The sequence below is a fragment of the Crinia signifera genome, chromosome 7, assembly GCF_055691185.1.
Source record: "Crinia signifera chromosome 7, ASM5569118v1, whole genome shotgun sequence".
In the NCBI taxonomy this organism is placed as follows: Eukaryota; Metazoa; Chordata; class Amphibia; order Anura; family Myobatrachidae; genus Crinia; species Crinia signifera.
This window is the reverse complement of record NC_139223.1, coordinates 169073750-169217928: the sequence shown is the minus strand read 5'-3', so window position 1 is coordinate 169217928 and position 144179 is coordinate 169073750. Positions and strand designations below refer to the sequence as shown.

The window sequence follows — 144179 nt, the reverse complement described above, 5'->3', positions numbered from 1 at the left end:
AGACCAGGAAATCTCCACCCTACAGTGCAGATCCCAGGCCTCTTCCCTCGCCCTAAATGAGCATTGGGGAACCTCCTGCCCACGGGCCGTTTACGGCTCCCGCACCCAGCCTGTCCGGCCCGCCCACCACCTAGGCGGCTGCGGAGGGAGTCAAGTACAGGGGAAATCTCGTGAGAACTACCGACCTTTCGCGAGATTTCCCTTATACTTGACTCCCTGCACAGCCGTCGGACCACACAGACCGGCAACTCTTAAACAGAGGCAGCCGCCGGAGGGTGGGATGGCTGCCGGCAGGTAAACTTGTAAGTGTTTTTTATTTATTTATGGCCCACGAGGCATTTTTCGGTACTTATATGTTAGTTGGGCGCCCACTAAGCTATTTGCTTCGTTTTCCACGTCCCCTCGCGAAAAGGCCCTTGTCCCCAAAAAGGTTCCCCACCCCTGCCCTAAATGGTGATGCGTCTCTGTTTACACAAACCGGTGCCGTCACTGCTTACATCATACCTTACAACATGACCCATTCCAGGAGGAACAAGATGCTCTGTTCCTGGACTTCAATGCCAGTGTCAGTTGCAGATACAGGGAGATAGCGGAGTACCACCAACTGCTACCCCAACCACCACAGTCCAGAACTTACCGGCAGGTGTAGCTCCCCTATTGGAATTTTGGACAGTTTTGCAGTTCCACCTCTGTAACTGCCACTGGCAAGGAAGTCCAGGAGCAGAGACTTTTGTCAATATGATATAGGACACATTGCTGGCCCTTCCCGGGTGCTGAGTGGGTAACAGATACCCGTTTTATTGACATTTTATGTGGCTTTCACAGTTGTGTCACTAAAGTGTTTCAGTACTCAGCTACTGTACTCAACCTCTCACATTGGAACCCTGGTGTTACGACCACTGGTGGCATCTGGAGATGCACCAGGTGGTATTACAGTGTATACAGTCGAATCTCAGTCCTTGCCATACATGCCAACTATTCAAGACTCCCCTCCAGGAGATGCCCGGGGAGGAGATATTGTAGGCAAAAATGCTAAAATTATGCCATATATGTCACATACTCCACCCCCTGAAAAATAGAGCGGCAATTCCTGTTGTTATCCCCACATTCTGTCCACAACACTATGGAAGTGGGTGGGATTTGGGAGATGTGGCCACTCTTCAGTGGTATGGGGAACTACCCCAAAATATCTGATGTCTGGGAGAGTAGGCAAGTAGAGTCCTTGCACAACCAGGAACACGGAAATCCCGCTCCACTGGGGCAGCAGCTCATATTTTAACCACAGTCCTCAATCAGTGCACTGGACCAGAGAGCAGCTGGCAGGAAGAAGAGACTGGCGCCTTACCATGAGGTGGGAGAATGTGTGCTTAGAATGTGCAGTCCTGTGCTGGGGAGGATTTGAACAGGTAGTAGCCACCTAGAGGAGGGGCAAACCACCATTATCTAGTGGATACAAAATTAAATGATGGCACCCATTGGTATTACTTGATGCAGGAGTTTGTTCGAGAATGCTTGTTACACGGCAAGGCAATTACCCCTCCGTGTCATATATATATATATATATATATATATATATATATATTCTGTGCTGGCTCCAGCACTCTGCTGTCCCCCTGGACTCACTTGCTCTGGTGCCTTCAGGTGTGGCCGCTTGGGTCCACTAGCATACAACAAAGATATTGCGAGCGGCACTCAGAGACTGGATACACGAAGTAACACTGCAAATATACTGACACTGGGCAGCACCTGAACCCACTCATAGATGTCACCGTCACATTGCGCAGTGCGGCTCTTGTTGTGTGTGTGTATATATACCTTTCATTAGACTAATCCATCGTATCTGACTGGGTGTCCCCCAGGTGCTGGCAAACAAGAGGCCCGTAATAGGATTCGACAGCACCAACAAAGCTGCTTCAATCAATAGGTAAAGTGAGTATTTACAAATAATCTGGCATTGCAGCCAATCACACGGAGCCATTCTGAGCTCACAGAGGAGATGTTATTACCATATGAAGTCAGTCCTGAAAGCTGGGAATCCTGAGCGCTGGAATACCCAGCAATAAGTGTTCTCTTGTCACTGAAATGTACTAATTCTAATCACTGGGACAAGCGCTTATGCCAAGTTCATCATTCTCATTTTCAATTTCAACGTTATAGGTCAATGGAACAGGGTGAGATTTTTTTAGACACCTTAAAAAAATCAGACCAAATTGCAAATGAGAAATGTGTGATTATTTTCCCAAGTTTGATTTTACACTACAAACCAGTAATTGGTTGCAATGTCCGGCGATGTTTTAGTATATGTGATTTTTTTTTTAGGCAAAGGGAGATTTTTTAATAACGGGAACGTGCGTTTTTTGCAAAATGTCAAATAGAAAATAGCGTGCCCCCCCCTCCAAGTATAACCAGCACAGGGCTCTTTGAGCCAGTCCTGGATCGAGAAGTACAGGGGAAAAAATTACTGAGGTTCCGTATTTAAAAAACCAGCACCAGGCTCTTGGACCGGTCCTAGGGCCAGATGCACTAAGCTTCAAAAATGATTAAATGGGGAGTGTTAAACAGCCAGCCAATCGGCTCCTGCCTGACATTTTTCAAACACAGTCTGTGACATGGCAGGTAGGAGCCGATTGGCTGGCTGTTTATCACTCTCCATTTTATCACTTTTGAAGCTTAGTGCATCTGGCCCCTAGTTCCGAAAATATGGGGAACAAAAGAAGTAGAGGTCCCCTGTATTTTTAAACCCGGCGCTGGGCTGCAACAGCCATCAGGGTAATGCCACAGCCAGGTGACAAATATTACGTAAGATCGCGCGGTCATTGCATTAAAGCTGTGACTGGCCCAATAAAGTGGTCCCACCCTCCATGGGCTAGGGCTAACACTTTCTACTGGAGAAGAGGATAGATCTATGGGGGAACATATGTATGTATGTATGTATGTATGTATGTATCTATCAGGGTTGTCTACTTTTAAAGTCTCCTCTCTGGGATAAGTGCAGAGAGGAGACTGTCAGCAGCACTTCAGTGGGCGGGGCCTGATGAATCAAGCCCCACCCCTCACATTAAAAAAACAGACCAAACTAACATCAACCCATCACCTCCAACCCATGGCGTTTATATTTCCTAAAGGCCTTACATCCATCTAACGGTCTCCTCTGTATGTGGAAGTTCCCCCTGGAAGAGGCGCACCAGCATTCATGGGTTTTGCAGATGGTCCATTCTATGAATGTAGGAAGAATGAGATCCAGGAGAGATAGTACCGTTCCACCGTCTGGGGCTGTGTCAGGGGCAGGTGGCGGATCTCCTGCAATGGAATTAAATCTTGTGTTTGTTTTGAGAAGTTGCAGCTGAAATCTGAATTCAATTATTCATTAGTGTCTGGCTGAATGTTTGTATGAAGCAGTGATCTGTATAAATGATGGAACACTTTCACCTCACTTCCCGATAAGTGCTGTTTGGTTGGCCTTTTAATTGCCATGTTCTGTATACCAATGAGACGGTGTTCCCGGCGGGCTGGTGGAAAGGTTATATCTCCGACTACACAAAATACAAATGAGCTGTATACTGGGGACAAGGCGCAAATGTAATAGTACAGCTCAGAGTTGTCCTTTCCTATAAGTTGTGCGTCGTTGTCTTACCCATTGTATGGACCTAAGCGTAGATAACCGTCTCCATAGGCTCAGAGACTAATAACATCTGTCCTGTATACATATATATATCCACCTTGGAGGGCGGCACTCACTTGTCACAAGAAGACTCAAACAGCTGGAGTTATATCAACGTTTCGGAGCTTTTATTTGTACTCCGTCATCAGGATGTACTCCAGAGATCCCTAGCCGAATCCCCACAATCTGACCCAATCACTATAAGGCATTGGAAAACCCTAGCCCTCTGCTCTGGACAAACATATAACAGGAAGTAACAGGTATTGTTAATTAGCAGACAGTGATTCACAATAAATCTTAGGAAAACTCGGACTGGATCTAATTAGTCCTGTTGCTACTGTTGCTGATTAGGGGGTCAGGGGCCCTCTGTGGTTGGCATGTATTTAAAAAAATAACTATTCTTTTTTTTTTTGCTAAAGGTTTTGTGCATGGGAGAGGGGTAGTGCTGCAGCTTCACCTATCTGCCAATGTGACAATGATTAATGGTGCTGAGCATCGGGAGCCAAGGCACACTGACTGCACAAGTGTGCAGTGCATTACTGGGAGTTGACTAAGTCCCATGAGACTTTGCAGTAGAGGTCAGCGGCTGAGAGGTATGCTGAGCTCTGATTGGTGGAGCTCATTACATGCTTCTCAGGTCCATGGAGGACAGCAGCAGCAGTGACCTCGTCATGGGAGGGTTTTTAATCAGAGGCAGCACTGAGCATGTGAGGTCTCCTACAGAGTAAGGTACAGAGGGACAAACGCAGGCTTTTAATGCGGTATTTTATATATATATATTTATGTTTATATTAATCACCCCCCCCCCCCTTGCAGCTACCCATTGACCAAGTTTATACTGCCTTTACTCTGTATTTTGACAGTGTAATATTCTCCCGTGCAATTTGCGGTCAGTAATGAGAAATGGGAGGTAGCCCCCACTTTCTAAAGTGACCCGGGTCCCCCAAAGGCTTAATCTGTCTCTGGGTTTATGGCCAATGTCAAATAGTTTTGCCATCGATGGGGGAGAACCAGATGGTTTCCCACCATCGATGTCAAGCTTAAAAGGATAGTTTTGTTTTTGGTTTCCCCCCCCAACTGGCCGGGACACTGCGCATAGCTCTGGCCCCGACAACCGTGAAGCCCTGCCCCCATATTTTGATTGGCCAATCAATCAAAGAAAATATATGTAAAAACATTGATGGTAACAGCTCCCTCTCTCCATACCTAGGAAGTTTGAAACAGATCAGTGTCTGTGCAAAAATTGCTTTCACTTTCTGTTGTGACATCTTTTAGCATACAAAGGAGTAATTTGGTCCGTTGAGTGGCCTCTAGTGGTCAGTGGCAGTACTTTGCCTCATAGAGGTGAGGAGTAGTTAGACTTTTATATATAGATGATTCAGTGGTTATAGATCATAAGCTGATATGATACATATATAATGAGACCGTCACTGGGTGAACTCTGATCTCAGTCTCTGCTCCATACTAAGTCGGCTAGAAGGTGATATCTTCATTAAATAAACCAATCTGAAGCCGCATCTGAATAATGAATGTCATGTAATTATTTATTGTGCGATGTCTTAGTTTACACAGATCAGGCTGTCAGTGTGATGCGTCCTCCGTCTGACTGCGTAATGACACTGCTGGCTGTGCGCGCTCTGGTCATCGCCCCCCAGTGCCACCAGGATGATCCCAATACCCGGGCACAGGCTCGGTAGTAGGGGCAGAGAAGGACAGGCTTTATCTTATTCTCTGCCGCTGCTGCTGCTATAATGTATTACAGTACTGTAATCACTGATTACACTGCTCAGCGTCTGTCAGGCACTTGTGTCATATAAATCTATAATAATAACAACAACGGTATGAGCGCAGCCTCTAGGCGGAATCTCTCAGTGTTAGCGGTGAGCGATCTCCCTCTAGATCACGTTATAAGACCATACATAGATCTCCTGTTGCTGATTCCACCGTCGCAATTCTACCGTATTTTTTTCAGCATGAATTTTTCCAACGATCTCTGACCGCAAGATGCAGAAATCTGTGCGAACTGCGCATTCGCTGCTAAATATTATGTATTTCATCCGTCCACCCTGATCGTTCGCAGTGGTCCACACATCATTTCTATGGGCACGCCCGCTGTTTTTGTGTGCATGCCGGGTGGGTGGACCCGGCAACCGTCCCCTGCCTGTCACTCAATTTGTGCATGCCCTTGCGTGTGAAAAAATTTCCCGAAGGCGTTCGCTCCGGAGGTGTACACATGCGCAGGAATTTGTGGTAGCATGGTTGGTGTAATGGTTAGCATTACTTCCTTACAGCACTGAGGTCATGGGTTCCATTCCCACCATGGCCCCAACTGTATATTCCCCCCGGGTGCTCTGGTTTCCTCCCATATGTAAAAATATACTGGTAGGTTGTATGGTATTTACTGTATATGGCACGCAATAATGTGCCTCTTTATGCATAAGGGGAAGTTGGGAGGTTTGGCTGCTTCTACTACTGCAGACGCATTTCTGACTCTAACTTATGGATATGCGAGAGCCAATAGCCAATAAGATGGCAATTTCAAAATATGTATATATGGGCCAGCATGTCTCTTACCAAAACTCAATTCAGATCTCCCTGATCCGAATTGAGTCCTGATTTTGATCTTCCTAGATTTAAAATCCGGATTTCAGGTTTTGGATTGCAAAAATTACATGATTTCAGCTGCTTTTGTTGATTTATTTTTTTAGTAAGGAGGAGGAGGAGGAGGAGGAGGGGGGGGGGGGGGGAGAGGCGAACCTCTCCTCCTCTCATCTGTTTAGCCACCTCCCAGTCACCGCTCAGGAATGCCCCTCACATTTCTACTACCATGATATCATGTGACAGTTACATGCTATCAGAGTCAAAGGGCCAATCTATTGTTAAGAGTTGCACTGAGGTTGCTATTGCTATTAAGAGTTCCTAACTGATAGGAAATTTGTTATTGTTATTGCGTCTCACTGTCCAAGCTCCTCCCACTTGTGTCACACTTCTGAAAGTCTTTTGTACGCATATAATACATCACTCACTCCAATCTATTATAGACACGATCTTGTATCTTCATGTTTACTGCTGGTACATTCATCTTAATTTGTTTTGGTTTCTTTCTTTTGTATAAAATATCCATATTTAATGAACATGTAATCTCCAAAGGATAATTATATAGTAATTATATTATTCTCAATTACAATATTCCACTTCAGTTATTATTTTTTTTAAAGCCTGTTGACTTTCAAATGTTTTGCAGCGTGTGAGCGCCCCCATGTGGCCACAGACCAAACAGCATCCTGCCGGAATGTACTGTATTAGTGAGAAAAGGGGGTATGTGTGTACCCAGCGCTGAATTATAAATAGCAGCTGGTCTCCTGTAATGGGTTTACGCAAAAAACCCAAATACAATATGCAGAATAGTGAAAAGAACAAGTGACCAGCGCTGTTAACAGATATTCAATCAAGGTTATCTTTCTTGGAGTATATTTCTATTCTCCGCAATGAATTCTTCCTGGTGCTAGTAAGTGTAAAACTCACAATTTAATTCAATCAGGCGTGCCCATAGCGGTATCTTTGCATATCCCTCATACAAGCAGAGAAGTCGACATGCAGAACAAATGACACGGAGTTGACTTACATGAAAAGCAAAGATACCCTGATGTGTACGCGAGATTGAATTTTCATGTAAGTCAACTCCGTGTCATTTGTTCTGCATGTCGACTTCTCTGCTTGTATGAGGGATATGCAAAGATACCGCTATGGGCACGCCTGATTGAATTAAATTGTGAGTTTTACACTTACTAGCACCAGGAAGAATTCATTGCGGAGAATAGAAATATACTCCAAGAAAGATAACCTTGATTGAATATCTGTTAACAGCGCTGGTCACTTGTTCTTTTCCCTATTCTGTACTGTATTAGTGGCCTGCTCATTTCTGCTATTGCACGTGTATTGTTACGCCATATCAAACAGGTTAATCATATGCCCGCCGATACGGTATATGTCAAATTCTCCAGACAAATGTCTGTGTGTTTAGCTGCATAAGGAGGTCATTTATATTATAATATACAATTATTTGAATTCATTATGAACTATTTGTGTATTATAATATCTCATACTTGCCTACTTTTGAAAACTGGTTTCAGGGAGATTATAGTTGGTAGTAGAATTTTGCACAGCACCATATTGAGGGGGCATGTCTAGATTGTGACCTAGAAGTGTGGGTGTGTACTGCTGCATCTGAGAGGAATCTTTTAAAATGACTTTTATCCAAATGTAGATGAGCCCCAAAGCAGTTAGTAAGAGATACTATACTTGGTAAAGTGCTGGGAAATGGTGCTGATGATTCAATGTAAATGTATCTGTCTCTCATTCCTTTATTCCACAAAAATGTAACAGAGTAATGTGGGCTAGGTGACATGATGGAGATTGCTAGACTAATGAGGGAGAGAGGGAGATTGCTGCTATGTCAGGGAGTGTCCTGCAGAATGCAGGAGGCGAGGTAACTATGATGTAACAGTGTAATGTGGGCTAGGTGACATGAGGGAGATTGCTAGACTAATGAGGGAGAGAGGGAGATTGCTGCTATGTCATGGAATCTCCTGCAGAATGCAGGAGGGGAGGTATCTATGATGTAACAGTGTAATGTGGACTATTTGACATGAGGGAGATTGCTAGAATAATGAGGGAGATAGGGAGATTGCTGCTATGTCAGGGAGTCTCCTGCAGAATGCAGGAGGGGAGGTAACTATGGTGTAACAGTGTAATGTGGGCTAGGTGACATGAGGGAGATTGCTAGACTAATGAGGGAGAGAGGGAGATTGCTGCTATATCAGGGAGTCTCTTGCAGAATGCAGGAAGGTAGGCAACTATGTAATATCTATGTATAAAAAAGGCCAACTACTCCTCACCTGCATGAGATGAAGTGCTTCCACTGACCACTAGAGGCCACTCAACGGGCCAAATTACTCCTTTGTGTGCTAAAATATGTTGTAAAAACTTGCTGGATATGGAGAGAGTGAGCTGTGAATACAGAGATGGGAGGTATGAGCAGATAGGGACTGGAGGTGGGGTGTAGAGTTTGTTGGCTAAAAACTGGCACAGTTCAAAGTGAAAGGAAAAACTGTCAAAGTGAAAGTACATTGCCGAAGCCGTCATTACTGGCTTTGAACTAGTATGGGATAAAACACCAGCAAAATATATAACATGTTTTGTATCCTTCCCATATTCTCTGTAGTAGGCCAGACTCCCAGTCAGTGCCCGATTTATCACTAGACTAGTGTTCCCGGCTGTGACCAGTGGTGGAAGCAGAGTAATGGAAGCTTGGGGGTCTGATATACCAAGGGTACATGCAGTAGAATGGAAGACACGGAGGGCACAGCTGGCACAAGAAGTTAGCAAATACCCAGTACAGAGGTGTGGAGTGTAACCCGGCAGGCCGCGGCCATCTGTCTGCGTCTCCAAGTGCCAAGTTCAAGGTCTCTGATGTTACAGGTGTTACTGGAAGCATAGAGATGATGGTGATCACTATCGGCTAGGTACCAGTGTGCAGGATGGGTCGGCCTGAGAACTGATGGTTAATAATATAATGGTCTAAGAACCGATGGTTGGGCGGGGATGGCGAGGTGTGGGAACCGATGGTTGGGCAGGGACTTGATGGCGAGGTGTGGGAACCGATGGTTGGGTGGGGATGGCGAGGTGTGGGAACCGATGTTTGGAGAGTATCTGTGCTATGGAATCCTCAACGTGCGCAGCAGAAACCTTAGCTGGAGATAGCACCGCAGTAGGGAACAGGCAACACCAACAAACAGGTGCAGACATCAGCAGCAGGACTCTAGTGACAGGTTGTCATAGATAGAAGCCTGGGGCCTAGAACTAGCCTTGGAGATGTCTATAAGGAAACCAAAAATTGGGGATTGGAAAGTGGCAGGCAACTGTAGTTGTAGTGCATATTGTAGGTGTAGTGCATATTGTAATTGTACTGCATACTGTAGTTGTAGTGCATACTGTAGGTGTAGTGCATATTGTAGGTGTAGTGCATATTGTAATTGTACTGCATACTGTAGGTGTAGTGCATACTGTAGTTGTAGTGCATATTGTAGTGCACACTGTAGTTGTTGTAGTGCATATTGTGGTTGTAGTGCATATTGTGGTTGTAGTGCATATAATAGTGCATACTATAGTTGTAGTGCATACTGTTGTTGTATTGCATACTGTAGTGCATACTGCTGTTGTTGTTGTTGTTGTTGTTGTATTGCATATTGTGGTTGTAGTGCATGCTGTAGTTGTAGTGCATACTGTAGTTGTAGTGCATATTGAAGAACATACTGTAGTTGTAATGCATAGTGTACTTGTAGTGCACACTGTAGCTGTAGCACCTACTGTAATTGTAGTGCACACAGCTGTAGCACCTACTGTAGTTGTAGTGCACACTGTAGTTGTAGCGCACACTGTAGTTGTAGCGCACACTGTAGTTGTAGCACATGTTGTAGTGTACACTGTAGTGTAGTGCATTCTGTAGTTGTAGTGCACTCTGTAGTTGTAGTGCACACTGTAGTTGTAGCGCATATTGTAGTTGTAGTGCACTCTGTAGTTGTAGCACACACTGTAGTTGTAGCGCACATTGTAGTTGTAGTGCACACTGTAGTGGTAGCGCACACTGTAGTTGTAGTGCATATTGTAGTTGTAGTGCATACTGTAGTTGTAGCGTACACTGTAGTTGTAGCACATATTGTAGTTGTAGCGCACACTGTAGTTGTAGTGCATATTGTAGTTGTAGTGCATACTGTAGTTGTAGTGCACACTGTAGTTGTAGTGCACACTGTAGTTGTAGCGTACACTGTAGTTGTAGCGCACACTGTAGTTGTAGCGCACACTGTAGTTGTAGTGCATATTGTAGTTGTAGTGCATACTGTAGTTGTAGTGCACACTGTAGTTGTAGTGCACACTGTAGTTGTAGCGCACACTGTAGTTGTAGCGTACACTGTAGTTGTAGTGCGTACTGTATAGCCCCTGATTTGTGCTTTTATGCAGACGTGTCAGGCAGATGTGTACGTGCTCATGTAACACGTTCCCTCTTCTGTTCTCACAGTTGTGGATTCTTTCAGTTCAGTTTATTGAGGAATAAGCAGCGCAGGACGGCCCGGTGTAGGGTGTTCTCACATGACCTCTGTACTGAGCGATAGTCTGACTGCTGACATCAGCAACCCTTCCTTCTACCACACGAGGCACTGTACATCCCCTCACTGGCAATCAGATGTATTTATATAGCCACTAAATACAGGGCATCTGCAATATGAGTTATGTTAATTTGTCTCTGGATTTCTGCATTGATACACACTCATTTCTACTTACCTGCACTTATATACTTTTTATATTTACTTATATACACTAATAGAATCATATATGGACTTACAGTATATACACTTATACACTCATATACTGTATTTCCTAATTCTGTAGGGGAAATTTTACTAAGATTGTCGATTATGGCCACTCCGGAATTGGCCCGAAAATATGACCTGAGAATTGGGTAATTTTACTAAATTGTCGATTTTCTCAGGATTCATATTTTCCGATGTTGAAGTCATTCATATTTGGCTGCCGAGTTTCCCGGCAGCCAAATACAGACAAGCCTGCGCAGATCAGTCATAGCCGTGCGATACGTCTCTGAAAAACAGAGAAATAATTAAATAATTGTAAAATATGGCATCCCCCCCCATGTTAAAACTTTAAGGCACATGTTAAATGCATAAGATGCATGTCTAAGCCTGATAGGCTAAGGGTAGGCCGTAGTGCAGAGGAGGAGGTTTGGGTTTTTGCGGTATGTTTTTTTTAAACCTGTGGATGTCTACATGGACCAAAGAGGATGCAATCTACACTGGAGGGATGGTGTAATTTTGTTTTACAGTAATAAAATTCTACTTTATTATGTGTGTGGGTCAGTTCTTTGGGTATTGGTTCTGTAATGGCACTACAAGTCCCAGTGGGTCCATTAATGCCTTGCATGCTGGGACTTGTGGTTCTCCAAGTCCCAGCATGCGGGGGAGGCTTGCTGGGGCTTGAAGTTCTACTACAAAACCCAATACCTTGGGTGGGATTTAATGGAATGCAATTTTTTTGTAAGGTTTCCGAAATCACACCTTATCGCATTTTTCAAAATCGCAATTTTTTGGAAGAATGTGAGTATTTAATGAGAATCGAATTCACGGCAAAAAAAAACGATATGGTGCGATTTTTAGTCATGAAAATGTATGAATTTGAGGACATGTGTGATTTTGGAGACATGGTAATGTGCGTTTTTGTGCTAAAAAAAAATGGGGGAAAAAATGGTGTGGGGTCACCCCTCCTGAGCATAACCAGCCCTGGGCTCAAAGAGCAGGTCCTGGTTTCAAAAAATTAAAAGGCAAACCGACTAGGGGTTCCTTGGATTTTTTTAAACCAGCACCAAGCTCAAGGGCCAGTCCTGGTTCCCAAACAATGGGGTACAAAACAAGTAGTTGTCCCCTGTATTTCAAGAGCCAGCACCGGACCCAACCAGCCAGCAGGGTAATGCCACAGCCGGGGGGAGACTTTTACACAAGCCGCCCGGCCAAAGCATTTATCCCCTGACCGCTCAGCCTGGGCAGGGATCCTGGGGAAGTGAGGACCTCCTCAATGAAGGGGTCCCCACTCCAGAATTTACCTGCCTAGCTTGAAGCCCAGGGCTGTCCCCGATGCCCCTTGGGTGGTGGGCATCTAGCTGATAAATATGTAAAAATAGAAATAACTATTTTGTATTGCTATGGAATTATGAGTCCCAGCAAGCCTGCACCGCATGCAGGGACTTGGAGAACCACAAGTCCCAGCATGCGGGGCATTAAATGGCCCACTGGAACTTCTAGTTCCCCACCAGTACAAATAGTAAAATAAAAACACACACACAATAACAACAACTTTATTACACCCACAGTCCATCCATACAGATACTTACCTACCGTATCATGTAGGTAAGTATCCTCCGTCCGCCAATCCTGAAGAAAATCCATTTGGGGTACCTATGGAAGGAAACCATACTCACGGGGGTCCTCCGGCATAGATCACGTCCTCTTCAATCCAAGTAAGCATCGCAGGGACCTGGCGAAATAAAAAAACAATGCAAGCCGGAGAATGCGTTAACAGCCTGTGGCTCCTCCCCTGAATAGCGCTATTGGCCGCCTAGCGGCCAATCAGTAGTCGCTAGGCCGCAGTACGAATATTAGTAAATGAGCGCACCACCGTAGAAATCATGGCCATATACTGCTGAGTTCTATCGATGTTGTACTCATTCGTATATCAGAATTCAGCTGAAGTTGCTGTTTGTAAAGTAGCCGGGCACCATAATTAAGATCGAATGGGTACAAATAGGTGCATTCGTACCCATTCGATCTCAGTAAATTTCCCCCAGTGTCTTTTGTTGTTGGCTTTGTAACTTTATACAAATGCACCTACAAGTCCTTCCCTTTTGTACAGCAGAGCACATGTGTGTAACTATAGTGAGTGCAGAGGCTGCCATTGCTATGGGGCTAGGAGGCATTAGGGGACTATGAGACAGGTTATACAATTGCATAGCAATCTCCCAAATATGCCTGACACCGTGACACAGAGTAAAGGCAGTATAAACTTGGTCAATGGGTAACTGCAGGGGGGGGGGGGGGGGGGGATTAATATATATATATATATATATATATATATATATATATATATATATATATATATATATATATATATATATATATATATAACACCACATGAAAAGCCTGTGTTTGTCCCTCTGTACCTTACTCTGTAGGAGCCCTGACAGGCTCAGCGCTGCCTCTAATTAAAAACCCTCCCATGACAAGGCCGCTGCTGCTGCTGTCCTCCATGGGCCTGAGAAGCATATGATGAGCTCCACCAAGAAGAGATCAGCACAAGCCTCTCAGCCTCTGACCTCTTGTGCAGTCAGTGTGCCGTGACTTCGATGCTCAGCACCATTAATCAGCAGATAAACGAAGCTGCAGCACTACCCCACTCCCATGCACAAAACCTTTAGCTAAAAAAATATATATATATATATATATATATATATACTTGTCCAAGAATCGGCACTCCCAGAGACAGGTTTGTAACTTGAGCCGGTGCCCTCACAGGTAGAGATATGGGCAGGTGTGGTGCGGCACTCTCGGCATAATAAGACCGAGTCACCTGTCAATAAAAATTGACATGTGACACATGTGCATCTAAATAAATTTTTATTGACAGGTGACACATTCAGTCATCCACGCACTGGTTATCAATTTAAAATCCAGCACCATTTCACTTGTACTTCTACATACGTTGTATATCAAATTATTTGTCCATGTAGTTTACAATACATTGGTAAAACTACACGTATGTTTAAAGAACGCATGGCGATGCATCGATGCTCCATCAGGCAAGCACTTAGTTCAGGCAAAAGTGAACAGGCCGTGGCACGGCACTTCGCCGAACTTAAACATCCATTAGCCAGCCTTAGATATCGTATGATCGATTGCATACCTGCATCCATTAGGGGCGGAGATCGCGCCCTTAAATTGCTTCAGTGTGAAGCCCGATGGATACACCGCCTTGATGTTATTGCTCCATGGGGGTTAAATGAGCAAATTGCTTTTTCTATCTTTCGCTAAGTTGTATACTTGCTCTGACCTTAATTGATTTCGTTTATTGTCCCAGTGGTATCTTCATGCCATAATTAGTAATGTAATATCATTGCACTGTACTTTGTAAACTTTTACTGAATGTTTTTATATTGCACGTATCTGTACTGTGTATTTTTGTTTCCACAGCAACCAGCTCGTCATTGTTTGCCGACGCCCTTGTCTATGACGTCAGCTCTTACCTGTGAGGGCGTGTCTATACACTCCCCTCACCCGACACACCTTGTTTTGTACCTATTTAAACTCACTGTTGTTTGCTCACTGTATCCTGATGACAATTTTGCCTATAAAATTGAAACGTTGACCACAAGCTGACTTCGTGTGTCTTATTATGCCGAGAGTGCCGCACCACACCTGCCTATATATATATATATATATATAAATATATATATATATATATGTCCCCCCCCCCCTTAATATGGCAGGGGGTAATTGACATGGCGGGGGTGTGGGTCAACAGTAATTACGTGGACAGCGTCTATGCCGACCCCAAAAGGTCAACATGCACAAGATTGAAAGGCTGAAACGTGGAAAATGTTGACATAAAAAAGTTCACATGAGTTTTTCACATTTTTTCTGTGTCACAGTGTCGACAACTGAGGACATGGTCCCCCAATTAGTGTTCCATCTTTCTTTACATGTTCACTTTGCTCCTGCCCCATGGCAGATAATAGCCCCCAGGCACTGACAGCCGCGTGGGGTCACCATGCCCGCTGCGTCTTATACCCTTCCCCTTTTTGTGCACGTCGGAAGATTTTCTGCTTCTGATTTTGAAACTGAAAGCGACAAAGTGAAGCGTATGTGTAAGATTTCTGTTATGCAGACCCCCTGGCACCGCGCCTGATGGGATATGGCGTCTCATGTACTCAGCGATATCACAGCACAAGGAAAAGCCGCTGTTTCTGATATTTTATTTCTTTCTGTCTTTACTTCCCATTTATTAGACACATCCATGTGTCAGTTTCTGAGTTTTTGCTTTGTATGAAAATGAAAAAAGGTAGGTAACTATGATGCAACAGTGTAATGTGGGCTAGGGGACATGAGGGAGATTGCTGCTATGTCAGGGAGTCTCCTGCAGAATGCAGAAGGGGAGGTAACTATGGTGTAACAATGTAATGTGTGCTAGGTGACATGAGGGAGATTGCTGGACTAATGAGGGAGAGAGGGAGATTGCTGCTATGTCAGGGAGTCTCCTGCAGAATGCAGGAGGGGAGGTAACTATGATGTAACAGTGTAATGTGGGCCAGGTGACATGAGGGAGATTGCTAGACTAATGATGGAGAGGAGATTGCTGCTATGTCAGGGAGTCTCCTGAAGAATGGAGGAGGGGAGGTAACTATGATGTAACAGTGTAATGTGGGGCTAGGTGAAATGAGGGAGATTGCTAGACTAATGAGGGAGAGAGGGAGATTGCTGTTATGTCAGGGAGTGTCCTGCAAAATGCAAGAGAGGAGGTAACTATGATGCAACAGTGTAATGTGGGCTAGAGGACATGAGGGAGATTGCAAGACTAATGAGGGAGATTGCTGATATTTCAGGGAGTCTCCTGCAGAATTCAGGAGGGTAGGCTACTATGCTACAAAAGGAGTGTGGCTTTGCGGGATGGGGGTGGGGCTTTGCAGAAGGGGGTGTGGCTGAGCATCCCGAACCCATTGCCTTGCAGTGTTTGCTCCTGTTATTGCACCTTGAGTGGTGGGTTTTGCTGGGGCAGGGCAAACCTACTAGGGCAGTAGGAAGCTGCCCCCCCCCTTCACATCCGCTCACCCCCCCTCACCTCTGCTCCCCCCCTCACCTCTGCTCCGGCGTTAGCACGCCAGAGCTCCCCTGCTGCCGCTTCCCCCTGCTGCCTGTCAGTCATCACACAGGCGGCAGGCTCGGGGATGTTTTGCGGCGGCTCGGGAGGACTCCGGTGCCTAAACTCTCCCGAGTCCCCTCGAGCCGCGCCGACCATCCCCGAGCCTGCCGCCTACGTCACTGATGCAAACAGTGAATGGCGGCTGGTGGCATGGGAGCTCCGGCGTAGGATCGCCGGAGCTGGGGGGGGGGGGGGCGCAACAGGAGGGGGGGTGATGGGGGGACCCCTAAAGGTAGTGCGCCAGTGGTGTTCCGCTGGAGGCACCACTGGCACGCACCCAATGCAAAGTGGTATGCCCGGAAATTTTCCACCCATACCATCCAAGGGGTTAATGATGGAAACACCCTGACAATTTTCTGGAGGCCATATCTCCAGAAGGATATAAATACATTAGAGACTGCACAAAGAAGGGCAACTAAAATGGTGCATGAACTACATCACAAAACGTACCAGGAAAGACTAAAAGATCTTAATATGTATACTTTAGAGCAGAGAAGGGAAAGGGGGGACATGATAGAAACTTTCACATATATTAAGGGTTTTACAACATTTGTCGTACCCAGGGGTGGATTTAGGGGTGAGGGCACAACAGTAACAGCTGCCCCATCACTATATAACAAGAGGGATTCGGGTCTGAGTTGCGCCCCTCATGTCTCTCTTCCTACGTACGTTCCCAGCCTAGCGAGAGGGATTCGGGTCTGAGTTGCGCCCCTAATATCTCTCTTCCTACGTACGTTCCCAGCCTAGCGAGAGGGATTCGGGTCTGAGTTGCGCCCCTCATGTCTCCCTTCCTACGTACGTTCCCAGCCTGGCGAGAGGGATTCGGGTCTGAGTTGCGCCCCTCATGTCTCTCTTCCTACGTACGTTCCCAGCCTAGCGAGAGGGATTCGGGTCTGAGTTGCGCCCCTCATGTCTCTCTTCCTACGCACGTTCCCAGCCTAGTGAGAGGGATTCGGGTCTGAGTTGTGCCCCTCATGTCTCTCTTCCTACGCACGTTCCCAGCCTAGCCAGAGGGATTCAGGTCTGAGTTGCGCCCCTAATATCTCTCTTCCTACGTACGTTCCCAGCCTAGGCAGAGGGATTCGGGTCTGAGTTGTGCCCCTCATGTCTCTCTTCCTACCTACGTTCCCAGCCTAGCCAGAGGGATTCGGGTCTGAGTTGCACCCGTAATGTCTCTCTTCCTACGTACGTTCCCAGCGTATATGAGTCCATCTCGGGATGACACCCGCCGCAGTTTGACCATTCAGCAAGTATCCAGTCTGTGTGAGATCAATGAGAGTTTCTGTACAGATGACACTGCAGTTATTGTTCCCCTGTCTGATTAATCTTCTCCTCGGCCAGCTCAGAGCCAGAATCAATTGTAGAAGGGCTCAGGCTGCTGCTTGTTTGCTCTGTATAATTTGCAGACAGCAGGAGAAGGTATTTGTATTACTCCCCGGAGAAAACTCAGTTAAGGTAAAACCTGCCTGTGCCTGTGCCCCGCGTCCACAATATCCGCAACAATTGTCTTTTTCGTTTAACACCTTCTGTGCCGGCGGCCGTGGCGGCTTCTCTGATGCATATATGCTAATTCCCAAGTGTCCGAATCATTCCCAAATACTATATAGATCCATTCTGGCCTACTTATGGCTGGGTCACAGAGGAAAAGACATGGGGGAGGCGGTCTGGGGGTGTGGAGAAGCCATTGTGTCTCTGCCCAAATCGTGTCAAGGCTCAGCCCACTTCTCCTGTGGTGGGTTTTCAGCGCCCATTTGTAATTTTGCTATTAGGGAAAGTCCAGGGTTGCCTACTTGTAGGCTGTGCTCTTTGGGAGAGGACAGCCAGCCAGAGGAAGTAGGGGGTGGGGCCGACAGGTGTACCACTCAAGGGGCGGGAATATAAGTGGAGCTCAACAACTGAGCCTTGTGTGGGGGCGTGGCCATTGTGACTGTGGTCAGCGCCCATTGCTGTGAATGCCGGTATTACAGGATTGCAGAGCGGGGGGGGGGGGGGGGCACGATGCTGTGATTTGCATCATCAGGTACCTGCCGACCCCCACCAAGGAGGGATGGTGGGAGAATGGGGGGATTGCGGGGGACTTGCCCACTTTCCCATGGTGCTGGGAGGTGGAACCAATTTTCGGGATCAATCTGGGGCTCTCCGGCAGTTGTGGAACTACAAGTACCAGCATACCTTGCCACATATTTGCTAATAAGGAATGCTAATAGTGTCGTGTTTTTACATCTGTAGGCCCCCAGGTTGGCCAGGCCTGGAGTAGGAGCACAGTTTCTTTTCTGGATTGGGCAGCAATAAGATTTCTGTTTGCAGAGTAATGCTGGGTACACACTAGGCTAGCAGATCGGACTGGTGACCCATCTTCATATACACTTAGCAATCATTGGCCCGATGTGTTGTGTACATACTTGCCTACTTTTGAAAACTAGTTTCAGGGAGATTATAGTTGGTAGTAGAATTTTGCATGGCGCACCCCCAAATACATCTGGAAAATGTAGTGGGAAATGGTGCAGATGATTCAATGGTAAATGTAACTGTCTCTCATTCCATTTTTTTGGTTTAACAATTTTTTATTGTTTTTGAAAATGGAAAAATGTATAGTACAATACAACAGTCAGTATATAAAATCAACAATAAATGACATTTATGACATTTATGCACTTTCCACTCACGTCATCGAACTGGTGGACAAATCTGCTATCAGTAGTGCTCTGGTTAATCACCGTAAATATCTCAACATGTCACAACAGTTTGTAATTCGCGGTGAGTTGTTTAAGGTATTGACTGAGGCCTGAAGTTAGTGTCAAGCATCATATTAACCTTACAACAAATCAATCAATAAAGCATTTCTATAAAGACAAGACAGAAGGGGGGAAGGGAGGAGAGAAGGTAGGGAGGATGAGGGGGAGTTGTGTACCAGGTTGGGGACTAGTAGAAAGATTTAGTAGTTCTTGGTGTATTCGTCAATCATCTTTTATAAACACGCCAGGACTTGGGTACGTTGGTTTATGTCAAGAGAGTCTATGAAGGCTTTCCGTTTGCTAAGGAACGAGGTTTTGGTCGCATATAGATTTAGCATCAATGAACGTTTATCAAATAATAATATTTGGAGCAATTTGCTTTTAAGTTCGCATAGAGATGGGGTGGAAGTTTTCGTCCAATGTACGAGTATATTCTTTTTAGCTAACGTCAGAATGATGGATATGATGGGGATGAATTGTGCAGAAGATGGTGGGATCGTCCAGTTTTTAAAGTTGAGGCACAGGCAGGCCAATGGGGCAGGTGGGAGGGTGAGGTCTAGGAGTGAGTTGATGAAATGGAGAACCTTTACGCCAGAATTTTAACATTTTTGAGCAGGCCCATACACAATGCAGACATTTTGCATTGCTCATTCTGCATTTGCAGCATTCGCCTGTGGCATCTGGGGACATGTATTTGGTTTGAGCTGGAGGCATATAGAGGCGGTGAATAGTTTTGAAATGTACCTCGTGAGTACACTCACTCAACCATGATTGGCAGAGATTCTGAAGGGGTTTATCTGTCATATATAAAAGAGGTTTTAAATCTAAAATGGTGTAGCTTCGTAAATGTCTGGGTTAGAGGATCTGGATGTGTGGGAGATATTATTAGGGAAAGTATTGAGTTTGTATAGTGGCGGGTCTGGGGGTACATAAAGAATTGAGGTTTATGGCAAGTGATACCTGTTTTGTAATGATTAGAAAGAGAAGAGGGTTCCTCCTGGGTCAAAAAGTAGTAGTAGTAGTTTGTTTATTTATAAGGCGCCACAAAGTGTCCGCAGCGCCGTACATAGCAAACAAAAAACTAATTACAAGGTAGACTGAAGATGAAGTCGAGGAAGGGAAGAACAGGGCAGGAGCGCTGGTGAGGTAACGAGGTAGGGTGAGTACGTGAGGAAGGAGGGCCCTGCTCATAAGAGTTAACAGACTAAAACGGAGGTGGGTGGACAAACAAAAAACAATAGGATAAGTGGGAACGGATGGAGGGGTAGGGTAGAAAGGATAGGAGGAGCGAAAGAGGTTAGGAAGAGAAGGGATAGGCTTGTTGGAAGAAGTGGGTTTTGAGGGAGCGCTTGAAGGAGGTAAGGGAATCAGAAAGCCTGATGGGTGGCGGGAGGTTGTTCCAGTGCAAGGGGGCAGCGCCAGAGAAGTCTTGGACACGGGAGTGAGAGGTCAGGCGGCGGTCAGCGGCGGAGTGAAGAGGACGGGATGAAGTGTGGATAGAGATCAGTGAAGAGAGGTAACGAGCGGTGGAGGAGGAGAGAGCCTTGTAGGTGGTGGTGAGGAGTTTAAAGAGAACCCGGAAAGGAATGGGGAGCCAGTGAAGAGATAGACAGAGGGGGGAGGTGGAGGTAGAGCGGCGGGAGAGGAAGATGAGCCTAGCAGCAGCGTTAAGAATGGATTGGAGAGGGGCGAGGCGGGTGAGAGGTAGCCCAGAGAGAAGGATGTTGCAGTAGTCAAGGCGGGAGATGACAAGAGAGTGAATGAGAATTTTGGTCACGTCAGTGGAGAGGAATGGTCTGATGCGCGAGATGTTGCGGAGGTGAAAGCGGCAAGACTGTGAGAGAGCACGAATGTGGGGGGTGAAAGAGAGGGAGGAGTCAATGATGACACCGAGGCAGCGTGTTTGGTCAGTGGAGGTGATCTCGGTTTCACCAATGCTGATGGAGATAGTGAGAGAAGAGGGGATGTTCGGGGGATGGAAGATTAGAAGTTCAGTTTTAGCCATGTTTAGTTTCAGGAAGCGTTGGGTTATCCAGACTGAGATGGCTGTGAGGCATTTGGAGACCTTGGACAGGAGTGATGGGGATAGGTCGGGGGAGGAGAGATAGATTAGGGTATCATCAGCATAAAGGTGGTAATGGAAGCCGTAGGAGCTGATGACGGTGCCCAGAGAGGTGGTGTAGAGGGAGAAGAGGAGAGGGCCAAGGACTGACCTTTGGGGAACACCGACTGGTTGCGGGGTAGTAGGAGAGGAGGAGCTCAGAGTGGAGACAGAGAAGGAGCGATCGGAGAGGTATGAGGTGAACCAGGAGAAGACCGTGCCAGTGATACTCTGTGTCCCTGTCCTTTGAGGGGAAATTGCTTTATTTGGTTAAGCTATGTCATCGATAGAGGGAAACATCTTGTTCTGCCCCATCAATGGCAAAACTATTCTACATTGGCCATAAACCATCGATAATGATGAATCATCTATGGTTGATGGCCATCTCTAATGTGCATGTGTGGTCAGCTGACCGAGCAAGTGAATGAATCCTGGCAATGAAGTGGAGACATTGCGGCAACAGGCACCATAGCTGTCCCTGCGGTTGCTGCTTTATACATCCGATCAATGTAACCAATTTTCTGCAATGTGAACTCATTACAAGATGGCTGCCACCTGGGGGTCCCATCAGAGCTCCAGTCCTGGGTCAAGGCAGATGTGGGGTTTGGGTGTCAGTGGGGATGAGTGAGCTGCCACCTTTCTGCTGCAGTTTGCCTTACCCACTGGCAGGCAGCCGCATACATTGGGTATTATATCCACAGTTAGTGCTGGGCGTTATGGGAGGTCTCACTCTATGGTATAACTCCACCCCCTTCTCCCAGCAAGCAGTAGGTATGGCCATCACTGCCATTGCCATCAATGGCTGCCATTGATGGCAATAATGCAACTGGCCATTAGTGGCATACTATGTCTGTGAGCTAATCAAAACATGGGAGCGGTGCTTCACAGGTGTTGGGGGTGGAGTTCTGTTCTGCATCCTGGCCCATTGGGGAAAAAATATTTATGCTTGGGGGGGGGGGGGGGGGGTCTCTGATGGCGGCTTCTGGGTCCTTAGCCTCCTCTCATCTCATGTGTTCTGCTGTCACCTGCCTGTGCAGACCTTGCTCACTGTCAGCGACCATGACAGACATGCGGGTATGAGGTATATGAGTGGGGCATAGGCTGGGAGTTGCTGTGTGATATATATTTGTGCCCCCCCCCCCCCCCCACACACACACACACACATACACTCCTATATAACTTTATATAAAATATATATTTCTGTTCAGATAGATAGATAGAGAACACATATATATTTCAGAACTCAGCCACAGAAGCAATATCATTGGCTTTTAATAACTGATTTAAACTTCCAGGGGGAGGAGAGGTGCCCCCTTGGGAGCAGGAGCCCGGTGGCAGAAGACTCCATTGCCTCCCAGAGTTCTGCCTCTGGTGTGGGGTGTTATCGGTGGGGGGCATTAACCTGCTCACTGGGCTCGAAACATACCAGTGAGCAGGTCTGAATCGGGCCCTAGGCCATAGTTGCCTACCCTCCAGCATCCTGCAGGAAGCTCCCGTTTCAATTGTAAATCTCCTGCTGTCCTGCATTGCACTCCTAAAATCCAGGATTCTACAGTTTCTGCAAGGGGTGCCACTAAGGAGTTTCTTTGCAAGGACAGTGATTTGCTGTAGCTGCTCAGGAGTCCCCATTGAAAACTCTTATTATCCCCTTGTGGAATCCCGTGGCAGGAGAGGCAGAAGCACATGATCACACAGAGTCTTTTGTGCTGGTGTGCACTAATCTATAGCCTGCAGCTGCTGCTTCTGATGCTAGTGAGTGACTTGCTAGTAATCTTTCTTTCGTTAAACACATTTTTTTTAATAAGAGTATCTGGGGCGAAATATAATAGGGGGCGATTTTTGGTCAATCGTGGGCTTCACCCATCCAGTGCTGAAGCCCGGGACTGTCACCAACGTCCCTGGCCTTTGGACGCCGGTCTGATAGGGTTAAATCATTTATACATAACATTGCTTTATACAAGTGAACTACAAGTACCAGCAGGCCTCCCCCGCATGCTGGGACTTGGTGAACCACAAGTAATAAGAATGTTAAAATAAAACACACACACAGAAAAGTACAACTTTATTTCACACACACACCTCACTTTTACACCAACATACTTACCGCACCAGGGTCCAGCGCTGCCTCCCTCCTCCACAGCCAGCTCACCTCGCACTGATAGCGGGGTGGGCCGGCTTCCTGCGGCACTGGTAACAGCTTCTATAGCACTGTCCCAGTGCTATAGAGGCTGCAAGTGTCCTTGGCTCGATGCGTCTCCATGGAGATGCTTTCAGCCAATCAGGGCTGAGCTATGCGTCTCCATGGAGACTCTCCCCCACCATTCATCTCTGTGAGTCCCCCATTAATGTCCTTATCCTGCCCGGGGGTGGGATGCGGTAGAGGTGGATGCTCTTCTGTCTCCCGGCTCTTGTGGGAGAGCAGATAATTATGATTTAAAACTTGTTTTAAAAAGCACAAATACGTTCCACAGACAGATCGGTACAGAGTCGTCTACACACTGTTGCTGGATTTGTGTTTTGTTTAATGGATTGTTTTATATTAATACAATTACATGGAATATAACTGACAACCTGTCCGGACATTTCCCTGCTCACACAGAGCAGGCCAATAGGAAGCAGCACGGTCACGGGGCAGACGCGGGCAGACACAGACCCCCCCCCTATGCGCACTCCACCCCAGCGTCCTCGCTGTGGTTGCAGTTATGCGATTCCCAGTCCTTTTTCGGACACTCTAGGATACTTTGTTCATCACCGGTACACTTCACGTCATCCAGAAGAATCTTCCCAGAGCCTGTGAAGAAGAACCACAGTCATATCACGCAGACCAACCCCACAATCTCTAATGTGTTATAAGACAAGTGTGAACGTGTGACCAGGGTCGGTGCCAGCTGTCTTCAAATAGAAGGCCCCCCGTTGCGGGACACGCCTCTCTCCCCCGGCACTTCTCATCAGGTCTGACCAGATAAAGAGGAGGGAGAGGGGTTGCAGATTGCCGCTGACATGCAGGGGGGCAGCAGATGCCACCCGCAGAGTAACACTGACCAGCAAGGGGGGGCATCCGTCACCCGCAGATAGCCCCCCCCCTCCAAAAAAAAAAAACATGACACCACATATATCCCCCATCCTCCCCATGAATGATTATTATTAATAATTAGGGTGGCCGGCTGGCAGAACGCACCTTCTACTTCTTGGTGCGCTGCCAGTTCTGAATAAACACCTCTCCTCCAAGCGTGTGAAGTGCCATGGGGTTTCATTCTTAGTGCCACAGGAAATTACATGCTCGTTGCCAGGGGATAAGTTACATGCTCATTGTTAGGAGTTACATTCTCTTTGCTAGGGGAATATACATGCTCGTTGCTAGGGGGGGAGTAACATGCTCATTGCCGGGTGGGGGGACGGATGAAGATGCTCATTGCCTACACCTACGCATTTTATCCTCATAATACCCTGTCTCCTCTCCATCCATTGATGGGTCTCAGCGGGGGAGGAGGGATTAGCTGGGTGAGTTAGAGGCATGGTCCAGGATGAATGTAGGTGGTGTCAGGCGTGTGCGCACACCTACAGCTGCACTGATCGCTGCTGAGGGTAAGGCAGGTGGCGGAGGGATACTGGTGGGTGGAATGAGCTGCTTGGGCCCTTCTCTCTCTGACAGAGTGACCGGTCCGGGGACAGCTGTGCCCACATTACCCCCCTTATGGCGGCCCTGCTTATACACAATGCTGACTGGCAATGATGCACAGACCAAGGACGGACCCCTATAATCCCTTGCTGGAAGTAGAACCGCTCTTACCGCCTCCTGCAGTGAATGTCGACACAACCCGCGAATAATCCAACATCTGGCAGATGACTTTCCCGTCATTCATATCCCACTCGTCATCACAGATTGTTCCCCACACTCCATTTCGCTTGACTTCCACTCGGCCTCTTGCTCCTCCAACAATCCGTACAATATCGCCAGCTAGGAAAACAGGTCACATTGAGGCAGATGTAGTGACCCCCCCCCCCCCTTAGCGCTTGTGAAATAGCGGCTCCCGCTTCCCCTGCATATTGAGGAGAAGCGGGCACCCGTTACTGCCATATGTATTAATCTACCCCCAGCCGATAAGAAGAGCCGTTTTGCCCAGCATTAACGGCTCTCCTTATCGGTGGCCCCGGCAGCCCTGCGCATGCGCGAACCCTCTCTCCCCCTGGCTGGCTCTAATGGGCATGCGCGATCTCGCTATTACCGCGAGATCTCCAGCGCAGCCTGGAGCCACAGCAGGGCTAGCGTTGTCCCCGCAGTAGGGATAGGACAATGCTAGGCCTGAGCTGGCATTGCCTGGGCGGCTGTTAATACATTGCCTCGGCTGCTAAATACTGGGGGGGATTACAGGGTACAGCCCATACAGTAGGTGCGCTAGTAATACATTAGGAAAAACGTAATCCCCTGCAGTTAACCAGCGTTCAGTGCAGAAATGTATTTAGCCTGGTAAAGTGATCAAGTGGAAGGGATAATGTACCAGCCAATCAGCTGCTCTGTAATTTTGCAAACCCTACTAACGTATTCGCGGCAAGACCTGTTTTCAGTGAAAACACCCCCACTTCCTCTGTGGTCAGCTGCTGAGACTGGAGATGCAGCATTGGATCAACTGCATGACCAATAGTCATCTCCGTAACTCTCAGAGATGAAGGGGAGGCAGGCAGAGTACCGACCAATCAGATCCTAGCTGCCATATTACCGGCTGTGCTTGAATAAAGTATATAATTATGGACAGGGGCGTAACTACACTAAGGCAGCCACCGCTTGGGGGAGCGAGTGGCAGCTCTGTCTGTGGGCGCCGGCATCCAGCACTTTATACTGCCGCTGCCCACCCCGCATCCCCGGCATAGGCGCCGATTCCGGTACAGTCCCACCGACCGTTGAGTCAACTGGTGGCTGGCTCAGCCCACCCATATCAATGCTCGTCTGGCCGGCTCACGATGTGACGTGCTGGCGTCACACCATGCTCTCCCCCGCCCTGCGCTGTACTCCTCCTGAGTCAGTACAGCGCAGGGCGGAGGAGAGCGCGGTGTGATGCCAGCACGTCACATCCCGAGCCAGCAGAGTACAGGAGGAGGCAGGAGAAGATGCAGCCGGGACCCACAGCCACTTGCTGAAGGAGAAGGGGGCACAGGAGCAGGGGCGTAGGGAGGGCGCCGGAAGGTCTGCTCCCTAATGTGATGCCCTGCTTCCCACTGCAGCCTCCACGGGGCAATGGCCGCTGCCTCTACGGTACACTGATTGTCTAAATGATTGCTGTCCTTATCTCTGCTGTCTTTATCTCTCTCTGCTGTCCTTATCTCTCTCTCTCTGCTGTCCTTATCTCTCTCTCTGCTGTCCTTATCTCTCTCTCTGCTGTCCTTATCTCTCTCTCTGCTGTCCTTATCTCTCTCTGCTGTCCTTATCTCTCTCTCTCTGCTGTCCTTATCTCTCTCTCTCTGCTGTCCTTATCTCTCTCTCTGCTGTCCTTATCTCTCTCTCTCTCTCTCTCTCTGCTGTCCTTGTCTCTCTCTCTCTCTCTCTGCTGTTCTTATCTCTCTCTCTCTCTCTCTGCTGTCCTTATCTCTCTCTCTCTCTGCTGTCCTTATCTCTCTCTCTCTCTCTGCTGTCCTTATCTCTCTCTCTCTCTCTCTCTCTCTCTGCTCTTTCTGCTGTCCCGCTCTCCCATGTCTTTTCTCTTTCTGTTGTCCTTTTGTTTCTTTCCACTCTTAGTGAGTACATGCATCCTGGCATCACTGTATAAATATTCTGCTGCTATTATCCTTGTATTTTATAGGTATTTTATATATATCTCTTATCCCCCTTTCTTATATATATGTACATATGTATATTTATAATTGTATATACATAGGGATTCCTTTTTTATTTGGGTCATTATGAATTCATGAAGGGCAGTGCGCTCTTAAAATAATTTATTATTGAAACAATTCATGCTGCATTTATAAAGTCACCTATATGTTTAAATGTCATTTATATGGTTAACATAAGCTATGTATTTTGCACTTACAAGCACAAATACTAACATACTGTATTCATTACTCATATCTTTCCATATGTCCCATGAGAAAATTGAGCACTATCACTCTAAAGTCTGCATATCTGTATCCGAGAAAATGGCCGATTCACCAAGCAAAAGATTGAAAAATCTCTAACAAAATGGCCGCCGAAACGGAGACAGAGATCGAAATGAACTCCGTTTACACAGAGCTGACGTCAGGAATGCAACAGACCAATGAGACGCAATCCTAAGAAAGGAAGTGGGGCGACCTCTAACATCCGCCAGAGAGAGGCGGAAGACGCTCCCACTGATAGCATAGACGGACACAGGAAGCGGGGCGGAAGTGACGTGCGCCCGCCGGAAGTGGGCGCACGCATCCCCGCTATTATACATGTGTTTTTATCCACTTTCCACTGTTAATATCTACTAACCTTTCAAAGCGCAGGCTACATAGAGCCAGTATCTAGACACTAATGTGTCTGCATCTAAATTTTTATAGTTTTTTGTTATCCCTGAAACGATAGCCACATCCTACAGGATGTGACATCATAATTGTTACCCCCAGACCTACATAGTATAAATAGAGCACCAGGCACACATCCCCCTCACCCCTTGATGAAGTCCTAGATGACGAAACGCGTTGGGTACTGCCTGCTGACTCCTCCATAGAAAAGATAAGTTCTGGTACCTCTGTACCGTATCTTATTAATTTTTTATATATCTCCCATTTTTTAAACATTTTTGATAGGCATTTTTCTAAGTTTTTTACTGTATGTACTGTTTTTTCTATGATACTCCGTGTATTGTTTGCTCTTATATAAATTGCTCCTGTGCATTTTTATATATATATATATTTTTTATACGAATAAAACTTTTATATGTTTTAAAAGTTAAACCGTTCTGGTGCAGATATTTGTTAGTCGCTTAGACCTTTTTCCAAACCTTTATATATATATATATATTTTTTTTTGTGTGTGTGGGAGGGGGGGGGGGGGGGGGGGGCGCCACAAATTTTTTAGCAGGGGGGAGCAAAATTTATAGTTACGCCACTGATTATGGATAAAGAGGTGAAGGGGTTAATGCTACCAATGCCTTGGGGGATGAATAGGGGTGGTCCAGGGGCCGAGGAGGTGTATTGTAAAGTGGGGCTACTATGCTGCAACTAATGCTGGGTGAACATTAGACGATATGCGTATCCAGCATTCTAGGGGCGGGATGTACCAAGCAGCGGCGGTAAATCACGCCGCCCATCGTGCCGATGTTCACTGCATATGTACTAACATTTTGCCGATAAGCGCTACCCTTTGCGGTTACCGCGGCTGTCTGGAATTCCGCTTTTCTAACAGGAAAGTCCAACTGTGCATACCCTCCCGGAATGGCCGGGAGTCTCCCAAAAATCACATTCTCCCAGAGCGTCCCAGGTAAAATCCGCCACTGTAGTGAAGCCAGATGCAGTCTGTGAGACTACACTGGCTTCACTGTGACTGGCAGTGACTTCCTATTGGAAGTCCGACCTGCCAGTCACAAAGACAGTCCCATTGGGAGGTGTTACCTCCCTCCGGGACGCATTGTTGCGGGCTGCCAGGCAAAAATGGAAAATGCGCATGCGCAATACCTATATCGGTACTGCACACGCACTGGTCCCGGTGCCTGTAACTTACATTGTACAGGCGCCGGGACCATGATTACTTCTAAAGGCTGCTGCCGAAGCAGAGCCCATAGAAGCAGCCCATATGCGCAGTACATATGTTTCTACTCTGCATGCGCCAGTCCTGGCGCCTTTCATCATAGGACAGGCGCCGGGGACGGGAAGAGGTAACGGCGGGGACGGTGGCGGTGACAGGGGGTGCCTGCGGCCAGAGGCAGCCCCCCTCCCCGAAAGAGGTAGGAGCCGCCACTGCATCCCACCCTAGGAGAGTTGACAAGCATGTTTAAACGTGGACACAATAATAACAGTAAATTTATAATGTGACTTCTCTGGCTCTATCAGACTCTGAGGATGTGAGATCAGGTCACCTCTTACCTCCGCGAGGTCCTACATGAAGCGAAGGTCAGTTGGTTATTGGCCGGCACCAGGAACGCAGGGTATGAAAACAGAAATAAGTATTAACACACCATGGCCCTTATTCAGATCTGATCGCAGTACAAATTTGTTCTCAAAATGGGCAAAACCATGCTTCACTGCAGGTGGGGCAGATGTTACATGTATAGAGAGAGTTAGATTTGGGTGAGTTATTTTGTTTCTGTGCAGGGTAAATACTGACTGCTTTATTTTTACACTGCTATTTAGATTTCAGTGTCAACACACCCCACTTAAATTTAACTATCTCTGCACATGTTACATCTACCCCACCTGCAGTTCAGCATCGTTTTGCCCATTTGGAGAACAGGTCAGGGCACAGTGAACATATTGGAGATGGGGTTAGCAGAGAATGGGAAAGGTGAGGGGGGGGGGGGGTGCTGTCAGTGCTGATATGTGTAAAAATATGTAATGTAAATGGGGATGTACAAAATGGGGTTGGTTTTTTTAATGACTGGGTTTGTAGGCCACTCCCGCTTGCTGACAGACCACGCCCCCACATTTCATGAACGTGCCTACGGCATGCTTGCCAACATTCAGTTTCTCCTCTCAGCATGCTTCTGCTGGGGGCGGGACCAGAGCCTGACATCATCAAGCCCTGCCCCACTCACTAGAACTGCCGCGATTTGCAGGTGTACGTAGAGGGGACGGGGATAAAATGATGGCGATTTGTGTATTTTAGCCCAACCCCCTCCATGTACAACGAATGCCGGTATTTAACCGGCTGGGTAGGAGGAGGCCGGGGGAATGCAGGGGACTCCTGGCCTTTCCGGGAGGGAAGGCAAGTATGGCCTACAGTCTATTTAGGTTTGCTCCTTGTTTCTTTTATTTACAATACTTTTTTTTCTTCAATTTATTTGTGTCATCCCGTTCATTGTAAAAAAGTTGGTCACCTTAACAAAAGGATCCTATGAAATGACACGAAGTATATTACCATCAGGGTTGACTACTTTAACAGTCTATTCTCCGAGAGGAGACTGTCAGCAGAGCTGCGGGGGCGGGGCCTGATATTGGTATCATGAAGCCCCACCCCAAGTCCGGCAAATACCAGGATTTGGGAGTCCCCAGTGAGGGGGCGTGGCTAAAATGATGTCACTTTAGCCCCACCCCTCTCCAAAAGCTGGCAATCGTGGTATTTAAACAGCAGGACGAGGGTGAGTGGGTGGGCACGGGGGAAACCGGGAGGTATGCCCACCTTTCCGGGGGACCCGATTTCCTGGGACCCTCCCAGCTAATCTGAGAGGGTAGGCAACCCTAATTAACATCAATGAATGAAACTTTTAATATTTATGTACGATAATATTACTTGAGAACAAAGTTGCACTGCGATCAGGTCTGAATAAGGCCCTTTGTTTGAACACATATAAGGCAAATTAGTGGAAACGTCAAGTGAGTCCATTGAAAGACCAGGGTGATTTTGCCATGTAAATGATTGCTGCTTTAAAAAATAAAATGAAAACCTCTCTCACTTTCTGATTGTCACACCCTGTAGCATTTGCCCATATATTTAGTTGGGCTGTACCTTGAGGTCCAGGGTTCCCCTTCTCCCCAGGTTGTCCCTTTGGGCCTTGAAGACCAGTGTTTCCTGTTTCTCCTTTAACTCCAGGAGTTCCTGATGAGTAAAAGAAAAAAATAATGTAAAAACTAGAACAGATCTAAAAAGTAACATTGACAAATTTACTCATAGTTGCCAACCCTCCTGCATTCTGCAGGAGACTCCCTGACATAGCAGCAATCTCCCTCTCGCCCTCATTAGTCTAGCAATCTCCCTCATGTCACCTAGCCCACATTACACTGTGACATCATAGTTACCTCCCCTCCTGCATTCTGCAGGAGACTCTCTGACATAGCAGCAATCTCCCTCTCGTCCTCATTAGTCTAGCAATCTCCCTCATGTCACCTAGCCCACATTACACTGTGACATCATAGTTACCTCCCCTCCTGCATTCTACAGGAGACTCCCTGACATAGCAGCAATCTCCCTCTCGCCCTCATTAGTCTAGCAATCTCCCTCATGTCACCTAGCCCACATTACACTGTTACATCATAGTTACCTCCCCTCCTGCATTCTACAGGAGACTCCCTGACATAGCAGCAATCTCCCTCTCGCCCTCATTAGTCTAACAATCTCCCTCATATCACCTAGCCCACATTACACTGTTACATCATATTTACCTCCCCTCCTGCATTCTGCAGGAGACTCCCTGACATAGCAGCAATCTCCCTCTCTCCCTCATTAGTCTAGCAAGCTCCCTCATGTCACTTAGTCCACATTACACTGTTACATCATAGTTACCTCCCCTCCTGCATTCTACAGGAGACTCCCTGACATAGCAGCAATCTCCATCTCGCCCTCATTAGTCTAGCAATCTCCCTCATGTCACCTAGCCCACATTACACTGTTACATCATAGTTACCTCCCCTCCTGCATTCTGCAGGAGACTCCCTGACATAGCAGCAATCTCCCTCTCGCCCTCATTTGTCTAGCAATCTCCCTCATGTCACCTAGTCCACATTACACTGTTACATCATAGTTACTTCCCCTCCTGCATTCTGCAGGAGACTCCCTGACATAGCAGCAATCTCCCTCTCGCCCTCATTAGTCTAGCAATCTCCCTCATGTCACCTAGCCCACATTACACTGTAACATCATAGTTACCTCCCTTCCTGCATTCTGCAGGAGACTCCCTGACATAGCAGCAATCTCCCTCTCTCTTTCACTAGTTAAGCAATCTCCCTCATGTCACCTAGCCCACATTAAACTTTAACATCATAGTTACTTCCCCTCCTGCATTCTGCAAGAGACTCCCTGACATAGCAGCAATCTCCCTCTCTCCCTCATTAGTATAGCAATCTCCCTAATGTCATGTAGCCCACATTACACTGTTACACCATAGTTACCTCCCCTCCTGCATTCTGCAGGAGACTCCCTGACATAGCAGCAACCTCCCTCTCTCCCTCATTAGTCTAGCAATCTCCCTCATGTCACCTAGCCCACATTAAACTTTAACATCATAGTTACTTCCCCTCCTGCATTCTGCAAGAGACTTCCTGACATAGCAGCAATCTCCCTCTCTCCCTCATTAGTCTAGCAATCTCCCTCATTTCACCTATCCCACATTACACTGTTACATCATAGTTACCTCCCCTCCTGCATTATGCAGGAGACTCCCTGACATAGCAGCAATCTCCCTCTCTCCCTCATTAGTCTAGCAATCTCTCTCATTTCATCTAGCCCACATTACACTGTTACATCATAGTTACCTACCTTCCTGCATTCTGCATGAGACTCCCTGACATAGCAGCAATCTCCCTCTCTCCCTCATTAGTCTAGCAATCTCTCTCATTTCATCTAGCCCACATTACACTGTTACATCATAGTTACCTACCTTCCTGCATTCTGCATGAGACTCCCTGACATATCAGCAATCTCCCTCTCTCCCTCATTAGTCTAGCAATCTCTCTCATTTCATCTAGCCCACATTACACTGTTACACCATAGTTACCTCCCCTCCTGCATTCTGCAGGAGACTCCCAGAAATAACGGGTGCCGGACGGGGTCCCGACAATCGGGATCCCGACAGTCATTTACCCGACGTCTGGGTTCCATGACTGTTAAAACACCGACAGAGGGGTTTCCGTCGGCCACCGGCTATTCTCCCTCGTGGGGGTCCATAGAGGGAGAATAGAATAGGTGGCGAGTGTAGTGAGACACTGTGCCCGCAAGGGGCTTTGTTGCGCTCGCCATGCTGTCTGAGTCCGGCCAGTTGGGATCCCGACGTCGGGCTAATGACTGTCGGGATCCTGACTGTCGGAACCCTATACCACACCAGAAATAACAGCAATCTCCCTCTCTCCATCATTATTCTAGCAATCTTGCTCATGTCACCTAGCCCATATTACACTGTTACATCATAGTTGCCTCCCCTCCTGTATTCTGCAGGAGACTCCCTGACATAGCAGCAATCTCCCTCTCTCCCTCATTAGTCTAGCAATCTCCCTCATGTCACCTAGCCCAAGTTACACTGTTACACCATAGTTGCCTCCCCTCCTGTATTCTGTAGGAGACTCCCTGACATAGCTGCAATCTCTCTCTCCCTCATTAGTCTAGCAATCTCCCTCATGTCACCTAGCCCACATTTCATTGTTACACCATAGTTGCCCCCCCACCTGCATTCTGCAGGAGACTCCCTGAAATAACAACAATCTCCCTCTCTCCCTCATTAGTCCACCAATCTCCCTCATGTCACCTACGCCACATTACACTGTTACATCATAGTTACCTCCCCTCCTGCATTCTGCAGGAGACTCCCTGATATAGCAGCAATCTCCCTCTCTCCCTCATTAGTCTATCAATCACCCTCATGTCACCTAGCACACATTACACTGTTACATCATAGTTACCTACCCTCCTGCATTCTACAGGAGACTCCCTGACAAAGCAGCAATCTCCCTCTCTCCATCATTAGTCTAGCAATCTCCCTCATGTCACCTAGCCAACATTATACTGTTACATCATAGTTACCTCCCCTCCTGCATACTGCAGGAGACTTGTTAAAGGTATATGATTCTAGTCATTCTATAATTCTAGTCCAGGAGATCCAGGCGGACCAGATGCTCCTGGTTCTGATAAGTTCTTCCATGTTGTAACAATGATTTGTTTTTTCTCTAGTTAACTAATGAAAACCAGATGTTCTGTTGAAAACAACAGGATATGTTATGTAATGATCCTTCCAGAATAGTCTTTGGAAAGGACCCTTCACACACACACTGAAACAAAGTCATAAGACCAGCCACAATAAGTGCCAATAGAATACGCAGTTAGAATACCATACTTGGACTTAGGAAATGATGGTTATGACGTATTACTAGGAGTGTCAGCCCGAATCATCAAGTTATAAAACTAGCCACAGCTGCACCCAAGTTTGAGCTTGTCGTATGGTGGTCGTGGGTGTCACATAAGGAGAGGAGTTAAGCTGTGATGGGGAAGCCAAGACGTGAAGATGTCTTGTTATGTGGTATTGTATTGAACTACATTCTTGTGTATGATGAAGAATAAATAATTATATCTTTTATAATACTTCTGGTAAATATCCTTCTTCCATGAGCGTAGTAATGGCACTATGTGGGGTAAAACAGCACGCTTCAACAGTGGGGGCTCGTCCGGGATCCTCGGGGTGGGTAATTGATTTGTCCTGTTTTATCTGGCTAAAACAGAAGATATCGGGTAGATATGATAGACTGTAAAATCACACGTGAAATGTTTATATAACCGATATGAATATTCACCGACAGTTTAAGGTGCATTGCCTGAAAGCTCATATTAGTTATAGGTCTTCTGCAAGTCAGAAGGATACGTTCCCTCTAATGCCGCAATGTGTGTCAAAACCTCCAGAGCATTGTTTTATGTAATAGAAAAAAATGTATTATCAAATTCAACTAATGTGACATGGCATAATGGTCTGCAAATACCTTGGCAGGGAGGGTGTATCTGGCCAGTGCACCCCCCCTTCCTCAGCTGATACTAATGCCTGTGGTGTAATTGGTTAAATAGGGGTTAAACCCATCATGCTTGAGTTTGGCAGCAGTGCGGTGGTACGAGGGAACATTAACATAGATCCAATGCAGATTTAATGCAGAGTCATTGCATGTAAAGGAAAAATAATCAACAGATTGAACTCAGAAGCAATTATTACTAAAAGTACATTGCACAGTAAAACACGGAGCAATACCCCGTCCATGATTTTACAGGATTCTAGTTTTGGACGGACCAGCCAGGATGGCCGCTGTGGACTCCCTGGAACCAAGTTGATTTGATAGTTGTACTACGAAACGTGTTAGGGCGGGGCCTGTGAAGTCTGCTCCAACTGCTGCCCGGCTCCCTCCTCCGTAGCTGTTCCCGTGTGGTTCCCGATACACTGACACCTGTTGACGGTGATCCCCAGTGGTGGTTCGTGGTTTCCAGCGGTGCCCCGGCGTTTGGTGGTAGGAGCTTTGCCTGGCATTCAAAATTTGAATATCTTGTGGTACCCAGCCCACAGCGCTGCATGGTTCCGTGACTATAGGGCTGGCTGAAGAGAATGTGGTCACCCATGAGATGATTTGAGAAGGTTATTTTATCATCCCCAGCAGGGTACCAAATTCTTGATTCATCATACTTTAAGCTGCGAATCAAAATACGTGGTTTATCAATTAATTTGCCCCTGTGGCCTATCATACATAGGCAAGACAGAAAGAACCTTTAAGGAGCGTATTACCACACATAGGTCGACCATCAGACAAGCTCTCGCAGGAGGCAAATGTGACCTACCCGTCCCTAAGCACTTCGTCGCATACAAACATTCGCTACCTTCACTCAGGTATCGAATGATAGATCATGTGCCCTTTAATATCAGGGGTGGTAACCGGGGTTTACTATTACTTAAGTGTGAAACTAGGTGGATTCACCGCCTAGATACCTTGGCACCTAAGGGCTTAAACGAGCACTTGGGCATTAGCTGTCTTTCCAGAAAGTATTAACTGAGCATGTCCTCATATATACATTTGTTTTGAGTTATATGTAGCCTTTGTTTTTTATATGTATTTTTCTTATATTTTTTCATTTATTGCTAATCCTTTGTTGATGTTTATACCTTGGCTCTTTTCCCTGTTTATGTAATTATGACTCTTAGTGGCATCTGTTGTCCTAATATACGCAATAATGAACTGTGCATAATTGACACAGCTCCTGCTGACAGTTCAGCAATTATAGCTAGTATTCCTGCACTAGCCTGCATATGATCGTAATGTATTGTCTGTTATCGGTTTTGTTGTTCAGTGTTCCCATGGTGATGGTTGCACGTTACAATTAGCGGGATGACGTCATTCCTAAGCGCCCACTGAGTGGGAGGCGGGGAGTCACGCTGTCCTGTGCACACGGAGGTGAATAAAGGTATGTTACAGTCATTTATCAAGTTAGCCTGATGAAAATGTCGTAATAAAGACATTGAAACGTTGCCTTTCAAAACTGCATCTTGTCCTGTTAATTCGCGGGGAGTGCCGCACCTCCAAACAACTGTCTATTTGATTAATACAGTGGGGGCACCCAGCCAAGCAGAATACAGCGTTTGTGCAAGTGAGTGTGCCGGTCTCCAGCTCCTTCTTCCTATATATATATATGTATATATAGATATATGTATATATATATTAGATAAAAGTTTGCAGGACATCTGTTGATATGTTACAGATATTCATATTAAAAGAAAAAAAAGTTTTTGTTATTTGGAACTGTGCCAGATTATCCTAATGTGATATGTTAATTTGTGTTTTCTAATGTGTTGGTCTAATGACACTATAGAATTTACAGAATAAAATGTATAGTACTGATGACAACATATGTGTAACATATATAGAGATGATTTACTTTAAGCAGATGCACGGAGTTAAACGGGGAAATTTTTTTTTTTTTCCCTTTCTCTCCTTTTCTGGGCGCAACGCCATGATCCGGGCGTGAAGCCAGGGCCGATCCTTGAGATCTCCAAGGGTGGGGGCCCCTGTTGTAATGCTGAGTACAGCGTTACAGTCATACTGTGCATTAGAGGTTGTACTGAAAAATAAGAAAGCAGTACTCAGCATATCATTAACTGCTGCATTATCTTAAACAACTGGAATTTGTATATGAGTTAATGTCTACCTCTCGTAAAGGAACTTTTTCAAAACTTTTCAGTATTTTAGTGATGAGGTGTAATTTGACCCCATCCTAATGTGAATCATTCCAGACACTGCATATTCAAGTGATACACAGTGAGACCTGCAGTGCAGATCCCAGCCTATGTTTTACATTGGGATCTCGATATTAATTTTGTTTAATGTGATTGTAATTTGTGTTTTATTCTTGCAGGTATCCTAATACTATAGGATTGATGTGCTACCAAGTGAGGAATCGGTTGCAGATTCTAACAACATTGTGTTTTCTTTCAGATGCAGAAATATAGACAGGATTAACCCCGTACAGTCATTATTTGGCACCAGGCCAAAATTACTTAAACCCTCAAAGGGGGGTTCTTAAATGGTTAAACATCCCTTGCCTAAGTAACAGCAATAAGTTTAAACAAAGGGTACCAGGATACCCTTACAACAATTTATTCCATAGAATAAATTAAATTGAATCAGGAAAAATGAAACACATACAACTTTGCCATTACCAAATTATAACAAGTTTCAGGCATACTGTGCTGGAACTAATGACACTGTATTAGGGATTGTCAATATAAATTCATGATGGCATTATCATTACAATTGAATATTTTAGTACGTTGCAAGAGATGAAAAGAAAAGTATTATCTGCTATACATGGCTGAGAGCCATTGCCATTGGTTGATATTACCTTAGATTTGTTGTGGAGACAACAAGAATCATATTTTAAAAATTTCTGCATGCAGTCACACAAATGCCAAACAATGCACAGAACATGTAGTATTGAAAGTAGGTGTTGTTTATGATTCCTTTAAACAAACCCATACACACATGCATAGAAGCAAGGTATGGCATTGTGCCAATTTATAAAACACGGGTAGGCCTAATAGAGTTCAGGATGCAACTCTGAGTTATAACAGTATAAGACTGGAAATTGTCCAGCAAAGAACAACTGTAATTAAAAAGGTGGTTTTGAATCCTCAGTCCTTCCTAAGGAAAGGATACATTACAGTGAGGATCATTAAGGTTTAAAAATCTCTCCGCCATAGGTACTACTGGCAGGCATTATCAATGCATTTAAGAATGGTTTTACACAAGTTTTTAGCAGAAAACAACATTTAAGGGTACATCCTATGTTATGAGTAAAGGAAGGTCATTATTTGACCAGTTGCATTGTTTTCTTCTTCCCAAATGGGGGATATATATATAAATATTCATAGAATGGGAAGAAGAGAGATCAATGGGTTCATTCCACATGATGAGGTCATTAACAGCAGTAATAAAAAAAATGTCATATTGCTGAAATAAATTTGCTAAGTCAATATTATAAGAAGTAGTAGTGCAAGAGTTTGGTGTTGATAGGAAGCATCATAATGCACATTCACAAACTGTAATAGCATTGATGAAACAAAGTATGCAATTTCTAGGGGTAACGAATAATTGGTTGATTGAAATTGAGGGAGGTCCCTCCCATGTCATGACACATACAACATTCAACATCAATAGGAGTTGTCTTAACAAATCTGATACTTTATTCAGTGTTATAAGTGCATATATGGGATAAAGACAGAAAATAAAAGAATAATCAGAATAATTACCAAGAGTTATAAAAATGAATAAATGTATATGTATAAAAGGTACAATTTGTTTAAGAAATAATTAAAAGACAATGGTGCTTAATAAGAGAAGTTAAATTATTAAGTTAAAATAGTTGTCCCATTTGTAGAGGTTGCAGATCAAGATTATTGGTTTTATTCAGTACAGAAAAGAAGGTTTTTGTATGTATATGAAAGTGTTTATATGTTAGAGGCGTGACCTAAAGCGTCTGAAACTGAGCAGTTTACTGCCAGAAAAAGAGTTTACAAGAATTGGTATGTAGATATGGTTTATCAAGTGTCATAGAAAATGACAAAGAAACTATAGGAAATGTTTTTCAAAGAATGTGTGAAAGGATGGGAATAGAATCAATATAAAGATATCGTATTATCCAATGGTGGTTAGGAAGGTTTCTTACAATGGAGAAAGGAATGGCATGGCCGGAAGCACTGCAATAGTGCTTCATAGTATTCATACCACACCTGTACCTTCACTTAACCTCTCTCCACATAAAGTCGGATGGCAGACCAGATACGGTACTAATCTAAAGACTGACTTTTAAATTGCAACATGATTTTACTGTTCAATATGTTATCCACCTATCTAAGCAGTTACAAGACCTTAATCAAGTCAACAGGAGATCCATTCTACTTCTTCATTTGGTCCAGAGCACGATACACAGCTTGGAGAACATGTTATACAGTTACAAGACCTTCGTCGAGTCAACAGGAGATCCATTCTACTTCTTCATTTGGTCCAGAGCTTGATACACAGATATGGAGACCATGTTATGGTGAGAATTTTCTTGCATTCAGGTTCTCTTGCAGATTGATGGGACGGTCCTTGACAAGTAATGCTGACAACAGATACGGCTATAAAAGTTATTGAGAAGGACATCAACCTGGAGTCGCAGGTCGCATGGAAAGACGGTGAGAGATTCAAGTTTAAAAAAAACTAAATCACCAGAGACTATGTTGTGTTCAAGTTTACTAAATCACCAGAGATTATGTTGTGTTCAAGTTTACTAAATCACCAGAGACTATGTTGTGTTCAAGTTTACAAAATCACCAGAGACTATGTTGTGTGCTTAAACAGAGACTGATTTGATATTAATAAGAGTTCTTCAATCAAGATGGAAAGCATCACTTTTAACTGACTGTATACTTACGGGACAATGTTAAGGAAAATATTCAAGTCATTTGAGTGGAGTAATCATGGACATCATTGCAGCATTTTTAATTATCTACCTTGGAGAGAGGCCTAGTCGAGGTTATTGGTCTGAGTTCCTGTCCAGTAGCATGGATAGGGGTTATTTCACTAAGTCCAATTCCTTTGTCCCTTCTAAGCAGGTCAACACGAACATTTAATAACGTTTATAAGGAATAGGGTACAATACCCTTTGAAAGATGAATTGGTGATCGTATCATAGGAGGAAAAAAATATACTCTGATGTGTGGATAACGTGGTATTATTCAAGAGAATTTGTAAGTCAACAGTATCATTCACTGATGAGATACTGTAGGTAACGAATGCAACTGATTGTTGCGTATGCATTAACACACCATTGATGAGTGATAACATGCCAATGTCACCATATGTTTATATAATGAAATAACTAAATAGTTACTTTAGAAAATTTGTGAAAAAGGATTGTGATTGATATAAGATATCATTATTTTGTTTCAGCAAAATCATAAGTGACAGGAAACCAGATTTAGGTAAACAGACTGTATACACTTTCACTATCAGGAAGAGCCATACAAGATAAAAGCTGATGCAGGATATTGCGACAAAATTGTCACAATGCATAAGCCATATGTTCCGCGATGCGCTGAACAATGTGCAACTAACTTTCAAGGTTTCAAGTTTATCACATGCACCCTAGATTGAAATGATAAATTATTTGAGTTTACACTACATATGAAGGTTCAACATAAAATGTTCCAGAGTTCAAATTTATAAGTTAGGAATAATAGTTTACACCATAGTTCTTAAGTTTGATGTTTTTTTTTTTTTCCTTATGCTAAAACAATATTTACCATATTGGGGGAAATGTGTTTTGAAATGATTACCAATAAAGTTTGAAGGTTTTACTATTTGGGAATAAAAGAAATATGTACCAAAGTTTTAATACCATAACCTATGATGAGTTGAAAGGAGTATTTTCACAGGTTAATACTACAGTTTAAAAGACTTTATTCCGGCTATAAGGAAATATATTCCATTTATCGATTCTCAAGTAAAAATCATATGGATACCACCACCTTGGCAAATATCTATACGTATGGAAATGGTGGTTATTTGGACAATCAACAAGAGATTATTGACTTTGCACAATTTCTGGACAATGTTACTGAACTTTATAAGGACATTTTTAAATATGATGGACATGATCTAAATGCTAAAAGCAATGGACTATTACAACAAGCGTTTTGGACTATTTAACAATACAATCCGGAGAATATTGTTTAAATGTTTGAAAGTAAATGTTGTTGTAACTGTTTGACTGATAATGTTACAAATTCCTGGTATGAAGGAGAAACATAGAAAATGATATAATGATAGAATACTATAAATGATGCATGATAGTCATGGGTAGATCATAGGCCATGTTTCCCAAGAATAGAATAATGATGTTCAGTGGAAAAGTTTATTCTTGTGATAAAATACCAATTTTGATAGTGATAGGGAACATGTACAGTATAATGTCCCTGATCAAAGGGTGGAATTGATAAAGGTATATGATTCTAGTCATTCTATAATTCTAGTCCAGGAGATCCAGGCGGACCAGATGCTCCTGGTTCTGATAAGTTCTTCCATGTTGTAACAATGATTTGTTTTTTCTCTAGTTAACTAATGAAAACCAGATGTTCTGTTGAAAACAACAGGATATGTTATGTAATGATCCTTCCAGAATAGTCTTTGGAAAGGACCCTTCACACACACACTGAAACAAAGTCATAAGACCAGCCACAATAAGTGCCAATAGAATACGCAGTTAGAATACCATACTTGGACTTAGGAAATGATGGTTATGACGTATTACTAGGAGTGTCAGCCCGAATCATCAAGTTATAAAACTAGCCACAGCTGCACCCAAGTTTGAGCTTGTCGTATGGTGGTCGTGGGTGTCACATAAGGAGAGGAGTTAAGCTGTGATGGGGAAGCCAAGACGTGAAGATGTCTTGTTATGTGGTATTGTATTGAATTACATTCTTGTGTATGATAAAGAATAAATAATTATATCTTTTATAATACTTCTGGTAAATGTCCTTCTTCCATGAGCGTAGTAATGGCACTATGTGGGGTAAAACAGCACGCTTCACCAGACTCCCTGACAATCTCTCTCTCTCCCTCATTAGTCTAGCAATCTCCCTCATGTCACCTAGCCCACATTACTGTATACTGTTACATTTTAGGGGGGGGGGTCGGTGACAGATAGATACATTTACATTGAACCATTTCCCAGCACTTTACCAAGTATAGTATCTCTTACTAAATGCTTTGGGGCTCATCTACATTTGGATATCAGTCATAATGAAAGATTCCTCTCAGATGTAGCAGTACACACCTACGCTTCTAGGTGCCACGTGAAAATCACACATGCAGCAGAGTACGATTTGTGGTAAAACGCTCACGTTTTGCCATGACAAAATCGCACATTCAAAACCGCAATCTCATAGAAAACATAAAAATCGCAAATGTAGTAAACATTAACAAAATAGCAAAAAAGGCTGGTGAATTTGACAGAACCAAGCACAGATCAGTGAGATCTGTCCATGGTCATGTTCAAAAGCACTCACTCACTGTAGGTGTCTCCATGGAGACCACTACAGCAAATCAGGGCTGACCTCCTCTGGAGCAGAGCCCTAATTAGTTTAGGGGAGTCCCAGTGATGGATGTCATTGGGAGTCCCGTGATGCACATCACTGAGATTCCCTTAGGGGTCGGGAGAGGAGCTGGTTATGTGGCTCCTCTAGTCCGGGGGCATGGACATGTGTTTTTTTATTTTGACCCTGGACCCTCTACTGGAGAAGCGGACCGATCCGGCTAAGGGAACCAGGCATAGTGAGAATGTCTGATTGCGTGTGTGATTGCGTGTGTGCATGTATGTGAATAAAGTTGCACTATTTGCGGTGTCAGTGAATTTATTTTCACATTGGTTATGCAGTGGTACCACAAGTCCCAGTGGTCCCATTAATGCCCTGCATGCTTGGACTTGTGGTTTCCCAAGTCTCAGCATGCGGGAGAAGCTTGCTGGAACGTGTAGTTCCACTCCATAACCAAATATAATTTTTAACATCTATTTTTTACACAAAAACCATCAGCCCTCCACCCATCGTCTAGGGTTGGGGAACATCCCTGGGCTTCAGTCCTGGAAGGTTTAAGCCTGATGGTGGGGTCCCTTTATTGGGCTGACGAGCCAGGGAATCTTGTATAATTAGTGCCCCCTGGTGCTGGTTTACTAAATACGGGGGAACCCCATAATGTTTTCCCCAGTATTTGGGAAACTAGGACCAAGTCAATGAGCCCAGGGCTAGATTTGCTGGGGAGCGGGGACCCCATGCAGTTTCCTTTTAATTTTACCCCCCAAAAATGCACACCCTAGAAAATTGACAGATTTCTGACTTTGGCTAATAATTTGTGCGCTATAACGTGTGTGATTTTCATGTGACATGTGCGATACGGTGTGATATTTTTTAGCTGTATGAAAAAAATCGCACCCTACATTTCGCCCTTGGTACCTGATATCAGCTACGATCCTCCATTTCCAACAATGCCAGCAACAGCAGATTGTTATGGTGTATGCAATACTGTCAGATTTACCAGGCTCATCTGAAGATGGCATTAGGTTGTTGAAGACTGAACAATATCTAACCCTGGTGTACCAGGAAGGGCCATACTCGCCTACCCTCCCGGAATGGCTGGGAGGCTAACGAAAATCAGGTCCCCCTCCTGACTCTTCAGTAAGGTCGGCAAGTCTCCCGCATAGCCCCCGCAACCCCCTTCCCTGCTGCACGGGTCCACGAGGAGGGGGCGGGGCTAAAATGGAGCGAATTGTGTCATTTCACGTCATTTTAGCCCCTCCCCCAATATACGGGCTTGCAAATTGTGCTGTGGATTGTCATGGGGATGGGGTTTGGTGACGTCAGCATCGTCCCGCCCCAATGACATGTAGTATCTGGTCTCCGCTACCGCTACGGGCTTCACCCGGAGACTAAGGAGTGTTACACATTGGGCCAGAGACCTGGAGAAAGTGGCTGCTGGATCCAATGCTTGTAGTACTTAGAAATGGCTACATTGCTACAACTGCCACTGTCTACATGAGCTGATGCTGGAATTTGGCGACAGATGGTTCCATCCGAGACGTGTAGGACACATGTTACTATACCAGAAGAGAAGGTCTCACCTGTAAGTCCTCTGTCGCCTTTCAGTCCCACGTCACCTTTCAGTCCTAGAAAAAAAAATGTGTATATGAGTGACATGTGAGTATACTGAGTACTGTGTATATGAGTGACGTGTGAGTATACGGTGTAATGTGTATATGAGTGACGTGTGAGTATACGGAGTAATGTGTATATGAGTAACGTGTGAGTATACGGAGTAATGTGTATATGAGTGACGTGTGAGTATACGGCGTAATGTGTATATGAGTGACGTGTGAGTATACGGAGTAACGTGTATATGAGTGACGTGTGAGTATATGTGAAATGTGTATATGAGTGACGTGTGAGCATATGGAGTAATGTGTATATGAGTGACATGTGAGTATACGGAGTAATGTGTATATGAGTGACGTGTGAGTATACGACGTAATGTGTATATGAGTGACGTGTGAGTATACGGAGTAATGTGTATATGAGTGACGTGTGAGTATACGGAGTAATGTGTATATGAGTGACGTGTGAGTATATGGAGTAATGTGTATATGAGTGACGTGTGAGTATACGGAGTAATGTGTATATGAGTGACGTGTGAGTATACGGAGTAATGTGTATATGAGTGACGTGTGAGTATACGGAGTAATGTGTATATGAGTGACGTGTGAGTATACGGAGTAATGTGTATATGAGTGACGTGTGAGTATACGGAGTAATGTGTATATGAGTGACGTGTGAGTATACGGAGTAATTAATGGATGTAATACCTGGGTCACCTTTCTGTCCCTTCTGACCACCGGTCCCAGGAGCTCCAGCAGGACCTATATACAGTAGGTGAAAGGAGCTGAATGTTATCTCTTGGGAATCATCCATCCTGCTACTGTGCATTGTATTTCTACCTGTAACTTACCATTCATCTCTTCCTGTGACTCATCATTACTTCCTGTGACTCATCATCTCTTCCTGTAACTCCTCATTCCTTCCTTCCTCTGACTTAACACTACTTCCTTTGACTCATCTTCTGTTCCTGTGACTCATCCTTACTTCCTTTCTCTGACATATCATTACTTCCTGTGACTCATCATCTCTTCCTGTGACTCATCATTACTTTCTGGGACTCATCATCTCTTCCTGTAACTCCTCATTCCTTCCTTCCTATGAGTTATCATTACTTCCTGTGACTCACCAGTCATCTCTTCCTGTGACTCCTGATCCCTTCCTTCCTCTGACTTATCATTACTTCCTGTGACTCATCATCCCTTCCTGTGACTCCTCATTACTTCCTTCCACTGACTTATTAATTCCTGTCGCTCCTCATTCCTTCCTGTGATGAATAATTCTTCCCTTTCTGGGACCCATCATTTCTTCTGGGTATGAGTGGGGTCCAAAGGTCATAGGTCGACACACTAAAAGGTTGGTAAGGCTTTGGTTGACAGGGTCAAAATGTTGACACAAGCAATAGGTCAAGAGAAAAAAGGTGGACATGAAAAAGGTCAACATAAGTTTTTCAATTTTTTTTGGTGTCTATGTCGACTTACAACATGGATACCGTATAAGTACCACATCCCCATGCATGGCTCGCTGTGCTCAGCTCACCTTCTATGTTCTGTATTCTCCCTCTATGTCCATGTGGATAGTTACTCACTATCATACGATCATTCCTCTGTTAGCTTCTGAATGTAAGCTTTTTACATTAGCGCCTATGCGCAGTCCCCCAGCATTGGGGACGGGGCCGAATTCAGACCTGTGTGAACAGTTCCGAATCGGACCCTTAGTACTACTTCATTATTTCCTGTGGCTAATTATCCTTCCATTGACTGCTCATTCCTTACCTGACATCCCAGTAGCACCGTTATCACCCTTGTTTCCTTTCTGCCCTGAAACACCTTGTATACCAGGGGGACCCGAAGCTCCTGCAGAACCTGTGTTACATGGATGATTAATACTGTTATTCCAGCTTAGTTATAAGAGTATACACATGGCTGTACACAGTGTATCTCACTGATATCATATGACTGAGTAGAGATCATATGGGAAAAGGCAATCAATATAAAATGCACAGGTCAGAGTAATTACTGGCTGTATTACCTGGGTCACCTTTCTGCCCCTTCTCACCACCAGTCCCAGGAGCTCCAGCAGGACCTATATAGGAGAAAGGAGCTGAATGTTATCTCTGGTGACTAATTCATCCTGCTACTGTGCATTGTATTTCTACCTGTAACTCATCATTACTTCCTGTGACTCATCATTCATCTCTTCCTGTGCAGCATCATTCCTCGCTTTATGAGACTCATCATTCCTGTAACTCATCATTACTTCCTGTGACTCATCATTCATCATTCCTCACTTCATGAGACTCATGATTTCTTCCTGTGACCCATCATTCCTGTGATTCATCATTCCTTCCTCTGACCCATCACTCATCTCTTCCTGTGCATCATTCCTTTCTACCTGTTACTCAACATTCATTACTCCCTGTTACCTACCATTTCTCTCTTGACCCATCATTCCACTTTTCCTTTGACTAATCACTCTTTCCTCCTGTGACTCATCATTTCTTCCTGTGACCCATCATTCCTCTTGCCCAGAGACTTATCATTCCTCTCTTCCTGTGACTCAACATTGATTAATTCCTGTAACTCAACATTCCTTCCTATTACTTACGTTTCCTTTCTTCCTGTAAACCATCATTCCTCTCTTACTGTGACTCATCTTTCCTTACTGTAACCCATAATTCCTTCATGTGACCTATAATTCCTCTCTTTTGATTCATATTCCTTCCTGTAACTCATCATTCCTTCTTATGACCCATCATTTCTCTCTTCCTGTGACTCATCATTCCTTCCTTCCTGTGACTCATCATTCCTTCCAGTTACTCATCTTTCAGTCCTTCTGTGACCCATCATTTCTTCCTGTGATGTATCATTCTACCCTTCCTGTTATCCATTACACCTTCCTGCGACCCATAATTCCTTCTTGTGATACATCATTCTGCCCTTCCTGTGACTCTTCATTATTTCTTGCGACAAATAATTCCTTCCTCTGACCCATCATTCCTTCCTGTGAAGTATCCATTCCTGTGACTTATCATTTCTTCCTCTGGCCCATAATTATTTCCTGTGATGTATCATTCTTCCCATTCTGTGACTCATCATTACTTCCTGTGACCCATAATTCCTTCCTGTGATGTATCATTCTTCCCTTCCTGTAACTCATCATTACTTCCTGTAACCCATCATTCCTTCCTTCATGTGACCCATCAATCCTTTCTGTTACTAACAGGAACTTAGCACTGCTTCCAATGACTGCTCATTATTTCCTGTGGCTAATTATCCTTCCATTGACTGCTCATTCCTTACCTGGCATCCCAGTAGCACCGTTATCACCCTTGTTTCCTTTCTGCCCTGAAACACCTTGTATACCAGGAGCACCCGAAGCTCCTGCAGAACCTGTGTTACATGGATGATTAATACTGTTATTCCAGCTTAGTTATAAGAGTATACACATGGCTGTACACAGTGTATCTCACTGATATCATATGACTGAGTAGAGGTCATATGGAAAATATGTTCAAAGCAGTATATAAAGCAATCAATATAAAATGTCAGAAGTATATATGGTAAAGTGGCAACCTAGCTCATAGTTGTGAGACATTCTCTAGCCAAACACTAATGGCTCGGTGTCTCCATAACTACATCCTGGTCTGTAAGTCAGCGGCCAGAGCCGGATACTCCATGTCTATACCCTGGTCTGTAAGTCAGCGGCAGAGCCGGATACTCCATGACCACACCCTAGTCTGTAAGTCAGCGGCCAGAGCCGGATACTCCATGTCTATACCCTGGTCTGTAAGTCAGCGGCAGAGCCGGATACTCCATGTCTATACCCTGGTATGTAAGTCAGCAGCCATTGCCGGATACTCCATGTCTATACCCTGGTCTGTAAGTCAGCAGCAGAGCCGGATACTCCATGTCTATACCCTGGTCTGTAAGTCAGCAGCCATTGCCGGATACTCCATGTCTATACCCTGGTCTGTAAGTCAGCGGCAGAGCCGGATACTCCATGTCTATACCCTGGATTGTAAGTCAGGGCCAGAGTCGGATACTCCAAGACTACATCCTGGTCTAAGTCAGCGGCCAGAGCCGGATACTCCATGACCACACCCTAGTCTGTAAGTCAGCGGCCAGAGCCGGATACTCCATGTCTATACCCTGGTCTGTAAGTCAGCGGCAGAGCCGGATACTCCATGACCACACCCTAGTCTGTAAGTCAGCGGCAGAGCCGGATACTCCATGTCTATACCCTGGTCTGTAAGTCAGCAGCCATTGCCGGATACTCCATGTCTATACCCTGGTCTGTAAGTCAGCGGCAGAGCCGGATACTCCATGTCTATACCCTGGTCTGTAAGTCAGCAGCCATTGCCGGATACTCCATGTCTATACCCTGGTCTGTAAGTCAGCGGCAGAGCCGGATACTCCATGTCTATACCCTGGTCTGTAAGTCAGCAGCCATTGCCGGATACTCCATGTCTATACCCTGGTCTGTAAGTCAGCGGCAGAGCCGGATACTCCATGACTACATCCTGGTCTAAGTCAGCGGCCAGAGCCGGATACTCCATGACCACACCCTAGACTGTAAGTCAGCGGCCAGAGATGGGTACACCATGTCTACACCCTGGTCTGTAAGTCAGCAGCCAGTGCCGGATACTCCATGCATACACCCTGGTCTGTAAGTCAGCGGCAGAGCCGGATACTACATGACCCACCCTGGTCTGTAAGTCAGTGGCCAGAGCCAGATACTCCAAGACCACACCCTGGTCTGTAAGTCAGAGGCCTGAGCTGGATACTCAAAGACCACACCCTGGTCTGTAAGTCAGAGGCCTGAGCTGGATACTCAAAGACCACACCCTGGTCTGTAAGTCAGCGGCCTGAGCTGGATACTTCATGACTACACCCTGGTCTGTAAGTCAGTGGCCTGAGCCGGATACTCCCTATCTACACCCTGGTCTGTAAGTCAGCAGCCTGAGCCGGATACTCCAAATCTACACCCTGGTCTGTGATCATGCTGGGTCCATATTACCCTCCCATTTGTCCAACACCGGGCCATCTGTCCTTTTACATAGACATGAGATTCAATTATATTACGCCCTAAGTTGCTTCCATAAGTGTCAATGGGTATTATGTGCAATGGGTGCTATGGCACGTGCCCAATAGGAAACCAGGATAGGCTAGCCAAAGAGGAGGAGCTCTGCACCAGGAATATGGTAAGTAATGGAAGGTACTGGGCAGGGAGGGAATGGGAAAGTGGCGGACATGGAGGAGACGAGGGGGACTGTAGTGATCAGAAAAAGTTCAGATTCATAGTATTTAATTAAAGATGATTTTACCTTTTAGTCCATCTAGTCCTGGCCGTCCTGGTTCACCCTTCATTCCTGCAGGATACAGAATACTCAATGTTACACAAATGTTGTGTCACTAATGTCACCACCTTTATCACACTCTATATATTCAGAGGCAAATGCAGAATTTGCAATGGGGGGTTGCTCTCTCTCTCTCTTTCTATATATATATATATATATATATATATGGTGAACAGACCCTTGTGTCGCGCCACAGAATTTATGGTCAAGTTATACGGGGCTGCCCTACTCACTGAATCCCCTGTTGGATGGGGGATAGGGGGGAAAATATGGAGAGCAATAGTGGGTTGGCGCCCCTAATGTTGATCACTCCAATTAGATCAACCAAGCCTTAGTCAATATAAATCTAGCACATAGGAAAAAAGTCCATTCAATCTTTAAATATTTATTAAAAAGTCTTTTCTTTCCACACAGTGGTAATAGTTATTCCAGATCTTTGTACATGTCATTGATACATCTCTGGTACATGGAAACAGCAGAAGAAAGTAACCCAACGCGTTTCGCCCCTTTAGCGGGACTTCATCAGGGGTTAACTGTAAAGTTATACAAAAATAATTTATTCAAATAGTCATTGTTAAAAATTAAAATATGGACAGTTTTCATCATAACAGGCTAGTATACAATGTCTTAGGCAGCATACATCTTAATACTTATAGACATGATATACAGAAAAATCCCTTCTTCGAGGGAGAACAGGTGACAGAACAGACAATTGAGGATGACAATGATTATTACAGTTTGTTGAACTACATGGAGAAGATCTCCGTCAAAGAACTAAAAAACTGGTATGACCTCATTACCTTAGAAAAATATCTAGAAGTTGGAAGAATCCCGAGAGGTCTGAGACTTAACAAAACCCCAACTATGGGCACAGTTACTGAGGAGTTCTTAACAAATTGGAATAAAATACTTGATGAGAGTGCAGCCAAACTTGTAGGCCTGATAATCAATGAGAGAAAGAAAGAATTAGTAAAACTAGATGAGGAAATGACAAAAATCGAATCGACCTTGATGAAATTTGAGAACGACGATGAATTTAGACGGGATGTAGAGGACCTACAACAGAAACTAGATTCCCTGGAGAATGATATTATCACTCGCAAACAAAAAAAGTTTGCTAGAGATAAGTGGGACTACAACAACGGCAAAGTCCATGACAAACCAAATAATGATTATAATAGAGTAGATTATAGAAACAACAATGCTAATCGTAACTGGCGAAGACAGAGAGATGATCATAATGAAGTCTTTGTAAGAAATAGAGAAACTTTCCAAACTGACCACCGACGACAGAATTTTGCCCCTAAATATGGAAGAAGGGGATCTTTTAGAACACCCTCTTACAACGAGAGAAGACCAACATATGGTTACAGACCTAGAACACCTCCAAGAAGAGAACAATTTCCTACACGAAATAGAGGGTATCAACCCAGGTCACCAGCTTCTCCATCAGGACGGTCTTTTTTAGGAGAGAGAAGGGTGGGTTTCCCCCATCTACAGGACGAGGAACAACTTCATACCAGACTCGATTCCCCACAAGGGAGAAAACGTTCTCTAAAAGGAGAGGATGTAGAGGAGGTCGACGATTCCCCCAGACGAAAGAAAAGAACCATAATATTGGAAAAGGAAGCAACATCTTCAACCTATCCAAGAAGGTTCTATCACAACCAGAGACCTCAATATTAGAGAGAGGCCTCAAGTTTGCACCAAATCAGCATGTTGACCAATTCCAGTTGTTCGTGGACCTTAATAGATACATAAGAAGTCTCACATTACAACGTCATTTTATCAAAAACCCCAGTAATAACAGTCAACCCCAACAGGGGACTAAACCATTGGTATCACTACCCTCGAAATATTATCCAGTCGAGTCCAGAGGAAGCCATCTGGATATATTCTATGAAACCGTCAAGGATGACTTTAGACGCATAAAAAACGTCAATGACAAATATAATCGGAATCTCTCACCCCTTGAACAACAAGCCTTGAAAGAACTAAAAAAAGATAATGAAATAATAATCAAAACGGCGGACAAAGGGGGAGCAGTAGTCATCCAAAATAGGACTGATTACATCACAGAGGCGAAAAGACAACTTGAAGATGACTCCACCTACTCCAAAATTGACGCAGATCCCACTCAGCAGTATAAGGATGACCTTCATATAATATTAAAGACAGCCCTTAAAGACGATGTCATCTGTCAGAAGGAATTTGAGTATATGGTAGTAACCAAGCCTAAGATCCCCATCTTTTACCATCTCCCAAAGATACACAAAGATAATAGACGCCCTCCAGGTAGACCCATCGTGGCAGGCATCAATTCCGTCACAGCCAACCTATCTCATTATCTGGATCTCCGTTTACAAAAATACGTTAAAGCCCAGAGATCATATTTAAAGGATTCTACCAGTCTCCTGAGAGAACTGAAATCATTTAAATGGTCACCTGAATATTACTGGCTCACCATCGATGTTCAAGCCCTCTACACGTCAATTCCACACAACAAAGGCATAGAGGCTGTCACCAGGATACTCTTGAATGATACTACAGTATGTCCAGACGATTGCGAATTTCTAACCAATGGCATAGAATTCATCCTACGACACAATTTTTTTGAGTTCGATGGTACCTTCTATGTACAAAATCGGGGAACAGCGATGGGGACGAAGTTCGCCCCATCATACGCTAATATATTTATGAATGACTGGGAAGAAAACCACCTATATGAAGGTCCAGATTACAAGTATACAAACATCTGCTTTTATAAGCGTTACATCGATGACCTCATTGTGATCTGGAACGGAGACGCACCAAGCATAGACAGGTTCATTGCAGAGATTCAAACTAACTCCTACAACCTAAAATTCACCTACAAATGCGATCCAGAGAAGATTGATTATCTCAATGTTCTATTCAACACCGGGAGAGGGAGTGAGATAATCACAGCTACTTACTTCAAGAAGACCGATGTTAATAGTTATATCCCTTCAGAAAGTTGCCATCTACCCCGCTGGAAAGAAAAATGTACCCTACTCGCAATTTCTAAGAATTAGGAAGAATTGTAGCTCTGAGGAGACCTATTGGGCACAATCCAACACCTTGAAAGAACAATTCTTAGAAAAAGGTTATGATGAAAACAAAGTATCACGAGACCAAAGTAGAGCATCCATATTATCAAGAGAGTCCCTCCTGGAAGAAAGAGAACTTGTTCCTTCTACAACAGGACAACAAAGATCATTCATCACAAATTTCAATCAAGAAAACCAAAAAATAAAAAAATGTCTCCAGAGACACTGGCATCTCTTGTTGAAAGACCCCATACTAGGCCCACACCTTCCTCCAAGACCATCCATTGTCTACAAAAAGGCCTCAAACCTAAAGAATATCCTTGCCCCCAGCAGACTAAAGCCTGTGGAGAAAAAAACAAACAATAGTAGTTTCCTACAAAGAAGGAATGGAATCGTTCCGTGCAACAAGTGCATGTGCTGTAAGCACATTGACAAAGATCGGAGTTACACCTCTTTGGCACGAGTGGATGAGGCCATTACCTGTGACTCTAATTATGTAGTGTATTTAATAAGATGTGGCTGCAATATGTTGTACGTCGGGAAAACGAAACGATGTATCAAATTGAGGATACAAGAACATCTTCGTAATATCAAAAACAAGGTCCAGAACCACAGTCTTCCACGCCACTTCCAAACCAACCATGAGTCTAAAACAGGGGAACTAAAGTTCCTAGTACTTGAGCACATCAAACCGGATGATAGGGGGGGCGACAGAGACCTCTTTTTGTCCAAGAGGGAATCTTACTGGATTTTCCACCTTGACACCCTGAGCCCGCGAGGCCTCAACGAGAGCATCGATATGGTCTCGTTCCTCTGAGAGTTCCTTATTTGAATATGACCATCCTCATTAGATCATAGTTCACATCATTGGGATATATAGGAATTAAAAGATTGTACATGAGCATATTGATGTAATAATAATGCAAACATTTTTGGATACATTATACCTTTAAAAGAACCAGTAAATTATGGGAGTTAGGGTAATTTAACAGGATAAGCTAGTAGCATTATAATACTAATGTTTCTACCACTAGAAATTATAACCATAAGAATACTCTAAATTATCAGATATCAACAGATATTGAGAATTATGAGTCCTTTGTAGCATAAGTGGCATTATTAGCTTAAACCACCTCCATTAAGTTAACCCTTATGGGTCAGACCCATAGTGGTCTACGCAAACTAGGGAATTGTTTTGATATTGTAACCAACAACAGGATATTGTATTAAATTATGAAATAAGGGTCTATCACTTAATAGTTTTTCAGATTTATTATTTTTTATAATAATCACTAACCAATAATTGCAATTACTAATATAATTTCACCGATTCACTATTTTTTTTTAGAGTTCACTTTGATATTCTAGTAAAGTACTCCAAAATTGTCGATCACTATTTACATTATTATATTACAATATTTGATATATAATTTATCATATGTATATTGTCTATATGTGTGTATGTATGTGTGTATATATATATATATATATATGTATATGTGTATATATATATATATGTGTATATATATATATGTATTTTTTTTATATATATATATATATATATATATATATGGGTTTTTCATGCGTATATGTTTATATATTATTAGTTGTTATTCACATATTTATATATTTGTAGATTCATAATGCATTATTCTGCTAAGAGTATGCAATTACTGGAACTGGTCCGATAATCGATCCACCAGTAGTAGGAAGCACTAATCTAACAAACTTCACTGTATAGGTCACCTATAATATTGTAATGAACAATCACCTATAGAGTCCCAATAGGAACCATTCCATCAATCTTTAATGGTGGGGAACCATTTAAAACATCCTACTTGTTGCAGTATTTAGGTGGGGACCTCTAAACTTGACCGGACAGTGCCTAATTGCGGCACTTCCGGTGTTTCTTCATTATTATTATTATTATATTAGCTAACTGGTTGAAATAATCAATTAAGCAAAGTTTATATTAGAAAATGGTAAGGAGGTTTGCTAGGATTTTAAAACACCTGTAATACAGGCCATTAGGATAATTGGAGGAAGTGATGTCACACTCTAGTCCTATATAAACCCATACCAGACCATGGGAAAGCCACATTCAGACTGAACCAGTGACCAGAGCACATCTACTAAGGGGTAAGCTACTTATATTGATTAACACTTTCAGTATGCAGAACTTTGCATTGTTAATCTATGCTTGTGAGGAAGGAATTGTACTATGTTTACCATTTACCTAATGAAAGTTGAAAAAAAAAAAAAATTACTTTTATATACTTTGTATATTCTCTGTTTTTGGATTAAGTGGTTATTGTTTGATATAAGAGGTATAACATCTAACATTTGGTCGAATTTATATTAAACAAAAAACTATATTAAGGACCTTAAGAGTCCCCCTTACCCATTATATACTTCTAAGGAATTCTCCCTTTTTTTTTTTTTTTTTTTTTTCATACCACTTGGCAGTTAACAACATAAGCTGAATTTGAAATAGAGGGTCCGTATATGCCTCTCTGCACATATCTTTATATTACTTTTTTGTATCAATCAGTGAGGATTGCCTCCTGGAGCACCCCTGATTCTGTACTGAATTTATCGCTTTTTAAATTGTATTAAGGTATGTACACTCCCTTTGTATTTTTCTTTCTCAACTGGGAGATGGGTGCTATAAATTAGTGAGTGGCACATTATCATAGATGTTTCATTATCTGTTCGAACAGCTGGACCTACCTGATATCTAGCTCTTAAACCAACTGGGCTCCCCCCAGATCCTTTAGGAAGACAGTTATCATCATTTTTATCCACTATAGGTATGTATCCCTAATTATAGGGGAATACCACACTATATGTCCTCAATCATATTAATGATCATGTCATCTGTAGGTATAGCCACCTCTAAAGGCTCCTTTTTGGAAAATTGTTGTTTAAAGGGAGAAAGGAATCTTTTATAGCAACATTGTAAGTAATAAAAATATCAAACTCAGTATAAAAAATGTTCTTGCATATTTGAGGTTATGTACTCAATACTGTTAAATCAACAATTTCATAGGTTTGGAAAAAAATCTTTCCCCACCAACTGGTCCTCCTACATAGACATTGGAAATAGGTAAATTCCTAAAATTTTCCAATTTTTTTTTATATACATTGTTCTCATTGGGTCATTCATTTGTACAAGGACATATTAACAAACCTGTTATGAATTGTCTCTACCTGTGAAAATTATACAAAATCTTGTCGTGAGATCAGTTATGTAATTTATTTTGTTGTAATTGCACGCTACGTGAAATGACTTACTATCAATCTTTTGCCATTTTTCTGCTTCTCTTCACCTGTTCACTCCTTCCGCTTTTTTATATAGATTTTTCTGTATATCATGTCTATAAGTATTAAGATGTATGCTGCCTAAGACATTGTATACTAGCCTGTTATGATGAAAACTGTCCATATTTTAATTTTTAACAATGACTATTTGAATAAATTATTTTTGTATAACTTTACAGTTAACCCCTGATGAAGTCCCGCTAAAGGGGCGAAACGCGTTGGGTTACTTTCTTCTGCTGTTTCCATGTACCAGAGATGTATCAATGACATGTACAAAGATCTGGAATAACTATTACCACTGTGTGGAAAGAAAAGACTTTTTAATAAATATTTAAAGATTGAATGGACTTTTTTCCTATGTGCTAGATTTATATTGACTAAGGCTTGGTTGATCTAATTGGAGTGATCAACATTAGGGGCGCCAACCCACTATTGCTCTCCATATATATATATATATATATATATATATATATATATATATATATATATATATATATATATATATATATATATATATATATATATATATATATGGGCTGGGATGTTATGGAAGCCGAATTTAGCGGTCGAGAAAAATGCAGACATTATAATGTGCAAGTTTTTTCCCCAATGACGTCTCATAGGGTTTTGAGACCAGGAAGGATCCAACCGGAATGCATCATAGTCAGTGGCGTAACAATAAACTCAGCACCCATCTGCTAGAAAAGTTTAGGTGCCCCCCTCCCCTCATTATACCTGCTCATTGTCGCAGGGATTCTGACCTTTGTCAGGAGACCGCCAGTTCTAGAGCTTCTGCTCCCAAAATGGCCGCCTCCTCCTCTAGCATCCTTATAGACTGTCTCTTGTGAGGTCGGTGGCCATTTTGGGAGGGGCATTTTCAATGAAGAGTTGTGCAGTTGGACAAAAAAAAGGAGATCTGCAGAACCAGGCAGCAATGCAGCAGTAGCCCATTTAGACCATCAGCGCCAGCAACAACCCAACACCCCCAAGCCACCACGAGGTGTGTTGCACAGTGTTAAAGTCACCCATTCCGAGATGCGTGTGACTCAAGATGAGTAAATTATTTTATGTGCAATACCTGTGTCACCTCTCTGCCCCTTCTGACCATCAGCCCCAGGAGTTCCAGCAGCACCTGAACAGGAGAAAGCAGCTGAATGTTACAATATCTCTGATAGTCCATTGTGCAGTGTCATCAAATTGAGTTGTATTGTGAGGTATTATCACACTGAGTTGTGTATTGCATGGTGTCGTCAGATTGAGTGACTGATTAGTCCATCCTGTACATTATAATTCATTCCTTTGACTAAGCATTCCTTCATGTGTGTTATAATCCATTCCTGCTATTGATCATTCCACCCTGTGTATTATAACATACATAGAAACATAGTTTCCTGCCTGTAAATTATAATTTAATCAAATGACTAAGTACTACTTCTTATGACTTGGCAGTCAGCATCCCCCCCCCTGTGACTGAGAATTACTTCCCATAACTGATCATACCTTCCTACGAGTGTGGTACAGGGGTCCGACAGTCCGGCACCCCCTTCCTACAACTGGTCATTTCTTCTTGTGTCAGATATTTTCTTCCTGTGACTTCTTGTGAGTGATCATTGTTTCCTGTGACTTATCATTCCTTCCTGTGACTACGCATTCCCTCTTGTGTACGATTTTTCCTTCCTGTAACTTACCATTCTTTCCTGTGACTGATTATTCCTTCATATAACTGATATTTCCTTCTTATAACTAATAAGTCTTTCTTATGAGTAAACATTCCTTCCTGTGACTAATCATTCCTTCCTGTGACTAATCATTTCTTCTCTGACTAATAATTGTTTCTCTGACTAATCATTCCTTCCTGTGATTAAACATTCCTTCCTGTAACTAGTCATTCCTTCCTGTGACTATGCATTCCGTCTTTTGTAAGATTATTCCTTTCTGTAACTTACCATTCTTTCCTGTGACTGGTTATTCCTTCATATTACTGATATTTCCTTCTTATAACTAATAAGTCTTTCTTATGACTAGTCATTCCTTCCTGTGACTAAACATTCCTTCCTGTGACTAAACATTGCTTCCTGTGACTAATCATTCCTTCTTGTGACTGATCATTGCTTCCTGTGATTAATCATTGCTTCTCTGACTAATCATTGTTTATCTGACTAATCATTCCTTCCTTTGACTAAGCATTCCTTCTTGTGAGTGATCATTCTTTCTTTTGACTGATCATTGCTTCCTGTGATTAATCATTCCTTCTTGTGACTAAACATTTCTTAGAAATTACTAAAAATTCCTTCTTGTTACTGATCATTCCTTACTGTGAATAATCATTGCTTCCCGTGACTAACCATTCCTTCTTGTAAGTGATCTTGTGTCAGCTTATTCCTTCCTCCTGTGGCTGATAATTCCTTCCTGTCACTGACTATTTCCTCCTGCGACGTATTATTCCTTCTTGTGATTGAACAGTGGCGTAACTAGTAAATATTCTCCCCCAAGCAAAACATTCTGTGGTGCCCCCCCCCCACACACACACCTCCTGCAGGGTCACGGTGGTACCTGAGCAGCGTAAAGCACCAGGGGGCTGTGGGTACAGGGACTAGGCACTATTGTCTCCCATGCAGAGCCTCTCTCCTCCGTCACCCGCAACTACTCCTGAGTCACTGCGATGCACTATGCCCACCCCTGACTGCCCTGCTGCTCTCACTGCGCCCGCCACCTCAGGATCCCAGACCTCCTTTGGTTTTTTCGATCCCAGTCTTGATCCCCAGCTTCCCGTGTCATCCATTCGCATCCATGGGCCTGGAACACCTGTGACCCGCCCTCCCCTGCAAGCAGGAGTCTCACTCACAAGCCCCAGCTGATTGGAGTCCCTGTCCCCTCCTTCCTTGAATTATCTGGGGCTCCTGCATCTGCGCTCTGGGGGCTTTGTACAGCGTTGGTCGGAGCGGGCAGTCCGCAGTGTCCGGGAAGCGCTGAGTGAGCAGACACTGCGGACAGCGGAGGGAGAATTTGGAAATTCAAAAGGTAGGCTGGCCGCTGATTGGCTAAGAGTGCTTTCTCTCTCAGCCAATCAGTGACCTATCTTTTGAATTTTCAAATTCTCCCGCCACTGTCCGCAGTGTCTGCTCACTCAGCGCTTCCCGGACACTGCGGACTGCCTGCTCTGACCACCGCTGTACACAGCCCCCGGAGCGCAGATGCAGGAGCCCCAGATGATGGGGTCTGGGATCCAGAGACAGCGGGTGCAGTTAGAGCAGCGGGGCAGTCAGGGGCGGCAATAATGCATCGCAGTGACTGGGGAATAGCTGCAGATGACGGAGGAGGCTCTGCATTGGAGACAAGGGTGCCCAGTCCCTGCACCCACAGCCCCTGGGCGCTTCACGGTGCCCCGATGTAGCCTGCTCCCCCCTGCCACCACCTGGGCTGCGGAGCCCTAGTGTGATTGAGCATTCCTTACCTGGCATCCCAGTGACACCGATATCACCCTTCTGCCCTGGTGCACCTTGCATACCATGGAGGCCGGGAACACCTGGAACTCCTATAGAACCTGTGTTACATGGTAGGTAAGTACTGTTATTCCATTTGGAGTATATAGATGGTCGTACATAGTCTTTCACACAGACCTAATGTGACTGAGCAGAAGCCAAAAGACAAAAAGGTATGAAAGCGCTTTACAGCATCATCTCATATTACCTACTCTTCGCTGTCCTCTGGAATGTGATTGAAAGGCGGCGGCCGTTTGTGGGTGGCACACCTGTGTTTTATGGGAGTGTCTGAGAAAACGCAGGCGTCGCCGGCCATTGGGAAGAAGGGCCAATGACAGCCTTTGCAGAGCTGGCTAAGTCTAGACTTAATTGGAACCTGCGAACGGGGAGGGAGGGGGTATTGCATTCAATGATGAGTGATTACGAATGGATTTCTCCTTGTGCGCACAGAGCCGTGTAGAATCAGGCCCAATGCATGAAATGAATTGCACAGCTGAACCTCCATGTTCCCATGTGAAAGGTCTTGTTCTACCTGCAGCCAAAATTCCCTACTTGCATTTGACATTAGATCATTTGTTACAGTCTCCACCCAATGTCGTCTCCATGCACTAGGTCACATGGTATAACCCCCCCCCCCCCCTGTCATATCCATACTAGGGATGGCTATTGACCATCAGTGATTCAAAATCATCGATGGTTCATGGTCGATGTTGAATACTTTTGCCATCGATGGGGGAGAACCAGATGGTTTCCCTCCATCGATGAAACAGCAAAACAATGTTTTACTTTTTTTTTCTTTGCAAAGTGCCGGGACACGGATCATAGCTCTGCCCCCCCCCCCCCCCCCCGACACCCACATAGCATAGTTTGCATAGTTTAGCACTATCGATGGCCAGTTGCAGAATTGCAATCGATGCCAATGGCAATGATGGCATACCATTAATCACATGGTACGAACCCCTCCCCACTGTATCTATACATAATTAGGTCACGTGTTAAGGACAGTTCTCACCATTCAGTCCTGATGGTCCTCGAGGTCCTGGGGGGCCAGGGGCGCCCTCTATACTGAGCCCTTTATCTCCTTTTTGGCCAGGTAGTCCTAAATCCATACAACATAATAGGATCAGAACAATCATCCATCACGTATATACTTATGTGTAGATACTATTTGGGATAATACACTCCATGCTGTACATAATATGGATATTAGAACTCACTCAGAAGCTCTGTAGCCACAGATAAATGCAATGCTATGGCTGAGTGTTCTATACAGGTTAGCAGGGCTGCCATCAGGAATTTTGGGGCCCGGGACGCATTTCCAGTCCGGGCTCCGGGCCCCGCCCCCCCTCCTTACTTGACTTACTGTAACCCGGCTCCTGCTCCCCCATCTCCTCTTCCGCTGAGCACAGGCTTCTTCAATTCAGAATGCCGGTGGCCATATAAAATGCAGCACCGGCTAGTGAGCCAATCAGAGCTCGCATAGTGGCAGTCACTCTGATTGGCAGCCAGTACATTAGCTCTGATTGGCTCAAAAGCCAGTGCAGCATTTTAATTGGCCACCTGGGTTGAATAAGACCTGCTTTGTTCAGCACACTGAGACTCTGAGAGCAGCGCAGCGGAGGCAGTCTGGGGAGGGGGGGTTTGTGGTTGGCACAATTAGCTGAGGCTGGGACCCAGGACATCTGTACCCACAGCACCCCCCTGTTGGCGGCCCTGCAGGTCATGGTGACTTCTAATATCTGTAATAATTTATAACGTGGGGTCCATTAATCCTGATTATACAAAGGTTTTCCTTATGTGGAAATGAACAGTCATCTAGGGGTTTCTATAAACAGTACTATATACAATACATGTAACATGCTGTACCCAATGTCATGTCATAGAACGGTTATAAATACACATATGTTCAATTAGCATGCGGTCATAAATGTTATAATTTGCGATCACGTAGATAAGCTGGCAGATCTTAGCCACGGTGCATTAAGGAACCATGGTCCTGATTCAGACCAGATCGCTCAGCTGCATATATGCAGCACGAGCGTTTATCTGAGCGTGCGCACAATTTGTAGTGCGATGCACGAGCCATCTGTGCAAACAAACCATGCGATGGATAGCCATCGCTGGCTGTTCAGGTGATTGACAACCAGGGATATTCGTAGGTGGCGTGGCACCCTGGCATTTTGTGGGCGTGCCTCCTTTTAGGCGGCCCGGCTGTGGGCACAATGTTGAGCATATGGATTTGCAGGGAACCGCCCATCCAGCTAAGTGATTCGCCGGCTTGCACAGGGCGGGATTTCACTGCAATTTATCATAGCAAAGATCAGTTGTGAATAACCCCCTCTGTCTGCTGATTTCAGTCCTCACCTGGGTGCCCTTTTTCCCCTTTGCTTCCAGGAATTCCTGGGGGACCCGGTTTTCCATTGATTCCAGGCGCACCTAAAATGAGCAAGAAAAAATGAATATGAATAAATATAATACTGTATTATCATGAATGATTTATGACACAGCACACAGTAATACAGTCACACACACACACACACACACACACCGTAATACAGTCACACACACACAGTAATACAGTCACACACAGTAATACAGTCACACACAGTAATACAGTCACACACACACACACACAGCGTGCGCCTGGGTTTGCTAATTTACGCTGATTACTACTCAAACACATACACCTGAATGTAATAAGCAATGCTGCAGTCTATTAAGTCCAAACCATGATTTCACTACATGCAAGCCACACACAGCACTCAAACACCTTGGAAGCTTATCTTTCTATACTTCTCGACATTTAAAGGTTTGTTTAATTTAAGGTAAGAATCTTTGTAAGACCTGCTTATATATGCTAAGGTAGGTATTTGTTAAACAGTTATACACATTCACTACGTGCTTTCATAGACTTTACACAGTAGCACACTCAATCTACACGTCGACATGTGTCAACGTGTTCACTCTAATACAAACATAGGTTTTGTATTTATGATACAATAACATAAACCACATCTAACACCTACAAAGGATGTTTCAGCAATGTTTTAAGCCCATGCCCACTATTTTGCACACAATTAGAATAATTAATTAATTGTCTTAATTATAGTTGAAAGGCAAGATTTGCAGGTCCATATATGTGAAGGGTATGCCAGCGTGCACGGACGTACGCTCACTCTCATGAGCGGTGACATACGCTGAGTTTTCCATTGAAAACAATAGAGACCCATCCGTGCACGGTGGCGTACGCTCAGATAGCCGCAAGAAGTCGGTGGGAAGACGGACGAGAGACGTCCGTAAACGGTGGCGTACGCTCTGTTGTACGCCAGTTGTCGGAGTCCAAGGGCTGATCCGTCCGTGTACGTTGGCGTACGCTCAATTGTACGCCACTCCCCTTCGACGTTGTTTCTGGCCGTACGTATGCGGCTGATTTGTGGGTGGACCTAACCTCAACGGCCGCGTACGGAGAGCGTACGTTAATATGGAACGTACGCACGTTTGGCCGCACCGATCAGAATAACCCCCACAGTCACACACACCGTAACACAGTCACACACACACCGTAACAGTCACACACAGTAATACAGTCACACACACAGTAACACAGTCACACACAGTAATACTGTCACACCCATACCGTAATACAGTCACACACACACCGTAATACAGTCACACACACACTGTAATACAGTCACACACACCGTAATACAGTCACACACACCGGAATACAGTCACACACACCGTAACACAGTCACACACCGTAATACAGTCACACACACCATAATACAGTCACACACAGTAATACAGTCACACACACACCGTAACACAGTCACACACAGTAGTACAGTCACACACAGTAATACAGTCACACACAGTAATACAGTCACACACACACACCGTAACACAGTCACACCGTAATACAGTCACACACCGTAATACAGTCACACACACCGTAACACAGTCACACACACACCGTAACAGTCACACACAGTAATACAGTCACACACAGTAATACAGTCACACACACAGTAACACAGTCACACACACACACCATTATACAGTCACACACACAGTAATACAGTCACACACAGTAATACTGTCACACCCATACCGTAATACAGTCAGACACAGTAATACAGTCACACACAGTAATACAGTCACACACACACCGTAATACAGTCACACACACCGTAATACAGTCACACACCGTAATACAGTCACACACACCGGAATACAGTCACACACACCGTAACACAGTCACACACAGTAATACAGTCACACACACCATAATACAGTCACACACAGTAATACAGTCACACACAGTAATACAGTCACACACACACACCGTAATACAGTCACACACACTGTAATACAGTCACACACACCGTAATATAGTCACACACACACACCGTAACACAGTCACACACAGTAATACAGTCACACACACACACCGTAATACAGTCACACACAGTAATACAGTCACACACACACAGTAATACAGTCACACACACACCGTAATACAGTCACACACAGTAATACAGTCACACACACGCTGTAATACAGTCACACACACCGTAATACAGTCACATACCATAATACAGTCATACACACAGTAATACAGTCACACACACACACACCATAATACAGTCACATGCACACACAGTAATACAGTCACACACACCGTAATACAGTCACACACAGTAATACAGTCGCACACCGTAATACAGTCACACACACACTGTAATAAAGTCACACACAGTAATACAGTCACACACACACCGTAATACAGTCACACACACACCGTAATACAGTCACACACACAGTAATACAGTCACACACCGTAAAACAGTCACACACACACACACCGTAATACAGTCACACACCGTAATACCTTCACACACACACCATAATACATTCACACACAGAATTACTGTCACAGACACACCAAAATACAGTCACACACAGTAATACAGTCACACACAGTAATACAGTCACACACACAGTAATACAGTCACACACACAGTAACACAGTCACACACACACACACACCATTATACAGTCACACACACAGTAATACAGTCACACAATGTAATACAGTCACAAACACACCATAATACAGTCACACAGTAATACAGTCACACACACACGTAATACAGTCACACAAACACACCGTAATACAGCCACACACCGTAATACAGTCACACACACACCATAACAGTCACACACCGTAATACAGTCACACACACACCGTAATACAGTCACACAGTAATACAGTCACACACGTAATACAGACACACACACACACCGTAATACAGTCACACACCGTAATACAGTCACACACACACCATAACAGTCACACACCGTAATACAGTCACACACACACACCGTAATACAGTCACACACCGTAATACAGTCACACACACACTGTAATACAGCCACACACCGTAATACAGTCACACACAGTAATACAGTCACACACACACCGTAACACAGTCACACACAGTAATACAGTCACACACACAGTAATACAGTCACACACACAGTAATACAGTCACACACAGTAACACAGTCACACACACAGTAATAAAGTCACACACACACACAGTAATACAGTCACACACCGTAATACAATCACACACCATAATACAGTCATACACACAGTAATACAGTCACACACACACCGTAATACAGTCACACGCACACACAGTAATACAGTCAGACACCGTAATACAGTCACACGCCGTAATACAGTCACACACAGTAATACAGTCACACACACACTGTAATACAGTCACACACACACACTGTAATACAGTCACACACAGTAACACAGTCACACACACATAGTAATACAGTCACACACACCATAATACAGTCACACACACACAGTAATACAGTCACACACACAGTAATACAGTCACACACACACCGTAATACAGTCACACACCGTAATACATTCACACACACACCATAATACATTCACACACAGTAATACTGTCACACACACCAAAATACAGACACACACACCGTTATACTGTCACACACTGTAATACAGTCACAAACACACCATAATACAGGCACACACAGTAATACAGTCACACACAGTAACACAGTCACACGCACACCATAATACAGTCACACACACAGGTAATACAGTCTCACACACACCGTAATACAGTCACACACCGTAATACAGTCACACACAGTAACACAGTCACACACACACACACACACACCGTAATAAAGCCACACACACCATAATACAGTCACACACACAGTAATACAGTCACACACACACCGTAATACAGTCACACACCGTAATACATTCACACACACACCATAATACATTCACACACAGTAATACTGTCACAGACACCAAAATACAGACACACACACACCATAATACAGTCACACACCGTAATACAGTCACACACACACCATAACAGTCACACACCATAACAGTCACACACCGTAATACAGTCACACACACACTGTTACAGTCGTACACTGTAATACAGTCACATGCACACCGTAATACAGTCACACACAGTAATACAGTCACACACAGTAATACAGTCATACACACACCGTTACAGTCACACACAGTAATAGTCACACGCACACCGTAATCCAGTCACACACAGTAATACAGTCACACACACACCGTAATAGTCACACACACACCGTAATACAGTCACACACAGTAATACAGTCACACACACCGTAATACAGTCACACACAGTAATACAGTCACACACACCGTAATAGTCACACACCGTAATACAGTCACACACACACCATAACACATTCACACACAGTAATACAGTCACACACACCGTAATACAGTCACACACACACACCATAACAGTCACACACCGTAATACAGTCACACACGGTAATACAGTCACACACACAGTAATACAGTCACACGCACACTGTAATACAGTCACACACACCGTAATACAGTCACACACAGTAACACAGTCACACACACAGTAATACAGTCACACACACACACCGTAATCCAGTCACACACAGTAATACAGTCAAACACAACGCTGTAATACAGTCACACACCGTAATACAATCACACACCATAATACAGTCATACACACAGTAATACAGTCACACACACACCGTAATACAGTCACACGCACACACCGTAATACAGTCACACACCGTAATACAGTCACACGCCGTAATACAGTCACACACAGTAATACAGTCACACACCATAATACAGTCACACACACACTGTAATACAGTCACACACAGTAACACAGTCACACACACACACTGTAATACAGTCACACACACCATAATACAGTCACACACACACAGTAATACAGTCACACACACAGTAATACAGTCACACACACACACGTAATACAGTCACACACACACCGTTATACTGTCACACACTGTAATACAGTCACAAACACACCATAATACAGGCACACACAGTAATACAGTCACACACACACACCGTAATACAGTCACACACACAGGTAATACAGTCTCACACACACACACCGTAATACAGTCACACACCATAATACAGTCACACACAGTAACACAGTCACACACACACACACACACACACCGTAATACAGCCACACACACCATAATACAGTCACATACACAGTAATACAGTCACACACACAGTAATACAGTCACACACACACACACCGTAATACAGTCACACACCGTAATACATTCACACACACACCATAATACATTCACACACAGTAATACTGTCACAGACACCAAAATACAGACACACACACACACACACCATAATACAGTCACACACCGTAATACAGTCACACACACACCATAACAGTCACACACCATAACAGTCACACACAGTAATACAGTCACACACACACTGTTACAGTCACACACAGTAATACAGTCACACACACAGTAATATAGTCACACACAGTAATACAGTCATACACACACCGTTACAGTCACACAAGTAATAGTCACACGCACACCGTAATACAGTCACACACAGTAATACAGTCACACACACACCGTTATACAGTCACACACACACCGTAATACAGTCACACACAGTAATACAGTCACACACACACCGTAATACAGTCACACACAGTAATACAGTCACACACACCGTAATAGTCACACACCGTAATACAGTCACACACACACCATAACACATTCACACACAGTAATACAGTCACACACACCGTAATACAGTCACACACACACACACCATAACAGTCACACACTGTAATACAGTCACACACCGTAATACAGTCACACACACAGTAATACAGTCACACGCACACTGTAATACAGTCACACACACCGTAATACAGTCACACACAGTAATACAGTCACACACACAGTAATACAGTCACATACACACACCGCAATACAGTCTCACACACACACGTAATACAGTCACACACAGTAATACAGTCACACACAGTAATACAGTCACACACACACACCGTAATACAGTCTCACACACACACGTAATACAGTCACACACAGTAATACAGTCACACACACAGTAATACAGTCACACACACAGTAATACAGTCACACACACACACACGTAATACAGTCACTCACACACCATAATACAGTCACACACACCGTAATAGAGTCACACCGTGATACAGTCACACACACACCGTAATACAGTCACACTGTAATACAGTCACACACAGTAATACAGTCATACGCACACCATAATACAGTCTCACACACACGTAATACAGTCACACACACACCGTAATGGAGTCACTCCGTGATACAGTCACACACACACACCGTAATACAGTCACACGCCGTAATACAGTCACACACTGTCATATAGTCACACACACCGGAATACAGACACACACACCATAATACATTCACAGACAGTAATACTGTCAAACACACCGAAATATAGTCACACACTGTAATACAGTCACACACCTGGGCATTACCCGCGGTACTCTGCACATGTTACACATCATTAGATTTTATTGGCCAGATTCATTATTTCAATTTTAAATAAGAGCTAATTTGTGTCATTCCATGTGATTGGGCCTTGACGTGTTGAAGAGAGGGGCTGGGATTGGTTAGTTCTGTAGCAGTAATAACAAAAACAATTATTGGGACAGGGACAAGTTCTTTAATGAAGGAAAATTTGGTAGGAAAACATGTCATCGTGTAGCTGAGTTATGAGGCATTGTACGTGATCTTGCTCTGATTGGCAGTCACCACCCATGGGGAAGAGGCAGAGGCACATGCTTGGAGGAAGCAGATGCCCAGATGTGGGAAAGGGCGGATACACGTGTGGAGGGGGGGGGGGGGCAGAGAAACACATGGAGAAGATGGTAGAAATATATATGGGAAAGGGGCAGGGATGGGTCGAATGTGAGTTCTGTGAGAGGTAGACATTCAAGGGGACGGGGTAGAATTACTGCCCCAATGAATCTCGCCCAATCACACAGAATGGCTTTGTTAACAAATCGAGCTTCAGGGTCCCAAAAATGTAGGTCAACCACTGGGCAGAGAAACAGAAGATGAAGGGTCAGAGGCACTGATGAAGTGGGGGGGAGGGGCAGAGGCATACATGGAGAAGATGGCAAAGGCACAGATGGGAAACTGGATAGGGGCACAGATGGGCAAGTGGCCTGAGGAACAGAAGGGGAGAAGCACACATGGAGAGTTTACAGGAACAGCTGAGGAACCTCAAGTGCCTCTATCTAGCCCTAGCAGGGAGAAGCAGGAGGTGGAGCAGGAGAGAGGAGGCGTTAGGAGTTCTGGTAATACCCGGTACCTGGTAATAATGTGATGTTGCTGACTCTCAGTGTGAGCTCCATGTTCTTGACTTGGATTAGACGAATCTTATCCTCCAGGTTCTTCAGATGTTCTGTCCCCTTTCTTTCCGCTGATTGGTTCTGTGTATGCGCCACTCCTGCCACTTCAGAGTCCGGGATCGGTTCCTCCCATCCTCCATTAAGGTTTTCACTACTTTGCGGATTATCCGGACATTTCCGATGGCAGAATCCTGCTGTGAAGGCCGCAAACTCCTTGTGCAGACTGAAATCTGGTAAATAGAACACATTACTGTTACAGATTCATGGGAAAGAACGTCGCCGATGTGAGTGTGATAGAGTGTAAGCCTCTAAGCAGCTTTCTTGGTGGCAGTATCACATTCGATACACCGTATGCAGTCCTTATTGGATATATATTGCAGCCCTTGCAATCTCCGGTCCGATGCGCACTGGACCAGGCATTGGATCGGAATTGGAGGTAAAACATATGCAATTTGACACTTTTCATCTGATTTCTCGACCCAATGTGTCGGAATCGGATGAAAAGGGCCCAAATAGCACTAGTTAATGGTAATGCAGCAGTAGTCTCCCATTACATGAAGACGCCTCCTTCTGCAGGGGCGATCCGACCTGCATTTTAGGACGCAGTATTGGTCTCTCTCCCACCACCGGGCAGCACCCACAGTGCCACCCAAGCCGCCCATTGCAGAGACGGCGAATCCTGACATTTTCCCCCCGTCCTACACACCATCATTTTCACAAACGGAAGGCGTCATAGCACCCTTGCTCCCCACGAACGGCAGAAGGCTGTTAAACAATGACAGGCTGCTGCCACCATGCTGCAACATCGCAGGACCCATGCATGCACACGCAGAACCGGTCCCGCACATGTACTATAACTAGTACTTTGTGCATGATATCGCAGGTGCAACCGCAGCTGAATGACCCCCAGAAAGTCATCTGTCAATATGAATCAAGCACTGTGTAACTTGTGCAGGAGACGGGGTTTGTATAGACAGTTTTACACTCACCTTCCAACATTTGTAATACGTTGTAATTCAGGATCCGCACCCAAACAAGGGTGTGGCCTCATGGGAGGGGGCGTGGCCTCACACATGATATATGTTAGTGTGTAGCATGAGAGAATAGTAGGCCTGATTCAGGACGGCTCGCCGAAACCCCTCAGTACCATGAAAACACATCCCCTCGCATGCAGCTGAAGGGGAGAGAAAACATTCGATGGTTTCGAATGATTTCTCTCCTCTTCGGAGATAAAAGTCAGTTTGATCTGACTTTTATTTCCATCTGTGTCCGCAGAAAAGGGGGAGGGTGTTGATGTCATGTGACGTCAGCTGCCCGCCCCCCCACAGGCATCGGCCCGCCTCCATTCCCACAAAAACGTCTCGCATTTTCATGGGGGTGCCCATAAAACACGGCGCATTCCCCTGCTCCGGCCCGCTGTCGAAAATCACATAAGCGTTCACTTCCGTGGTCTGCACATGCGCAGACACATGCACGCGCAGACCCCGCACCCTCAGTATGGGGCCAAATTTGCCCCATTCCGATCACTGTTGAATGTGTCAACATTTGATACTATGGGGGTTACTCTGGTTGATTCGCCGGGATGAGAATTCGCATCGAATGATGTGGAACGTGCACGCCAGTAGCGTAACTACAAAAAAAAACGCTCCCCCCACCATAAATTTTGGTGGCACCCCCCCCCCCCCCCCCCCCGTTGCCGATGTGGGGCCAGGACCGCAGATCTACTTGTCTGCGGTCACGGCTCTCCTCCTGGCTGGATCCTGCAGTACTAATGAGAAAATAGCTCACACAAAATGTCCGCCCCCATTGTCCTCAAAAAGTGTCTGCTGTTAAGGGGGCGGACATTTTGGGGGAAATTTACTAAAGGAAATTTGTAAAAAATAGGTGTATTTGTATCCAGAAATACACTTATTTTTGACATTTACTATCCTGAAAATACGGCCATTCGTATTCATATTGATAGCACTACGAATTGCCGTATTTTCGGGATAGTAAATGTCAAAAATAAGTGTATTTCTGGATACAAATACACCTATTTTTTACAAATTTCCTTTAGTAAATTTCCCCCTTTGAGTGAGCTGTTTTTTTTTTTTCATTTGCACTGCAGGAGCCAGACAGGAGAGCCGGGACCGCAGACTAGTAGATCTGCGGGTCCTGACTTCCGGCCATACAGCCGGTGGCGGCAACTGTAAGCAGCACCAGCAGGCAGTGCAGCTCATCGATAGCCCTGCAGACCCCCGGCACCCACACCTACTCCGTGACCAGAGGGTCTGCGGGACTATAGTTACACCTCTGGTGCACGCATATGTAAGAGTGCTCTGAGGCACATTCAGAAGGAAGTGGGCGGGCAGCTGACATCCACTGATATCAGCTGACCGCCCCCGGCGCCCACGTCACGGCCTCATTAGCATGGAAACACCCATAAAATGCTTGGAGTTTACATATGCTAATGGGCTTGCCCGTCGCCCCAAGCCCCTCTCCACCCCCCGCCCGCTGTAGTGGGTGCTATTCTGACTATTCGCAATGGGTGCACACACCCTGTGTATGCACATGCGCAGAAATACAACATCGGTCCCCATGCGAAGGAACGGCCTTTGCGAACGGTCCTGAATAAGGTCCTATATCACATGATTAATAATGACCAGTTGTGCTCAGTATCCTGCAAATTGGTGCCAGCTATGAGCTACTTTGGAGGGTAGTTACCTCTGTAGGCCAAGTAGACAAATCCGCCGGTCAATAGTATCAAATACGCAAATACAAAGATTTGATGACCATTAACTTTTGCCTTTTCTGGAGCTTTTATATCTGAAGGAGGAGAAGACAGTTATTAGACATAAATGCGTTTCCTTTACCTCCCAGAGACAGGTTACACCCAGTGAGGACCTGGTGATGGTGGCAGCTTCCCCCATTCTAGGCAGCGCCCTACACATAGGGGACCTCATGCAAAGCAGACTTTTCTACTGGAGTACCCTGGAGACTGGAGTGCCCTGGAGACTGGAGTGACCTTGGGACTGGAGTGCCCTGGAGACCGGAGTGCCCTGGAGACTGGAGTGCCCTGGGGACTGGAGTGCCCTGGGGACTGGAGTGCCCTGGGGACCGGAGTGCCCTGGGGACCGGAGTGCCCTGGGGACCGGAGTGCCCTGGAGACTGGAGTGCCCTGGAGACTGGAGTGCCCTGGAGACTGGAGTGCCCTGGGGACCGGAGTGCCCTGGAGACTGGAGTGCCCTGGAGACTCACAAACCTGTGATAAGTCTCCTGCAGAAGAAGGTCGACCTCTCGCATCCTGCCCACTTCCTTGTGAATTGGGCAGGATGGGAGGAGGTGGGGCCTGTAGGACACAACTCCAATGAGAATAGGACTAATGACAAGAGGATTTCCGCACTCATCACAGTCAGCTGCATCTCCCCTCCAGAAGTATTTAAGTTGGTAATCATGATTATTAGTTGGTCCCATATTGTACGTGTCTCAGATGGGGCTATATTGTATTCACTGGTAGCCAGACTTACAGTAAGTACCTACTGTAAGTGGCCTGGAGCAAATAATGCCAATGCCCAACCAACATTCCTCACCTTACACAGCCAAGAAGAGAGCCAGTCTGGCTCTGTATCATCAAACTTTAAGGACGTTTTATGTATATAATCCCATTGATTCTGGAAGCCACTTTACACATTACACTGACATGGAGACCCTCAGAAATTGCCCAGAGCCAAGATACGTCCTAATCACTAGATGTACCCGGGAGCCCGGATACGTCCCAATCACTAGATGCACCCAGGAGCCAGGATATATCCAAATCACTAGATGTACCCAGGAGCCAGGATATACCCCAATCACTAGATGTACCCAGGAGACAGGATATATCCCAATCACTAGATGTACCCAGGAGCCAGGATATGTTCCAATCACTAGATGTACCCAGGAGCCAGGATATATCCCAATCACTAGATGTACCCAGGAGCCAGGTTACCTCCAAATCACTAGATGTACCCAGGAGCCAGGATATGTCCCAATCACTGGATGTACGCAGGAGCCAGGATATATCCCAATCACTAGATGTACCCAGGAGCCAGGATACGTCCCAATCACTAGATGTACCCAGGAGCCAGGTTACCTCCCAATCACTAGATGTACCCAGGAGCCAGGATACCTCCCAATCACTAGATGTACCCAGGAGTCATATTACCTCCCAATCACTAGATGTACCCAGGAGACAGGATACGTCCCAATCACTAGATGCACCCAGGAGCCATATTACCTCCCAATCACTAGATGTACCCAGGAGACAGGATACGTCCCAAACACTAGATGTACCCAGGATCCAGGATACGTCCCAATCACTAGATGTACCCAGGATCCAGGAAACCTCCCAATCACTAGATGTACCCAGGAGACAGGATATGTCCCAATCACTAGAAGTACCCAGGAGCCAGGATATATACCAATCACTAGATGTACCCAGGAGACAGAATATATCCCATTCACTAGATGTACCCAGGAGCCAAGATATGTCCCAATCACTAGATGTACCCAGGAGCCAGGATACATCCCAATCACTAGATGTACCCAGGAGCCAGGATACATCCCAATCACTAGATGTACCCAGGAGCCAGGATACGTCCCAATCACTAGATGTACCCAGGAGCCAGGTTATCTCCCAATCACTAGATGTACCCAGGAGCCAGGATATGTCCCAATCACTAAATGTACCCAGGAGCGAGGATACATCCCAATCACTAGATGTACCCAGGAGCCAGGATATGTCCCAATCACTACATGTACCTGGGAGCCAGGATACGTCCCAATCACTAGATGTACCCAGGAGCGAGGATACATCCCAATCACTAGATGTACCCAGGAGCCAGGATATATACCAATTACTAGATGTACCCAGGAGCCAGGATACGTCCCAATCACTAGATGTACCCAGGAGCCAGGATATATACCAATTACTAGATGCACCCAGGAGCCAGGATACGTCCCAATCACTAGATGTACCCAGGAGCCAGGTTACCTCCCAATCACTAGATGTACCCAGGAACCAGGTTACCTCCCAATCACTAGATGTACCCAGGAGCCAGGATACGTCCCAATCACTAGATGTACCCAGGAGCCAGGATATGTCCATATCACTAGATGCACCCAGGAGCCAGGATATGTCCCAATCACTAGATGTACCCAGGAGCCAGGATACGTCCCAATCACTAGATGTACCCAGGAGACAGGATATATCCCAATCACTAGATGCACCCAGGAGACAGGATATATCCCAATCACTAGATGTACCCAGGAGACTGGATACATCCCAATCACTAGATGTACCCAGGAGCCAGGATATATCCCAATCACTAGATGTACCCAGGAGCCAGGATATGTCCCAATCACTAGATGCACCCAGGAGACAGGATACGTCCCAATCACTAGATGTACCCAGTAGCCAGGATATGTCCCAAACACTAGATGTACCCAGGAGACAGGATATATCCCAATCACTTGATGTACCCAGGAGACAGGATATATCCCAATCACTAGATGTACCCAGGAGACAGGATATATCCCAATCACTAGATGTACCCAGGAGCAGTGGCGTCACTAGGGTTGGTGTCACCCGGTGTAGGAACTGATGGTGTCACCCCTCCCCCCCACCAACTTTCTGGAAGACGGAGAGTGGATGCTTGTGCGTGCCGAAAAATTGGGGGTGTGGCCTATCAGAAGGGGGCGTGGTCTGTACCATGAATGTATTGTGTACCTACAGATTGCACATTTTAGCGAACTATACCCATTACACATGACATAATGCCATTTACACATAATGCCACACAAGTGATGCCAGTTACACATTACGCCCACACCGCAATGCTAATTACACAGCACTCTGATGCTAATTACACATTATGCCGCAACACCTTGATACCCATTACACCCCACACTGTGATGGCAATTACCCAATGCTCCCCACACCGTAATGCCCATTACGCCCCATAATGTGATGTCCATTAAAAATATGCCCCCACAGTGCCAGATACACATATGCCCCCACAGTGCCAGATACACATATGCCCCCGCAGTGCCAGAGACACATAAGCCCCCACAGTGCCAAATACACATATGCCCCCACAGTTCCAGATATGCCCCCACAGTGCCAGAATCACATGCCCCACAGTGCCACACATGCCCCCAGTGCCAGATATGCACACACAGTGCAATACATATGCCCCCAGTGCCAGCCATATGCCCCCCAGTGCCACACATGCCCCCAGTGCCACACATGCCCCCAGTGCCACACATGCACACACAGTGCAATACATATGCCCCCAGTGCCAGCCACATGCCCCCAGTGCCACACATGCCCCCACAGTGCCACACCTGCCCCCAGTGCCATATATGCACACACAGTGCAATACATATGCCCCCAGTACCAGCCATATGCCCCCCAGTGCCACACATGCCCCCAGTGCCAGATATGCACACACAGTGCAATACATATACCCCCAGTGTCAGCCACATGCCCCCCAGTGCCACACATGCCCCCACAGTGCCACACCTGCCCCCAGTGCCAGATATGCACACACAGTGCAATACATATACCCCCAGTGCCAGCCATATGCCCCCCAGTTCCACACATGCCCCCAGTGCCAGATATGCACACACAGTGCAATACATATGCCCCCAGTGCCAGCCATATGCCCCCCAGTGCCACACATGCCCCCAGTGCCAGATATGCACACACAGTGCAATACATATACCCCCAGTGCCAGCCATATGCCCCCCAGTGCCACACATGCCCCCACAGTGCCAGGTATTCCCCCCCATAGTGCCAGCACTGCACAACTCACCTTGCAGTACTGGCTGGCCTGCTCAAGTAGTCTGAGTCCACTCCTCGCTCCCACCGCGCGCTGCTGCTGCCACCTCCCACTGCTGCTGCTGAGGGAGGGGAGGGAGAGGAAGGAGAGCCACGCAATGCACTCCCCGCCCCTCCCCTCCATAGGGAATCTGCTGTGGCTGGGGGCGGCGGACCTGTATAGGCCGCGCCCCCCGCCGCTTACGTTTCGGGGGACTGTGATATGGCGGTACCGGGTACCGGCACACCCGTACCGCCTAACCTGCAGCATTGGGTGTCACCCCACTAACTGGTGACACCCGGTGCGGGCCGCACCCCCCGCACCTGCCTAGTGACGCCACTGCCCAGGAGCCAGGATATATCCCAATCACTAGATGCACCCAGGAGCCAGGATATACAGTATCCCAATCCCTAGATGTACCCAGGAGACAGGATATATCCCAATCACTAGATGTACCCAGGAGACAGGATATATCCCAATCACTAGATGTACCCAGGAGCCAGGATATATCCCAATCACTAGATGTACCCAGGAGCCAGGATATATCCCAATCACTAGATGTACCCCGGAGCCAGGATACGTCCCAATTACTAGATGCACCCAGGAGCCAGGATATATCCCAATCACTAGATGTACCCCGGAGCCAGGATACGTCCCAATTACTAGATGCACCCAGGAGCCAGGATTTGTCCCAATCACTAGATGTACCAGGAGCCAGGATATATCCCAATCACTAGATGTACCCAGGAGACAGGATATATACCAATCACTAGATGTACCCAGGAGACAGGATATATCCCAATAACTAGATGTACCCAGGAGCCAGGATACCTCCCAATCACTAGATGTACTCAGGAGCCAGGATATACAGTATCCCAATCACTAGATGCACCCAGGAGCCAGGATATGTCCCAATCACTAGATGTACCCAGGAGCCAGGATATGTACCAATCACTGGATGTACGCAGGAGCCAGGATACCATTCCAATCACTAGATGTACCCTGGAGCCAGGATATATTCCAATCACTAGATGTACCCAGGAGCCAGGATATACCCAATCACTAGATGTACCCAGGAGCCAGGATACGGCCCAATCACTAGATGTACACAGGAGCCAGGATATATCCCAATCACTAGATGTACCCAGGAGCCAGGATATGTCCCAATCACTAGATGCACCCAGGAGCCAGGATATGTCCCAATCACTAGATGTACCCAGGAGCCAGGATATGTCCCAATCACTAGATGTACCCAGGAGACAGGATACGTCCCATTCATTAGATGTACCCAGGAGCCAGGATATGTCCCAATCACTAGATGTACCCAGTAGCCAGGATACATCCCAATCACAAGATGTACCCAGGAGCAAAGATATGTCCCAATCACTAGATGCACCCAGGAGCCAGGATATGTCCCAATCACTAGATGCACCCAGGGGCCAGGATATGTCCCAATCACTAGATGCACCCAGGAGCCAGGATATATCCCAATCACTAGATGCACCCAGGAGCCAGGATATATCCCAATCATTAGATGCACCCAGGAGACAGGATATATCCCAATCACTAGATGTACCCAGGAGCCAGGATATACAGTATCCCAATCCCTAGATGCACCCGGGAGCCAGGATATATCCCAATCACTAGATGTACCCAGGAGCCAGGATACCTCCCAATCACTAGATGCACCCAGGAGCCAGGATATACAGTATCCCAATCCCTAGATGTACCCAGGAGACAGGATACGTCCCAATCACTAGATGCACCCTGGAGCCAAGATATGTCCCAATCACTAGATGTACCCAGGAGACAGGATGTATCCCAATCACTAGATGTACCCAGGAGCCAGGATATATCCCAATCACTAGATGTGCCCAGGAGCCAGGATATGTCCCAATCACTAGATGTACCCAGGAGACAGGATATATCCCAATCACTAGATGTACCCAGGAGACAGGATATATCCCAATCACTAGATGTACCCAGGAGCCAGAATACGTCCCAATCACTAGATGTACCCAGGAGACAGGATACATCCCAATCACTAGATGTACCCAGGAGACAGGATACATCCAAATCACTAGATGTACCCAGGAGCCAGGATACATCCCAATCACTAAATGTACCCAGGAGCCAGGATATGTCCCATTCACTAGATGTACCCAGGAGACAGGATATATCCCAATCACTAGATGTACCCAGTAGCCAGGATATATACCAATCACTAGATGTACCCAGGAGCCAGGATACGTCCCAATCACTAGATGTACCCAGGAGCCAGGATATATACCAATCACTAGATGTACCCAGGAGACAGGATATATCACATTCACTAGATGTACCCAGGAGCCAAGATATGTCCCAATCACTAGATGTACCCAGGAGCCAGGATACGTCCCAATCACTAGATGTACCCAGGAGCCAGGATACGTCCCAATCACTAGATGTACCCAGAAGCCAGGATACGTCCCAATCACTAGATGTACCCAGGAGCCAGGATACGTCCCAATCACTAGATGCACCCAGAAGCCAGGAAATGTCCCAATCACTAGATGTACCCAGGAACCAGGTTACCTCCCAATCACTAGATGTACCCAGGAGCCAGGATATGTCCCAATCACTAGAAGTACCCAGGAGCCAGGATATATACCAATCACTAGATGTACCCAGGAGACAGGATATATCCCATTCACTAGATGTACCCAGGAGCCAAGATATGTCCCAATCACTAGATGTACCCAGGAGCCAGGATACGTCCCAATCACTAGATGTACCCAGGAGCCAGGATACGTCCCAATCACTAGATGCACCCAGAAGCCAGGAAATGTCCCAATCACTAGATGTACCCAGGAACCAGGTTACCTCCCAATCACTAGATGTACCCAGGAGCCAGGATATGTCCCAATCACTAGATGTACCCAGGAGCCAGGATATATCCCAATCACTAGATGTACCCAGGAGACAGGATATATCCCAATCACTAGATGTACCCAGGAGACAGGATACGTCCCAATCACTAGATGCACCCAGGAGCCAGGATACGTCCCAATCACTAGATGCACCCAGGAGCCAGGATATATCCCAATCACTAGATGCACCCAGGAGCCAGGATATATCCCAATCACTAGATGTACCCAGGAGACTGGATATATCCCAATCACTAGATGCACCCAGGAGCCAGGATACATCCCAATCACTAGATGCACCCAGGAGCCAGGATATGTCCCAATCACTAGATGCACCCAGGAGCCAGGATATGTCCCAATCACTAGATGTACCCAGGAGCCAGGATATATCCAGATCACTAGATGTACCCAGGAGACAGGATATATCCCTATCACTAGTGTTAATGGCGATTAAATATGACCAGAGAAACAATAAGTGAAAAGCGCAGGTTACGTATTATGTCCGTAACCAGCGTACCCTTTATACCTAGCTACTTGCGAACAAAGCGTTAGTGCAGCGTAGCGTACCTTTGTTGTGTATTGTACACCAAAGAACCAGTTCTATATTAAGAGATCCTTTCGCAGTACTCAGACTCTAATCTGCGGATATACCTTTAAGGACAGAGTCCGTAATATACCTTATCGCTATGCGAATAAACAGACACAACCACGGTATAGAAGTAAGGAGATGAGAACTCCGTAAAAAGTTGTATTTAAGTCCCTAATGGACAAAAGGGGGTTACAGGAATAGAAAATACAGGTATAACAGGTAATGCAATAGACTAACAATGGATACAATAATCAGGCTCTACTTAGGGGAAAGAGAAACAGATACAGGATACAATCAGCCAACAATACAAATAAGGATAAATACCGTGAATGCAACCGTTTACCGTCTCCTCATCAAATATGCGCAGCGCAGTCCGGTCAGAGCTCGCTATCGTTCAGGGTTGAACTATAGCCCGGTCGAAAGTCAGGGAAAGGAAGATGTGCCGAAGTGACCAAGGCCGCCCTGGGTCACCTATCTTATAGGGTCAGAAGGGGGAGGTCAAAGGCCATTCCTATTGGTCGGGGGTCGTATGTCAGGTTCTCTGTGATTGGGGGTAAAATGAGGCACCTGGTTTGAATGGGTGCAGGGGAGTGAACTTTTGGAGTTCTTTGTTTGTTGGTTTCGTCGTCAGGGGTTGTAAATAGCTGTAGAAACCAGTTACATCTGGATTCCTTTGTTATACCTTTTTCAACAGAAACTGTCCTGGGAATATGGAATATGTCCATATCTCTCGGGCCGTGTATATTGTGAAATATTCGCAATGACCGGAATACTGCGCATAAGAAGCGGAACGGAACGGTACTAAACACTAACTAAGCTATGTGTGGCGTTCTAAACCTTTAACTATATTTTATTTAGTGTCAGTATGTTCTTATGAATTTATGTGTAATAGTATGGCTACGCTTCTGGTCCACTTTGTCACACAGACTCGGGTATGGAAACTTTATTAGCGCAACTCTGCGAACCAAAATGGCGGCCATACTATCCTAAAATGGCGTGTATGCAACTCGACTTTCACAGTCCACCCTTTAACAGTAAATATAAAACTGTTACAATACAAAACATTTTAAACAACAATACAGAAATTCATAATCCTAACAGAGAAATTGGGATCCGTGAATTAAACATATAAGGGGAGTAAACCATCTGCTCTTGGCCGATCCGGGATCATGGATAAACGATGGGCCGCATTTATCGAACAATCTACTCAGGGTCACGAAGGATAATATACAATTTTTGGGATAAAAATAAAAACAGGGGTGGTTACAACATATACACGTTCACAAATATGGTTTCTTTAAAGGGAGGTGGTTTCGATTCTAGGGTCATATACCAAACCCTGGTCTTCCTCTGCATCTCTCGTTCTTACACTCATGATTTCTGTACTTTTTGTCTTTCCCCGGGTCACCACCTTTAAACATTTGAACAATAGCACAAAGACCATGATGGCTCCACCGATACAGAGAAGGAGTTTTCCTATGCTAGCTATGATCCCTTGCGCCCATTCTCCTAAACCAGAGAACCAGTGCATGGGATTCAACCAGGAGGTCCATTCACTAACTTTGCTACCTATTTCTGCCAGGCTAATATTGTGTTCCCTTCTAAATTCCCATTTGAGCTGAAGAATCTCATCCATCCGATGATCAATGATTTCTTCTGGGTCTTCAGTATTGTTGGTGATATATGTACAACACTTCACCCCAAACTGTGTAGAGAGGGTGACACAATATCCTCCTGTCATAGCTGTCAGATAGTTCAACACCATCCGATGTTGGACTAGCTCTCTTTTATACGCTTGTAACTCCTTCCCAGTGTATCTAAAAGTGTCATCATAAATCTCAGTGATGTTATCTACCAAGCTGGCTAATGCTTGTATATATTTAAAATTTATGACTCCTCTGGCGGTATGGGTGATATCTAATGCGATGAGGAGTTGGATACCGAACGACTCGTGTATCATTTCAGAAGCTAGGGATTCTTTCTTAATTGTTAAATCCCTTTTGTGGATTTGATCATAATGGGTATGAGTGTAAGGAGGAGGTATACCTCTGTGTATGCTCACCATCTCATCATGTGTGAGGGTCATCACTTCAGGTAATACTCTACCTAGGTAACAAATTCCAACGTAGTTCATGGAGAGCCATTTGTACGCCCTTCTACCACAAATATAATAAACGTCGTCAGGGAGGAAATAAGGGACAGAGTATTTCATGATCTTGTCACACATTATCCATAAGAACATCCCCGTCCCCTGCTCCCTGACTCGTTCCTCACATGTTTCTGGCTGTAGGGTCATATTACAGTAGCCGGCTGATACTCTGCCGGCCATCATTTTACTTTTCTTCACCGTGTAGACATATTTATAGTGTCTCCCACTGGTTCGGATCTTTAACAATAATTCCTTATCTATAAGCTCTCCATCTGGACGCTGGGAGTAAGTTATTGTCTGGTTGTGCCATGTCACTTCCCAAGTACCAATCGCTCTGGAACTAGAGAAGTTCATACATACCAGGGACTTGTCCACTTGGTATGGGTGTAATCTAAGACTAGGGGACCTGGTATACAGGTATCTCTTATCCAGTGGCCTCCCTTTATTTAATACACTTATCTCAGAAATATTAAGCGGGTATGGGACTAGGCCTACACTACTCCTTTTATGTAGCACTTGTGAACACACCCAGCATTCTGTTTGGTTTAAGACCTTACCCACTAGTGAGTGGTAATCACTCAAAGGATGTCGGCCTGTAGTTGCCTTACTTGTCGACTGACATCGCTGGATGCATTCTTCTTCCATTTTAGGTTGACAATATCTACAGACACAGTACTCACCAGACAATAACTCATCACATAGCCCTTGAACTACGTTCTCCTCATACCTTTTACCTTCTCCTGTCATGGGCAAAGTATCAAGCTGGTTTAGGGATTCTACCTCACCCATATCTGGGTCCATTATTACACTGTCAGAACTCCGCTCCGATCGCTCTAGAATGTGGCAGCCACCGAGTATCCTTGAATGAGGAAGAGGAAACAGGAAGAAAACAAAGAAATAGATGTACAACTGTGAACCTGTTGCTTGGAGTCCTTCCATCATCTCTACCAGGATACTTTTATTTGCTCTGTTCTTGGACCTTTTCTCACTCAGGTTGCTCGACCTTGGCTGCTTTTCAGTCTTCCCGGAACAATGCTTCTAGCGACACTTCTTCTCTTTCGCTCTCTGCACACTGGGACTCTGGGTTACTGGCTTTCTTGCAGTGGGACGAATGTATCCAAGTCTCTCTCTCTGCGACTTTAATCGATGTAGTGCTGGTCAACAAAACTTGGTACGGTCCTTCCCAACGGTCTATCAAACAACCTGAGCGTAAAAAATTTCGGATCATAACAAAGTCTCCTGGTTTAAGATTATGACAATTCTCGGTAGGCATATCAGGGTTCAGTAAATTCAGCTTCTTTTGTTGTTTCCTTAGCTGTTTGTTTAGCTTTAGGATATACTGTACAGTTAGCTCATTGTTACATTTGAGATCATCCTGTGGGTCTATCATGATGTGTGGCTGCCGACCAAACAGTATCTCGAAGGGGGACAAGTTGAGCGGAGCCCTGGGAGTGGTCCTAATGCTATACAGCACAATAGGCAATGCCTCTGGCCATAACAACCCTGTTTCAGCCATAACTTTACCCAATTTGTTCTTAATAGTACCATTCATTCTCTCAACTTTGGTGCTCGCCTGGGGACGATATGGAGTATGAAGTTTACTATTAATCCCCAGGAGTTTACACATGATTTGGAAGACCTCTCCTGTGAAATGAGTGCCTCTGTCACTCTCAATGACCTTTGGGATACCATATCTACAGACAAACTCTTGACATATTTTCTTTGCTGTAAAGGTAGCAGTGTTGGAGGCAGCGGGGAAAGCCTCCACCCAGCTGGAAAACATGTCAACACATACTAATACATATTTCAAATTTCTACAGGGTGGTAACTGTATGAAGTCGATTTGTATTACCTGGAAAGGGCCTTCTGTAGGAGGGATGTGGGATGGCTCTGTTGGGATGGCTTTTCCAATGTTCTTCCTCAAACAGGTGAGGCATGACATTGCCACTCTACCTGCTTGAGAAGCGAACCCTGGTGCACACCAGTAGGCCTTTACCAGCTTGCACATACCTTCCTTCCCAAGATGTGTCAGCCCATGGGCCGCCTCGGCTAGACTAGGAAGGTATGCCCTGGGGGCCACTGGTTTCCCGTGTCCATCTCTCCAAAGTCCGGTGGACTCTTGGCCACATCCCTTCGACTTCCATACTGCTCTTTCCTGAGGGGACAACAAATTCTGCATGTCTATCAGTTTGGATGTGGATACCATGTTCAGTGTACAAAGGTTTGTAGGATGGGTGAAAATATTTACAGGGCATGCGGCCCTTTTCGCTGCCTCATCAGCGCGGCTGTTACCAAGTGACACCGGGTCCTTCTCTGATGTATGAGCTTTGCACTTGATAACAGCCACTCTGTCTGGAAGCTGGATAGCTCTCAGAAGTCTCCTAATGTATGTCGCATGCGCCACTGGTGTGCCAGCCGCCGTCATGAAATTTCGGAGGCGCCATAGGGCTCCAAAATCATGCACTACTCCGAAAGCATATCTGGAGTCGGTATATATGTTAACTGATTTTCCTTTGGCCAGTTCACATGCTCTGGTCAGTGCCACCAGTTCTGCTACTTGTGCTGAGTGAGGTGGTCCTAAGGGTTCAGCTTCCACAATACCTTCTCCATCTACTACCGCGTAGCCTGTGCACAGCTCTCCCGTCTCCGTCTGTCTATGACAGCTACCATCAGTGAATAAGGTTATGTCTACCTCACTTAATGGGCTGTCGCTTATGTCAGGACGTGCTGTAAAGGTCTGATTCAGGTAGGTCATACAATCATGTTTGTCCTCACTCTCACTAAACTCTGCTTTACCATTTTCAGCAACATTCCCATCACCCTCCACCCTTTGTGCCTTGGAGGGCACATGAGGGAGGAATGTGGCTGGGTTTAGTGTGTTGCATCTTTTGATGGTAATATATACTGGGGCCATCAGCGCCAGTTCCCACTTGGTGAACCATGCTGAGGACACATGACGTGTTTGGGCAGAATTTAGGAGGGCAGAGACAGCATGGGGAGCATGAACAGTTAAATCGTGTCCCAACACCACATCCTCACTCTTGTTTACTAGTTGTGCTATTGCGGCCACACTTCGTAAGCAAGTTGGGAGTGAGCGTGCTACTGTGTCCAGCTGGCCACTGTAGTACGCTACTGGTCGGTTGGCATCACCATGTTTTTGTACAAGTACTCCTGCCGCACACCCAGCTGATTCAGTTCCGTACAGTTCAAAGGGTTTCCCATAATCTGGCATTCCCAGTGCTGGGGCCTTTGTTAGGCTCACCTTTAGTTCCTCGAAAGCCAGCTCAGATTCCTCAGTATGAGAGACCCGATCTGGCTTAGTTGAGGAAACCATCTCTTGTAGTGGTAATGCCAGAATAGAGAATCCTGGGATCCAATTGCGACAGTATCCACACATGCCTAGGAACGTACGGATCTGGTGCTGGGTCTGTGGCAGTGCCATGTTTCGAATCGCTTGGATTCGGTCGTCGGTGAGATGTCTCAGCCCTTGGGTAAGGCAGTGGCCCAGATACTTAACCCTGGTCTGGCATAATTGTAGTTTATCCTTTGATACCTTGTGTCCTGTCTCTGAGAGATGCATCAGCAGCTGTCTAGTGTCATCCACTGATGACTCCAGTGACTCAGAACATAACAATAAGTCATCGACATATTGTATCAGTATCGAACCACTCATGGGCTGAAAGGATTGTAAACAATCATGCAAGGCCTGGGAAAAGATGCTGGGGCTGTCTATGAATCCCTGGGGGAGTCGTGTCCAGGTATACTGTACTCCTCTGTATGTAAAGGCGAACAGATACTGGCTGTCAGGGTGTAAAGGGACAGAGAAGAACGCAGAACACAAGTCAATGACTGTGAAATGAGTACAGTGAGGTGGGATTTGCATTAGGATGACAGCTGGGTTTGGCACTACGGATAATTGGCTCTCAACCACTTTGTTTACCCCTCTTAAATCCTGCACTAGTCTGTAGCCCCTCCCCCCACTCTTTTTCACAGGAAAGATGGGACTATTGGCCGTGCTGGAAGTTCTAACTAGGATTTCCTGTTGTAGCAATCGCTGGATCACAGGGTATACTCCTAGCTCAACTTCGGGTTTTAAAGGGTATTGCGGTATTTTTGGGGCTATCCTGCCTTCTTTTAAGCGGATCTCTACTGGAGCTACATTTGCCATCAGCCCAGCATCCTGTCCATCTTTAGTCCAAAGGGAACTCGGTATTTGTGCTGTAATTTCAGCTACCCTAGATGGATTTGACTCTACAACAGTGGAATACAACATTAGCCTCTGAGGACTATCCAGCATATCTTGCACTTCTTGTGTAAGATTTCTAGGAGTGTCCAGAAATACCCCATCAGGGGTGCAATAGATGACACATCCCATTTTACATAGTAAATCTCTACCCAGGAGGTTAGTCGGGGCCGCTGCAGCCAACAGAAAAGAGTGTTTGGTATGCAGAGGCCCGATTGTAACCTCTGCTGGTTTCGTCAGTGGGTAATGTTGTATTTTTCCTGTTACCCCAATTGCTGCTACTGATTGGTCGGTGAAACCCAAGTGAAGAGGAGTGTTGAGAACAAATCTGGCCGCCCCTGTATCAACCAAGAAGGTTTGCCTTACTCCAGCTATATCAAACTTCACCTGAGGTTCCTCTCTAAGGTGTTGTGTTAGTCTAACTGGCTGTAGGATACAGGTATGACCTGTTTCCTATTGTCTTACCTGGGTTGCCCTTAGTACAGTGTCAGCCATCAGATGGGGAGGAGGCATGTTGCGTGACCTGTCTGTCTCCTCCCATTGTCTAGGGGTTGGGTATCTCCGTGTCTCACCTTGGTGAGGCTCCCAGTCTCGTCTATGTGTTCTGTAACTCCTGGGGTTTCCTGACCTACAGTGTGCGGAGTAGTGTCCTTCCTTATTGCAGTTGTAGCAAATAATTTGCTTTCTACCTGTGTCTCTGGTGTTTCGTTGATTTTCAGCTTTATTTGGGGCATTTGTAAAAGCTTGGATGCTAACCATCATCAATTTATCAGTTTGCAGTTCTCTGTGCTTCTTGATGTTACGGTCGTGGTCTACAGCAGATTCCCGTAGGGCATCTACTGTCATTCCACGCCAATTTGGAAAAGAAGTTTGGACTCTGGCTCTCAGGTTTTCTCTAAGCCCTTCCACCAGCACAGAGACAATCATCTCCCTCAGGTGGGGGTCGTCCTTAGGCTCGGAGACACCAGTGTATTTTGATACCACCATCAAACCCCGGTTGAAATATTCGCTAGCTAATTCACCATCTTTTTGTTTGATAGTGAATATCTTGCTATATTCCACTGCTGCAGGAAAATACACTCCCAACTGCAAGTTGATTAGGCGTATATTTTCCTGGTTGATCTCATCATTTATCTCCTTGTCCCCTCTCAATCCACTATCCTGAATGAATTTCGGGATGTCTATGTGAGTAGGGAGACAGGCCCTCAACATGATTCTCCAATCCTTGTTGGTGGGCTCATCAGAGTTTCCCAGATCCCTTACAAATTTCCGGCACAATGCCAGATCTTTCCTAGGATCAGGGAAATCTGTAATGATGGACCGCAGCTCTAACCGTGTCCATGGGTTTAGCATGGTCATCTTTCTGGTAGGTATCACACCCTCTCTGTCTGCCTTACCATAGGGAACCTCCAGTGTGCGTACAGGGTATGTTTGTACCACATCCGCATTACTGGGACCTGCTTGGAGTCGTCTGTGTCTGTGCTGTGTGGTGCTATCTTACCTGAGTCCATGACTATGCTGTTGGCATTAGCCGTCTCCTCTCCCTGTGCAGGGGCCCCAGCAGCAGGTTTTGCTGGTTCAGCCTTTCCTTCAATCATGTTAATTGCATGGGAGACGGCCAGTGCCAACAGCTGCTCGTTTTCCTCTCGGGTTTCCTTATAAGGGGATAAGACAGGGTACAAGTTAGCAACGGTTACATGATTACTCATGTCTCGCTTATTAGTCATTAACCCCTTCGGCACATATGGGGGTGGGGGAGCTGATTCTATTGCGGCAGCGGTTGCATTTTTATTGTGGCTGATTGTATCTGGCACTGCCAGACATCTGATTCCCCATTGTTCCTGTCCTTCCTTCTGCCACAATTTAAGAATCTCTATGTGCTTCACTCTCTTCTTACGACTGGAGAGTAGACATATTTCATCTTTTACTGCCGATAAGATTTCTGGATCAAAGCTACCAACACTGGGAAATTCTAACTTGCTGCCTTGTGTCATTTTTCTCCATTTCTTTTGGTAAACAACTGCTCGTTCACCATGCTTACAGCACATAATGAAAGCCGCCGATCCTTTGGGTCGACTCGCTTCCTCCCTAACTGGCACGTTATCACTGTGTGACCCGTTATTACCCATAATTACAGGAATAAACGTTCACAGCTAGTAGATACCGGTGGGTTATTACTTGTCTGAGAGCTCCCCAACCACTCACTTCTCCACAAAATGGCACTATTCCGCAATCAAGCGTGAAGCCCACTATGCGAGGTAATGTTACTCAATCACCAAGCTCTCAACTAGCCGCGCACGTCTAGTTGACCTACGAGGTGCGGCCTAATTTTTCCAGGGTACAACAAACTTGTTTTCCTGTACCCCCAAAAACTGGATTTTCTAAAGTAGCTAATCGGATCACTGGGTTCCGATGTATCTTCTTGTACCCTCCTAGTGGATCAAAATAGGTAGTTCCACTGAAGGGGCAGTTCCTATGGGCACGTCGTCACGTACACCATGTCCTACCTGGACTGTCCTACACTGGACTACACTGCGCTTGAGTTGTGCCGTCACACACCCGTTCGCCTCAGTTTTGTTTCACACTGGGCGCTAGTTACACCTTGGTCTTATGCTTATATGTAAAATATTTCTGTACAGAAAATCTTCCCAGGCTGGTAGCTTTTCACTAGATACTTATGCAGGTATAAATCCCTTATAAAAGGCTATAGAAATCTATTAAAATAATGCTTGAGTTGCTTGTTTTTTTTGAAAATGAACAAAAGAAAAAAAAACTTATTTTCTTTTATTAATCACCGCCCCATCCACAGTATATTACTATACTGTTTAAATAAAGCTAGTGATTCAATACTGTTCACCTTTGCGTTCCTATGTGTGCTGCATGTGCAGTGCCAGTGAACAGCCACGTGTGTACGTGTGTTTTGTTCACAGGCCGCCGATGAATCGGCCACCCACGTGTTCTATAGTGTATTTGCAAGGTTGCGCTCGAGTTTCGCTATACGCAGTAATTGCGCCTAAATGTGGAATAAATCCCTTAACTTTGTACGAAAGTTACTTATCAAGATGCGAAATAAATCCCGCACTTAATCCGTAAATCACGTACAAAGATGCGAAAATTTCCCGATGTGAGCACATGCGCGCGCACCTTGCGTAATACACAATAGACGCTTTACGTTACTGTAAAAGGCTCAGAACTTATCGCCACGTGGCGGAGTCTCTGGTCTTGCAGTAACTAACAATAAAAGTTATAGTTTTGCACAGAGGGGATCCTCTATGTACTATAATAAAACACAGGCCTTTGTCTCCACGTGTGCGAACCTTGTCGCACGTGGCACATATACTGTAATAAACAAGCAACTCAAGACACTATACCCCGTTAAACTACTTGTGGCAGGCAGAAGTACAGTTTACTAAACACTTAATATATGCTTTAAAACACGTGGCTTAAAGTTTCACTTATTGTACTTCGGGTTCAACGCTAGCACTTCCCGAACCCCGCACCGCCGCGGACCTGGCCTATCCAGCAATGGATAATAATACTTCCACCCTTTTGCTGGTATAGGTCGGGCCGCACGCCTGGTACTGAGTTCTGGAATGTGAAACGGACGGACGAGCCCTCAATTGTTAATGGCGATTAAATATGACCAGAGAAACAATAAGTGAAAAGCGCAGGTTACGTATTATGTCCGTAACCAGCGTACCCTTTATACCTAGCTACTTGCGAACAAAGCGTTAGCGCAGCGTAGCGTACCTTTGTTGTGTATTGTACACCAAAAAAACAGTTCTATATTAAGAGATCCTTTCGCAGTACTCAGACTCTAATCTGCGGATATACCTTTAAGGACAGAGTCCGTAATATACCTTATCGCTATGCGAATAAACAGACACAACCACGGTATAGAAGTAAGGAGATGAGAACTCCGTAAAAAGTTGTATTTAAGTCCCTAATGGACAAAAGGGGGTTACAGGAATAGAAAATACAGGTATAACAGGTAATGCAATAGACTAACAATGGATACAATAATCAGGCTCTACTTAGGGGAAAGAGAAACAGATACAGGATACAATCAGCCAACAATACAAATAAGGATAAATACCGTGAATGCAACCGTTTACCGTCTCCTCATCAAATATGCGCAGCGCAGTCCGGTCAGAGCTCGCTATCGTTCAGGGTTGAACTATAGCCCGGTCGAAAGTCAGGGAAAGGAAGATGTGCCGAAGTGACCAAGGCCGCCCTGGGTCACCTATCTTATAGGGTCAGAAGGGGGAGGTCAAAGGCCATTCCTATTGGTCGGGGGTCGTATGTCAGGTTCTCTGTGATTGGGGGTAAAATGAGGCACCTGGTTTGAATGGGTGCAGGGGAGTGAACTTTTGGAGTTCTTTGTTTGTTGGTTTCGTCGTCAGGGGTTGTAAATAGCTGTAGAAACCAGTTACATCTGGATTCCTTTGTTATACAGTACCTTTTTCAACAGAAACTGTCCTGGGAATATGGAATATGTCCATATCTCTCGGGCCGTGTATATTGTGAAATATTCGCAATGACCGGAATACTGCGCATAAGAAGCGGAACGGAACGGTACTAAACACTTTACAGACAGATGTATGCAATGCTAACTAAGCTATGTGTGGCGTTCTAAACCTTTAACTATATTTTATTTAGTGTCAGTATGTTCTTATGAATTTATGTGTAATAGTATGGCTACGCTTCTGGTCCACTTTGTCACACAGACTCGGGTATGGAAACTTTATTAGCGCAACTCTGCGAACCAAAATGGCGGCCATACTATCCTAAAATGGCGTGTATGCAACTCGACTTTCACACTAGATGTATCCAGGAGCCAGGATATATCCCAATCACTAGATGTACCCAGGAGCCAGGATATGTCCCAATCACTAGATGCACCCAGGAGCCAGGATATGTCCCAATCACTAGATGTACCCAGGAGCCAGGATATATCCAGATCACTAGATGTACCCAGGAGACAGGATATATCCCGATCACTAGATGTACCCAGGAGCCAGGATATATCCCAATCACTAGATGTACCCAGGAGCCAGGATATGTCCCAATCACTAGATGCACCCAGGAGCCAGGATATGTCCTAATCACTAGATGTACCCAGGAGCCAGGATATGTCCCAATCACTAGATGTACCCAGGAGCCAGGATATATCCCAATCACTAGATGTACCCAGGAGACAGGATATATCCCAATCACTAGATGTACCCAGGAGACAGGATACATCCCAATCACTAGATGCACCCAGGAGCCAGGATACGTCCCAATCACTAGATGCACCCAGGAGCCAGGATATATCCCAATCACTAGATGCACCCAGGAGCCAGGATATATCCCAATCACTAGATGTACCCAGGAGACTGGATATATCCCAATCACTAGATGCACCCAGGAGCCAGGATACATCCCAATCACTAGATGCACCCAGGAGCCAGGATATGTCCCAATCACTAGATGCACCCAGGAGCCAGGATATGTCCCAATATCTAGATGTACCCAGGAGCCAGGATATATCCAGATCACTAGATGTACCCAGGAGACAGGATATATCCCGATCACTAGATGTACCCAGGAGCCAGGATATATCCCAATCACTAGATGTACCCAGGAGCCAGGATATGTCCCAATCACTAGATGCACCCAGGAGCCAGGATATGTCCCAATCACTGGATGTACCCAGGAGCCAGGATATATCCAGATCACTAGATGTACCCAGGAGACAGGATATATCTTGATCACTAGATGTACCCAGGAGCCAGGATATATCCCAATCACTAGATGTACCCAGGAGCCAGGATATGTCCCAATCACTAGATGCACCCAGGAGCCAGGATACGTGCCAATCACTAGATGTACCCAGGAGCCAGGATATATCCCAATCACTAGATATACCCTGGAGCCAGGATATGTCCCAATCACTAGATGCACCCAGGAGCCAGGTTACCTCCCAATCACTAGATGTACCCAGGAACCAGGTTACCTCCCAATCACTAGATGTACCCAGGAGCCAGGATATGTCCCAATCACTAGATGTACCCAGGAGCCAGGATATGTCCCAATCACTAGATGTACCCAGGAGACAGGATATATCCCAATCACTAGATGTACCCAGGAGACAGGATACGTTCCAATCACTAGATGCACCCAGGAGCCAGGATATATCCCAATCACTAGATGTACCCAGGAGACTGGATATATCCCAATCACTAGATGTACCCAGGAGCCAGGATACTAGATGTACACAGGAGACTGGATATATCCCAATCACTAGATGTACCCAGGAGCCAGGATATGTCCCAATCACTAGATGCACCCAGGAGCCAGGATACGTCCCAATCACTAGATGTACCCAGGAGACAGGATATATCCCAATCACTAGATGCACCCAGGAGACAGGATATATCCCAATCACTAGATGCACCCAGGAGCCAGTATATCTCCCAATCACTAGATGTACCCAGGAGCCAGGTTATCTCCCAATCACTACATGTACCCAGGAGCCAGGATATATACCAATCACTAGATGTACCCAGGAGCCAGGATACCTCCCAATCACTAGATGTACCCAGGAGCCAGGATATATCACAATCACCAGATGTACCCAGGAGCCAGGATATGTCCCAATCACTAGATGCACCCAAGAGCCAGGTTACCTCCCAATCACTAGATGTACCCAGGAGCCAGGATATATCACAATCACTAGATGTACCCAGGAGCCAGGATATGTCCCAATCACTAGATGCACCCAGGAGCCAGGTTACCTCCCAATCACTAGATGTACCCAGGAGACAGGATATATCCCAATCACTAGATGTACCCAGGAGCCAGGATATATCCCAATCACTAGATGTACCCAAGAGCCAGGTTACCTCCCAATCACTAGATGTACCCAGGAGCCAGGATATATCCCAATCACTAGATGTACCCAGGAGCCAGGATATGTCCCAATCACTAGATGCACCCAGGAGCCAGGTTACCTCCCAATCACTAGATGTACCCAGGAGACAGGATATATCCCAATCACTAGATGTACCCAGGAGCCAGGATATATCCCAATCACTAGATGTACCCAGGATCCAGGATATATCCCAATAACTAGATGTACGTAGGAGCCAGGATACGTCCCAATCACTAGATGTACCCAGGAGCCAGGATATATCCCAATCACTAGATATACCCTGGAGCCAGGATATGTCCCAATCACTAGATGCACCCAGGAGCCAGGTTACCTCCCAATCACTAGATGTACCCAGGAACCAGGTTACCTCCCAATCACTAGATGTACCCAGGAGCCAGGATATGTCCCAATCACTAGATGTACCCAGGAGCCAGGATATGTCCCAATCACTAGATGTACCCAGGAGACAGGATATATCCCAATCACTAGATGTACCCAGGAGACAGGATACGTTCCAATCACTAGATGCACCCAGGAGCCAGGATATATCCCAATCACTAGATGTACCCAGGAGACTGGATATATCCCAATCACTAGATGTACCCAGGAGCCAGGATACTAGATGTACACAGGAGACTGGATATATCCCAATCACTAGATGTACCCAGGAGCCAGGATATGTCCCAATCACTAGATGTACCCAGGAGCCAGGATACGTCCCAATCACTAGATGTACCCAGGAGACAGGATATATCCCAATCACTAGATGCACCCAGGAGACAGGATATATCCCAATCACTAGATGCACCCAGGAGCCAGTATATCTCCCAATCACTAGATGTACCCAGGAGCCAGGTTATCTCCCAATCACTACATGTACCCAGGAGCCAGGCTATATACCAATCACTAGATGTACCCAGGAGCCAGGATACCTCCCAATCACTAGATGTACCCAGGAGCCAGGATATATCACAATCACCAGATGTACCCAGGAGCCAGGATATGTCCCAATCACTAGATGCACCCAAGAGCCAGGTTACCTCCCAATCACTAGATGTACCCAGGAGCCAGGATATATCACAATCACTAGATTTACCCAGGAGCATGGATATGTCCCAATCACTAGATGCACCCAGGAGCCAGGTTACCTCCCAATCACTAGATGTACCCAGGAGACAGGATATATCCCAATCACTAGATGTACCCAGGAGCCAGGATATATCCCAATCACTAGATGTACCCAGGATCCAGGATATATCCCAATCACTAGATGTACGTAGGAGCCAGGATACCTCCCAATCACTAGATGTACCCAGGAGCCAGGATATATACCAATCACTAGATGTACCCAGGAGCCAGGATATGTCCCAATCACTAGATGTACCCAGGAGCCAGGATATATCCCAATCACTAGATGTACGCAGAAGCCAGGATACATCCCAATCACTAGATGTACCCAGGAGCCAGGATACATCCCAATCACTAGATGTACCCAGGAGCCAGGATACCTCCCATTTACTAGATGTACCCAGGAGCCAGGATACGTCCCAATCACTAGATGTACCCAGGAGCCAGGATATATCCCAATCACTAGATGTACCTAGGAGCCAGGTTACATCCCACTCACAAGAAGTACCTAGGAGACAGGATACATCCCAATCACTAGATGTACCCAGGAGCCAGTATACGTCCCAATCACTAAATGTACCCAGGAGCCAGGATATTTCCAAACCCCAAGATGTACCCAGGAGCCAGGTTATCTCCCAATCACTAGATGTACCCAGGAGCCAGGATATTTCCTAATCACTAGATGTACCCAGGAGCCAGGATACGTCCCAATCACTAGATGTACCCAGGAGCCAGGATATATCCCAATCACTAGATGCACCCAGGAGCCAGGATATGTCCCAATCACTAGATGCACGCAGGAGCCAGGATATATCCCAAACACAAGATGCACCCAGGAGCCAGGTTATCTCCCAATCACTAGATGTACCCAGGAGCCAGGATATATCCCAATCACTAGATGTACCCAGGAGCCAGGATATGTCCCAATCACTAGATGCACCAAGGAGACAGGTTACATCCCAATCACTAGATGTACCCAGGAGCCAGGATATGTCCCAATCACTAGATGTACCCAGGAGCCAGGATATGTCCCAATCACTAGATGTACCCAGGAGCCAGGATATATTCCAATCACTAGATGTACCCAGGAGACAGGATATGTCCCAATCACTAGATGTACCCAGGAGCCAGGATATATCCCAATCACTAGATGTACCCAGGAGCCAGGATACCTCCCAATCACTAGATGTACCCAGGAGCCAGGATATGTCCCAATCACTAGATGTACCCAGGAGCCAGGTTACCTCCCAATCACTAGATGTACCCAGGAGCCAGGATACCTCCCAATCACTAGATGTACCCAGGAGCCAGGATATATCCCAATCACTAGATGTACCCAGGAGCCAGGTTACATCCCAATCACAAGAAGTACCCAGGAGACAGGATATATCCCAATCACTAGATGTACCCAGGAGCCAGATTACATCCCAATCACTAGATGCACCCAGGAGACAGGATATATCCCAATCACTAGATGTACCCAGGAGCCAGGATATATACCAATCACTATATGTACCCAGGAGCCAGGATACGTCCCAATCACTAGATGTACACAGGAGCCAGGATATATCCCAGGAGCCAGCATATATACCAATCACTAGATGTACCCAGGAGCCAGGATATATCCCAATCACTAGATGTACCCAGGAGCCAGCATATATCCCAATCACTAGATGTACCCAGGAGCCAGGATATATCCCAATCACTAGATGTACCCAGGAGCCAGGATATATCCCAATCACGAGATATACCCAGGAGCCAGGATACGTCCCAATCACTAGATGTACCCAGGAGCCAGGATACGTCCCAATCACTAGATGTACCCAGGAGCCAGGATACGTCCCAATCACTAGATGTACCCAGGAGCCAGGATACGTCCAAATCACTAGATTCACCCTGGAGCCAGGATATATCCCAATCACTAGATGTACCCAGGAGCCAGGATATACCAAATCACTAGATGTACCCAGGAGCCAGGATACGGCCCAATCACTAGATGTACACAGGAGCCAGGATATATCCCAATCACTAGATGTACCCAGGAGCCAGAATGTGTCCCAATCACTAGATGCACCCAGGAGCCAGGATATGTCCCAATCACTAGATGTACACAGGAGCCAGGATATGTCCCAATCACTAGATGTACCCAGGAGACAGGATACGTCCCAATCTTTAGATGTACCCAGGAGCCAGGATATGTCCCAATCACTAGATGTACCCAGGAGCCAGGATACATCCCAATCACTAGATGTACCCAGGAGCAAAGATATGTCCCAATCACTAGATGCACCCAGGAGCCAGGATATGTCCCAATCACTAGATGCACCCAGGAGCCAGGATATGTCCCAATCACTAGATGCACCCAGGAGCCCGGATATATCCCAATCATTAGATGTACCCAGGAGCCAGGATATATCCCAATCACTAGATGTACCCAGGAGCCAGGATATACAGTATCCCAATCCTTAGATGCACCCAGGAGCCAGGATATGTCCCTATCACTAGATGTACCCAGGAGCCACGATACATCCCAATCACTAGATGCACCCAGGAGCCAGGATATACAGTATCCCAATTCCTAGATGTACCCAGGAGACAGGATACGTCCCAATCACTAAATGCACCCTGGAGCCAGGATATGTCCCAATCACTAGATGCACCCTGGAGCCAGGATATATCCCAATCACTAGATGTACCCAGGAGACAGGATATATCCCAATCACTAGATGTACCCAGGAGCCAGGATATATCAGAATCACTAGATGTACCCAGGAGCCAGGATATGTCCCAATCACTAGATGTACCCAGGAGACAGGATATATCCCAATCACTAGATGCACCCAGGAGCCAGGTTATCTCCCAATCACTAGATGTACCCAGGAGCCAGGATACATTCCAATCACTAGATGTACCCAGGAGCCAGGATACGTCCCAATCACTAGATGCACCCATGAGACAGGATATATCCCAATCACTAGATGTACCCAGGAGACAGGATACATCCCAATAACTAGATGAACCCAGGAGCCAGGATACGTCCCAATCACTAGATGTACCCAGGAGACAGGATATGTCCCAATCACTAGATGTACCCAGGAGACAGGATACATCCCAATCACTAGATGTACCCAGGAGCCAGGATACGTCCCAATCACTAGATGTACCCAGGAGCCAGGATACGTCCCATTCACTAGATGTACCCAGGAGACAAGATACATCCCAATCACTAGATGTACCCAGGAGACAAGATACATCCCAATCACTAGATGTACCCAGGAGCCAGGATACGTCCCAATCACTAGATGTACCCAGGAGCCAGGATATGTCCCAATCACTAGATGTACCCAGGAGACAGGATATATCCCAATCACTAGATGTACCCAGTAGCCAAAATATATACCAATCACTAGATGTACCCAGGAGCCAGGATACGTCCCAATCACTAGATGTACCAGGAGCCAGGATATATACCAATCACTAGATGTACCCAGGAGACAGGATATATCACATTCACTAGATGTACCCAGGAGCCAAGATATGTCCCAATCACTAGATGTACCCAGGAGCCAGGATACGTCCCAATCACTAGATGTACCCAGGAGCCAGGATACGTCCCAATCACTAGATGTACCCAGAAGCCAGGATACGTCCCAATCACTAGATGTACCCAGGAGCCAGGATACGTCCCAATCACTAGATGCAGCCAGGAGCCAGGAAATGTCCCAATCACTAGATGTACCCAGGAACCAGGTTACCTCCCAATCACTAGATGTACCCAGGAGCCAGGATATGTCCCAATCACTAGAAGTACCCAGGAGCCAGGATATATACCAATCACTAGATGTACCCAGGAGACAGGATATATCCCATTCACTAGATGTACCCAGGAGCCAAGATACGTCCCAATCACTAGATGTACCCAGGAGCCAGGATACGTGCCAATCACTAGATGTACCCAGGAGCCAGAATACGTCCCAATCACTAGATGTACCCAGGAGCCAGGATACGTCCCAATCACTAGATGTACCCAGGAGCCAGGATACGTCCCAATCACTAGATGTACCCAGTAGCCAGGTTATCTCCCAATCACTAGATGTACCCAGGAGCCAGGATATGTCCCAATCACTAAATGTACCCAGGAACCAGGTTACCTCCCAATTACTAGATGTACCCAGGAGCCAGGATATGTCCCAATCACTAGATGTACCCAGGAGCCAGGATATATCCCAATCACTAGATGTACCCAGGAGACAGGATATATCCCAATCACTAGATGTACCCAGGAGACAGGATATATCCCAATCACTAGATGTACCCAGGAGAAAGGATATATCCCAATCACTTGATGTACCCAGGAGACAGGATATATCCCAATCACTAGATGTACCCAGGAGACTGGATACATCCCAATCACTAGATGCACCCAGGAGCCAGGATACGTCCCAATCACTAGATGCAACCAGGAGCCAGGATACGTCCCAATCACTAGATGCACCCAGGAGCCAGGATATGTCCCAATCACTAGATGTACCCAGGAGACAGGATATATCCCAATCACTAGATGTACCCAGGAGCCAGGATATATCCCAATCACTAGATGTACCCAGGAGACAGGATATATCCCAATCACTAGATGTACCCAGGAGACAGGATATATCCCAATCACTAGATGCACCCAGGAGCCAGGATATATCCCAATCACTAGATGTACCCAGGAGCCAGGTTATCTCCCAATCACTAGATGTACCCAGGAGCCAGGATATATCCCAATCACTAGATGTACCCAGGAGCCAGGATATATACCAATCACTAGATGTACCCAGGAGCCAGGATATATACCAATCACTAGATGTACCCAGGAGCCAGGATACCTCCCAATCACTAGATGTACCAAGGAGCCAGGATATATCCCAATCACTAGATGTACCCAGGAGCCAGGATATGTCCCAATCACTAGATGCACTCAGGAGCCAGGTTACCTCCCAATCACTAGATGTACCCAGCAACCAGGTTACCTCCAAATCACTAGATGTACCCAGGAGCTAGGATATGTCCCAATCACTAGATGTACCCAGGAGCCAGGATATGTCCCAATCACTAGATGTACCCAGGAGACAGGATATATCCCAATCACTAGATGTACCCAGGAGACAGGATACGTTCCAATCACTAGATGCACCCAGGAGCCAGGATATATCCCAATCACTAGATGTACCCTGGAGACTGGATATATCCCAATCACTAGATGTACCCAGGAGCCAGGATACGTCCCAATCACTAGATGTACCCAGGAGCCAGGATATGTCCCAATCACTAGATGTACCCAGGAGACAGGATATAACCCAATCACTAGATGTACCCAGTAGCCAAAATATATACCAATCACTAGATGTACCCAGGAGCCAGGATACGTCCCAATCACTAGATGTACCAGGAGCCAGGATATATACCAATCACTAGATGTACCCAGGAGACAGGATATATCACATTCACTAGATGTACCCAGGAGCCAAGATACGTCCCAATCACTAGATGTACCCAGGAGCCAGGATACGTCCCAATCACTAGATGTACCCAGGAGCCAGGATACGTCCCAATCACTAGATGTACCCAGGAGCCAGGATACGTCCCAATCACTAGATGTACCAAGGAGCCAGGATACGTCCCAATCACTAGATGCACCCAGGAGCCAGGAAATGTCCCAATCACTAGATGTACCCAGGAACCAGGTTACCTCCCAATCACTAGATGTACCCAGGAGCCAGGATATGTCCCAATCACTAGAAGTACCCAGGAGCCAGGATATATACCAATCACTAGATGTACCCAGGAGACAGGATATATCCCATTCACTAGATGTACCCAGGAGCCAAGATACGTCCCAATCACTAGATGTATCCAGGAGCCAGGATACGTCCCAATCACTAGATGTACCCAGGAGCCAGGATACGTCCCAATCACTAGATGTACCCAGGAGCCAGGATACGTCCCAATCACTAGATGTACCCAGGAGCCAGGATACGTCCCAATCACTAGATGCACTCAGGAGCCAGGAAATGTCCCAATCACTAGATGTACCCAGGAACCAGGTTACCTCCCAATCACTAGATGTACCCAGGAGCCAGGATATGTCCCAATCACTAGATGTACCCAGGAGCCAGGATATATCCCAATCACTAGATGTACCCAGGAGAAAGGATACATCCCAATCACTAGATGTACCCAGGAGACAGGATACGTCCCAATTACTAGATGCACCCAGGGGCCAGGATACGTCCCAATCACTAGATGCACCCAGGAGCCAGGATATATCCCAATCACTAGATGCACCCAGGAGCCAGGATATATCCCAATCACTAAATGTACCTAGGAGACTGGATACATCCCAATCACTAGATGTACCCAGGAGCCAGGATACATCCCAATCACTAGATGCACCCAGGAGCCAGGATATGTTCCAATCACTAGATGCACCCAGGAGCCAGGATATGTCCCTATCACTAGATGTACCCAGGAGCCAGGATATATCCCAATCACTAGATGTACCCAGGAGACAGGATATATCCCAATCACTAGATGTACCCAGGAGCCAGGATATATCCCAATCACTAGATGTACCCAGGAGCCAGGATATGTCCCAATCACTAAATGTACCCAGGAACCAGGTTACCTCCCAATCACTAGAAGTACCCAGGAGCCAGGATATATACCAATCACTAGATGTACCCAGGAGACAGGATATATCCCATTCACTAGATGTACCCAGGAGCCAAGATACGTCCCAATCACTAGATGTACCCAGGAGCCAGGATACGTGCCAATCACTAGATGTACCCAGGAGCCAGAATACGTCCCAATCACTAGATGTACCCAGGAGCCAGGATACGTCCCAATCACTAGATGTACCCAGGAGCCAGGATACGTCCCAATCACTAGATGTACCCAGTAGCCAGGTTATCTCCCAATCACTAGATGTACCCAGGAGCCAGGATATGTCCCAATCACTAAATGTACCCAGGAACCAGGTTACCTCCCAATCACTAGATGTACCCAGGAGCCAGGATATGTCCCAATCACTAGATGTACCCAGGAGCCAGGATATATCCCAATCACTAGATGTACCCAGGAGACAGGATATATCCCAATCACTAGATGTACCCAGGAGACAGGATATATCCCAATCACTAGATGTACCCAGGAGACAGGATATATCCCAATCACTTGATGTACCCAGGAGACAGGATATATCCCAATCACTAGATGTACCCAGGAGACTGGATACATCCCAATCACTAGATGCACCCAGGAGCCAGGATACGTCCCAATCACTAGATGCAACCAGGAGCCAGGATACGTCCCAATCACTAGATGCACCCAGGAGCCAGGATATGTCCCAATCACTAGATGTACCCAGGAGACAGGATATATCCCAATCACTAGATGTACCCAGGAGCCAGGATATATCCCAATCACTAGATGTACCCAGGAGACAGGATATATCCCAATCACTAGATGTACCCAGGAGACAGGATATATCCCAATCACTAGATGCACCCAGGAGCCAGGATATATCCCAATCACTAGATGTACCCAGGAGCCAGGTTATCTCCCAATCACTAGATGTACCCAGGAGCCAGGATATATCCCAATCACTAGATGTACCCAGGAGCCAGGATATATACCAATCACTAGATGTACCCAGGAGCCAGGATATATACCAATCACTAGATGTACCCAGGAGCCAGGATACCTCCCAATCACTAGATGTACCAAGGAGCCAGGATATATCCCAATCACTAGATGTACCCAGGAGCCAGGATATGTCCCAATCACTAGATGCACTCAGGAGCCAGGTTACCTCCCAATCACTAGATGTACCCAGCAACCAGGTTACCTCCAAATCACTAGATGTACCCAGGAGCTAGGATATGTCCCAATCACTAGATGTACCCAGGAGCCAGGATATGTCCCAATCACTAGATGTACCCAGGAGACAGGATATATCCCAATCACTAGATGTACCCAGGAGACAGGATACGTTCCAATCACTAGATGCACCCAGGAGCCAGGATATATCCCAATCACTAGATGTACCCTGGAGACTGGATATATCCCAATCACTAGATGTACCCAGGAGCCAGGATACGTCCCAATCACTAGATGTACCCAGGAGCCAGGATATGTCCCAATCACTAGATGTACCCAGGAGACAGGATATAACCCAATCACTAGATGTACCCAGTAGCCAAAATATATACCAATCACTAGATGTACCCAGGAGCCAGGATACGTCCCAATCACTAGATGTACCAGGAGCCAGGATATATACCAATCACTAGATGTACCCAGGAGACAGGATATATCACATTCACTAGATGTACCCAGGAGCCAAGATACGTCCCAATCACTAGATGTACCCAGGAGCCAGGATACGTCCCAATCACTAGATGTACCCAGGAGCCAGGATACGTCCCAATCACTAGATGTACCCAGGAGCCAGGATACGTCCCAATCACTAGATGTACCAAGGAGCCAGGATACGTCCCAATCACTAGATGCACCCAGGAGCCAGGAAATGTCCCAATCACTAGATGTACCCAGGAACCAGGTTACCTCCCAATCACTAGATGTACCCAGGAGCCAGGATATGTCCCAATCACTAGAAGTACCCAGGAGCCAGGATATATACCAATCACTAGATGTACCCAGGAGACAGGATATATCCCATTCACTAGATGTACCCAGGAGCCAAGATACGTCCCAATCACTAGATGTATCCAGGAGCCAGGATACGTCCCAATCACTAGATGTACCCAGGAGCCAGGATACGTCCCAATCACTAGATGTACCCAGGAGCCAGGATACGTCCCAATCACTAGATGTACCCAGGAGCCAGGATACGTCCCAATCACTAGATGCACTCAGGAGCCAGGAAATGTCCCAATCACTAGATGTACCCAGGAACCAGGTTACCTCCCAATCACTAGATGTACCCAGGAGCCAGGATATGTCCCAATCACTAGATGTACCCAGGAGCCAGGATATATCCCAATCACTAGATGTACCCAGGAGAAAGGATACATCCCAATCACTAGATGTACCCAGGAGACAGGATACGTCCCAATTACTAGATGCACCCAGGGGCCAGGATACGTCCCAATCACTAGATGCACCCAGGAGCCAGGATATATCCCAATCACTAGATGCACCCAGGAGCCAGGATATATCCCAATCACTAAATGTACCTAGGAGACTGGATACATCCCAATCACTAGATGTACCCAGGAGCCAGGATACATCCCAATCACTAGATGCACCCAGGAGCCAGGATATGTTCCAATCACTAGATGCACCCAGGAGCCAGGATATGTCCCTATCACTAGATGTACCCAGGAGCCAGGATATATCCCAATCACTAGATGTACCCAGGAGACAGGATATATCCCAATCACTAGATGTACCCAGGAGCCAGGATATATCCCAATCACTAGATGTACCCAGGAGCCAGGATATGTCCCAATCACTAGATGCACCCAGGAGCCAGGATATGTCCCAATCACTAGATGTACCCAGGAGCCAGGATATGTCCCAATCACTAGATGTACCCAGGAGCCAGGATATATCCCAATCACTAGATGTACCCAGGAGCCAGGATATATCCCAATCACTAGATGTACCCAGGAGACAGGATATATCCCAATCACTAGATGTACCCAGGAGACTGGATACATCCCAATCACTAGATGCACCCAGGAGCCAGGATACGTCCCAATCACTAGTTGCAACTAGGAGCCAGGATACGTCCCAATCACTAGATGCACCCAGGAGCCAGGATATGTCCCAATCACTAGATGTACCCAGGAGCCAGGATATATCCCAATCACTAGATGTACCCAGGAGACAGGATATATCACAATCACTAGATGTACCCAGGAGACAGGATATATCCCAATCACTAGATGTACCCAGGAGCCAGGATATATCCCAATCACTAGATGTACCCAGGAGACAGGATATATCCCAATCACTAGATGTACCCAGGAGACAGGATATATCCCAATCACTAGATGTACCCAGGAGACAGGATATATTCCAATCACTAGATGTACCCAGGAGACAGGATACATCCTAATCACTAGATGTACCCAGGAGACTGGATACATCCCAATCACTAGATGTACCCAGGAGACTGGATACATCCCAATCACTAGATGCAAACAGGAGCCAGGATACGTCTCAATCACTAGATGCAAACAGGAGCCAGGATACGTCCCAATCACTAGATGCACCCAGGAGCCAGGATATGTCCCAATCACTAGATGTACCCAGGAGCCAGGAAATATCCCAATCACTAGATGTACCCAGGAGACAGGATATATCCCAATCACTAGATGTACCCAGGAGCCAGGATATATCCCAATCACTAGATGTACCCAGGAGACAAGATATATCCCAATCACTAGATGTACCCAGGAGACAGGATATATCCCAATCACTAGATGCACCCAGGAGCCAGGATATATCCCAATCACTAGATGTACCCAGGAGCCAGGTTATCTCCCAATCACTAGATGTACCCAGGAGCCAGGATATATCCCAATCACTAGATGTACCATGGAGCCAGGATATATACCAATCACTAGATGTACCCAGGAGCCAGGATATATCCCAATCACTAGATGTACCCAGGAGACAGGATATATCCCAATCACTAGATGTACCCAGGAGCCAGGATATATCCCAATCACTAGATGTACCCAGGAGACAGGATATATCCCAATCACTAGATGCACCCAGGAGACAGGATATGTCCCAATCACTAGATGTACCCAGGAGCCAGGATATATCCCAATCACTAGATGTACCCAGGAGCCAGGATATATCCCAATCACTAGATGTACCCAGGAGCCAGGATATATCCCAATCACTAGATGTACCCAGGAGACAGGATATATCCCAATCACTAGATGTACCCAGGAGACAGGATATATCCCAATCACTAGATGTACCCAGGAGATAGGATATATCCCAATCACTAGATGTACCCAGGAGACAGGATATATCCCAATTACTAGATGTACCCAGGGGACTGGATACATCCCAATCACTAGATGCACCCAGGAGCCAGGATTCGTCCCAATCACTAGATGCAACCAGGAGCCAGGATACGTCCCAATCACTAGATGCACCCAGGAGCCAGGATATGTCCCAATCACTAGATGTACCCAGGAGCCAGTATATATCCCAATCACTAGATGTACCCAGGAGACAGGATATATCCCAATCACTAGATGTACCCAGGAGACAGGATATATCCCAATCACTAGATGTACCCAGGAGACTGGATACATCCCAATCACTAGATGCACCCAGGAGCCAGGATACGTCCCAATCACTAGATGCAACCAGGAGCCAGGATACGTCCCAATCACTAGATGCACCCAGGAGCCAGGATATGTCCCAATCACTAGATGTACCCAGGAGCCAGTATATATCCCAATCACTAGATGTACCCAGGAGACAGGATATATCCCAATCACTAGATGTACCCAGGAGACAGGATATATCCCAATCACTAGATGTACCCAGGAGACAGGATATATCCCAATCACTAGATGTACCCAGGAGACAGGATATATCCCAATCACTAGATGTACCCAGGAGACAGGATATATCCCAATCACTAGATGTACCCAGGAGACAGGATACATCCCAATCACTAGATGTACCCAGGAGACTGGATACATCCCAATCACTAGATGCACCCAGGAGCCAGGATACGTCCCAATCACTAGATGCACCCAGGAGCCAGGATACGTCCCAATCACTAGATGCACCCAGGAGCCAGGATATGTCCCAATCGCTAGATGTACCCAGGAGCCAGGATATATCCCAATCACTAGATGTACCCAGGAGACAGGATATATCCCAATCACTAGATGTACCCAGGAGACAGGATATATCCCAATCACTAGATGTACCCAGGAGACAGGATATATCCCAATCACTAGATGCACCCAGGAGCCAGGATATATCCTAGATGTACCCAGGAGCAAGGATATATCCCAATCACTAGATGTACCCAGGAGACAGGATATATCCCAATCACTAGATGTACCCAAGAGACAGGATATATCCCAATCACTAGATGTACCCAGGAGACAGGATATATCCCAATCACTAGATGTACCCAGGAGCCAGTATATATCCCAATCACTAGATGTACCCAGGAGACAGGATATATCCCAATCACTAGATGTACCCAGGAGACAGGATATATCCCAATCACTAGATGTACCCAGGAGACAGGATATATCCCAATCACTAGATGTACCCAGGAGACAGGATATATCCCAATCACTAGATGTACCCAGGAGACGGGATATATCCCAATCACTAGATGTACCCAGGAGACAGGATACATCCCAATCACTAGATGTACCCAGGAGACTGGATACATCCCAATCACTAGATGCACCCAGGAGCCAGGATACGTCCCAATCACTAGATGCACCCAGGAGCCAGGATACGTCCCAATCACTAGATGCACCCAGGAGCCAGGATATGTCCCAATCGCTAGATGTACCCAGGAGCCAGGATATATCCCAATCACTAGATGTACGAAGGAGACAGGATATATCCCAATCACTAGATGTACCCAGGAGACAGGATATATCCCAATCACTAGATGTACCCAGGAGACAGGATATATCCCAATCACTAGATGCACCCAGGAGCCAGGATATATCCTAGATGTACCCAGGAGCAAGGATATATCCCAATCACTAGATGTACCCAGGAGACAGGATATATCCCAATCACTAGATGTACCCAAGAGACAGGATATATCCCAATCACTAGATGTACCCAGGAGACAGGATATATCCCAATCACTAGATGCAGTGGCGTAAGTTCATACCAAGTGCCCGGAGGCAAGATACATGTTGGTGCCCCCCCCCCCCCCTCCATGCACGATTTAAAGAAGCTGATTTTGGCCCCGTTTTCGCAGGTAGGGGGTTTACGCATGCGGAAATCATTCGATGGTCACCGAATATTGAATGATTTACGCTCTGGACGGCTGCATGTGAGGGGATGTGTTCTTGTATGCATCTCCTCGCAAGTTAGCAAGGGATTCTGAATGGGCATTCATATCTATGTTATGTATCTCGTGTATACAGATACGAGATAGATGATAGATAGTGGTCGGCCTGGCACCCCTATAAATAGGTGTAGCTACTACAATGCATATATATATATATATATATATATATATATATATATATATATATATATATATATATATATATATATATATATATATATAGCATCCAAGCCTGCTGGCACTCGCAAAAAAGTATAGAAATCTATATATAATTTTTTTGTGAGTGCCAGCAGGCTTGGATATATATATATATATAGCCACGTGAGGGTCCCCAACAACCAACCCGTCACCCCTATGTTGAACTTTTAACTCACACGCAGTGGCGCCGCATGGCTTGTCCCACTGTTTCACTGCTGCAGGAGGATGGGGTCCAGGAACCTCTCCATATCCAGGCCAAGCAGCAGCTAACATTCCGGCTGGCTGTCCCCTGCCTGTGCTGCAGCAGCGCTGTGTGACACCCACGAGGACACGCGCTGTCATCAGTACCAGCAGTCTGACGCTGTGACTGCTGTCTGCCGGGAGGGGACTGCAAGCTGAGGGATGTATGGACGGAGACCAGACCCCGCTTTTTGTGCACAGACACTGTCGCAGCAGCCCTTTGGGAGACGGTGATGGGCTGGAAGGGGGCGTGCTCACTGCTCCCTCTTACCCGTCCCGCACTGGCTGCCTGCGACTTCTCCCGCCCGACTCTTCACTTGCTGCTGGCTCCGAGTAGTACAGCGTCAGCGCCTGACGCTGTAGAAGTACAGCGTTAGGCGCAGCCAGCAGCCGGGAGGAGGGGGAGATGGTACCGCCAGGCAGCTATTCTAATGCAGGTCTGGACTATCGGAGGCAATGGAGCCAGTGCCCCCTGTAAGGCTGACGCCCGGCGGCAGATGACTCCATTGCCTCCGGGAGTTCCGCCACTGACTAGATGTACCCAGGAGCCAGTATATATCCCAATCACTAGATGTACCCAGGAGACAGGATATATCCCAATCACTAGATGTACCCAGGAGACAGGATATATCCCAATCACTAGATGTACCCAGGAGACAGGATATATCCCAATCACTAGATGTACCCAGGAGACAGGATATATCCCAATCACTAGATGTACCCAGGAGACAGGATATATCCCAATCACTAGATGTACCCAGGAGACAGGATACATCCCAATCACTAGATGTACCCAGGAGACTGGATACATCCCAATCACTAGATGCACCCAGGAGCCAGGATACGTCCCAATCACTAGATGCACCCAGGAGCCAGGATACGTCCCAATCACTAGATGCACCCAGGAGCCAGGATATGTCCCAATCGCTAGATGTACCCAGGAGCCAGGATATATCCCAATCACTAGATGTACCCAGGAGACAGGATATATCCCAATCACTAGATGTACCCAGGAGACAGGATATATCCCAATCACTAGATGTACCCAGGAGACAGGATATATCCCAATCACTAGATGCACCCAGGAGCCAGGATATATCCTAGATGTACCCAGGAGCAAGGATATATCCCAATCACTAGATGTACCCAGGAGACAGGATATATCCCAATCACTAGATGTACCCAAGAGACAGGATATATCCCAATCACTAGATGTACCCAGGAGACAGGATATATCCCAATCACTAGATGTACCCAGGAGACAGGATATATCCCAATCACTAGATGTACCCAGGAGCCAGGATATATCCCAATCACTAGATGTACCCAGGAGACAGGATATATCCCAATCACTAGATGTACCCAGGAGCCAGGATATATCCCAATCACTAGATGTACCCAGGAGACAGGATATATCCCAATCACTAGATGCACCCAGGAGCCAGGATATATCCCAATCACTAGATGTACCCAGGAGCCAGGTTACCTCCCAATCACTAGATGTACCCAGGAGCCAGGATATATCCCAATCACTAGATGTACCCAGGAGCCAGGATATATACCAATCACTAGATGTACCCAGGAGCCAGGATATATACCAATCACTAGATGTACCCAGGAGCCAGGATACCTCCCAATCACTAGATGTACCCAGGAGCCAGGATATATCCCAATCACTAGATGTACCCAGGAGCCAGGATATGTCCCAATCACTAGATGCACCCAGGAGCCAGGTTACCTCCCAATCACTAGATGTACCCAGCAACCAGGTTACCTCCCAATCACTAGATGTACCCAGGAGCTAGGATATGTCCCAATCACTAGATGTACCCAGGAGCCAGGATATGTCCCAATCACTAGATGTACCCAGGAGACAGGATATATCCCAATCACTAGATGTACCAAGGAGACAGGATACGTTCCAATCACTAGATGCACCCAGGAGCCAGGATATATCCCAATTACTAGATGTACCCAGGAGACTGGATATTTCCCAATCACTAGATGTACCCAGGAGCCAGGATACGTCCCAATCACTAGATGTACCCAGGAGCCAGGATATGTCCCAATCACTAGATGTACCCAGGAGACAGGATATATCCCAATCACTAGATGTACCCAGTAGCCAAAATATATACCAATCACTAGATGTACCCAGGAGCCAGGATACGTCCCAATCACTAGATGTACCAGGAGCCAGGATATATACCAATCACTAGTTGTACCCAGGAGACAGGATATATCACATTCACTAGATGTACCCAGGAGCCAAGATATGTCCCAATCACTAGATGTACCCAGGAGCCAGGATACGTCCCAATCACTAGATGTACCCAGGAGCCAGGATACGTCCCAATCACTAGATGTACCCAGGAGCCAGGATACGTCCCAATCACTAGATGTACCCAGGAGCCAGGATACGTCCCAATCACTAGATGCACCCAGGAGCCAGGAAATGTCCCAATCACTATATGTACCCAGGAACCAGGTTACCTCCCAATCACTAGATGTACCCAGGAGCCAGGATATGTCCCAATCACTAGAAGTACCCAGGAGCCAGGATATATACCAATCACTAGATGTACCCAGGAGACAGGATATATCCCATTCACTAGATGTACCCAGGAGCCAAGATACGTCCCAATCACTAGATGTACCCAGGAGCCAGGATACGTCCCAATCACTAGATGTACCCAGGAGCCAGGATACGTCCCAATCACTAGATGTACCCAGGAGCCAGGATACGTCCCAATCACTAGATGTACCCAGGAGCCAGGATACGTCCCAATCACTAGATGCACCCAGAAGCCAGGAAATGTCCCAATCACTAGATGTACCCAGGAACCAGGTTACCTCCCAATCACTAGATGTACCCAGGAGCCAGGATATGTCCCAATCACTAGATGTACCCAGGAGCCAGGATACATCCCAATCACTAGATGTACCCAGGAGACAGGATACATCCCAATCACTAGATGTACCCAGGAGACAGGATACGTCCCAATCACTAGATGCACCCAGGGGCCAGGATACGTCCCAATCACTAGATGCACCCAGGAGCCAGGATATATCCCAATCACTAGATGCACCCAGGAGCCAGGATATATCCCAATCACTAAATGTACCCAGGAGACTGGATACATCCCAATCACTAGATGTACCCAGGAGCCAGGATACATCCCAATCACTAGATGCACCCAGGAGCCAGGATATGTTCCAATCACTAGATGCACCCAGGAGCCAGGATATGTCCCAATCACTAGATGTACCCAGGAGCCAGGATATATCCCAATCACTAGATGTACCCAGGAGACAGGATATATCCCAATCACTAGATGTACCCAGGAGCCAGGATATATCCCAATCACTAGATGTACCCAGGAGCCAGGATATGTCCCAATCACTAGATGCACCCAGGAGCCAGGATATGTCCCAATCACTAGATGTACCCAGGAGCCAGGATATGTCCCAATCACTAGATGTACCCAGGAGACAGGATATATCCCAATCACTAGATGTACCCAGGAGCCAGGATATATCCCAATCACTAGATGTACCCAGGAGACAGGATATATCCCAATCACTAGATGTACCCAGGAGACTGGATACATCCCAATCACTAGATGCACCCAGGAGCCAGGATACGTCCCAATCACTAGTTGCAAATAGGAGCCAGGATACGTCCCAATCACTAGATGCACCCAGGAGCCAGGATACGTCCCAATCACTAGATGCACCCAGGAGCCAGGATATGTCCCAATCACTAGATGTACCCAGGAGCCAGGATATATCCCAATCACTAGATGTACCCAGGAGACAGGATATATCCCAATCACTAGATGCACCCAGGAGCCAGGATATATCCTAGATGTACCCAGGAGCCAGGATATATCCCAATCACTAGATGTACCCAGGAGACAGGATATATCCCAATCACTAGATGCACCCAGGAGCCAGGATATATCCTAGATGTACCCAGGAGCCAGGATATATCCCAATCACTAGATGTACCCAGGAGACAGGATATATCCCAATCACTAGATGTACCCAAGAGACAGGATATATCCCAATCACTAGATGTACCCAGGAGACAGGATATATCCCAATCACTAGATGTACCCAGGAGACAGGATATATCCCAATCACTAGATGTACCCAGGAGCCAGGATATATCCCAATCACTAGATGTACCCAGGAGACAGGATATATCCCAATCACTAGATGTACCCAGGAGCCAGGATATATCCCAATCACTAGATGTACCCAGGAGACAGGATATATCCCAATCACTAGATGTACCCAGGAGCCAGGTTACCTCCCAATCACTAGATGTACCCAGGAGCCAGGATATATCCCAATCACTAGATGTACCCAGGAGCCAGGATATATACCAATCACTAGATGTACCCAGGAGCCAGGATATATACCAATCACTAGATGTACCCAGGAGCCAGGATACCTCCCAATCACTAGATGTACCCAGGAGCCAGGATATATCCCAATCACTAGATGTACCCAGGAGCCAGGATATGTCCCAATCACTAGATGCACCCAGGAGCCAGGTTACCTCCCAATCACTAGATGTACCCAGCAACCAGGCTACCTCCCAATCACTAGATGTACCCAGGAGCTAGGATATGTCCCAATCACTAGATGTACCCAGGAGCCAGGATATGTCCCAATCACTAGATGTACCCAGGAGACAGGATATATCCCAATCACTAGATGTACCAAGGAGACAGGATACGTTTCAATCACTAGATGCACCCAGGAGCCAGGATATATCCCAATTACTAGATGTACCCAGGAGACTGGATATATCCCAATCACTAGATGTACCCAGGAGCCAGGATACGTCCCAATCACTAGATGTACCCAGGAGCCAGGATATGTCCCAATCACTAGATGTACCCAGGAGACAGGATATATCCCAATCACTAGATGTACCCAGTAGCCAAAATATATACCAATCACTAGATGTACCCAGGAGCCAGGATACGTCCCAATCACTAGATGTACCAGGAGCCAGGATATTTACCAATCACTAGTTGTACCCAGGAGACAGGATATATCACATTCACTAGATGTACCCAGGAGCCAAGATATGTCCCAATCACTAGATGTACCCAGGAGCCAGGATACGTCCCAATCACTAGATGTACCCAGGAGCCAGGATATGTCCCAATCACTAGATGTACCCAGGAGCCAGGATACGTCCCAATCACTAGATGTACCCAGGAGACAGGATATATCCCAATCACTAGATGTACCCAGGAGACAGGATACATCCCAATCACTAGATGTACCCAGGAGACTGGATACATCCCAATCACTAGATGCACCCAGGAGCCAGGATACGTCCCAATCACTAGATGCACCCAGGAGCCAGGATACGTCCCAATCACTAGATGCACCCAGGAGCCAGGATATGTCCCAATCGCTAGATGTACCCAGGAGCCAGGATATATCCCAATCACTAGATGTACCCAGGAGACAGGATATATCCCAATCACTAGATGTACCCAGGAGACAGGATATATCCCAATCACTAGATGCACCCAGGAGCCAGGATATATCCTAGATGTACCCAGGAGCAAGGATATATCCCAATCACTAGATGTACCCAGGAGACAGGATATATCCCAATCACTAGATGTACCCAAGAGACAGGATATATCCCAATCACTAGATGTACCCAGGAGACAGGATATATCCCAATCACTAGATGTACCCAGGAGACAGGATATATCCCAATCACTAGATGTACCCAGGAGCCAGGATATATCCCAATCACTAGATGTACCCAGGAGACAGGATATATCCCAATCACTAGATGTACCCAGGAGCCAGGATATATCCCAATCACTAGATGTACCCAGGAGACAGGATATATCCCAATCACTAGATGCACCCAGGAGCCAGGATATATCCCAATCACTAGATGTACCCAGGAGCCAGGTTACCTCCCAATCACTAGATGTACCCAGGAGCCAGGATATATCCCAATCACTAGATGTACCCAGGAGCCAGGATATATACCAATCACTAGATGTACCCAGGAGCCAGGATATATACCAATCACTAGATGTACCCAGGAGCCAGGATACCTCCCAATCACTAGATGTACCCAGGAGCCAGGATATATCCCAATCACTAGATGTACCCAGGAGCCAGGATATGTCCCAATCACTAGATGCACCCAGGAGCCAGGTTACCTCCCAATCACTAGATGTACCCAGCAACCAGGTTACCTCCCAATCACTAGATGTACCCAGGAGCTAGGATATGTCCCAATCACTAGATGTACCCAGGAGCCAGGATATGTCCCAATCACTAGATGTACCCAGGAGACAGGATATATCCCAATCACTAGATGTACCAAGGAGACAGGATACGTTCCAATCACTAGATGCACCCAGGAGCCAGGATATATCCCAATTACTAGATGTACCCAGGAGACTGGATATTTCCCAATCACTAGATGTACCCAGGAGCCAGGATACGTCCCAATCACTAGATGTACCCAGGAGCCAGGATATGTCCCAATCACTAGATGTACCCAGGAGACAGGATATATCCCAATCACTAGATGTACCCAGTAGCCAAAATATATACCAATCACTAGATGTACCCAGGAGCCAGGATACGTCCCAATCACTAGATGTACCAGGAGCCAGGATATATACCAATCACTAGTTGTACCCAGGAGACAGGATATATCACATTCACTAGATGTACCCAGGAGCCAAGATATGTCCCAATCACTAGATGTACCCAGGAGCCAGGATACGTCCCAATCACTAGATGTACCCAGGAGCCAGGATACGTCCCAATCACTAGATGTACCCAGGAGCCAGGATACGTCCCAATCACTAGATGTACCCAGGAGCCAGGATACGTCCCAATCACTAGATGCACCCAGGAGCCAGGAAATGTCCCAATCACTATATGTACCCAGGAACCAGGTTACCTCCCAATCACTAGATGTACCCAGGAGCCAGGATATGTCCCAATCACTAGAAGTACCCAGGAGCCAGGATATATACCAATCACTAGATGTACCCAGGAGACAGGATATATCCCATTCACTAGATGTACCCAGGAGCCAAGATACGTCCCAATCACTAGATGTACCCAGGAGCCAGGATACGTCCCAATCACTAGATGTACCCAGGAGCCAGGATACGTCCCAATCACTAGATGTACCCCGGAGCCAGGATACGTCCCAATCACTAGATGTACCCAGGAGCCAGGATACGTCCCAATCACTAGATGCACCCAGAAGCCAGGAAATATCCCAATCACTAGATGTACCCAGGAACCAGGTTACCTCCCAATCACTAGATGTACCCAGGAGCCAGGATATGTCCCAATCACTAGATGTACCCAGGAGCCAGGATACATTCCAATCACTAGATGTACCCAGGAGACAGGATACATCCCAATCACTAGATGTACCCAGGAGACAGGATACGTCCCAATCACTAGATGCACCCAGGGGCCAGGATACGTCCCAATCACTAGATGCACCCAGGAGCCAGGATATATCCCAATCACTAGATGCACCCAGGAGCCAGGATATATCCCAATCACTAAATGTACCCAGGAGACTGGATACATCCCAATCACTAGATGTACCCAGGAGCCAGGATACATCCCAATCACTAGATGCACCCAGGAGCCAGGATATGTTCCAATCACTAGATGCACCCAGGAGCCAGGATATGTCCCAATCACTAGATGTACCCAGGAGCCAGGATATATCCCAATCACTAGATGTACCCAGGAGACAGGATATATCCCAATCACTAGATGTACCCAGGAGCCAGGATATATCCCAATCACTAGATGTACCCAGGAGCCAGGATATGTCCCAATCACTAGATGCACCCAGGAGCCAGGATATGTCCCAATCACTAGATGTACCCAGGAGCCAGGATATGTCCCAATCACTAGATGTACCCAGGAGACAGGATATATCCCAATCACTAGATGTACCCAGGAGCCAGGATATATCCCAATCACTAGATGTACCCAGGAGACAGGATATATCCCAATCACTAGATGTACCCAGGAGACTGGATACATCCCAATCACTAGATGCACCCAGGAGCCAGGATACGTCCCAATCACTAGTTGCAAATAGGAGCCAGGATACGTCCCAATCACTAGATGCACCCAGGAGCCAGGATACGTCCCAATCACTAGATGCACCCAGGAGCCAGGATATGTCCCAATCACTAGATGTACCCAGGAGCCAGGATATATCCCAATCACTAGATGTACCCAGGAGACAGGATATATCCCAATCACTAGATGCACCCAGGAGCCAGGATATATCCTAGATGTACCCAGGAGCCAGGATATATCCCAATCACTAGATGTACCCAGGAGACAGGATATATCCCAATCACTAGATGCACCCAGGAGCCAGGATATATCCTAGATGTACCCAGGAGCCAGGATATATCCCAATCACTAGATGTACCCAGGAGACAGGATATATCCCAATCACTAGATGTACCCAAGAGACAGGATATATCCCAATCACTAGATGTACCCAGGAGACAGGATATATCCCAATCACTAGATGTACCCAGGAGACAGGATATATCCCAATCACTAGATGTACCCAGGAGCCAGGATATATCCCAATCACTAGATGTACCCAGGAGACAGGATATATCCCAATCACTAGATGTACCCAGGAGCCAGGATATATCCCAATCACTAGATGTACCCAGGAGACAGGATATATCCCAATCACTAGATGCACCCAGGAGCCAGGATATATCCCAATCACTAGATGTACCCAGGAGCAAGGTTACCTCCCAATCACTAGATGTACCCAGGAGCCAGGATATATCCCAATCACTAGATGTACCCAGGAGCCAGGATATATACCAATCACTAGATGTACCCAGGAGCCAGGATATATACCAATCACTAGATGTACCCAGGAGCCAGGATACCTCCCAATCACTAGATGTACCCAGGAGCCAGGATATATCCCAATCACTAGATGTACCCAGGAGCCAGGATATGTCCCAATCACTAGATGCACCCAGGAGCCAGGTTACCTCCCAATCACTAGATGTACCCAGCAACCAGGCTACCTCCCAATCACTAGATGTACCCAGGAGCTAGGATATGTCCCAATCACTAGATGTACCCAGGAGCCAGGATATGTCCCAATCACTAGATGTACCCAGGAGACAGGATATATCCCAATCACTAGATGTACCAAGGAGACAGGATACGTTTCAATCACTAGATGCACCCAGGAGCCAGGATATATCCCAATTACTAGATGTACCCAGGAGACTGGATATATCCCAATCACTAGATGTACCCAGGAGCCAGGATACGTCCCAATCACTAGATGTACCCAGGAGCCAGGATATGTCCCAATCACTAGATGTACCCAGGAGACAGGATATATCCCAATCACTAGATGTACCCAGTAGCCAAAATATATACCAATCACTAGATGTACCCAGGAGCCAGGATACGTCCCAATCACTAGATGTACCAGGAGCCAGGATATTTACCAATCACTAGTTGTACCCAGGAGACAGGATATATCACATTCACTAGATGTACCCAGGAGCCAAGATATGTCCCAATCACTAGATGTACCCAGGAGCCAGGATACGTCCCAATCACTAGATGTACCCAGGAGCCAGGATATGTCCCAATCACTAGATGTACCCAGGAGCCAGGATACGTCCCAATCACTAGATGTACCCAGGAGACAGGATATATCCCAATCACTAGATGTACCCAGGAGACAGGATACATCCCAATCACTAGATGTACCCAGGAGACTGGATACATCCCAATCACTAGATGCACCCAGGAGCCAGGATACGTCCCAATCACTAGATGCACCCAGGAGCCAGGATACGTCCCAATCACTAGATGCACCCAGGAGCCAGGATATGTCCCAATCGCTAGATGTACCCAGGAGCCAGGATATATCCCAATCACTAGATGTACCCAGGAGACAGGATATATCCCAATCACTAGATGTACCCAGGAGACAGGATATATCCCAATCACTAGATGTACCCAGGAGACAGGATATATCCCAATCACTAGATGCACCCAGGAGCCAGGATATATCCTAGATGTACCCAGGAGCAAGGATATATCCCAATCACTAGATGTACCCAGGAGACAGGATATATCCCAATCACTAGATGTACCCAAGAGACAGGATATATCCCAATCACTAGATGTACCCAGGAGACAGGATATATCCCAATCACTAGATGTACCCAGGAGCCAGTATATATCCCAATCACTAGATGTACCCAGGAGACAGGATATATCCCAATCACTAGATGTACCCAGGAGACAGGATATATCCCAATCACTAGATGTACCCAGGAGACAGGATATATCCCAATCACTAGATGTACCCAGGAGACAGGATATATCCCAATCACTAGATGTACCCAGGAGACGGGATATATCCCAATCACTAGATGTACCCAGGAGACAGGATACATCCCAATCACTAGATGTACCCAGGAGACTGGATACATCCCAATCACTAGATGCACCCAGGAGCCAGGATACGTCCCAATCACTAGATGCACCCAGGAGCCAGGATACGTCCCAATCACTAGATGCACCCAGGAGCCAGGATATGTCCCAATCGCTAGATGTACCCAGGAGCCAGGATATATCCCAATCACTAGATGTACCCAGGAGACAGGATATATCCCAATCACTAGATGTACCCAGGAGACAGGATATATCCCAATCACTAGATGTACCCAGGAGACAGGATATATCCCAATCACTAGATGCACCCAGGAGCCAGGATATATCCTAGATGTACCCAGGAGCAAGGATATATCCCAATCACTAGATGTACCCAGGAGACAGGATATATCCCAATCACTAGATGTACCCAAGAGACAGGATATATCCCAATCACTAGATGTACCCAGGAGACAGGATATATCCCAATCACTAGATGTACCCAGGAGCCAGTATATATCCCAATCACTAGATGTACCCAGGAGACAGGATATATCCCAATCACTAGATGTACCCAGGAGACAGGATATATCCCAATCACTAGATGTACCCAGGAGACAGGATATATCCCAATCACTAGATGTACCCAGGAGACAGGATATATCCCAATCACTAGATGTACCCAGGAGACAGGATATATCCCAATCACTAGATGTACCCAGGAGACAGGATACATCCCAATCACTAGATGTACCCAGGAGACTGGATACATCCCAATCACTAGATGCACCCAGGAGCCAGGATACGTCCCAATCACTAGATGCACCCAGGAGCCAGGATACGTCCCAATCACTAGATGCACCCAGGAGCCAGGATATGTCCCAATCGCTAGATGTACCCAGGAGCCAGGATATATCCCAATCACTAGATGTACCCAGGAGACAGGATATATCCCAATCACTAGATGTACCCAGGAGACAGGATATATCCCAATCACTAGATGTACCCAGGAGACAGGATATATCCCAATCACTAGATGCACCCAGGAGCCAGGATATATCCTAGATGTACCCAGGAGCAAGGATATATCCCAATCACTAGATGTACCCAGGAGACAGGATATATCCCAATCACTAGATGTACCCAAGAGACAGGATATATCCCAATCACTAGATGTACCCAGGAGACAGGATATATCCCAATCACTAGATGTACCCAGGAGACAGGATATATCCCAATCACTAGATGTACCCAGGAGCCAGGATATATCCCAATCACTAGATGTACCCAGGAGACAGGATATATCCCAATCACTAGATGTACCCAGGAGCCAGGATATATCCCAATCACTAGATGTACCCAGGAGACAGGATATATCCCAATCACTAGATGCACCCAGGAGCCAGGATATATCCCAATCACTAGATGTACCCAGGAGCCAGGTTACCTCCCAATCACTAGATGTACCCAGGAGCCAGGATATATCCCAATCACTAGATGTACCCAGGAGCCAGGATATATACCAATCACTAGATGTACCCAGGAGCCAGGATATATACCAATCACTAGATGTACCCAGGAGCCAGGATACCTCCCAATCACTAGATGTACCCAGGAGCCAGGATATATCCCAATCACTAGATGTACCCAGGAGCCAGGATATGTCCCAATCACTAGATGCACCCAGGAGCCAGGTTACCTCCCAATCACTAGATGTACCCAGCAACCAGGTTACCTCCCAATCACTAGATGTACCCAGGAGCTAGGATATGTCCCAATCACTAGATGTACCCAGGAGCCAGGATATGTCCCAATCACTAGATGTACCCAGGAGACAGGATATATCCCAATCACTAGATGTACCAAGGAGACAGGATACGTTCCAATCACTAGATGCACCCAGGAGCCAGGATATATCCCAATTACTAGATGTACCCAGGAGACTGGATATATCCCAATCACTAGATGTACCCAGGAGCCAGGATACGTCCCAATCACTAGATGTACCCAGGAGCCAGGATATGTCCCAATCACTAGATGTACCCAGGAGACAGGATATATCCCAATCACTAGATGTACCCAGTAGCCAAAATATATACCAATCACTAGATGTACCCAGGAGCCAGGATACGTCCCAATCACTAGATGTACCAGGAGCCAGGATATATACCAATCACTAGTTGTACCCAGGAGACAGGATATATCACATTCACTAGATGTACCCAGGAGCCAAGATATGTCCCAATCACTAGATGTACCCAGGAGCCAGGATACGTCCCAATCACTAGATGTACCCAGGAGCCAGGATACGTCCCAATCACTAGATGTACCCAGGAGCCAGGATACGTCCCAATCACTAGATGTACCCAGGAGCCAGGATACGTCCCAATCACTAGATGCACCCAGGAGCCAGGAAATGTCCCAATCACTATATGTACCCAGGAACCAGGTTACCTCCCAATCACTAGATGTACCCAGGAGCCAGGATATGTCCCAATCACTAGAAGTACCCAGGAGCCAGGATATATACCAATCACTAGATGTACCCAGGAGACAGGATATATCCCATTCACTAGATGTACCCAGGAGCCAAGATACGTCCCAATCACTAGATGTACCCAGGAGCCAGGATACGTCCCAATCACTAGATGTACCCAGGAGCCAGGATACGTCCCAATCACTAGATGTACCCAGGAGCCAGGATACGTCCCAATCACTAGATGTACCCAGGAGCCAGGATACGTCCCAATCACTAGATGCACCCAGAAGCCAGGAAATGTCCCAATCACTAGATGTACCCAGGAACCAGGTTACCTCCCAATCACTAGATGTACCCAGGAGCCAGGATATGTCCCAATCACTAGATGTACCCAGGAGCCAGGATACATCCCAATCACTAGATGTACCCAGGAGACAGGATACATCCCAATCACTAGATGTACCCAGGAGACAGGATACGTCCCAATCACTAGATGCACCCAGGGGCCAGGATACGTCCCAATCACTAGATGCACCCAGGAGCCAGGATATATCCCAATCACTAGATGCACCCAGGAGCCAGGATATATCCCAATCACTAAATGTACCCAGGAGACTGGATACATCCCAATCACTAGATGTACCCAGGAGCCAGGATACATCCCAATCACTAGATGCACCCAGGAGCCAGGATATGTTCCAATCACTAGATGCACCCAGGAGCCAGGATATGTCCCAATCACTAGATGTACCCAGGAGCCAGGATATATCCCAATCACTAGATGTACCCAGGAGACAGGATATATCCCAATCACTAGATGTACCCAGGAGCCAGGATATATCCCAATCACTAGATGTACCCAGGAGCCAGGATATGTCCCAATCACTAGATGCACCCAGGAGCCAGGATATGTCCCAATCACTAGATGTACCCAGGAGCCAGGATATGTCCCAATCACTAGATGTACCCAGGAGACAGGATATATCCCAATCACTAGATGTACCCAGGAGCCAGGATATATCCCAATCACTAGATGTACCCAGGAGACAGGATATATCCCAATCACTAGATGTACCCAGGAGACTGGATACATCCCAATCACTAGATGCACCCAGGAGCCAGGATACGTCCCAATCACTAGATGTACCCAGGAGCCAGGATACGTCCCAATCACTAGATGTACCCAGGAGCCAGGATACGTCCCAATCACTAGATGTACCCAGGAGCCAGGATACGTCCCAATCACTAGATGCACCCAGAAGCCAGGAAATGTCCCAATCACTAGATGTACCCAGGAACCAGGTTACCTCCCAATCACTAGATGTACCCAGGAGCCAGGATATGTCCCAATCACTAGATGTACCCAGGAGCCAGGATACATCCCAATCACTAGATGTACCCAGGAGACAGGATACATCCCAATCACTAGATGTACCCAGGAGACAGGATACGTCCCAATCACTAGATGCACCCAGGGGCCAGGATACGTCCCAATCACTAGATGCACCCAGGAGCCAGGATATATCCCAATCACTAGATGCACCCAGGAGCCAGGATATATCCCAATCACTAAATGTACCCAGGAGACTGGATACATCCCAATCACTAGATGTACCCAGGAGCCAGGATACATCCCAATCACTAGATGCACCCAGGAGCCAGGATATGTTCCAATCACTAGATGCACCCAGGAGCCAGGATATGTCCCAATCACTAGATGTACCCAGGAGCCAGGATATATCCCAATCACTAGATGTACCCAGGAGACAGGATATATCCCAATCACTAGATGTACCCAGGAGCCAGGATATATCCCAATCACTAGATGTACCCAGGAGCCAGGATATGTCCCAATCACTAGATGCACCCAGGAGCCAGGATATGTCCCAATCACTAGATGTACCCAGGAGCCAGGATATGTCCCAATCACTAGATGTACCCAGGAGACAGGATATATCCCAATCACTAGATGTACCCAGGAGCCAGGATATATCCCAATCACTAGATGTACCCAGGAGACAGGATATATCCCAATCACTAGATGTACCCAGGAGACTGGATACATCCCAATCACTAGATGCACCCAGGAGCCAGGATACGTCCCAATCACTAGTTGCAAATAGGAGCCAGGATACGTCCCAATCACTAGATGCACCCAGGAGCCAGGATACGTCCCAATCACTAGATGCACCCAGGAGCCAGGATATGTCCCAATCACTAGATGTACCCAGGAGCCAGGATATATCCCAATCACTAGATGTACCCAGGAGACAGGATATATCCCAATCACTAGATGCACCCAGGAGCCAGGATATATCCTAGATGTACCCAGGAGCCAGGATATATCCCAATCACTAGATGTACCCAGGAGACAGGATATATCCCAATCACTAGATGCACCCAGGAGCCAGGATATATCCTAGATGTACCCAGGAGCCAGGATATATCCCAATCACTAGATGTACCCAGGAGACAGGATATATCCCAATCACTAGATGTACCCAAGAGACAGGATATATCCCAATCACTAGATGTACCCAGGAGACAGGATATATCCCAATCACTAGATGTACCCAGGAGACAGGATATATCCCAATCACTAGATGTACCCAGGAGCCAGGATATATCCCAATCACTAGATGTACCCAGGAGACAGGATATATCCCAATCACTAGATGTACCCAGGAGCCAGGATATATCCCAATCACTAGATGTACCCAGGAGACAGGATATATCCCAATCACTAGATGCACCCAGGAGCCAGGATATATCCCAATCACTAGATGTACCCAGGAGCCAGGTTACCTCCCAATCACTAGATGTACCCAGGAGCCAGGATATATCCCAATCACTAGATGTACCCAGGAGCCAGGATATATACCAATCACTAGATGTACCCAGGAGCCAGGATATATACCAATCACTAGATGTACCCAGGAGCCAGGATACCTCCCAATCACTAGATGTACCCAGGAGCCAGGATATATCCCAATCACTAGATGTACCCAGGAGCCAGGATATGTCCCAATCACTAGATGCACCCAGGAGCCAGGTTACCTCCCAATCACTAGATGTACCCAGCAACCAGGCTACCTCCCAATCACTAGATGTACCCAGGAGCTAGGATATGTCCCAATCACTAGATGTACCCAGGAGCCAGGATATGTCCCAATCACTAGATGTACCCAGGAGACAGGATATATCCCAATCACTAGATGTACCAAGGAGACAGGATACGTTTCAATCACTAGATGCACCCAGGAGCCAGGATATATCCCAATTACTAGATGTACCCAGGAGACTGGATATATCCCAATCACTAGATGTACCCAGGAGCCAGGATACGTCCCAATCACTAGATGTACCCAGGAGCCAGGATATGTCCCAATCACTAGATGTACCCAGGAGACAGGATATATCCCAATCACTAGATGTACCCAGTAGCCAAAATATATACCAATCACTAGATGTACCCAGGAGCCAGGATACGTCCCAATCACTAGATGTACCAGGAGCCAGGATATTTACCAATCACTAGTTGTACCCAGGAGACAGGATATATCACATTCACTAGATGTACCCAGGAGCCAAGATATGTCCCAATCACTAGATGTACCCAGGAGCCAGGATACGTCCCAATCACTAGATGTACCCAGGAGCCAGGATACGTCCCAATCACTAGATGTACCCAGGAGCCAGGATACGTCCCAATCACTAGATGTACCCAGGAGCCAGGATACGTCCCAATCACTAGATGCACCCAGGAGCCAGGAAATGTCCCAATCACTATATGTACCCAGGAACCAGGTTACCTCCCAATCACTAGATGTACCCAGGAGCCAGGATATGTCCCAATCACTAGAAGTACCCAGGAGCCAGGATATATCCCAATCAGTAGATGTACCCAGGAGACAGGATATATCCCAATCACTAGATGTACCCAGGAGCCAGGATATATCCCAATCACTAGATGTACCCAGGAGACAGGATATATCCCAATCAGTAGATGTACCCAGGAGACAGGATATATCCCAATCACTAGATGCACCCAGGAGCCAGGATATATCCCAATCACTAGATGTACCCAGGAGCCAAGTTATATCCCAATCACTAGATGTACCCAGGAGCCAGGATATATCCCAATCACTAGAATGTACCCAGGAGCCAGGATATATACCAATCACTTGATGTACCCAGGAGCCAGGATATATACCAATCACTAGATGTACCCAGGAGCCAGGATACCTCCCAATCACTAGATGTACCCAGGAGCCAGGATATATCCCAATCACTAGATGTACCCAGGAGCCAGGATATGTCCCAATCACTAGATGCACCCAGGAGCCAGGTTACCTCCCAATCACTAGATGTACCCAGCAACCAGGTTACCTCCCAATCACTAGATGTACCCAGGAGCTAGGATATGTCCCAATCACTAGATGTACCCAGGAGCTAGGATATGTCCCAATCACTAGATGTACCCAGGAGACAGGATATATCCCAATCACTAGATGTACCCAGGAGACAGGATACGTTTCAATCACTAGATGCACCCAGGAGCCAGGATATATCCCAATCACTAGATGTACCCAGGAGACTGGATATATCCCAATCACTAGATGTACCCAGGAGCCAGGATACATCCCAATCACTAGATGCACCCAGGAGCCAGGATACGTCCCAATCACTAGATGCACCCAGGAGACAGGATATGTCCCAATCACTAGATGTACCCAGGAGCCAGGATATATCCCAATCACTAGATGTACCCAGGAGACAGGATATATCCCAATCACTAGATGTACCCAGGAGCCAGGATATATCCCAATCACTAGATGCACCCAGGAGACAGGATATATCCCAATCACTAGATGCACCCAGGAGACAGGATATGTCCCAATCACTACATGTACCCAGGAGCCAGGATATATCCCAATCACTAGATGTACCCAGGAGACAGGATATATCCCAATCACTAGATGTACCCAGGAGCCAGGATATATCCCAATCACTAGATGTACACAGTAGACAGGATATATCCCAATCACTAGATGTACCCAGGAGCCAGGATATATCCCAATCACTAGATGTACCCAGGAGACAGGATATCTCCCAATCACTAGATGCACCTAGGAGCCAGGATATATCCCAATCACTAGATGTACCCAGGAGCCAGGTTATCTCCCAATCACTAGATGCACCCAGGAGACAGGATACGTTCCAATCACTAGATGCACCCAGGAGCCAGGATATATCCCAATCACTAGATGTACCCAGGAGACTGGATATATCCCAATCACTAGATGTACCCAGGAGCCAGGATACATCCCAATCACTAGATGCACCCAGGAGCCAGGATACGTCCCAATCACTAGATGCACCCAGGAGCCAGGATATGTCCCAATCACAAGATGTACCCAGGAGCCAGGATATATCCCAATCACTAGATGTACCCAGGAGACAGGATATATCCCAATCACTAGATGTACCCAGGAGCCAGGATATATCCCAATCACTAGATGCACCCAGGAGACAGGATATGTCCCAATCACTACATGTACCCAGGAGCCAGGATATATCCCAATCACTAGATGTACCCAGGAGACAGGATATATCCCAATCACTAGATGTACCCAGGAGCCAGGATATATCCCAATCACTAGATGTACACAGTAGACAGGATATATCCCAATCACTAGATGTACCCAGGAGCCAGGATATATCCCAATCACTAGATGTACACAGGAGACAGGATATATCCCAATCACTAGATGCACCCAGGAGACAGGATATCTCCCAATCAATAGATGCACCCAGGAGCCAGGATATGTCCCAATCACTAGATGTACCCAGGAGACAGGTTACCTCCCAATCACTAGATGTACCCAGGAGACAGGATATATCACAATCACTAGATGTACCTAGGAGCCAGGATATGTCCCAATCACTAGATGCACCCAGGAGCCAGGTTACCTCCCAATCACTAGATGTACCCAGGAGCCAGGATACATCCCAATCACTAGATGCACCCAGGAGCCAGGATACGTCACAATCACTAGATGCACCCAGGAGCCAGGATATGTCCCAATCACAAGATGTACCCAGGAGCCAGGATACCTCCCAATCACTAGATGTACCCAGGAGCCAGGATATATACCAATCACTAGATGTACCCAGGAGCCAGGATATGTCCCAATCACTAGATGTACCTAGGAGCCAGGAGACAGGATATATCCCAATCACTAGATGTACCCAGGAGCCAGGATACGTCCCAATCACTAGATGTACCCAGGAGCCAGGATATGTCCCAATCACTAGATGTACCCAGGAGACAGGATACATCCCAATCACTAGATGTACCCAGTAGCCAGGATACGTCCCAATCACTAGATGCACCCAGAAGGCCAGGATATGTCCCAATCACTAGATGTACCCAGGAGCCAGGATATATCCCAATCACTAGATGTACCCAGGAGACAGGATATATCCCAATCACTAGATGTACCCAGGAGCCAGGATATATCCCAATTACTAGATGTACCCAGGAGACAGGATATATCCCAATCACTAGATGTACCCAGGAGACTATATGTCCCAATCACTAGATGTACCCAGGAGCCAGGATACGTCCCAATCACTAGATGTACCCAGGAGCCAGGATACGTCCCAATCACTAGATGTACCCAGGAGCCAGGATACGTCCCAATCACTAGATGTACCCAGGAGACAGGATATGTCCCAATCACTAGATGTACCCAGGAGACAGGATATGTCCCAATCACTAGATGTACCCAGGAGCCAGGATATATCCCAATCACTAGATGTACCCAGGAGCCAGGATACGTCCCAATCACTAGATGTACCCAGGAGACAGGATACCTCCCAATCACTAGATGTACCCATGATCCAGGATACCTCCCAATCACTAGATGTACCCAGGAGACAGGATACCTCCCAATCACTAGATGTACCCATGATCCAGGATACCTCCCAATCACTAGATGTACCCAGGATCCAGGATATATACCAATCACTAGATGCACCCAGGAGCCTGGATATGTCCCAATCACTAGATGTACCCAGGAGCCAGGTTACCTCCCAATCACTAGATGTACCCAGGAGCCAGGATACCTCCCAATCACTAGATGTACCCAGGAGCCAGGATATATCCCAATCACTAGATGTACCCAGGAGCCAGGTTACATCCCAATCACAAGAAGTACCCAGGAGACAGGATATATCCCAATCACTAGATGTACCCAGGAGCCAGGATATATCCCAATCACTAGATGTACCCAGGAGACAGGATATATCCCAATCACTAGATGTACCCAGGAGCCAGGATATATCCCAATCACTAGATGCACCCAGGAGACAGGATATATCCCAATCACTAGATGTACCCAGGAGCCAGGTTACATCCCAATCACTAGATGCACCCAGGAGACAGGATATATCCCAATCACTAGATGTACCCAGGAGCCAGGATATATCCCAATCACTAGATGTACCCAGGAGCCAGAATACGTCCCAATCCCTAGATGTACCCAGGAGCCAGGATATGTCCCAATCACTAGATGTACCCAGGAGCCAGGATATGTCCCAATCACTAGATGCACCCATGATCCAGGAAATATCCCTCTCTAGAGTTATGCTGCTTGTGGCACACTGCTCGCTGTAGTATGTGAGTGGCAGCTCCACTTGCAATATAAATGACGGTGTGCTGGAGTACAAAACCTACAACAATATTGAAAGACAGGAAGGGGAGAGAGTCTACTAGTGTGCTGGGGGGGGGGGGGGTTATGACACAACAAGGTGAAGCAAAGGGGTACATAAAATCACAACTTATCTGAAAAAGCATTCCTGCACATTTGGTAGAGCTGCCCAAAACTCACTTTCACCATCCCCCCACACTACCATTTCTCGTTTCCTGTGCTCAGGGACCCTCTGATTTTTATCTTAGCCTTTAGATGAGACCTCGATCTCCCCTCCCATGTTCTTGCCGCAGCCAAATGCTCGAGAAAATGAGACCTGCCCCACACTTCTTCCATCATGTCATATATCAGTCACTTTGTCCATATACAACTTAATATTGGTACCATTGGCTTAACTGTAATGGTCCTGGATCTACTGAACCCTTCCGAGACAAAGCCTAGCATAACACCAGGGCGCACCTGTCTCATTGAACCAGGTTGCATCCTGTCCCCCACTAGGCAGCTCTAGGCATTTGTATAGGGCACCGGGCACTGGAGGGCAGGGGAGCCGAGAGAGGGGGGGAGCGGGTACTAATTACCCGGGCCCACACTTGCTGAAGGGGCCCCGCAGGGGCCCTGGTCTGACCCCTCCCTTCCCTCTCCATCCCTCCCGGGTAGTAACAGTAGCACACACTTCTACAGCATGTGCTGTGCTGACAGCAGGCTCAGCATGAGTGTCTCACTGACAGCGTGAGAGGTCATGCTGAGCCTGCAGTCAGCACAGCACATGCTGTAGGTGTGTGCTGCTTCTGAGATTACAGTTTTTAGAGTTTTCTTTCACCCTCCTCTAAACATTTTGGGGGCGTGGCCTAAGTGTGGGAGGTTCCCACAACACACACTTAGGCCACGCCTCCAAAATTTTACCAGGGCCCGGCATTCCTCTCGGCTGCCCTGCTGGAGGGTAGCAGTCTGAAGTAGCCCCCCCCCCCCCCGCCGGCAGCTGCAAACCCCCCGTCTTCCGGAGCAACTAGGCGGCTGCCGCATCACCCGTTCCCCCTTCCCACCCCTGGAGTTACTTAGCGGCACTCGCTGCATCACCCGACACCCCCTGCCCGTGGAGCAACGTGGGAGGGGGGCAGGTCCTTGCACTGGCCCTGCCCCCTCCCTTCTTCTTTGTTCCTAGATCATATACCTCCAACACCCCTCCTCCACACCATCACCCCTTCACTATTCAACTGAATGCATTTGTAATTGTAACTTCTGTTTTTGAAATCTACAGTTTGTGACTATGCAATTAAAAAAGTTAGATTTAAAAAAGTGCAAGTATGTCACCCCCCCCCCCCCCTCAAAGTATCCCCATAAAAAGTGCCTGCACCCATCATATTCCCAACCATGACCTCCAACAGATGGGTAGCTAATCATTCACCAGTATATGGGACAGTCTGTTCCAAGCTCTTTGCATTGGAACAAAAGAGAAAGCTGCTATTGAGATCAGCGAAATGCGCAGGGCCGGCAACAGAAATCTTGGGGCCCTGTACACTGATATTTCTGGGGCCCCCCCTACATAATCCCAAACCCACACAACCGCCCGGATCCAGGGGGGCCTTTCTGAATTCAGTTAGGGACTTGTCTTCTCCAACTGTCCCGTCGTGCTCCGCCTCTGTCTCCTGCTGCGACAAAAAGGCACTAGGCAGGGCAGGAGGCAGCCACAGCACGGAGTGCGGAGCAGATTTCACAATGGGGCCACGCATGTGCAGTGCACTGCAGACAGGAGACAGCCGACTCAGCCTCCGAGCGCTGAGCGGCTGCTGCCTGCACTGTACGCATGGACGGTCATGGACACCAGGGGCAAACGCAGGATTTCCAGAAGGGGGTTTCCAGAGGGGCGGAGCAAAGCACGGAGATGGACACTTAGGTGACCCAGTATATGCTTTGATGTCCCGCGGGTGGTAGGGGGTATTATATCAACCGCTCAGCATGTAGGGCCTGGATCAGTAATTTCCACTAATTACCCCTTTACTGCACAGATGGTGGGAGATGGGGTGGGAGAAGGGGGCATTGGGCTGAATGAAGGGGCCCTAATACATTACTTCCAGGGTGGTAGAGGATGTTTAATATGCAGAGGAGGGGTGTATAGTGGAGTGGGCTCATTATTCATAATTTTCTGGTGGGAGGACAGCTTGCTTGACTGCAGATATCTCCAGTTCCCGGAAATAGATTTCTTAGATTTTAATGGAATTAAAAACTAGAGAATCCCACCTACCAAATGGTATTGGGGACTAGGGGATCAGAGTTCAGGAGGCAGAGCAATCTGCCAACGAGTATATAAAACTACATACCAGGTGTGTGGAGCTGGAGCAGTAACCAGCTGCTGGAAGGCTGATATCTCTGGTTCTGGGCACAGTAGAGACAAGCTTCTAGTGTCCTTCAAAGGGGGAGAGTCCCAGCTTTTGTAATATATCCTCAGAAAAACTCTATGTCAGATAGAACCTGAAATATCTGACTGGGAACAGCAATTAACAGGCTTGGATGGGGACCACTGCTTTGAAGTCAGATATCTCCGGTTCCCAAGGTCCGATTTTAAAAATTCTTGTACTCTTGGAAAGAGGGGACTCTCAGCTTTCAGACAATGGCCCTTAGATTCCTGGGGGGGTTTCTGGGTACTCGGAAACCCCCCCTGCGTGCGCTACTGGACACTAGTCTCCAGTCCATACACACTCACACAGCAGCGCGCGGCTGCACACACAATCGGACTGAGCCAGGCAGCACACTGTGTGCACCAGTGGCGTAAGGTCGATCCAGTTGTCCGGAGGCAAGATAAATGTTGGTGCCCCCCAATTTATATACAGTATATACACTGATGAAGGCTATTATAAATTGAAATGGTGTAATAGCCTATGGCCATCTGAAGGGTAGGCCCTAATCAGTTGTATGCCCTAGGCATAGATCATAACAGCAGCTAGCAACATTGTCACCCCCCATCCATAGGTATCCTTATTCACAAAGCCGTAATTAGACATTTTGGTGCCCTGTGACACAAAGAGCATTGGTATCATCATGTGAAACAGGGACAATTTGTGCTGAAGGGGAACGCCCCAAGAAAGGGGCGGGATCTTGCTGGAAAGGAGCATGGCCACATAATAGTGCCCGCAAAACAAATTATAACACAGTAGTGCAACCTTATTCATATTACATCATATGATAGGATCCCTTATTTATGTCACAGTGCACACATTACCTGGCTTCTGCTCCAGTGACCTCAGGAGACAGCCAGTCGAAGAAGGATCAGCAGCACAGCACTGCAGCCAAGACTGCACTCAGCGTCCGGCTCCCAGGCAAAGTCAGGGGCGTGGCCTAATCGCGGGCCCACGTGGCCACGCCCCCTTTAGAAAAACTACCCTATAATGTGTTTGGCTTCTTAAATTAGTGGTCGGAGAGGTATAGGAGGCACAGCCCGGGGTTCCAGTGCTCAGCAGCCTCACCAACGGGCAGAAAGTGAGTGTTCCTGTTCAGGGGCGTAGCTAAGGGTTCATGGGCCCTGGTGCGAAAGGTCAGCTTGGGGCCCCCCTACATACAACAAAATCTACACGTCCCAGCATGCCCTGCCACAGATTTTAGATAATGGATTTCTAAAACTGTGACAGGGCATGCTGGGACCTGTAGTTCCACTGTAACAGTGGAACTACACATCCCAGCAGTTTTAGCAATTTTTCACATAATCTCAAAAGCCTGACAGGACTGGAGTCAGTGCTGTTGTGGAACTACATGTCCCAGCATGCCCTGCCACAGATTTTAGATAATGGATTTCTAAAACTGTGACAGGGCATGCTGGGACCTGTAGTTCCACTGTAACAGTGGAACTACACATCCCAGCAGTTTTAGCAATTTTCCCCATAATCTCAAAAGCTGGCTGACAGACTGGACTCACTGTAGTCCGTCCGATACAGGGCGCCGGGCGGTCCTGCTCCTGAGTCCTGGCAGCCTACACGTGTTGAGGCGCGGAAGCGGTGGGAGAGGGAGGGGGAGGTTGGAGCCCGCGTGCGTCGCGCTGACGTCACAGCTCAGATACGGCCACCGTGTCCCGTCCACAGCCGCAGGCATCCAATAGGAAGGGGACCCCTTGCCGCGTGACGTCAGCGCGACGCACGCGGGCCCGCAAAGCAGCACTGGGAACGGGAGCGTTCTGTTCCCTTCCCTCTTCCAGGACAGTGGCGGGGGTTGGGCCCCCTGGCTCAGGGGCCCGGTCGCATCTGCGACCGCTGCGACCCCTGTAGCTACGCCACTGTTCCTGTTGCCCCCCCAGGAACTATACTGTGCACATTGGGGAGGATGTCTATGTGCCGAGGCGCACTCAGACAAACATGCCTCACTGCTGTATACCGGTATATATCAGGGAGAAGGAGGAGAAATATGCATCACCCGGCCGCTGCACTCTGTAAGGAGCAGAGTGTGTCACTCTGCTTGGGAAGTTCCTGGAAGGAGCTCCATTCAGTGCGCATTTTCAGACTCTCTCCGTCCTGCTCTCCCCAGCCCAGCTCTGAGCTCTGACTTCACTTGACTCCTCAGTTTAGGTTGCGGGGCGGGTAGTCAGTGTAGTCACACGGGCGGGGGCGGGGCAGCACGCGCAGACTGCACACACAGTATAGACGGCAGTGGGGGAAACACAGCTTATAGACGGGCCCCGGCCACGGCAGGGCTCTGGGGCCCTTCAGATCGCCGGGGCCCTTCACACATGTCCCCCTTGACCCCCCCTGTCGCCGGCCCTGGAAATGCGTCAAGTGGTGACTTATCCTGTTTACTGAAAGATCTCCGCTTGAATCAGCCTGGAAAATATCCTGCTTTTATAAACTTCAAAGAGGAATACTGCCTACCACTAATAACTGGACCATTACTATCCGTAAGGTGCAAGTAACCCCGGATTCATCGATTAAGTGGGATTGCCAAACCTTCTACACTTGTGGCGACCGGTGTGGTATATTTCTACAGAGACCTCATAAATCTGTACCGGCCTTGAACCATGTAGGACATACATTATAATATCCAGGCATAATAGGAACAAGCAGTATTACCCGCACCCCAAATTATATTACTCAAACTTTCATGTGATCACAATTTATGTGTTTTATATTCTGATTTGTTTTATTGTTATTTTTATTAATTTGATATACTATTCATTCACTTGTTTGAGCGTTGCATATATATATATATATATATATATATAAGTAGGAGAAGGTGGACGGCACTCGCAAGGTCTTCTTAACGTAATAAACACACCACACTTTGGCTTGTTATTCCTATTTTGGAATAACAAGCCAAAGTGTGGTGTGATTATTACGTTAAGAAGACCTTGTGAGTGCCGTCCACCTTCTCCTACTTGTATTGAGCATTTGCAAAAATCCTCTGGAAAGGCACCTGGGCCATACCGATAGGATTCTGGAGTGCCAGCCATCTCTCTACATATATATATATATATATATATATATATATATATATATATATATATATATATACAGCTGTGTCGCAGCCCGGCACTCCTCTGCCACCAGGGATAATGGCTTGATTGATCCTGCCCGGGTGCCCACTCAGAGAGCCGAGGGGCTCACAAATATAGTAACGCAAGGACGGGTGTCACTCCGGGACTTCATGCAAAGCAAAGTGATATTTTATTAGAGCGTTATGTCAACGCGTTTCGAGTATAACTCGTCATCAGGACATTAATACATACAATAAAAACAGTGCATTAAATACATACCAGCGTGTGGGTGTTCCCCTCCGTCGGCGGTCCTCCGTTCCGGTCATCGCTCTGGCTTCCGGGTTGTAGCCCGGAAGTGACGCTACTCCGGCGGTGGAACGCAAACCGGCAGCCAGGGGGACACTGTGTGAATAGAAAAAACTTTATTAATACATGACAGCATCATACAACGCCTAACTGAAGATAGTCATAGATACTGTCATCCTAGGTGTATAAAAAAGCTATACGTTAGATAAAACAGGTACAGAAACGTGTGATAATATATATCAAGTGAATAAGGGTGATCAGTTCATTTTGACCTCGTGGTTATGCAATGATATTTAAAAAAAAAAAAAAAGGATAGTGGATTAAGAGGGCTTGTGTCCCCCTATATTTATTCCCACAATTTCAAAAAAAGAACTGGGACCCAGATTAAACATGGGAATAGGTCTCCCCCATCGTGAATATATCTCTATTAACTAAAGTGAAAAAATGCATATTTAAATTTTTTAAATTTTTTTGGTTGCCATGTAGGGCACCAGATGGTCGTGGTACCCACTGGTTACATAAGAAATTAAAACGGGGCTACATCCATTTAACCTCAGCAAACTGGGGAAGGGAAAAGCTCCGCTGTACAATATAATTATATAAGTGATACGTAACAACACATACATGTGTGCTGGTATCTAGCTAAAAAACATTTTTCTGGAAAGTTTTTACAAAACTATAAAAAAGAAGCCTATTGGTAAAAGGACATAATAAAACAGTGTGAAAAAATAGAAAATGCAGATATCATGGTAACTGGCCGCCTATGCTAGAAATGGACCTAATCTCTCAATCACAAAAAGCAACTATAATTGATGGCTTCATTTAAACCCATCGGGTTTAATTGGTTAACAAGGTTAAATCCCTATGGCCAATTGTTAACACTGACCCCGAATTGAAAAGCTTACATCTTTCTAGACTCATGCCTAGTTATAAGAGGGGTCCTAATATCCGGGATCTTGTGGTGAAGATGGATATAAGTGGGAAACCGAAGCAACAAACTGAGCACTTTTTAACCAGAAAGCCGGGTTGCTACCGGTGCACGGGATGTGCCACTTGCGGATATCTGATCCCAGGGGACCAATTTATCCACCCGCATAATGGCACCATTTTTAAAATTAAATTCCCGCTCACATGCAGCTCACGCTATGTTGTCTACCTGTTATCTTGCCCATGTGGGTTAAAGTACGTGGGCAAGACGGCTAGACAATTTAAAGAGAGGATGGCCCAACACAGGACGGCCATAAAAGCCGCTCTTGTGTCAGGTAACAGTGAACAGGCGGTGGCCAGGCATTTTGCCCAGGCACGCCACAGCTTGGCTGGTCTCAAATACCACATGATAGACCATACCCCACCTCTAGTGAGAGGGGGGGATAGGGATAAATTACTGTTGAGACGCGAATGTGAATGGATTTTTAAGCTGCAAACCATCAATCCGATGGGTTTAAATGAAGCCATCAATTATAGTTGCTTTTTGTGATTGAGAGATTAGGTCCATTTCTAGCATAGGCGGCCAGTTACCATGATATCTGCATTTTCTATTTTTTCACACTGTTTTATTATGTCCTTTTGCCAATAGGCTTCTTTTTTATAGTTTTGTAAAAACTTTCCAGAAAAATGTTTTTTTAGCTAGATACCAGCACACATGTATGTGTTGTTACGTATCACTTATATAATTATATTGTACAGCGGAGCTTTTCCCTTCCCCAGTTTGCTGAGGTTAAATGGATGTAGCCCCGTTTTAATTTCTTATGTAACCAGTGGGTACCACGACCATCTGGTGCCCTACATGGCAACCAAAAAAATTTAAAAAATTTAAATATGCATTTTTTCACTTTAGTTAATAGAGATATATTCACGATGGGGGAGACCTATTCCCATGTTTAATCTGGGTCCCAGTTCTTTTTTTGAAATTGTGGGAATAAATATAGGGGGACACAAGCCCTCTTAATCCACTATCCTTTTTTTTTTTTTTTTTTTTTTTTTTTTTTAAATATCATTGCATAACCACGAGGTCAAAATGAACTGATCACCCTTATTCACTTGATATATATTATCACACGTTTCTGTACCTGTTTTATCTAACGTATAGCTTTTTTATACACCTAGGATGACAGTATCTATGACTATCTTCAGTTAGGCGTTGTATGATGCTGTCATGTATTAATAAAGTTTTTTCTATTCACACAGTGTCCCCCTGGCTGCCGGTTTGCGTTCCACCGCCGGAGTAGCGTCACTTCCGGGCTACAACCCGGAAGCCAGAGCGATGACCGGAACGGAGGACCGCCGACGGAGGGGAACACCCACACGCTGGTATGTATTTAATGCACTGTTTTTATTGTATGTATTAATGTCCTGATGACGAGTTATACTCGAAACGCGTTGACATAACGCTCTAATAAAATATCACTTTGCTTTGCATGAAGTCCCGGAGTGACACCCGTCCTTGCGTTACTATATATATATATATATATATATATAGGATATCTGTGAAATCCTCATTGTGAACATCACTTGATGTTCGATCTTCATATTTTATTGTCTCCTGGATTGTAAAATTATTTTGAACTGTAAATCGATGTACCAATGTGTTGAATAAAAAACTATTTTTTAAAAATCTGCTTTAATATAGAGGTGAAAAAAACTACTTAGGGCGCACATCTATTCCTTTTTCTTTCTATATATATATATATATATATATATATATATATATATATATGTATATATATATATATATATATATATATAAGGTCTATTTGTAAAAGTACAGACAGCTGTTACCCTGTGTCATCCCGTGTCGTGTCCTTTCACTTCCCCACAACTATCTAAGAAATGTACACTTTCACAAAGTATTTCTAGAATTTAAGCGCAACAAGAAGTTGTGCAGCTAAGGTATCACCAAAATTAGTGTTTGTCAATCACCAACAGTAAACAAATGTGCAAAAAAGATATTAATGACACCACTAAGCGCTACTTCCAAGATGCAATCAAACATTTAGAGATAGAATGCAATACAAACATTCCTGACGAAGGACTTAGAGTCCGAAACGCGTTAAGTGTGTGTTGTGACCACCGTGGACCTACTGCACACCCGTTCCTGATACTGGTTAGTGGACCCTTGAGCCGGCACTTGGAATCCATTTACCTCCCTGGTAACATCGTGGGTGAGAGACCCTGTTCGGGACTGGCCTAGCAGTTTTTGCCTGGTGGATCTGTTATATGCTTTTATATCATGCTTTCTTTGTGAGTGTATTACCACAATAAATATCTGTCACTGTGTAAGAAAGTATTGCACCAATTTGTTCTCTGTTTTCTGGTCTCCAACACATCCTACTACAACTGATGTGGATGCCTTGGAGATCTTTGTATTCACAGAAATACTGTTATTCCCATGGAATAGTTGCAGCTTGAAAACTAGCCCAGCAGTTTTTGCCATATGGGACCATATACATGCCATTTACCTATCGCATGCCTTGTGAGTGCATATCTTTGAATAAAAATCACTTCTATTTGTCCTAAACGTATTGCACCAATTCTTTGTTGTTTTTTTATCTCCAAAAAAAAACCCTCATTGTGGTTTTTTGGAGAGTATCTCTTACAGAATTGAAAAGATACCATCCTCATTTGGGACTTATGAAGTGGCAAATCATTTGTTCAAATCAAAAGTTATGTATTGCATTCTATCTCTAAATGTTTGATTGCATCTTGGAAGTAGCGCTTAGTGGTGTCATTAATATCTTTTTTGCATATCTAAGAAATGTCCAAACTTTAAATATAGCTCTAATTCCCATCTACTATGTTAAAAACAGTCTTGGCAAACACAATGACTCCCCACAAACAATAGACCCCCCCCCCCCTACTCCCCTCAATCTCCCACCTAACACTGGCAGAATGGTCCTACTGGGTCCCACCGAGTGTTCTATCACTACCAAAAATAATCCCAGAGGAAAGGTGAATTCACAATTACCAGTCATTTCGAATGTAGACATCTCGGAAGCCGCCATACACTCGGCCAAAATCAGTGATTTGTCTTTGGACTCCTCCTGTAGCTGAATACTACTTCGGTTTATCATCCTCAGTCAAACCCATAAGAGGATCTGGACAGCTGTATTTATGGTGTGCTCCACCCTCAGTTTCACAATGATCAGCACAACACACAAATATTTTTTTTTTTTTTTTTTTTTGTAGTTTCTATTTCTTAATTTTAGGTAGAATTCTTTTTTTAAACTACAATTCCATTATTTCTGCCCCTCATCATTCCACGTCCACATGCATCTACCCTACAGAGACCATGAGATAGATTTAATTTAATATGGCATTTTTGCAACTGTTTAAGTAGGGCCGTAATTACGATGGTGCAGAGTGCCACCTCCTCTTTGAGGCCAGTGGACTGCCCTTGTCTCCTTCCCTCACCGCTTCCCCCACCACCCATTCTGTCATTAATACCTGAAATACTGGGGATTCAAACTCATTGGATGTGGCATTGCAGTCAGACATTGTTTTCATTGAGCCTTTGTATAAAAAAGCTAGATAATTCTGGGATCGCCTTGTACTTTGTGAATAATTTATCAGCATTGCAGCTGAGCAGATCTATGTAGTATATTTACACTACATACATTCATCTAAATATATGCATACTACATAGATCTGCTCAATTGCAATGCTGATTATTATTTTTAATTTTTTTACAAAGTACAAGTAGCTTTATATAATTAGACATCCAATCATTTTTATGCAAGATCAAATAGCTCAATGAGTAGGGTGTTTGACTGGAATGCAACAGCCTATGGGTCCAAATCCTGATATTGCAGTATATTGAAAAGTGTTATTTACTAAACAGAATATTAAGCATGCAAGCATGTGGTATAAAGAGGATTTGTGTCTGAATCCATGTTCTTGTAGTGTTCTATATACAGTATTTGTGTATCTCTTATATATTTAGCCAGATCTGTCACTCATCTGCTGTGTGTAAAGTTTCTGCCTTAGGATACCCCCCACCCCGCCCAGCGTTATACACAAACCCGCCCCCACCCCTAGGGAAAAGACCCGTGAGCAGCGGGTCTGCACGTCCCCCGGTGTGCGGGAGCAGTGGGTCTGCACACGTACAACCCCCACAAACGGCGGGTCGGCACGCACCACCCCCCCCCCGCACCACCCCGCGAACGGTGGGTCTGCATGCGGGAATGCGCGCAAATACCCCCACCCTTGAGCTTCGGGTCTGGACGCATTCCCCCCCGCAAGCAACGGGTCAGCCCGCATCACCCCGCCACGCGACTGGTGGGTCTGCCTGCACCCCCCCACCCGCAAGCGACGGGTCTGCCTGCATACACACACACACCCACACCCCCCCCCCCGCAGATGGTGGGTCAACCTGCAACCACCCCCCCCCCCTCCGAGCAGCGGGAATGTATACAAATATCCCCCACCCGCGAGCACCGGGTCCGGCCGCATTCCCCCCCTGTGAGCAGAGGGTCTGGCTGCATTCCCCCCCTCACTGGTGTAGCGGCTATGACCGCACCCCCCCAACCAGCTGGAGCAGCGAGTCTGCCCGCCACCCACTCCTTCTGGAGCAGCAGGTCTGACAGCAACCGCACCCCCACTGCAGCAGCAGTTCTGCCCGCACCTAACAGGTGGGGGAATGCGGGCCCTGTCCACAGCAGCACCGTGCCCGGACAGGGGTGAGGGGAGTCGCCCCGTCCGCAGCAGCACTAGCACTCTGCCAGGACACAAGTAGGGGGAGGGGGGACCAAACCAACCGCAGCAGCACCATGGCCGGACACACCCCCCTGCTTGCTTCAGCCAGTGTCATCAGCCCACCTCCTCATTCCCCCACCAGGTTCACAAGCCCCCCCTCCCTGCACACACCCCCACAGCATCCCCATCCGCACTGCCACCCCACCCCTGTGCTCTCCCGCCACTGTTACCAGCACACCTCCTTATTCCCCCGACAGGTGCCTCAGCCCCATTCATCCCCCAGCAGCATCCCTAACCACTCTGCCAGACCCCCCACGCCCCTTCGGTCTCCCCGCTGTGTCACCAGAGCACCTCATCATTCCCCCGCGAGGTTCCCCAGCCCCCCTCCCCACAATACCCCAGCAGCATCCCAAACCGCATCGCCACCCCCCCTCCCAACAGTGTCCCAAGAGCCACTCCACACTCCCCTGCCAGGGTCCCCAGCCCTTCCTCAATCCCCCATCAGCAAACCCCCCCCCCCCCCCTGCTCTCTTCAGCCAGTGTCACCAGCCCACCTCCTCATTCCCCCGCCAGGTTCACAAGCCTCCCCTCCCAGCAAACCCCCCCACAGCATCCCCATCCGCACCCCACCCCACCCCTGTGCTCTCCTGGTACTGTTACCAGCACACCTCCTGATTTCCCCAACAGGTGCCTCAGCCTCCATTCATCACCCAGCAGCATCCCCAACCACCACGCCAGACTTCCCCCCTTCGGTCTCCCCGCTGTGTCACCAGAGCACCTCCTCATTCCCCCGCCAGGTTACCCAGCCCCCCCTCCCCACAATACCCCAGTAGCATCCCAAACCACATCGCCACCCTCCCTCTCCCATCAGTATCCCCAGCACCACTCCACACTCCCCGCCAGGGTCCACAGCCACCAACGCTGTCAAGGTCCCCAGCCCCTCCTCAATCCCCCATCAGCAAACCCCCCCCCCCTGCTCTCTTCAGCCAGTGTCACCAGCCCACCTCCTCATTCCCCCGCCAAGTTCACAAGCCTCCCCTCCCAGCAAACCCCCCCACAGCATCCCTATCCGCACCCCACCCCACCCCTGCGCTCTCCTGGTACTGTTACCAGCACACCTCCTGATTTCCCCAACAGGTGCCTCAGCCTCCATTTATCACCCAGCAGCATCCCCAACCACCACGCCAGACTTCCCCCCTTCATTCTCCCCGCTGTGTCACCAGAGCACCTCCTCATTCCCCCGCCAAGTTACCCAGCCCCCCCTCCCCACAATACCCCAGTAGCATCCCAAACCACATCGCCACCCCGTCCATTCTCCCGACAGTGTCACCAGTGCACCTCCTAAAACCTCCGCCAGGTCGTGTCCCCCCGCCCCCTATCTACCGTCAGTGCCCTCTGCCCCTCCTCGATTCTTTCCCACACCAGCATCCCAAGCATAATTGTGCACGCAAAACCCCCATCCATGGTACCCACCCACCTATCCTCCACCCATCCTCCAGCACCCACAGCACCCCCGCACCACCCCATCACTCAACCGGTGCACACCCGCACCTCCCAAACCCACACCACCCAAACGGAAATCTACTGCATGTTTAAGTCCAACCACCCAGTATCCCCACACCTGCAACTACCCAACCCACTCCACCCCCAAACACCCCCCCACCCACGTCACCCTCGCACCCCACCCACACCCCCACCACCACCACACCTACCTGCAATACCACCACACCCACCCCTCCAGTACCCACTTGCAAAACATGGACTGGTGCGGGTGTACACCTCCACCACCCACAGTACACCCACACTGCCCCTCCCCCACTGCACACCAGCCTCTCCTCCATCCACAGCATGCACAAACATCATCCCTCACCCACACCATCCCGGTGCTTGCCCCACCAACAGCGGCGGCACACCCACGCTATCCATCCCCAACCCAACTACTGCACCCACACACATGCTCCTCCCCCACCCACACCCCCCACATGCCGCCCTGCACCTAACCAAACCATACCACCCACATGCACCGTAACTGCAAATCGACCACACACAGTATCCCTGAACCCACCACTCCCCCGCCCACAACACCCCCCAAGTACCTTCCCCCACCCCCACCCCGCCCATAGCACCCAACCCTCACCCTCGCAATAAATACATTCACAAGTTAAGGGGGCACAGCATGAGACACCGGCATCCAAACTTTATCACGCAGCAGGTACACAAGCGATTCATAGACCTAAGTGCTTAATGGCAACTTCCGGTTCTGATAGGGGGGGAGGGGCGGGGGGGGGGGCGGGGGGGGATGGGCGGCAGCTGAGGGTTCGGAGGGTCAATAAGTGTTTTATTGGGGATATATTAAATGGTGATGATATTAAGGGGGTAATATTAATATATGTCATTGTATGAGGGGCGGGGCTTATTGCATCATGCACATTTCTGGCAATATTATACATAGGACTATTGGGCCTCCTCTTATTAGAGGTTGGAAGGTTGACACAAGCATAAGGTTGATAATGGCAAGGTTGACATTCAAAAGGTCGACATGAGCTTTTCACTTTTTTTTTGTCCCGAATGTAGACATAGTCGACATGGACACTGTGTACCGCGTCCCCCCGCACCCCCTCCTGCCTCCACCTCCTTCCATACCATACACCCGAGTCGTGGACCCTGCTCCACAGGAATGACAATGCATAAAGGGGGTGATTCTAGTTTACTCGCTATTTAGCGAGTTCGGCCTCCCCCGATGTTTTGGGGACTGCGCATCCGCATGGTGTATTATGCGCATGTGCAGCTCCCCTTTGCGAATGGGGGGGGTGGCAGATGTCCGGACGGGCAGCGGGTGGCAACTCAGGTGCTCGGTATGCTGTGATGTTCTCATCTTACCGAGACAACCTCAATCGCACCCAGTGGGTAGTAAACAAATTATTATGTTTCCATACGTGTGAAAACAAGAGATGTTTTTGGTGGAGATGGTTTTGGAACTGGATTCATCTTCCTAGTGTTTTGGTTCAGATTCATATTTCAATTTAGTGGAAAAGTTAAAATCAATAAAAAAAAATCTTTCAATCCAAATAATGAAATGTGGATTTGAAATCCAAATTCTGAACCGCTGGAAGATCCAGGGATCAGGTGGATTTGGATTTCTGGAGAACCCAACATCTCTAGTGAAAAGTTGGACACGGATAGAGAAAATGTAAATAGAGATGCAGGAAAGGGTCTAACTGCTAGAAAGGAACCAGAATAACCGGAGTCAGCAAATAAAATCCCAAATTCCCGAAAAGACCTGTATTTGCAAACAGAAAAGAGAGAAGGAGAACTGAAAGTCTCCAGGAAGAAGGTTACTGAAATGTACATATTTTTCTTTATACAATAAAAGAGTCTTGGTGGAAAATGATCGGATGACTAAGGGTCCATACACACTGAGCAACTATGCCCAGCGTGTAGGGACAGCGATGATGCCAATCATCGCTGCGGGGAAGGCCGCTCAGTGCATACAAACTGAACGGCTTTCCCCCTGCCCGGCGCCATCAGCGGGGGGGTAGGACGGAGTTGCAAAGTGCAGCGCTATCCAAAGCCATCCTCAAAGCTGCTCATCTGCTGGTATTACCAGCAGATGAACGGCTTTCCCGGCGATGATGCGGGAGCGCGCAGCAGCGCTCACCGCTCATCGCCCGGGGCATACACACTGGGCGGCTTTGAGCAACTTTCAGCTCAAAGTCGCCCAGTGTATATGGGCCTTAAGGGTCCGATTTATCACCATCCACATCTGATAATGTTTTGCCCAACTCGTAATACAATAATTGATGACATTGCACGGATGTATCAATGATCACATGCACCCCCCTCCCCCATCACTGCTGACCATACTTGCCTCCAGGGCTTAGAGTGGAAGTAGAGAGGTGATAGACCTCATTTCACCTGCCACCTACTGTCCCAGCCCCCAGTAGCCAGTCTGGGCCAGTTCTAGGATTTTTGGAACCCCTGCAAACTATATATTTTTACCCTACCACCCATACTTTATAAAGGGACAGTGGTCTCACAAGGAAGAGGCATGGTCACACAATAGTACCTCAATTTAAATTACACCACAAGTAACACAATCTTGCTTGTACTATGCCTATAGTTCTCCTGATTCATATTACATACACCACATAGTAGTGCCCCTTTTTCACGTTACATCACTCTGTAGTGCCATATTTTTATGTCACACTACACCCCTTATACAATGATATGCCCAGTAAACGCAGGGCATTCACATGCATGCGCATAAGTGATTATGTGCATGCGCAGGCAGTAAACATTGGTGCTGCTTATACACATAATGCCCACAGTAGTAGTGCTGCTTATACACATAATTCCCACAGTAGTAATGCCGCTTATACACATAATGCCCACAGTAGTAGTGCTGCTTATACACATAATGCCCACAGTAGTAGTGTTGCTTATACACATAATTCCCACAGTAGTAGTGCCGCTTATACACATAATGCCCACAGTAGTAGTGCCACTTTTACACATAATACCCACAGTAGTAGTGCCGCTTATACACATAATGCCCACAGTAGTAGTGCTGCTTATACACATAATGCCCCCAGTAGTAGTGCCGCTTATACACATAATGCCCACAGTAGTAGTGCAGCTTATACACATAATGCCCACAGTAGTAGTGCTGCTTATACACATAATGCCCACAGTAGTAGTGCTGCTTATACACATAATGCCCACAGTAGTAGTGCCACTTATGCACATAATGCCCACAGTAGTAGTGCTGCTTATACACATAATACCCAAAGTAGTAGTGCCGCTTATACACATAATGCC

At 46.3% G+C, this 144179-nt stretch overlaps 1 protein-coding gene and 1 long non-coding RNA gene across 4 annotated transcripts; one reads left to right on the top strand and one right to left on the bottom strand.

Moving 5' to 3' along the window:
• Nucleotides 1–23539: 23539 nt before the first annotated feature.
• MARCO (macrophage receptor with collagenous structure) lies at nt 23540–137761 on the bottom strand. 3 transcript variants are annotated; one of them, XM_083154290.1, is made up of 17 exons: nt 137635–137761; nt 71621–71722; nt 68878–69147; nt 61434–61505; nt 60082–60168; nt 59042–59131; nt 56666–56719; nt 49166–49210; nt 47142–47231; nt 45871–45924; nt 45615–45704; nt 44550–44603; nt 43812–43856; nt 30654–30743; nt 29075–29086; nt 24825–24992; nt 23540–23825 (listed from the first exon to the last, which is right to left on the bottom strand). In XM_083154290.1, exons 1-17 carry the CDS (start codon nt 137738–137740, stop codon nt 23695–23697), a joined length of 1560 nt encoding a protein of 519 aa, XP_083010416.1. In that variant the 5' UTR covers nt 137741–137761; the 3' UTR covers nt 23540–23694. The 3 variants fall into 3 exon arrangements, with proteins under 3 accessions (XP_083010416.1, XP_083010417.1, XP_083010418.1); XM_083154291.1 differs by lacking the exon at nt 29075–29086; XM_083154292.1 differs by lacking the exons at nt 45615–45704; nt 45871–45924.
• On the top strand, nt 35992–41656 carry LOC146020807 (uncharacterized). Its single transcript, XR_014450843.1, has 2 exons — nt 35992–36062; nt 39010–41656. It is a non-coding gene; the product is annotated as an uncharacterized LOC146020807 (long non-coding RNA).
• Nucleotides 137762–144179: the final 6418 nt, after the last annotated feature.

Excerpts from the sequence above, each read along its gene's own strand:
- MARCO (XM_083154290.1), bottom strand. The coding sequence starts at position 137,740 with ATGATAAACCGAAGTAGTATTCAGCTACAGGAGGAGTCCAAAGACAAA. Across the intron at positions 69,148-71,620 it reads TGTCTACTTGGCCTACAGAG|ATTTCAGTCTGCACAAGGAG; the intron begins GTAACTACCCTC and ends TCTATTTACCAG. Across the intron at positions 30,744-43,811 it reads AGGCGACAGAGGACTTACAG|GAACTCCTGGAGTTAAAGGA; the intron begins GTGAGACCTTCT and ends TTTACTCATCAG.